Below are 144,179 nucleotides of genomic sequence, written 5' to 3'. Positions count from 1 at the left end.
AGTATTTCAAGGCTTAGCCAAGGCTTAGGCGGTGTTTCAAGGCTTAAAAAGATAAGAAAATGTTCACACGGACAAAAGTGTAATGCAAGTGACAAAGTGGTGACAAAAACTACTTACCCTGCTTTTGCAATGCTATTACTGCTCAATATACATTTAAAATCAGCATGGAGGCAGGCAGGGGCTTTGATAAGGCCAATAGTTGTTTGCTGAGATTTTTTCAGTCACCTATTTGTGATACATTATGTGGGACATAAGAGAAGGCTCCAGGGAGATGCTCCAGCCCCTAAAGGAGCCTACAGGGAAGTTGGAGAGGGGCTTTTTCCATGGGCAAGTAGTGACTGGAAAAGGGGGGATGGCTTTAGACTGAAAGAGGGCAGGTATAGATTGGATATTAGGAAGAAAATCTTGACTGTGAGAGTAGTGAGGCCCTGGCACAAGTTGCCCAGAGAAGCTGGGATGCTCCATCCCTGGAAATGTTCAAGGCCAGGCTGGCTGGAGCTCTGAGCAACCTGGTCTCACAGAAGGTGTCCCTGCCCATGGCAGCGGGGTTGGAACTGGATGATCTTTAAGATCTCTTCCAACCCAAACCAGTCTGGGATTCTATGATCTTGACAGTGAATAAGGGGCAAATTAAAGGATGCTTCTAAATCCTCATGTCCTTTAACTGTAGACAACAAGGAAGGAAATTAGTAAATTTGTGGTTGTTATGCATTTCTCTAGCACTGTGCAGATGCACCCACCCCACCACAGCACCCATCTCCCAACAGGCAGGAGCTCCCAAGGCTTGGTGAATATTCTGAATTTCAACCTACTCCCACTGGAACAAAGGAACTTCTGCAGAGGTTTATGTTTGTACCAAACACTTGTTTATAATGGCAATAGTCTCTTGCTCTGCCATGGTTTTATTTTTCTGGTTTGATAGACTTCCTCTAAAACCCCCCTTTTCTGCATACTGCCTCATTTTGCAGGATGAAACTCGTTGTGGCACATGGGAACAAATCCAGTCTGACAAAACACCTGAATGCAAATTGAGACTGTCCAGTGAGATTCAGAGTAATAATAAAAATGGATTTTAAATGAAGGGCTTGCTAGTTTGGGGAGAGTTGGAAAACCCAGGGGGGAATTTTTTTGTTTTTAAAAATGGTCCAGGCATTCTCAAAACAAAAGTGAAAGAAAAACCTACCATAAAAAAGCAAATTAATTTCAACATGACGTGACTACAGGAGGCTGTGTCCATCACAACTATACTAAAACTCCAGCTCAGGTGGCTCTTCAGGGGCCCAGCACCTGCGAAGCTACAGCCAGAAGAAACCTTTTCCAGGAAAAAGGCTTGCTCCAGCCTTCAGCCTTGCCAGTCCATCCAGCAGAGCTTATTTTGTACACAGAATTTCCTGTGCTTTGCTCCTGTCTGAAGGGAAGGCATATTTTGACCTCTCCCACAGCACAAAGTCACCCATCAGCTGGAGTCATGAGGAAAGCCACTAATGCTTTTGCTGCCCACACAAAAAATCATCAAGCCCAGTGCATCATAGTATGGCCCCAAGGAGGAAAGTAACAAATGGTACCACTGCTGAAACTCCTCTGGAGGGGAAGTTTATGCTGCTGGGTGAACTGGTGGTAGGAAAACCAATTTTAATAGCAGATTAACAGTGTAACCAGTAGTCGTGATGCTCAGTTGGGACTGCAGTTTGCAATTCAAGACTTTGCTGCAGTCCAGAGAGCATCTTAATCACTCAAACTGAAGCTAAAACCCCTGCTCTGAACTTCAGACCCCTCATTCAAATTTGAACCTCTTTCCTTGGAAAATCTGCTTTCCATATAAATCCCCAGACACCCTTTCCTCCCCGCAAAGAGATGTGAAATGTTTGGCCTAAGCAGCTCCATGTGGTAACAAATCCCAAAGGCTAATTGTGTGGAAAAGCATTTCCTTTCATCAGATTTAAATTTTCTGCCTTTTAGCATCGACTGCACCCTTTTCCTTGCATCATGGGAAAGCAATGTTTAATGCACAGAGCTGGAAAGAGCCCAAGACCACCGAGTTGATGCGTGAAGGCCAGCGGGCTGCCAGCAGCTTTAAACAACTGTTGATCATCACCACCACCACCAAATTCCAAACAGATTACCCAAAAGGCCAAGGCCAAACCCCTATTTCTGGGCTAGAAAAACAGATTCTTCCAACTGTTGTTATGGTGAGGAATTTAGCTCGTTTGCAGATGACAGGCAGAGTGGAGCTGTCAGTCAGAGGCAGGGGGAGAACACCCAGGGCTTGGGAAGTTGTACCTTTCTTCTCTGTTTTGCCTGGGTAGTTGCTAGCACTGCAAGCAGCTTTTCAGAAGAAAATGCCAAATCAGTCCTCTATTATTTTGAAACAAAGCAGTAGTTATTCTGACTTGCCTCAGCAGCATCTCTAGGGAGGGAGATGTTAGTATGAGAGTCAGTTGTATGAAGAGCTGCTGAGAGAGCTGGGGGTGTTTTGCTTGGACAAAAAGAGGCTCAGGGGAGACCTTACCACTCTCAAAAACTTTCTGAAAGGATCCAGGTGAGGGTCAGCCTTTTCTCACAGGGAACCAGTGACAGGGTGAGAGGAATTGGCCTCAAGCTGCACTAGGGGAGGTTCAGGTTGGACAACAGGAAGAAGTTCTTCACTGAAAGGGTGGTTAAACATTGAAATGGGCTGCCCAGGGAGGTGGTGAAGTCACCATCCCTGAAATGCCTGGATGTGGCACTCAGTGCTGTGGTTTGGTTGGCAAGGTGGCGTTGGGTCAAAGGCTGGACTCAATGACCTTGGAGGTCTTTTCCAACCTTGATGATTCTATGACACGGGGATGTCTTTGCAACATCAAGAAGTTTCCTCTTTCATCCCCAACTTCACTTTGTCCTCCCAAGCATCTGCAGGGCTCCTGGAAAATTTCCTGCCTTTGGATGAGGGCTTCTGTGTCTGTGCTCTGCAGAGGTCAGGCAGAGGTGCTGAGTTTGCCCCGCTGGGAGAGTGACACAGGGTTTGGCTGGACCAGGCAAGGCAGAGGATGCCCTCATACTTCCCTCCCAGCCCAGCCACTACCAACAGGGATGAAATAACTAGCTGATAATCCTAATGAAAATGCAATTAAAAATTAAGCATTACCATCCAAATCCTTTCCTGTAACAATGTATAGGGCAAGCTTACAGCAGATTAGTTGGCAGCTCCCAGCTATCCCCTATTCACGTGCATAAACTCCACTTTTCAAAACCAGCTGTTCCTATAAGCTGCATCCTCAGATAAATCAGCTCTGCTTTGCTCCCTTCTCTGAGAAGACGTGGTGTGCAGGGGGCAAATGCTCATCAGAGGCAAGAAAGCTCTGGGGTAAATCCCCTTTTATTGCCTGTAGATATAAACAGAGAGCTGGAAAGAAGTCAGCTTAGAAAATATCTGGCCACTACACATGAAAAAATGGTGTTTGGAGAAGTTTTCTGAGGGGCAGCAGCCTTTCCAAGGCTCAAATCTTCTTCCATTTAAGTCAATAAACACAAACTTCAGCTAAACTATTTAGCAGAGATATCTTCACAGATCCTTCATTCAAAATATTTGGGCAAAAGAAAGTGCAATTATGATTTTTGTAGGTGTATGGCCAGGAAAATGCAACCAGGTTATTATAGTGGAAATAGTGTCATTCGTATCAGAGGGACAATGTCAAAGTTGGGGTTGAGGCAGGGCTATGAATACACAATTTTGTGGAAAAATCAGAAAATACACATCTGGCCCTAGAATAGATCCAAACAGGAATAAGTAAATTTGAAAAGTCAGAGTTCTGAGATTTTGTTGTTGTTGTTGTTTCTGAGGGGCTTTTTGCTGTCCATGTTTGAAAATGTCTGAAATACAGTTTTGAATACAATCTCCTTAATAACTGGTCTCATTTCCTCAGACAAAATTCATCTAGGATAAAAAAAAACCAACTCTACTTCGTCCATCCTCACAGTTATCTCTGCTTTAAAAAAGCTTCCACATTAGGTTCAACATCCCTTCTGTGCACGTCTCACACACAGTCAGATGGGCCATTTTGTGTCTTTATAACCTCAGCAGTTAAATTTTTGCTTAAAAACAATTTGTCTAAAGAGCTCTGGAACAGCCACGTTTGCTGCCTGCTGTACCCAGGCCTCAGAGCAAGGTCTGTTTGCATTTACATGTCATTAAAGGCAATATTGACGAGTTAATGAAAGGTAGAAGTGGAGAAAGGCATCAAACACCTGACAATAAAGCAGGGACAATTTTACATTGAAATAGAAATTTCATTATAAAATTGGAAAAGAGCTGCTCTACTCTAAAGAAGCAGAGAAGGAAGTGGAAGCAGCAGCAAAAGTGCAGACAAATGCTAAGGCAGCTTCTACATGGAGAGGGGGAGATGGGGGAAGAAACTGAGCTACAGGTTCTGTTTGTTGTCAGCTAAAACCAGCAGAAGACACATAGATAATTTTCCCATCCCAGTTTATTTCCCTTTCTTTAAGCTTATGATGCATGTACCAATTAACACAATTTTAAACAAATCCTGAACTCTTGCATGAATTCAAGTTCTACAGATAGTTTGGAGAAAAAAAAAAAAGACAAGTGTGTGAAAACCAAATATTTATACAATTGGTTTCTTTAGGAGGGTGGAGGTGATTTTGTTGTGTTTCTCTCTAACAAAGAGCCAGGTGGATATTATTTTGTACCTCAAAGGGTAAAAACTCAGCTCGACACAGCTTGAGGCATGGGGAGAACCTACATTCTGACAGCATTCATCTCTAAGGTACCTTCAAAATAATTTCCTTCTGCTTTTTCTGTTGCATTCCCACTGCTTTTTCCCAACTGCCTTCTATAAAGGGGCTTGTGCTCATGGCATCCCCCAAAATGGGGGAAGGGGCTCACCTGGGATTGCTAAAAACCCACTGTCCCTTCTGTGCTGGACTGGAATAGTGGCTTTGATTTAGTTCAGTTTGTTGCGATTTTGCCTGCTCAAATTATGGGAAATTGCACAACAGGCTCAGTTTGATTTTTTTAAAGGGATTGAGAGGTAATATGGAAAACAACACGTCAAGAATCCTCTGTGACCCAGGCTTCCTCTCCCACATCCCACGCTGCAAATGTTTCATGTCCTCGATTCAGTTTCTGGGTCGCTCTGGCGCTTCTCCCAGCCCCAGCCACGAGGAGCACAGCACAGGGACCAGACCCTGCTCCATCACCCCACCCTGCTAAGGCACCCCCAACCCCACATGGAGACTGGCTTGGCTGGGAAGTGCTTTCCAGGTGGGTGTGCAGGGCCAGGCACCGAGGGCACACTGCTGCTGGAATAGCAGAGTTCTTCATCTCACAGGACCCAGGATTTCACCCAAATATCTTTCACCATTCTAGGGAGAGAGGGATGTCTGTGGGAGATGGCAGTACTGCAGAAGTGACTCTAGCAGTACTGGCTCTACCACAGCCAAGAGACAAACTCTTTCTGCTCTTTACCCCTCGAACTCTGGATAATATTTACAGTACTGCCCTCAATGCATTAGTGAAGACGTTTTCTCACATCCACTGCTTGCCAAAAAGCAAGTAAATTTAACTCAGTGATTCAATTCAAAGTGGTTTGAGTCATCTACATCCCTGGCAATGGGTGTCCAGACACCACATCCAGCCACACATGCATTAATAAAGACTTAAAAATAGACCATCGATTCCTCTAGACCTGAAGTAACACGTCTGATCCCAGCTGAGCAAGAGACCCAGCAGGGGCAACCTCAGAGAGAGGGTGCAATGCAGGTGGTTTTCCTAATGTACCTCCAAGTGGTGGTGGCTGGGTCCTCCTGCTCTCCTGGAGCCTCTGGGTGGGGAGGGGGGCACTGGGTTTGCTCTGGCAGTGCCAGTGCTCCTGCCTCGCCTGGGCGTAGGTGCTGACAAACAGAGGATCAATTATTCATCAGCTAAAAGGCAGACTTCTATTACAACAGATGTTTCTCCGAATGTTTGACACTGCCCATTAACTCACCCTTTAATTTTAATTGCTTAACTAATGGCTGTGTTCAAGGTTAAATGAGCTTAAATCTTTATTCTTCTCTTGTGCTGCTTAATATAAAGATACCGTTGGACTAACAGGGAAAAGGGAGGGAGAAGGAACCAAACCAAGCAACATCTTTGACCAGACACAAACAGGCAGACAGTTAATCCTTCACAAGCCTGCCCAGGGATGGGCACAACACTTGGACACGGCCTTCTCTGAAGCACAGAAGCGATGGACACCTCAGGTTGAAGATGTCCCTTGGTTTGCAAAGCCAGGCTGAACCTGGGACCAGAGGCAGGAAGGAGGCGGTGTGGGGTGAGCATCCTTCCTGAAGCCAACAGAGGGAGGAAGCACCTGCTCAGAGAGGTGAGAAGTGTTTGAACACGTTGTTTAGGTACCCTCCAAACAAAGAACTCAGCTTACTTGGGTAAGTAATGTCATGGGAGTGTTGGCCTGGCATGGGCAGGCTCCTGTGCTTCCTCCGTTAAATATTTATAGCCCGTCTGAAGAGTGGAATTTGCTGGCCATCAGGGCAGGAGCTCTGAGGAAAAGAAGAGGTTCACTTCACTGCCTGGACAACAAGGAGGGATTTTCTCTCAGGATACAGCCCCAAAGAAGTGCTGGGCTGTAGGGCAGGGGACATGGTCCTTACCTCACTGTAGCCACAGACTTGCTCTGCGCCAAGCCAGTGTTTACCATGCATTTTAGCTCCACAGCTTAGTATCCCTCTAGGAATGAGCAATGTAGACACTGCTAATGCCCTGTCCTCCTGCTGCCCCCCACTGCAGGCACAAGGATGTCCCCACAGCAGTACCTCCCTGCCAGAATCAGTCCCTTCAAGCCACACAAGAAAATAACAAAAGGATGCATCCTGGAAAGGCCACATCACCAGGCAGGAGGCTTTTCCTCAGCTCAAGCAGGCTCAAAGATACCTTCCACATCACATCTGTTGATGTAATTCAAGAATGTGTTGCACCATTTTTCTAGCAGGGCCCATGGATTTAGTTTGGATAGTCCAGATCTACTCCCAAAAAATAAATTACCGGTACCAGTAGGAACAATGGGAGAGGCAGGACCAGACCCAGCATTCCTCAGCCCAGATAGTAGCAGCACCAGAGCACCTCCATCCCAGGAGAGGGACTTGACACACATGGTCAAGGAAAACACTTTATTTTCTGTATCTAACCACACTAAGGACATGAGGGAAGGAAAGAAGAAGCAGGCAGAAGATTAAGCGCTTTTTTTCCCAACATAGAGGAGGAAAGGAAGCACATCTCTTTCTTTTCTGGCTTGCTTTCCTTCCTTTTGTCCCTCACTCAAGAGGTGAAGGAGCAGAGATTAATGCATTCCATTTTCCAGGTTGTTCTTATCCCTTAGGATGTGTTGGTCCAGATACTTCTTGTCCATTTTGTGAACATTTTGTGAACAATTTGGAGACTGAAAGGTGAGCAGGCCCCATGCCAGGGCTAGGGCCTTATCTCTGCTTTGCTGGTGTAAATCTGGCTCAATTCAGCCATTGCAACCAAACCAGGCTCTAACACTGAATTTCTACCATGATTTTGTAAAATTCCTTTGGTTACACCTCTCAGTCAGATTCAGAAAACCAAGTCCCCTCTTTTTGTCTGGGAAACATTGACGGTCATTTGCGATGGGGCTCTGAGCAACCTGACCTAGTTGAAGATCAGATAAAAGGGCACATAGCAATAGGAAAAACAGGAGGTGTTGTTTTAAGCTGACAGAGGACAGGTTTAGATTAGATATTGGGAAGAAATTCTTTACTGTGAGGGTGGTGAGGCCCTGGCACAGGTTGCCCAGAGAAGCTGCGGCTGCCCCATCCCTGGGAGTGTTCAAGGCCAGGCTGGATGGGGCTCTGAGCAACCTGGTCTGGTGGAAGGTGTCCCTGCCCATGGCAGTGGGGTTGGAACTGGATGATCTTTAAGGTCCTTTCCAACCCCAACCATTCTATCATTCTATGAAGATTTCCCTGCTCATTGCTGGAGGGTTGGACTAAATGATCTGTAAAGTTACCTTCCAACATGAACTATTCTATGATTTGCCAAGGAGGCTATAACCAATCACTTCATTATCATTGTGCATCAGCCACTGCTACGATCATGACCTGGAGCATGCCCAGGGCTGGTTGTCCATGTGGGAAGAGGGAAAACCACTAAAGCCCATCAGCGCTGTTGCCACAATCAGCATTACACCACAGCTGTCAAGATCAGGGCTGGCCATGGTTAAACATTCCTTTGTGTCCTATGGACAGTTTAACATGAGATGAGATGCTCCTTCCTTCCTGCTACAAATCAGTACCAAAGAAAGACAGCTGAAAACCTGTGGCCTTCCAATTCTGCATGCAACAGGAATGTTTCCCAGCCCTTCTTCTCAGCTATTATAAAGTGGAACAAGCCTCTTTAGCTCAGTTTCTAAACTGAAAAGAAGTTCTTAGTTTAAGTTGCCTTTTTTTTTTTTCTCTCCCCCAAGCAGGCTCACGAGGACATCCACTCATTTGATTTTGGCTCCAGCTCAGCAGCGTTCGGTAGTGACAACCATCAATCCTGCCAGACAGCCGATGGCACAGACTGCTCGGAGTGGGCGATCTCCGTTTCTTTGCAGCTCCACTGCAATTTGCGTGGCGGTTCGACGTGGGCTGGCAGGCAGCCAGGCGCTCAGCATCCTCCTCCCACCCAGAAAGGTGTCTCTGCAGAGCAAGGTGCTGGGGCTGCGCCGCGGCTGCCAAGACCACGGCGTGAACCGTGCCAGTCCTGCAAATAGACACCGGAGCACAGAGCTGTTAATCCTACACACTGCGGTGTTGCAAAGTTCACCACTGACAGGATTTTTTTTCTCCTCCTCTCCCACCCCTCACTCCCCCCCCCCCCACCAAGTTCAGCCTGGGTATTATTAAGCTGAAGTTTATGGATGGTTCAGTGCAGCCCAATTTTTGGCAGGAAAGGGGAAGGTTGCACCAAGCAGTGGCAATGTCGTGGTCCGGTTACTGGCTCGCCCCTACCCTTCGGTGAATATTCGGTTTCTGAGTGCAGAAGTGAGAGTTTCATTCTTTGTTCTTGAACTCATTCTTTCCATCCCAGGGGACAGTGGAATGTAATCTCTCCAGATGCCAGCACCTCTTAGGAAATTGTAATATAGCAGCTATGCCTTGTAAGTGGCTTATTCATACATTGAGAAAATAATAGTAATAACCTTGGGGGATGGTTTTTAAACGGTGCACAGTGACACAATCCAAGGGACAGGTGGGATTTACTTCAGCTGAGGTCTGTCCCCAAAACGACTCATTTTCAGGAGGAGCAGCAGAACTCACATTTTGTCTTTTACTCTTGGTTTGCTTAAAGGCGTTTCTTGCTGTTTAAAACCATCAGTGCTTCCTTCCTGGGGAGGGAGTCAATGCTTTTAGGGTTACTGTAAATAATCAGTCAGCTGAGCAAATTATCCTGTCCACTGACATTAACAGATTCCACAAGCTACCAGGAACTTGATCAGCTTTTTTCCCCTCTCCCTACTGTTATAACAAAACAAAGATTTGCCAAAAAGACCCTCTTTGCAGCAAAGTAAAAGAAATACCTTGTGCACAGCAATTCCAGGGAGCATTCTGAGAACTCTCATTGACCAGAGAGGTTTGTCAAAAAGAAAAGGGACATGAGAGAACAAGGGAGCCCGAGGAGCCAACTGACAGATTACCACACGACAAAGCTAAAAGGGAACTCCAAACCCTGCCAGTGCGGCTGCCCATAGAGCCTGCCAAGAGCCAGATGCTGCCACGGGGATAATATCCTCCAGGGCTGGGGAGCCAGGCACCTCCCAGCCTTCCAAGCTGAGAACAAGGGGATGGTGGGGCAGCTGTGCACCCCAAGCCCATCATAGCTACATGAAAAAGCCTCGAGAGGAATAGGCAGGTCTCTTCAGAAAAAAAAAAAAAAAAAAAAAAAAAAGAGAGAAGAAAAACAAAACCCACCAGGGTATCTGCTTCTTACTCAGAAACTCCATTGGGAAAAAAATAAATAAAAGCTGGGGAAAAATAAAATTTGAGTCCTTCTGGGTAGTGCCTTTCCTCCTTATGCAAAGCAAAATGCCACTGGCAGCAGGGGGAGAGCAAACAGGTCAGGCAGGGGAAGAAATGACACATAGCAAGGGAATAAGCGACACGCTTTGCAGAATTAGGAACCAAACGCACATATTCAGGAGCCCAGCCCTCACCCCTCTCCACGCAGACATTTATTAGTAACCAATCCCGATGGTCTGCTGAGATTCTGCTGAGAAAAGGGCAAGTTAACACAGACACATCGGTGTTAACATTACCCTTGAATGGAAGTAGCATAAACACAAAATATTTGTTTCGCTGCTACTGTGCAACATCTGTTCCCAATGACTTACTCATTCCGCGCTCTCCCTCCCTCGGGGTTTCAAAGTACACAAGGAACTGGGAGAGGCTCGCAGGTACTGACGCCGTGGTGCCCGCTCGGACATTGTGCAACACCAGAGCCCGTTCAGCAGCCTCTCGTGGGCAAAATTCTGCACCACTGAGCTGGAGTTTGCCCCCCTCCCGTGGCTGAGCCTCGCAGGACACAGCCAGCAATCCAGGCACTTTCTATTTTCTGCAATTCGATACCTCCGCACGTGAGAATCCGCAGGGATGGCAAACCTGGAGACTTTTAACTGAGAGGCTGCCAATCTAATACTTTCCTTAGCAGATTTAAAAGAAAAAAAAAAAAAAAAAAAAAAACCTTAAAAAAAAATTATACTCCAATCCATTTTTTAAAACCAACTGAATCAGTCAGCTTTTGCTGCAGTGCCAGAAGCCAGCGATGCAGTAAGAGCTCTCACTACATCTATTTTCCTTCCACAGAACCCTTTAACACCACACAGTTGTAAAAGCTAAGGGAATTTGTGCCAGGTCATGATGTGGAGACGGGCTCTCCCAGGGAAACTCCCAGCACTGACATTTTAGCAACAAGGCTTTTAGATATGTCAACTTAAGAGGAGAATTAAGAGATCCAGATATTGTGACTGTGCATGAGATCATCCTAGGGGACAAATTCGGGTTTTGTAGTTACATTCCTGATACCTCCCCGCACTCCCCCGTGCTCCATCAGCTGTGCACAGCCACATCGCATACCCTGAAGACCCAGTAAACAGAGAAAAACACACACAAAAAGGCATGTTTTGAAAAATCATTTCCAAGATAAATCTCCTAAGTTTCCATATTCCGAAAGCAGCTGACATTTTTTGTTGAGTTCAAAATAAATGAAACAAAAAGCTAGAACTTCTGATTTGAAGGTGAATATAAAGCATTGCAAGAACTTGCCAGAATGCTACTGGAGGCACAGTGAACACCACGAGGAAGTCACTATGCTCATACTGAACTTCAGAGCAGTGCTCAGTAAGTTTTGGCATCTTTTGATGTTTGAAAATACTGTAGAACAAAGTGTTGTCTGATCTTTTAAATTCTGGTTTTACAAGCAGCAAAGCTTAAAAAACCTGAGCCCAATAAAACAGGTGGCTTTTTTGTTGGAAGTCATGGGTGACTTTTTAGCCTAATTTTAGGGGAAAGAAGCGTTTCTGATTCTGCTGATGGCGAGAAGTTAAATGCAGCTTTTGGAAGTATTGCAGCTTCTCTGCCCTGCTGGAATTTGGGGCTTCTGGGAGCCAGAGCATCCTGTTACACCAGCAACAAGAAGCAGCAGCACTACCACCATAATTTTAGGGTCAGAGCCCTGTTCTTTGCTCCAAAAATGATCACACCTTTTGTGTTCAAGTCACCTCAGACTGTGACCTCCCCAAAATTGTGCTCATCCTGTGGGTGCAGAGCCTGGCTCTCTTGTCTCTCTCTTTGGACAAGCCTTGTCCTTGCAGGAGGGGATGGAGAACCACCTGCAGACACTGCTGGCTGTGCCCCAGGCAATGAGACACTTGGTAAGGTTGAGAACAGCAAGGTCAAGTTCCAAAAGGCCATGGAAGGCTAAAGCTCTGCCTGTGTCCCTCCTGGACAAGCACTGCCATCCCAGGCTTATTGCACTGAATGGCATCCCTGACTCCATCTCCCTTCCTTCCCCAGCTTCAAATGGTCCAGACAAGACAGTATCACGTCTGTACCACCTCTGGATACATGGAGTTGAATGGAATTCAGTGCTCCAGTTTCATGGCACTGAAACTAGGATTGGATTTCAGCTCAGTGGCTCAACAGAGCTCCCTCAGACCTGCTCCACACCTAAAGCAAAACTCCATTCCCTGGGTAAACTTGAGCTTAAGCAAAATTCTCACACTGCCTGAACGGCATGGAGCTGAAAGTTTTTCTGCCAGGTGTAGGAGAAGCACCAGGAGACAAAATGCTGCCCAGACCAGGGGATGACTGAGCAGGACTGATTAATCCTGTTTCACCCTTCCATCAGCCCAAAGCAGAGCAGAGATATGGGCACCTGCAGCACCAGGTCTCACAGAGAAGGTGTTCCTCTGCGTTCCTCCAGTAGCCCCAGATCCTTTTCTCTCCAGCAGTGAGTTTCTCCACCACACTCTTGCCAGCTGAAGCATTTAGACCTTACCAGGCCAAAGGCAGGAAGGACCCTCACGTTCACTACCTCATTCACTTGCCTACACCACCACAGACTACGCAGTCCCACACTGGTCCAACCCCAGCCCAGTAGGTCTCAAAAGGTTAATAACCCCTGGTGTAACCTGGTCCCTGTCCCCCTTTTCCTAGCACACTCTATCTGAATACCCTCCTTTTGAATTAATGAAGGAGAAATTACTTTCATTAGTAAGAGGCTAATGAGGTTATTTCTGAAGTCAGAACCAGATGATCAGTTTGAAGGCTACAAGAAAGGGAAAGCAATCTCACTCGGGGTTTCCCCCCTACACCTCTAAAAATTTAAATTGTGTTCATTAAAAAGAGATCAAAATTCTACCTTAAGCAAAAGCCTAAGACAAGGCCCAGAAGAACACAGCCTACTGCTGGCCAAGCAGGGGTCAGTCCCTAAGAGTGTCCTGAAGAACAAATGCAGCCTTAACCTTGCACGTTTCACAGAAGGCGTTTGTGCAGGCACTAACCCAACAGCCTGTTTCTCATGCTGGCCACCTACAGACAGCAGCTTATGCCCTGGGGCCTCCTAGATCTTCCTGGCTGTGAAATAAAACACCCAGGGGGCTTCAGAATAAGCTTGTTCTGCTGTTCGGCTGCTTTGCCCAACACTGCATCCAGTTCTAGTTTATAAACTGGGTCAGTCCCCCACACAGACCATTTTTACAGCTCAGGCATCACACTGCCAGTAGAGCCTGCCTCTTTATCCAACTAAAAAGGTAAAACATCAGAGCATATGACCTGCACTAGATATGAGGGTGAGAAAAAAGGCTTTCTAAGCTAAGGGAGAGGTGAGCATCACGACAGACTGCCCAAGGAGGTTCCTACAAGCAGGTTAGACACACATTCCTCAGGTAAAACTAGTAGTGAATTGTCCCTAACCAGGAGCAGGGCAGAGCAAATTCCCAGACAAGGTCTTTTTCCCTCCTGTGCCAAGGATTTTGTGCATATCCTTGACAGCAACATGGTGAAAGGAGTTGCTTACAAAACATTTTCAGAAACAAAACTGTTATATGTATAAAAACATCTTAGAGGAAATGATTAAAAGGAAAGCAGCTTCTTCTGACAGCTGATTAGACATCAGAAGGGTTGAAACCCCAGTCAGTGTGACTACTCCTAGTCTACTAAAACTAAGATATTTTTATTTAATTTCCAGAGTGAGAAAGAGAGCAGCTTCTGCTCCTCCAAATCACTGGCCTATGAGCTAAAGACACCTTCCAGTAGATGAGACATTTAATGTTCCTGATCCTGTTTCAGTGCTCGTTGCCACAACCTATTGCACAGATGTGATGAATTTTTGAACACAAGATCTATTATGTTTCCTGCCAGAGGCTCAAATACATACAGGCATTGAAAACACATTGCCAGGTAGTTACTTTTTATACTGACTCAGTATTTGCTGGCAGTCACTGCCAAGCATTACTTGACTCTTACCAATAGGTTGGGAAGTCAGGACTGCTAATGATATTCTTCATGTTATCCAAAAGATCATCTTCCCCCATCCTAAAGTGAAATTCAAGTGATTCTCACACTCAAAGACCTACCCTAAGGCAAATTCTTACCCCAAGGAATTTGTAATACCCAAGGCAGAACTGGCATCACCCTTTCTGTCCCCCTCCTGCCCCACACAGCATTTGTTTTGCAAAATGCTGCTGGACTGGAGCTGCCTTATTGCCCCACAGGGGAATTCATCCCCTTATTGCCCCCACCTTGGAGAGCTTTATACTCGGGTGCTTTTCAGTCCAAGCACTCTCAGCATGACCTTGGGAACGAAAATGGCACCGTCTCGTTCCCATCTTGTGCCAGCCAGGAAGTCCAGTGCCTGCCAAGCGCCGGCCAGACACCGCAGAACACCACAAAGTGCAAGGGAAGCTCTTCCCTCCCAAAGCCAAATCAGCCATTTGATAATTAACCACCCGGGCCGAGCCAGACGAGCCCCGAGGACGAGGGCGAAGCTCGCGGTGCTCTCACACAGAACCTGCGCCCCGCGGGCGGCCCCGGGGAGGCTGGGGCTGACCCCGGCCCTCGCTCGCAGACACGGTGGCAGATGTGCCGGGCTTCCCCACGGTCTCCCCCTTGCCTGGCAGATGCCGGCCTCTCTGGGAAAGCGCTAAATGGATTCTGCTGAATCACTGCAGCAGATGGTTCGTAACACCACCTGGATAGCACAGAAAAGAGAGAGAGATAAAGAAGGTTGGGGAACAGAGAGTACCTAGTGTGTGGGCTGAGTTATCCCGAGGGATAAGTAACCTGTGGATAAGGTTGGCATTTGAATTTTTGTTTTCCCAAATTCCTGTGTTATTAAGACTGAGAAGATCCCTTTCCTAGCAATTCTATCCTGACATCTATAATATACATTGTTAAAAATCCCCTTGGGAAAAGCTTTCAAAACCCATTGGGATGCCAGAGCCCACCCTTTGCCGCTGGAAAACACTGGCAGCGCTGCCTGGCCAGGTTGCTTTGCTGGTGGGAGCATCAGTCTTCATCCCTGCCTGGACCAAGCTCCTCTAGCTGGGGTAGGGCACAGAGGAGGCTGATGTGCAAAGGCCCAAGAATATTAAGAAGGATGTAGGAGACGTGGTTGTTCGAGGGTTCTTTTTGAGCCAGGTTGGCAAATACTTCAGTTTTCTGCAGGAGATCATTTTGAAAGGGCAGGGGAGCCAGCTGCGTACAGAAGCAAGCAGCTGTACAAGAGAGAACAACAAACAGGAAACAGGTAACAATAACCAATATGTTTGCTCACTCTCCTCCTGTTAAACAGCAATTTTTTTTTTTTAATTGGGATGAAAAGAGCATGTCAGGAAGAGCAGAGGGCTACAGCACATACACCAAGGGTGCCTGCTTGGAGAGTGCTTGGCATCCCTCTGCAGTGTCATCCCACCTCTGAGAAGTAAGAACCTGGGATCCCTTGGTCTGATGGTTAGGAGACATCACTGCACAAAGCTGCTCAACCTGCAGCACTTCCAGCTGAGTCTCCCCGGCACAAACACCAAGTCATTTGAGATAAAGTGCTCTCCAGGCAGTCGGTCACTGCTCTGCTCATGATTCCTCCTCCTCCTCCCAGGACAAGGCATTCTCACACACCAACTGCACCATAGGCTTGACTCCATTTCACTTGAGCCCAGCTTTGTCCTACATAGGCTGTTTTTGCTGGGTCACACCTGTCATTGATTCCCTCAGAAAACAGCTGCTGTTTCATGTTCTGCTGTTCACCTTGCTCAGCACAAACGCGCAGAAAGACACCGGTGGGCAAGCAAAGCTCAGGGTGGCATGATCTGACCTCGAGTACAGTAGAAGCTGGAAGGTGACAGTACTACCAACCAGGTGGGCAACACAAAAATCCCCTCTACCCCAACTACTTCTCATGGGGGACACCTACCTCATTAAATTCATGCAAGAATTTAATCAATTTAAGCAATAAATAGGATCAATCCACACAGTGCTTCCCCACAATATAGACACCAACAGCACCAGGGACACTCTCATGGGTCAGTATGAACTCTCCTCATGCTTGGGAAGCACTTGGTCCAAACCCAGACCTGATCACCTAAGCCAGAAAAAAGCCATTCCTCCGCAGTCTTCAGCTGCACAGCAGCACTTGGTGACACGTGGCTGGATGCACCCAGATAGCCACAGCCACCTCTGGGCCTACCAAGGCCAGACCACTTCCAGAAGGCACTTAGCACTTCAAAACAAAAGCTAAAAATAAACAAAACCATTTCCCAACACTCATCCCAAGGAGAACCAGGCTTTGCAAGAATGGCAGGAACCCAAGCTGCTGGCATGGGCAAGGCTGACCCCTGCCAACCTAAGGAGTCCATGACGTGCTGTAATCCTGGAAGATGACAGCCCTTGCAGAGTGGGACTAGGACAGCAGATGCTCCTGGGGGTCACCCCCTTTCCTGTAGGTTGCAGGATCACTCCCAACATGGCCATGAGCTGGCAGGGAGGGAATCCTGCCTGGAGCAACCCCATTGCTTATTTGGTACATACACAGCCTGCACACCCCCCTTCCCAGTATCCACTCAGTGGCCTGGTTTCTTCTCAAAGCTTTTTATATTTCACATTCCTAAGATTTAATTATGTTATCAGAACAACAGGCATCGGGATTTGGAGTGCCAGAATTCACATTAGCAATTGCTATCAACAAAGAAAATGGGCACAGCATGCCCATGCCAGAGGAGATGTGGGCTGCTCTCCTCAATCTACTCACAGTTATTTATAGCCTGTTTGCAAGCCATCCACCTCCCAGGTTTAGCTTCAAGCTTGCTTCTTTCTGAGCACCCTCTCTCTCAAAGAAAAGCCTTTTGCCTCCTCCTTCCCCAGCATCGCACTCAGATTTGGGCAAATTTATTTAAATTTTTTGGGGGCAGGGGTGAGATAAAACACCTTTGAATGTTCTTCCATACATCCACAAAGCAGAAAAGAGTGGAAACAGAGTGCCACAAATAAGCATCTGCAGGGACACCCATCTCTCAGTGGTAGAAATTAAAAAAAAAAAAAAACTTAAAAAAAAATATATTTATAGTTTTTAACACTTCACCACATTGCAGATCATCACGCATCTTCAGCAGCTTTCAGCCCTCCCCGCAGATGGGGATGGAGGCACAGGATCTCTACGGAAGGACACATGCTTGAAGGCAAGAAATACCTATTTTGAGACGCTTGCGAAGAAGCTGCTAGTGGTAGCAGGAGGGGAGCGATAGCTGTGCCTCCACACCAGCATTAACTATAACCTGCCCATCCTTTAACCAGCACCATCTCGAGGCAGTCCCATTCTGCCAGGAGCCTTTGCTTCCACATAATTAAGAAACACAGAACACAGTGCACGTGGTACAGGTGCAAACCTCCCCACCAGCTTGTTGTCCTCCCCTGAGCAGCAGCCAGCACAGACAGCTCGTGCCTTCCTCCTCCCAACCCCAACTCCTGCTAAAATCAGCCCAAGGATTAAGGCAGGAGTGGGTCAGAGCTCAGCGGCCCAAGGCTGGGAGAAATTCTGCACTTAAGAGAAGCCCCTCACACCAGTTAGCCAGCACTGTGCCGGATCAGCCCAAGGGTGCTGGGCTGTCCTCGCACACCACCTCACCCCGGCACTCACAGGTTTGTCACCCGGCCACCAGCCCCTGCCTGCGGCTGCCACGCAGCATCGCTGGGGCAGGGCTGGCCCACAGCTCCCCCGGGGCACCCAGGGAGCACCGAGCCCCTTCAAAGAGCCCCAAAAGCCCTGGTCAAAATGCAGAGATGGTGCTGGGTTAGGTCCAGCCTGGTCACTAAGGAAATACTCAGTCAGGGCTCTGATTGAGACACAGCAGCTCCTTACACGCCTAAAATTCCAGATGGCCCTGAAAAAGAAAGAAATTATTAAAGTACACAGCAATAAATTTTTTTTAAGCAGCAAATTATAAAATACTTGCAATTGAAGTAATCATTATTAATACATAATAAAAAATCCCAAACACCACACCCCTTCTGCTAAAGGGGGGAGGAGGAGGCTGAAGCTTACAATTCTAGCACGTTTTATTTAATGTAAATTTATAAAGACAACAATCCTAGTCACGATTGTCACATTGTACAGCACATACCAATACAGTTGCAAACAGAACTCCACACAAAACTAAGCGCTAACAGTAGCCTGAATCACTCTTCCTGCGATTGTCGTATCTAGACTAACAGTATTACACTAACACTGAAGGAAAAATAGTTCACTATAAAACAGTGATAGAACATTTTTATAAAATATATTCCATTCCAATAGCTTCTCTACATACTGTATACTATAAAACTCTCCCACAAAAATTAGTGTCTTTAAATATACATATTTAATCTGAACTGCACCAAGATTAAAAACAATTAAAAATATCAATGATTTTTTTTTTTTACATTAACTTCACAGTATTTGTTTGTAGTAGAAGACAAATCCAGTGTTTAAAATGCAGAGCAGGACTGTTCCCTATGGAGACAGCAACTGCCCCACAGAGAAATAGTTTATGAAGAGACAAGCATTAAGTGTGCCATGTTTTAGTACTTCTCCGTAGAGCCATGAACCATTTTGAAAACATGCTCCGAGCTATTGCAACTTAAAAATAAGAGACACACAGAGTAATAGCCAAAAAAAAGTCACCTTAAGAACAAAAATAAGTGCAAACATTTCTTTACTTTAGAAATTCAAGCTATGAGGAGTGGGAACACAAATACCAGACTGTAAGAACAGTGTGTTCATGATGTAGTCAAGAATGAGAAAGTCTTTTTTTTTCCTTATTTTTAAAAAAAACCCAACAAAAACAACTTTTGCCCCATATTCACTGCAGCACAGAGCATGCTCATAGCATCAGTTTAATGAATTATTTCTATACTAAGATCAGACAAAAACTTGTTTCAACTTTTCCCTGCTCCATACGCTAATGATGTTCTTATGGCACATCCTATTTTATGATCTTCTAAAAAAAAAGTAAAAACTGAAAAACTGAAATGCAAACAAAAGTGTCACAAGAATGCAAAATTAAGATTACCAGCTTCAGTAATGCTGACTCTACATTAAACTCTTTACATGTTGCTCAACATGCAAAACCCATTGTTATAAAATTTAAAGTGTAAATTAACTACTTTTGAAATAGATTAACAGTAATAATTCCACTTCAAAAACAAAAATCTAATAAATACTATATCAAGTATCTTCAGGAGAAAAAAATAACTTAATTTTAGTAGAAAGAAAAATAACTTAATTTTACTAGATTTTGTTCAGTGCTATTTCCAATCACAGCAAAAATAAAAAAAGAAAAAAAAAAGAAAAAACTGATTAAGTAGAATAAGACCACAGTACCAAAGCCACTTATGTTCAAGATACAGTACTCTCCCACAACTTTCATATGTAACAGGTTCAGCAAAAATATTTTACAGTTGAGAAATTAAACTGAAAACAAACCCCAAAACTATAAATAAAAGCAAAATTTCACATTACATGTACATTCATAGTTTAAGAGATGAATAATAAGAGGCTGTAACAAGTATATCCTGATTTTCTTTAAAGAGGAAGTACTTATTTTAAAAAAAAAGTCAATCCCATATTATTGATGTAGGTAGTGCTCAGTTTTTGGACCAGAGGGGGAAAGGCATTGGGAAATTTTTTCTTCATAAGATGCAATACAGTATTTTAAGCACAACTTTTAAAAATAACCTAACTCAGTGCTTCAAATTCATTTTAAAACACACGCTTAAGTTTCACCAAACAACTCCAGGAGTGTCAAGAAAGCTGGTGAAGCAATGCTAATGCAGCAGAAGGACATTCAAACCCCTCAAATATTATTATTATATTTCAGTCCCGTGTACATGTACCTTGAATGGGTAATTTGACTGGAAGGGAACAAAGTGATATCCACCGACATGCACAGACCAAATCTATTAGGCAAGAAACTGAATCATCTGGAGTAAAACTGGCTATAGTTACAGGCAGCCTCAGTTTACAAACAAACTAAACAAATAAAAGAAAAATTACACCCAAAAACTTCCCCTGAAAAGGTGGGACTTGGGGAAAAAGTTAGGCCATGCTTTCCCTCCAGCAGTTCATCTTCATGCTGCCCCTTGGAAACACCAGCAATTGCACACAACTTGGCTCAGAGGGAATCGCCAACTTCATAAAAATAAAAGAAAATATCATTTCATGCTGCTGGTTTCAGCATGGCAGCAAACTTTTCGGGCAAAACAGCAGGGCATCTCCTAATGCACAAGGTATGAGTTACCTTGAACTACAAAACCCCAGAAACCTGGTATCAGGAGGGGTATTTGCCCACTTTACAGCTGCTGTCCCCTCCAGGGGGGATGGGATCAGCTTCTGTGTGTCGATATGGGAATGAAAATATTCACATATTATACAATTTTTTTGTATGTCCTAGCGTGCATCTGTCAACATTTCGGGAGTGAATGTACTGCAGACAGAACGTGTTTTTCCATCCACATTTTATGCTCAAAAGCAGCTTTTCAGCAGGTCAGCCCTGTGAGGAGGATGGGTGGGAAAGGAAAATTTAAGTCAAGTCCCAAGGCAAAAACTTCTCATTTAGATTTTAGGACCAACTGCAGAACAGTATTAGTGGAATAAAGAGAATAAAAAATGACCAGTACCAAAGATGCAGCCAGAAATCCTCAACCCCTTTAAAATCTGGGCCAATTCAATGTCTCATCCAGCTCTGTAAAACAGAAGTACATCTGCCCACTCTGCATCGTTTCTCTACACCAAAATGTACTTAAATCATAGTTCACCTCTTCAGATTTTTCTCTGCAACACACAGAGGGCATTTGGGGACCTTAATGGAAGCCAAATTTTTCTCCAGAATTTGCTGATAATCTTTTTCAAAAAAAAAAAGGTAAAAAAAAAAATAAGAAAAACCAAACCAACAAAACCCTGACCACAAAGCAAGTACTTCCAGTGTGAAAACTGATGCTAAATCATTGCAGAATTACTTAAGATCATTTCACATTAATAATGTAACATGGGTGCATAAGAGAAGACCTAAAGGACTGTGCTAGGAAGGGAGGGTGGCAGGGGAAGGGGGGAAATGGAGAGGTGGAACAATTGCATTAAAAGGCCTCTGGAGTGTATACCTCTGCATCTTTTAAAGATCATATACCTGAAGTGAATATCACCAAAACAAAATAAAGGAAAGGGAGGAAAAAAAAAAATTAAAATTCAGATGCTGCCTTTTTTTCCCATTTTGTTTTAAAAGGGTGGGGGGGGGGGAGGTGGAGATATTTAAAAAAAAAAAAACCAATGAAACAAAACAAAACAAAAGTCACACATCTCAAACAACCAAGGACTTTACAAGGCCACAATGAAATTTGCGGATATGTCTGTACAAATCTCCGGACTGCGTGAAGCGTCTCTCGCACCACTTGCACCCGTGGGGTTTCTCCCTGGTGTGCACAACCGCGTGGCGGCTGAGGTTGTGGGAATACTGGAAGCTCTTCCCACACTGGCCGCAGGTGTAGGGCTTCTCCCCCGAGTGAGTCCTCTCGTGCCTCTTTAGCGTGTACATGCAGGAAAAAGTCTTTCCGCAGAGGGTGCAAGTGGGGACCGACCCGTCTGGGGACAGGCGGGTCCGGGAGCCGTCCTTGTCACGGAAGTGAGAGCTCAGGTGCAGCTGAAGGATGTGAGGGCTCGGGAACACCTTGCTACAGAGGGGACAAATGCAGATATGCCCAGGAGGCACCAGGACGCCTGAGGAGATGTCCGACGAATCCATGTCGTCCTCACTCTCGTCTCGCTCTTGATCTATATCCTCCTCTCGGGCATGAGAGCTGCCATTCCCCGCGAACATGTGTCCTAACCCTGTCACTAGGCTTTTGGCTGAATTCCCAAAATGCTGACTCTCTGGACTCCTGGCTTCGCTGTCCTCCTGATCTGACAGCAAGTCTTGTTCATCTTTAACAAGTGGCTCGGTACCCTGCTGCTGGCTGTCGGAAGCCAGCTGTCCAAAGACATAGGAGGGGTGTAAGGAATCTCTCCCCGGCACAGGCTTGAAAGACAAATCCAGCGCGCAGTCCACATCACTCGAAGCCAGGGGATGGTTAACAGACCTTTGGGACAAAGGTCCTGTGGAACTATTGACATTAGCCTTTGTTTTTCCAGCTGCTGCGGCGCACGGTTCTGCCTCTGTCGGCACAGAGCTGACACTTATATGATCAGAGGACCAGGCGGGGTGACTGCTGACCTTTTCTTTGCCTGCTGCTCTCTCGTATTCTGCAACGCTGAATTTTTGTTTGTTTCCTGGGTCAAACTCGTGGACCAGGGGCACTCCGGCGTCTAGAAAATGCTCCGCTTTCTCCAAACTAGCCGCCTCATCATTAATCTTCTCTTCCGAACATAATTCTTTATCTTTCAACTTGCCCTTGCAGACTTTCACAATGTCATACATGTGAAGGTAGCTCGCCGCAGCCAGCACATCTTCCACCGGGAGACTGTTGAATTCCAGCTTTCCCTCGTACATGAATTCAAGCAGCAGGCTGAAGGCAGGGGCTGTGACAATGTCACTGTTCAGATGCACAATATCCCTTTTGTCTAACTGGTCCCTGTAGAAAAGATGGAAGTACATACTGCAAGAGGCAAGAACGGCTCTGTGAGCTCTGAATTGAGCTTCTCCAACTAAAACAGTACAGTCACACAGGAAGCCCTGGTGACGCTGCTGACTCAGACACTGCAGCAACTGGCGGCTATGGTCTGGAAACTCCATTCTTCCTTCATAACCTGTTCAAAACAGGAAAAACTTGAATGCTACTGTAAACTAAAGCCTCCTAGCAGCTGTAACAAACAGATCGGCTTTTTGGTAACCCAAGCCAAAGAAACAGCCTTGGAGATAACATTTACTGTTAATTGTCTGTAATAGTTTTTGGGGGGGGGGGGGGGGGGGGGGGGGAGGGAGGGAGGAAAAAAAAAACCCAACACAACATGCTTCTCATCCTTTCGCACCTGCTCCGAACAGGAAAAACTTGATTGTAAGTAAACAAAAGCTAGTAAAGCAGCAGCCCCTCCAACCTTTGTTTCTCCCACTAAGCACTTTAATAAAATTAAGCACAGGAAAGCAAACACACACCCCCCGAAAAGAAAAAAAAAAGCACATCAACTCCCAGGCTGTCTTCCCAGCAACGCTAACTTGGGGCATCTTTTAATAAAGCATATTCCCCGCGTCACGCACGCACACACACACACACGTTTAAACTTTATCCTTAGTCGTTATGCACCGAATCACAACAAAACAGCGGCGGCTGGCGCTGGGGGAGCGGCGGCTCTGCGGGGAGGAGGGCGCGGGGCAGAGCGGGGAGAGGCCCCGGCCCCCGCATGCGAAAAGGGCGGGGGGGAATAAAGGGGGGAGGAAAAAAAAGTTTCCCTTGAAGTTATTAAAAGCCAAGGAGAAAAATAAGCGGCGGAAGGCCGCCGGGAGGGCAGGGCTGGGGCTGCAGCCGGCTGCGTGCCGCGGCCGGGCGCTTACCTTCCGCGGGGCGCGGCGGGGCCGGCCGCGGGCGCGGAGCCGGGCGGGCAGGAGGGAGCGCGGTGCGAGTGCGACCGAGGCGCGGCGGGAGGGAGGGAGGGGGAGAGGAGAGAGAGGCAGGCGGGAGGGAGGAGGAGGGAGGGAAGGAGGAGTGCTCGGTTTGCTAATTACACCGCAAGCTGGAGAGTCAGCTGCTCTGACTTCACTGCGATGGAAATGCTACCTCCAGCTGTGCGCCTTTTAATGCCATATGTTACTCCAAATCTCGCTACCAGCCAACCACAGCTTGCTGCCTTTTAAAGTTCCAGCAGCCCCATTTATAGCCCGCGATTAAATCCCACAAACTTGCCCCGAGCCCGCCCCCCCCCCCCCCAACACTCTCGCCACCACCAGCCCCCAGCCCGGACCCCACCTCCCGCCGCAAAGTTGCTCCCCGCAGCCCGCCGCGGTGACCTTCGCCGGTGCCCGGCTCCGCGCAGCGCTGGGGGGGCCGGCGGGGGGAAGCACCGCGGAGCCGCTTGTGGGATCTCCCCGCTTCACAGCCGCGCTCCCCAACTTTGCGGGGAGGACTTTCCCCCGCCGGGGTGTGGCGTGGCGGCGGGTTCCCCCCGCGTTTCTCCGCTCCGCGGGTCTCCCCGCGTTACTCACCGGCGGGCGGCGGCGGCGCTCGGCGTCCGCATGTGCGCGGCGGCGGCGCGGGCGCTCCGCGGGCGCGGCGCGGGGCTGTGGCGGAGCAGGTTGTTCGCCGGCCACTCTCGCGATACTTTCGCTGCTGCGAGCCGCGGGTGCGGGCGAGGGTGCGGGAGCGAGCGGCCGTGTCCCCGTCTGGAGCACACAATGGCCCCGCCGCCCCGGCCAGCCCCGCCGCCGCCGGCCGGTGCGCGCTGCCGGCTGCGCCCTCCCCCTCGCCGCCTCCTCCTGCTGCTGCTGCTGCTGCTGCTGCTGCCGCCCTCCCCTCCCGGCCGCTGCATTGGCAGCGCCGCCGTCCCGCTCCCAACTCCGCTGCGCCGCCGCGGACAGGGTGCGCCCGCCCGCCCGCTGCAGCCCGACGTGCCGCGGAGCGCGGGGCCGGAGCAGCGCGGCCGCGGGAGCTGCGCGGCGCCGGCCCCGCTGCGGGAATGGGGCGAGGGCCGCGGCGCTTCCCCGCCACACACACCCGCCCCCCGGGTTTATCTGTAGTTGCGCGCCAGCTGATAAATACCAAATGCCGACGGATTGTTCAAGATGACCTTTTCGATAGTTGATTTGAATTTTAAATTTTAATTAGCTGTAATCGCAGCAAAAGTGAGCGCCCTGCGAGGAGGGGGGCGCGGGGTTCCCGCTGGGGTTCCCACCCGGCTCAGACCCGGCAGACGCCGCCAGAACCCGCTGGGAAGCTGCGGCTGCCCCGCTGGAAGCGGCCCGGGATGTCGCTGCTCTGGGTTGTCCCAGAGCTTCGGGGCTGCAGCAGCGCCGGGAGGGGAGGCAGAGGCAGCGGGCTGTGGATTGAGGCTCCGGGTCGAGGTGGACGTTGAGGTTTTTGAGGAATGAATGTGAGAGTGCTGGTGGGAGAGTGGAGGGGTAGCGGAGCACCGGGGGCACTTCAGAGCTCCCCAGCGAACGCCCTGCGTGGTGCCAGTTTACCAGATTGTGCTTCAGCCTCCAACAAGTACAGCAGGAAAACTCCTTTCCCTTTCCTTCCTCTAGGTTGCCTTGCCTAGATTGTAGTATCTGCAAAATAGCAACTTTTTTTTTTTTTTTTAATCCATTTTCCCCACATTTTTCTACAATGGTAGCATTAGCACATTAAAACATCGGGTTTAATTTGGATTTAATTCAATTTAATTTGGATCTCTGATATATTTAGGCTCTTTGTCACAGGAGCCAGGGTCTGCATCACCAACACCACTTTTATCACGTGAACCTCAAATGTTTAACTCCTTTTGCAGTGAATGCCAGGATATTTGTGGGGGTTTGAGCATTAATGATTGCATTGTCACAAAGCTCTTCTCAGAATAGCAATATTTGGTAATACTGACAGCTGTAAGGTTTGAATTGAAAAACTCCAGCCCCGAATGTGGAGGTGCCCAGCGCCAGCGAAAGAGTTAAAGGTCCTGGGGTTAAATCTGTAACCCTTCAGTGAAGTGGAGAGTTTTATCTGTTTGTCCACCATGGCAGACAGGATTGGGGAGCTCTGTCCTTTAAAGATGGTGTCACTCTGCAGTCACAGCCTGCACAGGCTCTACCAAAAGTGGAGCAATTTCTTCCCCAAAGTGCAAGTGCAATCTCCATGAAGTTACTTTGCGGATTTGCTAACTTGTGGGGTTTTGTTGTCCTTGTACACTGGAAATGTTTAGGCAGAATCTTGAGCTCATATGAATTAGCCTTCTTGGCAGAAATCCCTTATTTTGTGTAATTAATAATTCATTTTACTCTCTTCCCTTTAATAAATAAGTTGAGAAAAAACAAGATTACAAAAAGAACGAAGGTTTTAATTCCTATTTGGATGCTGTAAGCTTGGTATAATTGTCTACAATCTCGCAGCGTCTTATTTTTAGGAAACCAATTACAATTTCATGGTAAGTCCGTGGTCATTATCGAGTTTGAAATGTCAGAAAATGTAACAGCTTTCCCATTTCCTCTAAGTATCCATTTGGCATGTTGCTGGCTTGCTTTTTCAGAACTTAGAAATACTATACTCACCTTCACACCAAGGCAACGCTGGGTACAATACAGGTGTTGTACTGATTTAGCTATGGTTGTATAAAATACTGGTAGTACAACTCCCTAATGTAAACAAGCACAAAGTCATTACTGGAAGCAAGGCAACAGGAAGAACTGCCCCAGAAACTTTATTCCGAGAGCTCCTGTGTTTTTGACAGCCCTCGTGAGAGCACGACAGGGTGAGAAAACTATCTGCTTTCCTCTCCCTGGCCCCTGAGCCCTTCTCAGGCTGAGGGCTCCCCTCCCACCAAACCCAGAGAAGGCTCCGTTTTCAGTCCTTCCTCAAGGGAGCAGAGCCAGGCAGAGCTGCTTGGCAAGTACAGAACTTTGTGACTGCTGCCTGTGCTCAGAGGAGATCACATCCACTGTGCCACCAAACATCAGGATGGCCGAATGTGGATGGGGACTGATGGGAGCTGTTGGGAGCGACCGTGTTGGGCATCCTTGTGCAGCCTTGTGCACTCCTGGGTCTGGCTAAAACCCTCCAACAAGCCTTTTGCTGCCCATGGAGCCTTCCAGAGTTGAGCAGAAAGCCCAGCTTTAGGGCAGAGAGAGAGTAAAAATCAGTGGTGCTGGCAGGGCTTCCACTTGCCAGGCAAGGCTAGCCCTGCTCCTGGTTGATTTTGCTACCTGGATGCCAGCCAAAGCCCACAGAAATTAGTAGAAAAACCAACTGGATCAGGTCCATAAAGCCTGAGGACTTGCTTCCATTCTTACCCCTTTGATCCAACAAGAGTAGGTATTTACTGAGTGGGGCCTCTCTAGCCCTCTTTGTTGGCCAGATGCAGAAGCGGTAGCAACAGGTTTTTCATGTGATTTAATCGTTTTCTCTCTCACCGCATTGGGCAGAAGCCTCTTTGTGTTTGTTTCTACATGATTTCAGTGCTTTTATGTTCTTTTATTTTTTATAGGGCATCTTCTTTGTGATAGTCCAGTTGCATTTCAGAGGGAGAGTCAGGGCCTGAGACTGTCTAATACTTGCAGGGTTGAAGCTATTTTAAGTGCATTGGTCATAGTGAGGTTTATTTGCAGAAGTTCCTCCAAACTTTTTCAAAGGCTGTTTTATCCCTTGCAGACAGCAGCAAGCATTAGAAGGACTGAATGCTTCATTCCCTCCTGTGAAACAGGGAGGAATTTAACCCCAAAAGATGCAGAGCTGATGGCGGTAAGACAAGGAGCTGCCCTTGGCATCCACGGAACTTCCCCAGTTAGCAATCTCCTCCAGCACTTACCCTGCAGTCAAATCCAAGGTCAGCATTTGGGGGGTTGCTCAGCTTGCAGTAAAGTCATAAAAGTGGACTTTCCCAAAGATCTTTTCAAGCATGTCATCCAAGACTCCACAAAGCATTAACTTGCACTGCTGCCATTCCAGACATTAATCAGAGCATATATTGCAGACAGTCTCCTCAGCAGTGTGCTTATGTGAGTCGTATTTGTTTTATGGCTGTCCTGCTGATTTCTCCCTGATAACGAGGCCCTGCGTGTGCTGCAGTATTTGTGAGTATATATTGGAGCAGCCAGGGCCGTTGTCAAATCACCCTACCAAATGGAGAGGCTGATAGCACTAAGCTGCATGTATAAATTATATATTGTTCTATTTGCCATAGCGTGGCTGTCAATAAGGCTGCATCAATCTAGGAACACACATTAAAATCAAAAAGAACTCTGCAGAGGTACCACTGGCACAGGTCACATTCGACTCTGCAGTGAGAGTTTGCAACATCCCTGTCCGAGCCAGCCGGGCATTTAATATCACACCTGCACCTTGGCTCCCCTGTCAGCATCTGGAAGGCAGCTTTCACTCAGTTATTCATCTTCCATAGTTTCACTCAGCTTTCCTAATCCTTAACTTCTGGTTGTTTGGTTTGGTTTTTTTTACAGTCTGCTGTGTTCTGTTTTTCTAGAAATGGTAAATGAAGGTACCTTTTCAGCCTTTATAAATCCATTGCTTTTTCAGTAAAGAGAGCACACTTCTTGCTTTGCAATGCTGAAGGAAATTTGCATGGCATTGATAAGGCACACTCTTCTTTCAGAGGTTTTTTTTCCTCTTTCACCCTTGTTCATCACCCTGGCAGCTGTATTTGAACATTGCTTGGGTTTTCTTTGCCAAATTAATTTTAAAATTCAAAGACAATTAAGCATGTTCCTTCCTTTCTAGTATTTGTTTTATTTATTTATCAATGCTTGGCAAGGAACATGAGAACCCACATTATAAAATAACAGGTGTATAGAAGTTCGTAGCAGGATATATAGAGAAGGACAGTGAAAGGCCATAAATACCAGTGGACAGTAAGAGACAAAACTGGTGTCTGCTTAGGGACCAGACATAAAATTTATCAGGCCCAGACAAAAGTCTTTAAATCAGAAGCTGCTGTATCCTGAATAAGGGTCCAGTGTAGAGTTACTAATTTCTTATTAAAGGAGAGAATTTAATTGGCGTTGCTCTATTTGTAAGCAAATAATGCACCGTCTTAACAATGCACTTTATTTTGGTAACTCCCAGAAGAGACCTTAATACTGCAGAAGTGTTTTGCTAGATTGGGACTGGGAAATCTCAGGATGAAAATACTTGCTAAGCAAAAAATATAACCTAGAATAAAGGGCTGTGTACTAGAGATGTTCTGATACAACTTTAGCAGCAGTTCCTCAGAAAACATTTCATCCCAGCACAAATCAATTTTTACCTCCAACTACTGCCCTGAGCTTTGTAAGGCAGAGATCTGTCATATTTATCCCACTATCTGCAAAAGGTCTCTTAAGCAGGATCCATTCCTCTCCTGGGACTTGTGGGGTTGGCTGAACGTGTTCTTAGAGCAAATGTTGGGTTCCTCATTAGATAAATCAGCAATTTCAGGGCATAAAAGACTCTGTCTTTTCCCACGTATGTGGTATATAATATCAGTCTTCTCTTAATTTTTGCTTTTCCATGGGATTTCCAAATCAACCTAGCCTGAGTACAAACAAACAAGTACCCAAGATGCCTGTTAAAATAAGAAAATCCCAGACATAACACTTTTCTCCACTGCCCATACTAAAACCTCCCTGTGTAACACAGCTCAGACTGTCATTGCTTCAGTATCTGTTGGTGGCCTTGGTGATACCCACTCCTGCCCTCCCGAACACATCCCCGTAGCTCTACCAACCACCTCTACTATTCCTTTATCCTTTTATCAGGTACTGAATCAAAACCAAGCTCCCTGTTCTCACCTCCAAACCTTCTGTAACTTGGAGTGCTCACTGGCATCATCTTCTAACCCTTATCCTCCTAAGATGTTTTCTTCTTCCTTCACCCTTGTATCCTTTTTGTGCAGTTTTTTTGGCCCCTTCAGCACGGACATGTCTTGCTCTTTGCCACGCTTCAACCTTGCCTTGATGTTGCTCACAATGTAGTCAGAGGAGCTGGGATGAAGATTTTGGTGACACTGGATAGGAAGGATTTTGGAGTGAGTCAGGGAGCTCTGTGTGGAGAGAAGCTGGGCTCAGTGTGCTGTCTCTGCTTGACTCCTTTGGGAGCCTGAATTCTAAACCCATGCCTCTGAGAGCAGAGCAGCCCCAGGTATGGAGAGAGAAATGGGAGGCTAGGGATGAGGAGAGCAAGACAGACCATTTTTCTAGTCAAAATGAGCTGCTTTTGTCTGAGGGTTGTACAGTAGCCATCACACTGGTTGCTCCACTTCCCTCTGATGTATTCAGGTGGAGGGGAAGTCCAGAGAATGTAATGTAAGAAATGCAAATAAAAATGTCTTTCTAGACTTCCTTCTCTTACGAACTGTCTGCCAGAACCTTCGCTCTCCTCTTTTACTGTTTTGCCTATGGTTGTATTTTATGCTTTTATGTTGCTCTTCTGGTAAAAGAAGAATTACTTGCTGTGAGTTTACATAACTTGCCTTTTACTGCTCTTAAAATGAATGTGGGACTTCAGTCTTAATTAGACTTTCACTGTAAGTCCTGTTTTAATGAATCACTGAGAGATGTGAATAACATTAAGCTTCAGAATGTGGCTGCAGAGTTGGATACCTGAAGCTGGTCACCCGACTGGGTCTGTGGGAAGATGAGCACTTAGTACCAAGGCGAAGGTGCAGTGAGGGGGAACGGACTCCCTGAAACCTGAGTAGGTTTTGAATTTAGCTGCAGGTAGACCCCTGCCTGTGGAAGAGTTTTGATTTCAGAGCCCGTACTTGTGTCCTCAACACTTTTCTCCTGCATCACAGCTTCACAACAAAGCAACAGACTTCACTGTATCAGGAAGTTCAGGCTGCAGTCTGAAATCCAGGGTATCACATTACTGAGTTCCTCTTGCAACACAGCCACCAGCCTGAGTTCCACCTGCACCCAGGGAGGAGAAGGATTTCAGTAGTTTGCTCTCAGAAATAAAGTGGGGTGGTAGAAATGTCAGAAAATGTACAAAGCCTTGGGAAAAAATACCAGCTCATTAGGGTGTACTCCAGATGCTTTTGCAAAGTGTCAGTCTCATCTGGTGAACCTGGTGATGCTTGCTAAAGAGCAAAAGACACTCAGCACCAGACTTAACCTGGAGGCCAGCCCATAATAAATGGAAGGAACAACCTGGAATGGTGATCACCTGCCGGGGACCTGCGGGTGTCACTGGTAGGATGTCACCTGCTCACAGCAGAATGGGATGAATGGAGCACTGTCGTGGAAATGGTGCAGGTGACTGTTTGGTAGACAAAGAGGTTTTGTAGAAGCCGGCACAATGATGAAATGCTCCTTTGCAGAAGAAGGGGCCAAGCTAAAAGTAAAACTAAATGGACTGGGAGAGTTGCAGAAGAAGTAGCAGTGGGCCAAAACCCTGTGGTTTTTACATCTCCCTTTTTTGTCTGACCTTCACAACCCAGACTTGATTATGTGCCTAGAGGGTCCATTGGGCTGGGGTGACTGTAGGACCCGAGGGTTTTGTAGCCAGCAGTGCACATGGTGTGATGTGCTGCTGCTCATGCCTCCCTTTAATTCCATAGTCCAAAAGGCTAAGTACTTATTTTCAGCTGAGTGAAATAGAGATAGCCTCCAGCTCTAGTCCTGAGCAACGTTCAAACTACACCTTTGTAACTGGGATACTCTCAGGCTCTCTGCTGCATCTTAGGGATGAATATGGGAGAGGATTTGTGACTGCATGCATTTAGACCAGACTCTTAAGAAGGCAAGGATGGAAAAGGAAAGCAGAGGTCCTTTTAAGATCAGTCCTAACAAAAATGTTGTTAAAGAGGAATTTTTTTTTTGGTTGGTTATTGGGAGTTACCTGAATTCCCCCAGCTCTTCCAGCACTGCATTTGATGTGGAGTCAATATTGAGAAGATAGGCTCTGATGCAGAAGCTGAAATCCAAACAATCCCTCTCCTAACTTGGAGATCAGATTGCCCATTTGATTCATGGATACAGGTAAGGTGGGAAAAAGTACCAAAGTTTGTATAGAACGGAGATAGGAAAGAAAGGAATTGCAAGGTAAATGATGTTTTGAATCATAGGGTACTCTGGGGAAATAGGCAAACATCGAGGAACAGTGAAAGGATAAAAATGGTGAAAAAAGTACATTTTATTTACTGGAAAAATAAGATGCATACAGGCTAAATCCCACAATCCTTTACTCATGCAAGGATTCCTGTTGACTTAAATACTTGTGTAAAAGTATTTCTCTGGGTAAAGGATCTGATGGACTGCATCCAAAACTGGGTTAAGGTTGATGTTTTCACAGAGGTGGCAGTCTTTTGTCTGCCACCCCAGCTAGTAAATGACAATCATGGGACACATCTTACAGGACACACCAAACAAATGAACAAACACACAAACTAAAAGCAACCTCTGCCGAAGTGCCTGGGAGGTTCGGGGTGGCGGGGGGCTGGCAGGAAGGTGACTCAGTGGCCTGGGAGGAAGGGTCGGCGGTGTCGGCTCCGTGCGGCGGCTGAGCACGGACCCTCGGCCGGAGGACACGGCTGCCAGCACAAACTCACACAAGTTGTTCTGGCGCCTGGCCTAGAACAACACGGGGCTGTTTTTTCCCTTTTGTGCTCAACTCTGTTGCACTGGGACAATGTGAGATTTTTAATTTTATACGCAGAAGGAAGAAAGTATTCGACCTTTTCCTTTTTTTTTTTTTTACTTTTCTTTTCTCCACTGTACTTATCTTTATGTGTGGCGGTGTTACAAGGCCAGGTCAGCAAATACTTTATTCCAGTGACAAGTTTTTGTGCAAAGGTCACAAGGGGCGGCCATGAGTGATCAGGGCACTTGTAATAGTCACAGACAGATGCACTGCTCCCACCTTTTATTTTCCTCAATGGGTTCTTCTGTGGGCTGCCAGGTCCAGCTGATGCAGAAAGAGGCAGAGAACAACAAGTAGAGCAGTAGAAGGGAGGAGTTTGGTGGTTAAAGCCCGACAGACAAATGAGATAAAAAGTCCTGTCTCCCCTGTGCCCTGCTCTTGGCACCAGCGACTCAGGGAGCCACGTTGCAAACCATGTACTTGTCCAGGTGTGTCTCGATGGAGACGCAGAACTCTGGCCAGCCACAATTCTTCCCACATCTTCAGCAGAGCCATCAGAGTGAGCCTGCATGTTCCTGCCCAGCAGCACCAGGAAGGGCTCCACTCTGCCAACGTGAGCCCAGTCTGAGGAAGAACTGCTCATCACCCTTATCCTCCTCCAGGATTTTGCAGAAGGTGCCATGAACATGCACAGCCCCAGTCTCACTGAGGCTTAACTCTAGGCAGGTGCTCCCTGGATCAGGACCTAAATGGTTAATTTTCAAGTGGCTTCTTAGAGCAGATGTTCCCATGTGTATCCCCTCCTTCCTTCTTCTGACACATTTCCTACACAAACAGCAGATTGCATTGCTGCTGTCCTTTTGATCTGCGGGAGGGGGAGGAAAATCCCACACAAATGATATTAGTTCTCTTTTCAGGCAGGCTGGTGATGGTGGGTACGGGCATGTGCCTCCCTCCCACCTTCCCCTGCCCAGATGCCTTTTCTGGGACTTTCTTCTTTAGCCCCTGCCCACTTCTGGAGCTGCTTTTGAGGTTGCTTACCTTAAAGTCTGGAAAGGAAGAGGAGGTAAGGTTGGGCAAATTGTGGAAAAATTATGGTTGCAAAACACTGCTGTCTGTCTGAACCCCAGAGGCCGGGGTACTGTCTACTCCATCTGCTGCCACGCTGCTGGCTCTCATGCCTGGCACTTGGGTACCTGCACTCCTTGTGGGCACTGATGAATTAAGCCACACTGCCTGGGGAGGCTTAAGTTCTTACCAGACAGGAGACTGTCTTTGAGCTTGTGTCTAGATCATTCCCAATCCCAAACTTGCTGTCCAGCCTAGTGGACATGGCCACATAGTCGCAGGGTGGTTGCAGAGGGACAGCTCTTGCATCCTTTGTGAGAGGAGACTCAGGGTGGGGTGGCAAGAGACTGCAGGATAAGATCATTATGGGGAGATCAAGCTTTCCCTCTTTCTTCCCAGATAAGAACCAGGAACAGCAGATAAACTCAGCAAGATTGCGGGTTCAGGAGGAATTAAAGGAGGTGATTGTCTATGGGATTGTAGTTAAGGTGTGCATCTCCTTTATACAGCACCTTCAGGGTGTCAAGACTGCACGGGTTTGGAGGACCATGAGAAAATTTCATGGTCAATGAATTCACCAAAAGTGTTAAACACAGTGCACAGATTTGGGGTTATAAAGCCACACAGTGCTGACAGCATGAAGAATATTCTGGGGAAGCATCACTGATTGCCTACCCCATTCTTACATTCATCTCACCACATCACTGCTGTTCTTTTTTGGAGAGAAGACACTAGACTTGATGTACTTCTGGTCTGTCCCAAGATGGCCTTTTTATATTATTATGCTGAGACAGGGAAGAAAGCTTCTTCTGGAGTCACTCTGGTATGGGTGGCAGTTGCAGAAGCCCTCTAGATGTGTGATGGAGATGATGAAGTAAAGGCGTGGTGGCTACTAATTTTTCTAGCATAATCCACCTGTGACTTGATTGGGGTGAAAAAGACAAACAGTTCAGTTGAGCTCCTTCCTAGAAAGATCGCTGGTCAGGACGAGACTTTGGATGGCTGGGGGCTTAACACTGGCAGTGTCACTGGCTTTGCCACAGCAGCCATGTGGATGCACTGACATGGGGCAGGATGCACACGTGAAGCAGCCTAGCACTGAGCTGGCTGCTGCTGAGACATCTAAATGTAGCCAGTGGAGTTTCAGAAATTGGATCTTTTTCTTTATTTAATTTTGTCTTTTTTCCCTGCTTTAGCATTGCCCTCATTTCTAACCCCCAGCAGTGGGCTTATAGCATCAGTGCTCTCTCCTGTTGTCTTTGGAGGCTTGGAGGCTTCCATAACAAGCACCTGATTATTATGAGGGTGATGTTTCTTGAGGCAGGGGATGGGAAAGCTCAAACGTGACACTGTGACCAGCCAAGGCAGCAAGGCAGGGAGTGACTGATTGAAATGCTCTAAATAACAAATTCTTTTAAACCAAAACCAATTCCAAAGAGACTCAGCATATTTGCAGATGTTATTCATATAGAGGGAGAATCAAATATCATCAAATAACCCACTAAGCCTGACTTGCTCACTGGCTTAGATAGGATACGCTAAGCTTTGCATGTTATTTCACTCGATTTCTTGAGCTTGTAACCAGAACCAGGCAGTTTGCAGCAGTCAGCCCACATGTTCGATTCAGCTCCTTCTGTAGCTAAATTTATTAAAATTGCCCAAGAATGTGCACTGAAGCCATCTCCATGTGGCTGTTCACCAGCATTTCTTCAGAGACATCAAGTACATGAGGATCCTGGGAGGGTTGTGTGTATGGGGGAGGGTGTGTGCAGCAATGCGGGCTGGTCTGGGCACTGCCAGCACCTCTGCTTTCCTGGAACATCTGGGAAAGTGCCAGAACATCGGCCACTGGTGTCAAGCAGTGCTGCTCTTGCAATTGCTCTCACAGCAACAGGCAGCAGCAGGGAAAGGGAAGAACAGACTCGTTACACTCCTGCAAGGAAAAGTGCAGGTTGCTTTTCTTTCATGGTGTTTCACATGCGGCAGATTTTACAGTTGCGTTTGGGATGTTTCCTAGATGGTGATTTACTGATCTCTTTGGGTATCACAAAGGTCTAATGTTTAGTGCTTCACCCTGTCTCCAGGGGAAAAAAATAACCTGCCCAGTTCTTTGTTTTCTCCATTTACATTTTTTCATTATTGTTCCATCGCAACCCATCAAGTGAGCTCTCATTTCAAAAAGCACAGGGGTAGAAAAGCTACAGTTTGCTGTACTTTCATTTCCCTGTAACTTTGTTGAAGTTCATGAAACGATAAGAAGTTGGAGACTGAAAAGAACAAGGGAATCCCTCCTTCTCGTCACCCTGGCATCACCCCAACATCTTTCATTTCATTTTGTTCAGCAATAACAATAATAGGAAACAGAATTTTTTATCAAGTTATCAAGTGTCCTTTGTGAATACTCAAAAAAGGTAATGTTTTTCTTTGGTTCATTACCATAAGTATTGGCTTCATTGCTCAATACTTGGAAATGGAAAAATTAAAAACAAAAGCTGTGGAGAAAGGCAGGTTATGATAGGCACAGCCCTGCCACCAGGAGCTCAGATTCAATATGGGAGACAAGGATTTCCCCACAAGCATCAGAACCCTGAGGTCTCCACGAACCATAAAGGTACACTTGCTCTTAGACATTATTCTGTCCATCAGACCATACTGTCTTTATAATACCAGTAAAAGCTGAAAGGAATTTCTTTGTCTGTGTCTTTCCCAAAGTTGCCATCATCCCTCGGTCCCAACCAGCATCCGGCCCATTGTGTGGTACAAGCTCTCCTTCCCTGACGCTTTTACAGGTCATCCCAGGAATGTTACCAGAGCTCAGGGCTTAGGTGGTTGCCCTTCACATCAGGAAACTGTATGATGCATTTCGGCACTTAAAAAGATAAATGTATCAGTTTCATTGCCTCACGTGTAATATATATTTATGAAGAATGTCTCCATGTAATTTCTACCACTAAATTTTTAACCCTTAGCAGCCCTTAGTAGCCTTAAATGCAGCAAGAATCAAATTATTTCCCTTTAATATCAAATTGTTAGTTATTGTGTGATTTATTCAAAGGCTGCAGCATGGAAAGTAAGAAATGCCCGTTGCTGCCAATCATATAATCACGTGGGGCTTAATCCTGTAAACATGCACAAGGAAAGTTACTTACATATCTAAGTCTTTGGTGCAAGCAGCCTGAACATGCATCTATACAGTATTTAACATGTAGGTTTTGAGCCAGCCTGGGGTCTTTGTACTAAATATATAATAATTATTATAATGAGGGTATTAATGATTTGTTTGTGTGCTGTTCTTACATCTAGTGCCAAATATTATACAGAATGTGAATCTGGGAAGAATTTGGCCCTTCACATTTTATATCTGTAATAATCCATGACTGAATTGCTGGATTCCATCTCATTTGTATATGCCATATTTTTTTTCCAGAACATCTGTTTAAACCCACACTGGATAGCTGCCAGATTAGTGGAAAGGATATGGTATAAAGAAGACTTTTGTTTCCTCCGAGCAAGGAGAAAAAATAAGTTACAAGTTGGTGCATATTGCCGAGAAGAAGCAACTTTTTCTCTCCAGAAGCAGATGTCCTGTAGTGTTTGAAAATGAAATGTTTTTGTGTCTTGCAGGCAAAGGTTCTGTGCTTCAACAATATTGATTGTCAGTTAGTGCAGGCTGTCAGCCTGCCGTGGTTAACCTACCAGTTGTTGGAGAGACAATCACGAGCAATTAAGAATCACATTTCGCAGTTTCAAATGCATCCATATTGCCACTTTATTCAAAAACCTTTTTTTTTTTCATGTTGGAAAGTACATTGGTGAGAGAGAGAGAAGGAGTTTTCTTTTTTCCTCCTGCCAACCATATTTTCATTGCTGGCCAAATTAAGAGAGATATATAATGCTCATAAAGTTGCTGCAGTTTCTTGATTAAAATCTTACATCCAGCACTCCTTTCAACATCAATCTATATTAATAAGGAAGGAGCACATTGCATTGCATGTCTCCGTGTTGTGCCTTAGACACAAAGCACCAGGGGAGCATCAGGGAAAGATTCAGCTGCAGAACAAGCAGCAGCACAAGGAGAAAAGGACTGTTCTTCATGAGGGTGGACCTTTGTGATTTGAAACAGGAAAATGGATAGGAAGATTAAAACCAAGAAGAGCCAAGGGCTTAGCAGTTGAAATTACAACAGTGCTGTCTATGCAGCAGTTATGGGAATGGCTGATGGAGTCAAGGTAGCAAAGTGCTGAAATCAGCTTGATACATTAAGAAAAACAGCCCATGTGAGATGAAACATGGAGTACTACACATTCCCAAAATCAGCAGTGCCTGGAAAGCCTGTGGCTTTTGTCACCCCTCTGCCAAGCATCCTTCAAGGCTTTGGTAGCTGGTGGCTTTTAAAGAGAAATATCAGAGACACTGGGTCTGGGCACTCTCTTACCATAACTCAATGTGTCACAAAGCCTGTGCCAGGCACTATGCACGTTATGTTGTGACAAACTGTGCATACTGTCACCTTGGGTGGTGGGTTTAGTCCAAACACCTGGGAACCATCTCAATATCATAAACCAGCATGACTTAGAAGGACTTTAGGGGAAGGCAAATCCCGCCTCCTTTTCCAGAACTTTTCCATACAAAATAGTTTCCTAAAAGCAGCAAAAATCCATCAGTTCTTCCAAGGCAGCACACCACTCACAGCCTCAAAAGATATTTCTGACCACCAGATGACTCCCACCATGGGATTTCTCCACACCCCAGACCTCAGAAACCCTTCCTATGCCTATGTAACCTGCCTCTCATCAAATCCATGTGTTGTCTGGGTCCATAATGCTCAGGGCAATGGAACTGAGAGCAGCACTTGCAGGTTTTGTTGGTGAGAATATGCCCCTTGCAAACACATGAGGTTGTGCCTTATACACAGGGAAGGCAAGAAAATGTCAAGTCCTAAGCAAACCCGCACACATCGTTCAGAGATTGTCAAGAGCAGCCAGTAGAAAATGTCAGCACACGCTTCACAGTTCAAAGGATCAGAAAAACGAGTTGGTTGTGAGCCTGTCCATGGGAAGGGTTTTTTCCCATCTTGCACTCCCTTCCATCAGCATTACAACCCCCCCCCAAACATAGAGCAGCATCGAAACAGACTAAGCCAGCAATGGACTTGAGCTGAGTCCTACAGAGCTGCTGTGGCACCACAGCACTGATGGATCAATCCAGTGAAATCTTCATGATTTAGGATCTCAGCAGAAGTATTTCAGAAAGGATGGGCAATTTGGGTCAGTATAGTACAAATGAAAGATGCTGAACTGGGGAATCAAAAGAAAAAAGGGAAATTATGCAGCTGAATAATACTGAGAAACCATCTCCTACGTGCAAATGTACACAGGTTCTGATACCAAGGTTGATATGAGTATAAAAGTGAAGAGTTTCATCTTTAGTAAGACTTTGTCAATTCAAAACTTAGATTAAAGGGATTTCTGTACAGTAGCTCTCTGACCATCTTCACCTCTTCTCTGTACAAAACACTTGTTTGTGGTTTCACAATCACATTTTCCTATTTTTAAAACATGTTTTCTCTGCTGTCTTGCTCTGTGAGAAAGACATTGAAACTGCAAGAGAAACTGTCTCAACAGAGGAAACTGAAATGGTTCTGTGCATGACATGTGAACAAGGGAACAAAGTAAACACCGACAAAAATAGAAAGCAGTGTTTTATTTTCTCTCTGATCTTTCATTTTTAGGGGATATTTGTGATTACAGAGAACTTCCAACATTTCAGGCAAATGGGAAATTTTTAAACAACTGATGTAATAGAGAGTTTAGGTGTTAGCATGCGATGAAACAATATCTTATTCTTACTGACAGCAGGATACAAAGATTGTTTGTATTTAGGACTCTTCCTGAACCAAGCAAGAACGACGGATAAATGGCTTTAAATGGACTGCAGATCTTTGCAGCACACTCCATAACTCTGATAGCTCTGTATCTTTGATTCTTCTAGGGTTAAACTTTCAAGAAAACTAAACATGATTTTTCCCTCTTCTCCTAAGTCTGCCTTTGAGCTCAGGAGGAGCTTTCTATCAAGCAATTCAAGCTGTGGAAGAGTACCCTGAGCACCTCACTGTTATTTATGATCCCCAAAATCTTGCTCCTGGTACCAGAGATGAGAAACTTGGATCCACATTGAGAAAATCACTTGGTCTTATGCTAATCTCGATCAAACTGTTGACACTGACATTAAGCAAACATACTGGGGTGTAATTACATTTCACACTGATCTATGAAATATTCATGTAATAATAACGAATACATACATGCAATCATACAATATCATCATCATAAACTGTGGTCAAATACATATGATATTTGCAATGCTTATACCTTGTTCATATAAATAAATATTCATTAGAACTGAAACTAATTACTGCATTGCTGATGACAGCTGAGAATATTAAGCACCACTACTGAATTACGCCTTCAAAGGCAATGAAATGACATTCATTTTCAAGTTGGGTCAGTTTATTTGTCCAGCTATGATAATATTTTTTTCCAATGGAAAGAATAATGTTTATACTAATTGTCATGAGAATGTCTAAGCATTTTCTGTGACTAGTAATCAAATTAGGGAGCTGCAAGTGTCTGTAACTACACTAATGTTAGTCTATTTTCATATTTAAAATTGGCCTTTCCCACAGCTCATTCACGTTTATGTTCTAGCCACATGTCCCACAGATAAATAAACAGATGCTCTATATAAAGAGTTAGATCATATTCTGAATGAGTGAGGAACATATGTCATCATTAAGAGAAGCTTCAGTGCCAACGCTGGCATTAAGGTAGAGGAAAGAAAACAAGGAAGAACTTGAAATAGAGCAACATAATCCCAAGGAAGTTGTCAAAACCAGAAGAGAGGTTATTTGTGCTAGAGTTGGCAAGAAAATGTTGTTCGGCAGTTTTTACTGAAAAACAAAAGAATAGCTAGAGGAAATTTTGATTTTTAATTAAAAAAACATCCTCTGTTGTTGGTAGTTCTGGCCTGAAACCAAAGAGTATGTTTTTCTACCTTAACATGCCAAACTCCTATGTTTTGTTTGCACTGAACTTTTTGTGGGGTGTTTGAGGTGTCCAGTTTTCCAGTGAAAACAAGAAAACAAATAAAACTGAAATTTCCCAAGAATATTTCTCTTTGTGGGAAATCTAATTCTTTTTTTCAAGTGAGAAATTTTCATGGAAGTTTTTTTTTTTACATGCTGCAAATGAAAGGAGGATATCCAGATATAGCTGATGATAGATCTTTGCTGTCTGAATGCAACCAGATGACATTGCTTTTATTGTTACTGTAGTGTTGTGTGCTTCATAAATAGAGACTGGAAAGACAGTTCATGCCCAAGAGATCATTGTAATCTAAATATAAGTCTAGAGGCTTTATTTATAAAATGTACAGAATCAGGGGTTTTTAATTGCATGCAGAAATATTGTTCAGAGAAAAGTACTATGCACACATAAAAAGAATTTTAGTTGTGAAGTTGTGAGAAAGTCGTAGTGAAAACTCGTGCTATAAGTGAGAACAAAAAACCAAACCAAAACAAAACAAAACAAAAAAAAGAAGAGGAAAAAGTTAATCTGCAGATACCTCAAGGATTTATCTGCAATTCAATCATAGCAAATGAGCAGCGGATTGACAAAGAAAACCTGGAAAAGACCAAAGATGTCCCTGAAGAACCAAAAGAGGGAAGTGAACTCTGTGATGGGCAGAGATCACTGATGCAATAGGAGGGTTTATGCAGGATATTGATCCAAATGATGGTTGATTTCCCTAAATAACAATCTTCCCAAGACACATCCAGAGGTGTGGTGAATAATAATAATGATGCACAAAGCATTGGAAGGACAGAGCTCCTGCTACCCCAATTTTATTGCTAAATTCCCTAAAAAAGGGTTAATTTTTTGTAAGGAATCCACAGGAATTGGGGGATCCAAGGGTGGGAAGGGTGAGACTGTCTAGAGGAAAAGGAAAGACCCAGTTCACTGCTGCCAGTGTAGCATGGGAGGATGAGGATCAGTAAATCGGGGGCCAAGCTGGGGACCCTCTGGCTGATTCTACACGGAGAGGAGGGACGTTGTGCATCTGCACATCTCCAACCTCCGGAGGAGGCTGCTGGATTTAGCAGCCACTTTTGGCTGCCAGTTGCATCGGTCAGTGGCAGCGTGTAAAGTTTTGGCAGTACACGGCCGGATCTGTGTGAGACTTGGCTGCCTGCACCATCTTTTTATGCACTTAATTTGAGAAATGAGTACACGACAGAAATTTCTCATGGCCTGACGTGACAGAAAACATCCAGTGCTTTGTAAGCTGAAAACCTCCCATAAAGCCCCAGATCCAGGAAACACCCGCCTGGCACTCTGGGTTTGGAAAAGAAACTTTACAGGAAAGTTGTTGAAAGGCTATTTGGAGCAGGATCATTCATAACAAAAAGCTTTATGCTATTTCTTGCCCATGGTTGTGCAACTGCCCTTCTGTCCAGGTCTTCAGCATTGGCACTAAATGAGTCGGCACTAAATGAGTCTTCACCAACCAGCCCCTGCCAACAGGTTCTGAACTCCTGAAAAGGGAGTGAGGGAAGGGGCAGCCTAGAGCAGGGTGGACGCTGTACTTGTCTTCTCACAGTTGTGGCCATCACCACCTGCTCTGGGTCCGTTGGATAGGCAGGTCTTCTGAAGCTGTCTGGAAGAAGAGCAGAGCCATAGGTTGCCAAACACAGTCAGCAGGCCCTGGCAGACAGTTAGCAGTCAGGTATGTTCCTACCTTGCTCCAGCTCTTTCATTTATGTGACAGTTTGGGGGAACCATCTGGCAGAACATCTGACTGACACATATCCAGCTACGGAAAGCTGAGAAAAACCAAAGCAGCCATCAGGGATAACAAAATGCATTTTTGTGCATCTTAAGCCTTATTCTCTTCTCTCAGCCACCAGATGTGAACCAGAAGTAACTCAGCTGAGGTCAGTGAAGGACAGGCTAAAGATGGTGTGATCTTTGGTTAAAATATTCCTGCCTGATGAGACAATCTCTTAACCAAGCCATCCAAATTTCCCTACTTGCACCATCACTGATTTTGTGTAGGACCTGGGATAGTGATTTTTCTTTCCCTCGCCTCAGTTTCTCTCTCTAAATGAGGGAAACAAGAGGCTGCTTTGGTCACACAAGTTGATATCTGCCAGTGCGTTCTAGAAGAGTTAAATATAATTACAGCCATTCTGGCTCCATTGATGATTGTAACGTAACTTTTGGTGAACATCTAACAACCAAAGGTAAAACAGGATCAGGAGCTGGAAAGTGAAACACTTTCAGTTTAGCCTGACTGTATAAAGCATGTTTTCAGGACAAATGATGAACCACTGCAACAGCTTCCCAGCAACCATGGTGGATTGTCCATGCAGAGTATTTACAGGCCACCTAGCTTTTCTTTCTGATATTAAAGACAGAGGATCTAGAGGACTAGAAATGTGTTTTAACATTTAGCTTTCCTGTATCCAACAGCTGTTGTCCTCACTACTATAAATTAAAGATACTACTATCATGTGAGGGGAGCCCAGGTCTCCGCAGGGCTCAGATGCACGATCCAGTTACTGTGAGTGAACAAGCTCCCTCATGTCAGCTGAGATGTGGTAACTCTGTGGGTGCTTGCTCCTGCAAGCAATAACAACAGCTCCCTACAGCAACTGTAATGTGCTATCTCAGCCCTGCTTTCCCCACCACAGTCAAGCACCATTCTGCTGCCTTTACGGGAGGCAAAGCGGGCCCATGGTTACAATAGTCACCCCACTCAGTGGGGCTGACAAGCAGTAGCTTGTCAGAGGGCAGCATCTCAATTGAAGGTCTGAGTTCTAATATTCCAACTCCACTGAGAAGACCTCTCTGGAGATGTGGTCATTCTTCAGTGGATTGTGGCTGTGCAGTGGCAAAGTTCAAACAGGGAGACCACAATCTTCTCCCCAGGTCTACGTGAAGTTCTCCAGCTTAATAAGCAGTCACTGCTGCTGCTATCCAAAGTAACTGCTTAAAATACTTTCTGCTGTTGGAATACGCCAGAACAGCCCTCCTCCCACATCCAACCCCCATATGGAACAATCTAAATGCAAAAGAAATGACTAAAAGGGTGTTTTCGGAAATAATTAGGTCAATTAGAATGTAACAAGGAGAGTGGTCTAGACATAGAGAGCATTTAAATTAGCAACAAACTGCTCCATTTGGGTTCTTCAGTTCAATCAGCTATTTAATCATCAATTCATCTATGTGAATTCCTAGTAAATTAGGGAATTTGCTAATTTAACGTACCCTCAAGGTGGTGACTAAATTATGTATCAATGTCACTGATGCCTGCTCTGTCTAAAGCACGAGAAACACAGCCAAGCTCCTCAGAGTGGGGCTTTGGTGTCACATGCTCTCCAGGGATCACAAGAACTGATGTGTTTTAGAAAGGTCTGTAAGGTTCAAAAAGAGAGTTTGGTTCTGCACTAGCCAATCTGAATTTTGTTTAACGTTTCCTTGCCCAAACCTGAAGCCCAAGCTCAAAGCTGCTAATAAACAAGAGGGAACTGAAATGAATTTGTTTCCCAGCATGAATGTACTCTGCAGTGGCAGGTGGCCATTTTTGAAGCCAAAGGTAATAAACAATAATCACTTTTATAACTGATATGCTATAAGCAGATCCAAAAGTGGGAGATGACAAAGGAAGCCATAGCATCCTCTTACATGATATGTTAAGAAATTAGTCCTGTGGCATGTACAGCATGTCTCCCAGGCAATACAAAATGCCATCGGTCTCTCCTAGTGGAGCTAACCCTTACCTGGGTGAACCTGGCGCCTGTGGAAAGCCGCACAAGAGTTATCCATCACTCAGGTCACTCCTCTAATTGTAACTGACACATTAAAAAAATCTGTTCTGACTCTATAATTGATGCCCTGCCAGAAGCCAAAGTGTCCCTCCTCTGGGGCTCAGATGTGATCATCTCACATCCTTCTTCAGGACTGACACAGACTTTGGTGAGACTGAAGAAAACAAGTGTGTGGTGTGTCTCTGAAAGGGACCTTTGCAGAAAACATGGGTGGGGAGGAAATGGAAGATGAGAAAGCTGGGTGGGAAAGAAAACAAAACTGGAATTTTTGAAAAATTTAATTCTGTGCTGCACAGCCTTCATGTTTTACCCTCTTTACCATTCCCTTTCATTTAGACTCAGCAATTTGAGGAAGCCCCCACCGTGTAGTCAATCTTGGGTCCTGCCTAGAGCAAAATGGATGCTATTATTTGTCACACAGTAGCTCTGCTTAAACACCCCGTAGGAAAGGGCGTGCTCCTGTCTGATGAGAGCAGGCTGACAACCCCAGAGATCCTTTCTGGATGGAGTGGTACCTCTACAGGCCAGAGGCAGCATCATTCCAGCACAAGGTGCTCTTTGTGAGACACTATCATCTGCAGGGGTTCCTGAGAGGTTACACGGTGATGGGAAAACAGGCCCCATGTCACAGAGTTCAGATGTTTCTTGAGTGGTATTCAAATGCCTGGAGACAGAGGATGGGTGCAGCCTTGGCAAGATCTTAAAAGCAAGATAAGGAGAAAGGAATAATTAGGCATCTGACTGGAGCTGAAAAATCACATCTCTCCTCAGGATTGGTGAACAGCTTTGGCTAAAATAAGATGCAGTTTGAACCTCTGCCAGTTGCCTGTATTAAACTGAACCCTTTTTTTTTTTTTCTCTCCTTAAGATCAGAGATTGCTTTGTTCAGTGTTGGAGCATGTCAGAAATTCTTCTGTAATCCTTGGAAGCCTAAGTGGGGGGGAGTGGAGAAGAAGGAGTTACCATATTGCTGCATTTGGCACTGGGTGCAACAAAGTGAATGCTGCCTCCAGGTCTGGGTCTGGGATTCAGCAGGGATTTTGAGAAACTAAAGAAGCTGCATAGATGCAGTTACCCACTTTGCTACCTCTCCATGCCTGTTTTTAGGACATTTGTCTCGGTTAAATATAAACTCCAAAGAGAGGGACCCTCTGCTAATGCTGGGGCTGGCTGTTTTCAGAGAAGTTTGCCCTTCAGTCCAGGACCTTGCACAGAGATCAGCTTCCTTCCACAGCCATTTGTGGGCTTTAAAATGACTTGCAGCCTTCCCACATGGGCCTGAGATGGCATGGAGCTGGCCTCCCCAGGTCCTTGGGATTCTGAAAGTTTGCAAGCACCATCACTGAAGCCCAGAGCAGACCCAGGAGAGGGGTTTCAAGAAAAATACCCTTTGACTTCAGCAGAAAGTGAGATTATTTGGGCAATAAATGAATACACCAAGTATAGACTAATGTGGCCAGATCGGAAATGAAAATAAAGACAATTTTAGCATTCCTTTACAGTGCCTGATTGAAGAATTTGGTCACATGGCAGGAAAGAAGGTCACTGAAGAGAGCTCTTTTAACAGAAGCTCATTCGTATTTTAAACTGGTCACATGCCCTTTCATTTGTGTCTTCTCTGATGTGAGTCCCCTCCTCCTTCATCTTATTTACACTAATCTGTTTTCATAATTTGCTTTGAATTGCAAGCAGACTTTTCTCTATCAGCCAGTTTGAAGGGGCAGCAGAGGCATCCCCCTTGACTCCTGTTTGCCCTGTGTCCAAGAGGAATCGCTTCTCCTAACAAAAGAGCATCATGGCAATTGCTTTGACATGATGCATTTCATGCTGACTGGTCAAGATCAATTTTAGAAACAAACTGTAGCACGGGAGTGTTGCTATTCTTCCATTTGTCTCTGCAGTCAGGCTCACATCAAACACATTCCACCTCACGTCACAGACCAGAAAGAAAGGTTTGCAGCTGAAACAGTGGGACTCTATCTGACACTATCAGAAGTGCTCCATAGTGATGCCACTGTGGCAAACACACAGATTTCTATCAGAGAAACATATATCATGCTCAGGAGGACAGCAGTGTTTGTAAAAGCGTGCAGTACATAATGAGGAGAATTTCACCACGCACAGCAAGGAGATGTGTCGGCGGCTACAAAGCAATAGACTTAATTCATACCTGCAAATAATTTGATCTTCAATTTTCCTCCACATTACTCACTACACCCAAACAGCTTGTACAAGCTACAAGAAATTGTCAAGGAGTTATGGCTTTTTAAGATCTGACTTTCTCAGCATTTGCAAACGCAAGAGCAGAATGCTGATTAGCCCTAAGATGACATATGCATAAAAAAAAAAGGACCCCAGGAATATAATAATTCAAGGCTACTTAAAATGAAATGTGTTTTTGTAAACACTACACAAATAGTGATTTGGGGAATCTGAGCCCCGAGCTGAGAGTGAGGCTGAATGCATTTCCAGGGAATATGCAGTTAGTACCTCGACTGTGGTAAGATTACAATGAGCATTTTTGACTATTGCTAGCTATACATTTGAGCTGTGTGGGTCAACATGGTGACTCAGCAATCAAAGTTACTTCATCCTGCTGCAGAGGACTGCAGTTTGGTTTCCAGCACCACATTTAGGATTTCCAGGGGGAGCAGGAGATGAGTCAGGGAATTAGAGCAACCTTGCATTACTTAACTAGTGCTTGTGGCTTGATCAATGGCACTGGGAAGGCTCTGCTGTAGGGAACCCCTGCAACAGTGTCGCAGAGTGCTCGCTGCTACAGAGCGCTGTGGAGGCTGCCAGTGCACTCAGAAATGGGGGGGAAATAGAGGAGAGAAGACAAAAAATATACATATGGTCAGCAAATAATGTGAAAAATTACTGTAGCTTCACATGGCAGGTATTATTTACCTTACTGTGAATTAACTGATGCATACTGTATCCCATCTGCGATACAGGCAGACACAAAACTTCATATTGCATGGCTAAAAAAATACTGCTATTTTCTAGGTACAGCAAATCCCTGGTAAACTGGAATGTACACAAAGCCCACAACATTCCTTAGAGCCAGGAGTGTGTCCTCGCTGGTCGGCTGCAACATCGGGCAGGTAATTAACAAATGCCTGGATAAAATGAGCAAAGTCTTGTTTATCAATCAACATCCTATTAATTAGCTCACGTGTCAATTTTAATTGAAGTGATTTGTATTAATAATGGTCGTCTGTGCAAGTTGTGTGGCATACCTGCAGGGATCTGTGCTTGCTCCTGGGCTTAAATTTTGGCAAATATTCCAGCCTAGGAAATACCTTCACAATTTCAGAACACTGATTTTTGAGAGCTAAATAGCTGTGTAACTGATAGCTATTTATTAATAGAACCTTTGCATGGGAAACCATCACCTGATAACTACATCTGAAGCAAAAACAGAGTAACAGTGTTATGTAAGAAACTCTCTAGCTGAATCCATGTCATAAAAAAGCTCCAGTGACACACATAAGGGGGTAACATTATTTGCAAATTATAATAATGGCTTTCCACATCTGTTCTCATGAAGAGGGAAAGCTGTGTGGCTGCTGGTATTTTATTTAAGGTTTGAATCCATTCCATATCGCTTTACATTTTGCAAAAAACCCACAAAACTCTATTACTCTTCCTCATTTTACCTTTTCTTATTTTGTTAAAGGTAATGCTGTAGCTCAGGTTACTCGGAGGTTGTCATCATCCCAGGATCAGGTTGAGCATCTTCTGGTACTGTATTAACCCAGGTGTGCTTTCAATTTAAAAATTACTCTGTGAGGACAAATATTAGGACAATCACAGCTGCTTCTGTGCTACTGCACATGATTGTTATTTTATCATTTATAGGCTTGCCAGAGCTCCCTGGTGCTGTGGGCTGTCCTCTCACTTCACAAGAGGCAACGCCTGCCCCAAGGAACTTATAATCAAAAACTGCAGAATGGGCTGGGAGAAGGGAATTAATCAATGGTTGACTTTCTCTGCATTAAATACAGGAGTGTCTGAGGTATGGAGATTCAATGACTTGGCTAGGTTATGCAGAGAGTCTATAAAAGAATTGGGAATTGAAAGTAGCCCTCTTCCATCTAAATCCAGACATGTTGAGTCATCAGTCAATAACAAGACTGATTTCCATGGCAGTAGTGTTTGGAGGCTTTAATCAGGTTTCATGTCCTATTATGCTGGGTACTGTGTAAATATAGAATAACAGATACTCTCTGCAGGCATGTCCTTAAACAGATCCCTGCTGATTTCAGTGGAACTCTACACGTCCAGAAGGATACCCTGGGGTAGATCTGATTTTCTAAATAGGGATGAGGCACAGTAGGTGGGAGTAAAACCTGCAGGATTTATGGGGAACATACCATTATAGGTAATGGGTAGCAACTTCTTTGATCCCTTGTTTAATTTTGTAACAGGGTAAATGAATAAAGGAAAATCATAAAATTTTTCAGTGATAATCTTGTACCTATATGCTTAGAAGTATCTAAGTAGTGGTGTTTTACTGAAATGCAAAGTTTTTCTGCCCAAGAATAAATCAATAACACTTAAAACAACTTTGGCAAAGCTCTTCTCCAGTTTTTAACACAGTCTTTAGCAAGGAATAACCTTTTTGCGAGCTTAAAAGGTGGGACTGTGAAAGGTAGATGGAAAATAAAGATGCTATACTGGGAGAACTGTGAGCACGTTTGGAGGACATCTGCTAAGATGTTATCGGTGGCAAAGAAGCCCTGCCCATTCGGTGACATCATTCCCTACAACTGCCAGCCTGTCCTGGCAGGCTCCGGGGCTGCAGCGGGAACGCTGTGTGAGAGCCAGGCTGGATGCGGCAGAGGAACACAGTGGGCTTGATTCCCTCTGGGCTGGCAGGGAATAAATGGCTGAGGAGCAGTCGCTTCTCCAGCTGAATGCAGATGACAAGGCTGAGGGCAATGAAGACTGCAAGGCCAGTGAACAGATTGATTTCTTTCATGGTTGCCCTTATTATTTTAAAAGTTAGTGTGTTAGACGAGCACCAAGAAGCTCCTGCAGCGACGGTGCTCAGCACTGGACATGGATATGCCGAGAGCTGGGTCCTGTCCCACACAGCCGTGGAGGGATAGTCTTTTCCTGACTTACACAGGTTCCTCTTGGACCCAGTTAATGCATGAGCCCTTCTGTTCCAGGCTGGGATGGGAAGCTCAGCAGACAGGCAATGTCTGATGACTAGAGGTCCAAGAAAACTGATGCTATGTGCCAAGTATGGTGAGGGGTGGGGTGGGCAACCAAACAGGTATTTGTTACATCAGCACACGTGCAGGGGTTTTGAGCCTGAATTTTGCAGCACATGTGTCTGATTCTTATTCCTAATACCTTCTTAAACTTCTCCCTAATATCTTCTTAACTTCTGGATACAATCAGCTCATGGTGGCAGCAATGTTTTCAATACCTTACCCGCTACTAGCATGCTTGAATCAGGACTGTGTTGTTGAGGCAGATCTCCAGATCACACCGATTTAGTGCAGTTACGTTTGTATCACAGACCAGTCTGGGAGCGCCTGAACTGAGCTCCTCCCTTCCAGTGAACCTAAAGCAGTGTGATCCTACAAAGCAGTTCACATGAACTCTGGCCATCACGGGGTATATAGTCCATGGGACTCCAAATAAAGCTAGCCTGAAGCACCCCCACTTCACTGAAACACCTTTGGTTTGGAGATGGGGTCCTCAACATCCACAGAATCACTCCTGAAAACCACTCCTCCAGGGCCATTACTGCTCACACAGACCAAGTGCATTGCAGCTTGTTGCTCTCAGGGAACTTCAGGCTGAGGGCAGAGGAAGAGGGTTTGGGCTTGGAGAGGAGCCCAGCCCCCTCAGAGCAGGATGGATGTAATTCACGCTGGCCACAGAGTGCCGTAGCCACAAGCCTATCTGTAGGCACAGCTAACAAAACCAGTACAGAAGCAGCCAAAGGCTAGAAAAAGCACTCAAAAGTTTTGTGACAAGAAGACATCAGGCAGAAAAGAAGAACTCAGTGATTTCACTGAGGGCAAGTGGTAGCATAAGCTCAGACATCAAAGAAACATAGGAGAGAGATGCTCAAACAGAAAAAAAAATTATTAATAAATATTTTTATAATATATAAATTATTACTGCACTTCTCACAGGACTGCTTCTTGTATCAAAAATAAAGCAGAATATGAATATAAATGAAAACATCAGTAAGCACAATTTTGTGGCTGCAGTAGCCAGAGTGTCAGACCAGAATGATGCTGGAACAGTCACTTCTGCCCTTAAGTTTCCAAACTAAGTAATTTTGAGCAGGTGATTCAAAACCTAGCAGATTGTTGTACACATGCAGATGCCATTAAAAACACACTGAAGAAATTATAAGCAATCCCCTCTCTTCTAGCATTATTATGCAAATAATAAAAACACTTGCCAGTCCACTGGGTAAATGTCATATGTATATACACTTTAAAGGATATGGGAAGCCCCTGTCACCATAATGCTTAAAACCTTAAAAACTTGATTGCAGCTCTTGCTCTTTAGGAAACTGCAAATGTCATGAGGAAGACTGAGCTGCTCTGCACTGGCTGTCACCTGGAGATCAATGTGGCCAGAACCAGTGCTCCAAGAATCCACTGCTATGACTGTGCCCTCATCCAGCAGTGTGGCTGCTGCTCCTTTCACAGAGATCTGCATGTGTGGATCTGCAGGGGTAATCAACCACTGAAACAGCCCCCAAGTTAATATGCCCACACCTTGCTTAGCTCTGTAATTTTAGGTGAAGAACATAATCAGCATTGGGCGTGTGAGGGGTGGGAAGGCAACAGGAACCTGAAAGTTTTTACTTTTCTTTTAATATGTGTCTATAATGTAAGTATTTTAGTCTCAGAGGATTTGCCTATCTGACTATAGTTAAGATCGTGATGTTCTCTCACACAGATCATTGGAATTTTAGCTTTTTTGGGTATCTTTCCTGATCTAAGAACTCATGATGTATTACTTTACAAGGAAGGGGGAAAAGCAGCAGTTTGAAGCAGACCTCAGTCCCTTCAGATCAAAACCCATGTCTTCTGATGCATCTACAGCACTTAACGGTGCCTAGTCCAGACTGGGACTTGTGATTATTATTGTAACAACAAAAGCAACTGCAGTGGGGTATGGCACAGAACTGATATATTTGCTATTTTTGTATGTTTCATTTAGTGCATTTTCTATGCAAACCAATTTGGTTCCTGTTTATGTACCAAACTCCCCATAGCATGTTTGCCCCTTGTCATGGCTATCATCATTCCTGGTGAAGAGGACTGTACTGCTCTCACTTTGCAGTTAACAGCATTGACACCGTGCCATCCCAGGGCTGTCCAGCTTTAGCACCCCAGTGACCAGGAATAGAAGCAGGAATCCAAAGCTCGGTCTCCTGTCCAGCCTATTCCAGGACTTCTAGCGAGCCATGAGGAAGAGCAGTAAGGCCTCATACAGTGCTGCTCTCCACATTACCAATCCAGCTGACACCCAGTTCTGTAGGAAAGCCATATCAGAGAAGTACAAATGAACTCATACATCTATTTAGCCTCAAGATGAATTTCTAAAAAGCAAACCCACAATGTTTTAGCATGACTATATTTATTATTTTTTCCAGAGAGCCTGCTATTGTTTTGCTATTGAGAAATACACCTTCAAACATTGGACTAGTTCAGATTTAGAAGCACAACTATGTTTATTATATCTGGGGATATAAAAAGGGAGGAACAAATTCACTGTTGCCCCACAGAGGTGCTGTCATTACTTGAAATAATGGAACAGAGCTTTTTCTACTGGGGGTTAACTCAGTAATTCCACTTCATCTAAAGGCTAGCAAAGATGCTAGTCTTTCTTCTTATGCCTGACTGGATAATTTTATCCAAAGCTTCATAATTTAAACATTTAGAAATAACTTTTAAAAGTGACACTGAATTAATTGTTACCTATATATGTGTTAAAAATGGATGGGAACAGGAGTGCCTGCCCTTCTGGCATGGTATCAATACACTGTCTGGAAATCATCCATTCTTTGCCACTAACTCCCACATTCAATATTTTCGAGTAATGTAATACCAAGGCACAGTTGATGCACCTTATCCTGAAGCACTTAATAAACTAGAGTTAACAGATGTGAAATCTGAGGAAGCGCCCAGGGAAATCCAGGGACTTCCCTGAAAATTAGGGTTTATAGACTATAATCCCAGTGATGATAGCTGAGTGATAAAACCCACATTGTTTGTATTTATAACAATTTTTGAGTGATTTCATTGTTCTTAAAGAAAAAAAAAAGCTGCTTTTGTTCATTGTTGATACAAAGTCACTCTTGTTGTTGCAGGCCAGGCACTTCCTACTTTACCTGGGTATTTTTATCCACAGTACTTTGCTGTGTTTGAGAGATAAGCCCTTACTCCAGACTCTGAATCACACTTCCCCCTCAGATTTGGGGAATGTCAGATCCAGATCAGGATCCAAACTTTCTAGTTTGGGCCTGTCTTTCATCATGGTAAATCAACAGTCGGCAAATCTAAACAATATGTTCATGTTGAAATCTGGAGGGGTTTTTTAAATTGTACTTCCTTTCTAGCAAACAACGGACGTTTATTTTCTTCTCTTCAGGACAGAAAACTGTTTACTCTATGATCTTATTTTTTAAACTGCCGCTTCATTTGCAGGGGGAAGTCCTAATGACCTTGCTCACCATGCAGCATGGGAGCTTATCAATCGGGAGAGGGTTTGTTAGGAAGGCAAGAAAGGTCTCCTGAAATTAGATCTATTACCACAGATCCCCCCCGACTGGACACAAGTGTTTAACAGCCAATGAACACCTATACTTACATGCACTCTTTATGTTTAGATGTAACCACAGTCTGAAGGCTCAAAATTAGTTGATAAATGAATTTTCTTCTTGTTTTTGTTAAGTAAAATACATGTTCTCTGAGCTGACTGCAAGCTTTGCACACTGATGATGAGTTTAAATATATCTTTAAGGACTACCTGCATTTTAATACACACAAAGTATTTTGTAAGTAATGCATGGTAGGTCAAAATGTGATCACAAACCAAGATTTTTCCTTTCCATTACCTACATCTTAGAGAGTTCCCACAGCAATTCCATTCTGCCCTGGGTAACTGGGCCAGTACCATGGGGCCTGCTTACTCTGCTAAAATGCCTGCATGGTACATTTTTAAAACTGTGCTGAGATATGCCCCAGTAAACCTAAAGGTGATGCACAGAAAATCCCACGCTGGTGTAGCTGCTCTGCCAGCAGGAACTGCTCTGTACGTTGGTGGGAAAGGAGGCATTACTTTTTTTCACCTTCCATGAAGAAGACTGAAGCATTTTCTCCTCTGCCTCGTTGGCTCCTCTAGCACACCAGTGTACCCAAAATTCAGGAATCCATTTGATGCTCAGGAACCCTGATGACAGATACGATTAGTCAGACCTAGCTGATCAAAACAGAAGAAGAAAGTAAATTTCAATAAATGTTAACAATCATCAAAATGATACGGTAAAAAAAGGCTCTTGTTATATCCAATGGGTTTGTAAAGGCAGAGCTATATTCCCCAGCTTTACTGCTGTAAATGCGTTTTATGCACTTTTATGTTGCCAACAGTGCAAATCTGCGGGAAGATGTGCTGTTTCCTAAATTCCAGCCAGCTTCCGATTGCAGAAATGTGATCATCAGTGATCGTATGTTTCTGAAGAAATCCAATCAGTTCTTACAGCCCAGTTAATGTTTATGGCACTGTCAATTTGAGAATAAGCAAAATCCCTTAATGACCAAAGACGAATTTTGATTTGGAAGGGTGGAGAAACGTTAATCTGTCATAGGTGTTTCCACAACATTGTTTTTTAGAGCAGAACAGCTCTCAAAACCTTACCGAAAATATTGCCATGCTGTAAGCAATAGTTGAAGCAATTTGTGATGTTTTGAGCCATTCTTGCTGTGAGTGCAGGACGGCCTGGAGTGCAACATCCAGAATCGTTACCCTGGCCCTGGTGTTTGGTCATAGGTTGGACTCGATAACCTGTCTTTTTCAACCTAATTGATTCTGTGATTCTGTGAACTTGTCCATGCTCCAGGCAGCCGGTTCATAGGCCGAATCAGGAGAGGCCACATCCCTCCCGGGACACGGCGTCCTCAGCGCCCCGGTCCGAGGGCCGGGACGGTGCCAGGGGAAGGGGGAACACCGGGCCGCCCGGGGCCAGGAAACACCGCCCCCGGGGCCTGGGGCCGGGCCGGCGGGTGGGCGGAGGGGGCCGGGCTGGCGGGCGCTGCGGAAGCTCGGAGGGTGGCGAGGCCACGAACCCCGTCCGGGGAGCGGCGCGGCGCGGGGCGGCCCCTCGGCACGGGCGGGAAGCGGCGGCGGCGGGATCCGGCGGCCGCTCCGCGGAGGGTGTGAGCGAGCGCCGCGGAGACGCGTGCGGGACGAGCCCGGCCCGGGTGGCGGGAGTGCGGCCCGGGGGTGCGGGGGGAGGCGGCGGCGGAGCGAGGCGAGGGGCGGCCTCGCAGGGCGGAGCGGCGGGGAAGGCGAGCCGGCAGCCGGAGCGGGCGTGCGAACCCCACGGGCCGAGCGCCTGCGAGAGGGGGAGGAGGAGCCGCCCCGCCGCCCGGGGATGGTGAGGAGGAGGCGGCGGCTGCCGGGAGCCCAGTGAGGCCTTCGCTCGGCGCCCGCCGCAGAGCCCGCCCGCCTCGCCGGCCGCCCCCTTCCCCCGCTCGCTCGCTGGCTCGCTCCCCCCTTCCCTCCCCTTCCCCTGCCTCCCTCCCCGGCTCCCTTCCCCTGCCGCCGCCGCCTCCTCCCCGGGCTCCAGCCATGTAAGTGACCCGCTCCCCGGCTGGGAAGGGCTGGGGGAAGGAAGCGCCGGGGCCGGGGCCTGCTCGGCGCGGCCGCATTGTGCGGAGCCGGGAGGGAAGGGAATGGACGGGAAAGGGGGCGGCCGCTCTCCCATCGCCTTCCCCGGGCGGGGGCTGCCACGCGGGCCCCCGGGCACGGCCGGGCGGGGTGGGGGGCGAGGAGGGCCGGGCTGCAGGCGGCCCTGGCCGGTCGGTCCGTCTTGCCGGCGGGCCCGGAGCGGACAGGAAGCTGTTGGCTCCCCGGGGATGCGGTGGGTGAGAGGGCGGCGGGGCGGGGGGCTCCCCTCGGGCCTGCCCCCGCCCCGGCCCCTGCGCAAGCATCCCCCCGGAAAACGGCGCTGGGGGCGGCGGGGGGGTGGTTCGTGATATTTCTGAAACAGCGGCGAACAAAATAGCCAAGGGCCCCCCATTTTTCCCACCTCCCCCGCCCCCATTTTCTCCCCTTGTCTTGTGCGGCCGCGTTGTTAGCCCAGCTCCGCTTTGCGGACCACTGAGTGTTTGCCGACGGGGGTGTGATTCTCTCCGTGGGCATTTGGCGTGTGTAGGTGGCTGTGCAGCGCTTGTGGACTTGATTTTTTTTTTTTTTTTTTTTGCAGTCGTGTTTAGCAGAGGTGTAGGGAGCTGCCTGCAGATGCCACCCCCGCCCCCCCAGGTGAAATTCTGCAGTTGCCGAAATGTTCTTAGAGACTTGTAGGACTTGTGTCTGTTTCTTTGTGAAACACATAATCAAGCATATAAACGTTCTGGTACTTTTAACATATTTTACTGACAGGACTGCTACTGATGCAGATACAGCTTGCATCTTATGGGTGGTATGGCCCCCCTCCCAGCCACCCCTGTGGGAAATATTTAACTGTTTTGCTTTGTTTTCCTACCACGTCTGTCATGTAAGAAGCAAATCCATGATTTGTGCTTGTTTGTTTTATTTATAGCACAGGAGGGATGTACATTTCAAAATACAGTTATAAAAGGGAGATACACTTAATGCTAAAGAATATTTGTTTGCAGGTAAATAAACCTGACATACTGCATGACTAGTAATTACTTTCATGTAGTAGTTAATTTCATGGTGACAGCCACAACATTTGTCTGAGTTAGCAGATTTAAGACACTGGAACTACCTTAGATTTTTTTAAATAGGAGGGTTTGTGTTGTGTGTGGTGTTTATAGAACTGTTTTTGGTGTGCAGCAGTGGCAAATCAAATTTAAGAATTGATTCAGTGTCCACAAGTCACTTTTAGCTCCAGTATTCACTTACAGTCTTACAAAAATAAGTGATGTGATTACATTAACAATTAAATAGTTTCACAACTGACTTGATTTCTTTGGGGACAGAACAAAACTTCTGTTACAAATACTGTAAAATGTAATTTGATTAAAAACATCTCAGGTTGGTACCGAAGTTCCGAGCAGCACAGTTCTTAAATTATATGAGCATAAACTGTAAAAGCACTTGTTCTTGTTTGGGAACATAAAGAGGATTTTGTCTGGGCTGGAGGTGGGGGTATGAAGAAGTTGCTTTTCTGCCATACTCAGTTTTGAAATAGGTAGCTTAGTTTGTCCTATCAAGTTGTTGTTGTGTTTGCAGCATGGACAGTTGGATGTCGTAACATGAACAGCATTAACCTCCTGTCTATTGATCAGCAAGGGCATGAGAGCACAAATATTTCAAATTACCGTTTTGTAAACCCAGATTAGGCTAACAGATTGGGAAAAAAAAAAAAAAAAGGGAGGATGTGGCTGTAGAGATTTGTTTTCCAGTTACCGTTTTCCTCATAACTTAGTATCTGAGAAACCTTTGTGAACCTTGTGATCAGCTGCACTTGAAATGGCATGAAATTCCAGTTTAGATGTGGTGTCATTCGACACACAGCACATAGTAGCGAATACTGGTGACCACACCTAAGTCATGGCCCACAAGGCCTTTTTGTGAGGGAAGTTAAGATGGTGGAACAACCTGGTCCTTCTAAGCTTCCTTGAAAGCTGTCTGCCCAGATTTGGTAACTGGGTCATGGTGCGAAGCTGCTGCAGGCTCAGAGGGCCTTGAGCACGCTGGAATCACTGCTGCTCCTATGAAGCACCCAGGGCAGGATTTGCGTAACGCAGGAGATGTACTTCACTGGTCAAAGCCTGGTGGGAACATCTGTCTGTAGCTCCACTTGAAACGTTGGCTGGATCCCAACTTTTTTGTGTCTCTGCTGTTTAGGTGCAGTTGGCTGTCAGCTGGGAGCGTGCACCGGGAGGAGACTGTAGGTTGCTCATGGTATCCCATGTAATGGGCCCGGATGCACCACCCTGGCCCAGTCCAGTTCCTGTGTACCTCATGTGCTCTCATGACAGTGTCATGTGCCCACAGTAGGCAAACTTGGGCTGCTGAATCCTGTTTTGCCTGGTCCTGCTGCTGTGCGTGATGAGAACACGTAAGGATGTGCAGCACATTTGGGCTCAGGGTGTCCTGGGAGAATCAGGAATGTGCCACACCAGGGCAGTGGGCACTGGTAACTGGTGGTGTGACAGGGCAAAGTGTTAGCCCAGGGGAATGCTTTGTTGTAATCTGCTTTCTGATCTGGGCTAGTGAGTACAGCCCGGACACAGTCTGACATGCCAGGACTGACGCTGGTGGGTCAGATTCTCCGTTTACTCTCTTGCTTACTCTCCCTCATCAAGATGAGGTGATTACCATAGGTGCTTCTGCATCCCATAAGCTTAAGTTTCAACATCGGCCTTACGGAAGACTTCCTTTTCTTCCTGATCTGCTCTAGGGTGTGAGTGGAAACAAATATAAAACTTTGCATTGGAAAGAGGACCGGAAGTACAGATTAATATTTCTAATTTCTTAGAGAAAAAAGAAGGTGAGGATAATGTATAGAGGAGAATGAGAGAAGGAGCTCCAGCACGACGCTCCCAAATACGGAAAAGACGGTTCTGCTCCACCTTCTGTTGGATGGTTGGTTTGAGTGACTCCTTAAAGCAGGTTTTGCTGCTGCAGTGCCTAGGGAAGTGAGTTATCTCATTATTTATGAAGAAGTTAATAACCTTTAAGGAATTAATATGTACGCAAAACCATTGTCACCATGATACAATGCTGATGTCATGCCATTCATGATTTACAGCACTTCAGCTGCGTGAGGACTATTTCAGTGTTAAAAAAAGTATTACAGAAATGTGTGTTGAAAAACAAGCTAAGAGAAAGACCAAGTTGTTTAGCTTTTGACAGTATTCAGTCCTTTACAGACACAGACTGGAGCAGCCAGGTCATACTTACCTCAGATGCCCTCTCTTCACTGGGAACCATTCCTAGATGGCCATAAATGAGGACTGTAATCGTTCCTTTTTTTTTTTTTTTTTTTTTTTTTTCCCCTCTAAGGATTTTATGGAAAAGGAACTTTTTCTGGTTTACACATCTTCAGTAGTACACTGACCTATAGTTAACTTGCTCTTCTATTCCGAGAAATTACCCTTGCTTGCTGCCACTGTCTTCAGTAATGTCTCTTACTAAAATAGATGTATTAGGCACAGCCTGAATGTGTGTTTTAAAATACACTAGATTGAGCAGGTTTGCTGCTGTTGGAGCTATGTCTATGGACATCTTGTTAGACAGTGAGAAGGGATCCCCTGCTCTTCACATTGCAAATTAAAAATAGCTTAAATTTCTCCATGTGAAGTAAGTGCTCTGACATGGCTGACTGAAGGACTGAGGTGGGGACCCATGTTGCAGGTTGGTGTCAGGAAATGTTTAATGTTTTCCCACTTTGTTGTGCCATGGCTTCTTTGCAAAATCCTCCACCCCCTTCACCATCCCTCTTCCCTGAAAGGAGGTGGGCAGGTAAAGACACATCCCTGAGAGTATGGCTGCAATAGCAAGTGGGAAATGTTTCTTGGATAGAAATGGTAGGGAAAAGGCAGTCCAAGCTGCTTGGACACCACAGAGAGTACAAAAAGTAGTTCCTCTGAACTTTGGATTTCTTTGTTGATCTGCTTTTTTTGGCCTTGTTGTCATTCAAATTTGGATTATTAGATGACAGTTTAGGTGATGACAAGTAGGAGGCTGCCAAGTGGTAATCCTGGCAAGTGTTAACCCAGGAAAACCTGGAGTAAGTTACCTGCAGATTGGAGAATTCTAGTCCTTCATGCTTTTTAATGTTTTTAATAATAGTATTGCCCTTTCTACAGCTTAGTTTGTTTTGTAGCTTCCTTTTTTATGTGTGGTTATAGGAAAGGATATTGATTGCTCAGTGCCTCTAAATGGTTGAATTCAGGATGCAGAGGTAGGATTGCACAGTCCCTGCACCCTGTATGACACAGAGTTAGAAGTGTTAACTTTCACACCTGGGTGTTGCATTTCCATACTCAAGCTGTGATAATCTTGGGGGTTTTGTTCAACACTTTGCAAATTGCTCAAGTCTCTAAGTGAGGTGTGGTCTCCTCTTGACATCAGCAAGCAAATCTAGCTTGCATGGCTATTGTGTATGTATGCCATTTTGAAAGGAAAAAGCCTGCTATGTTTGTCAGGTTCTATCCTAATTGCTCTGAAGTTAAAGGAGTTTGTTCCAAGGTATCTCTGGCAGCTGTGGATTACTGGTCTCTATTCTGCAGCATACGGTGTTCTCATATTTATGAAATTAGGAATTCTTACATGTCACTTGTTCCAATGTAATTTTTTGTGTGTCTTCCCTCCCTCAGGCAAACATCTGTTTCGTGGAGCTGCTAATTCTAACTAGTGAGATCAGCAGATTTGTAATTTGGAAAAAAACCCCAGACTTACCTTGTTTCTGGGGAGGTCTACAACATAAACTGTTAACTGGAAAGGCTGAGGAACAGCAGCAGTGTAGGTTTGTAGGCAGAGTATCAGGGGAGTGACCTCCTTTCTCCATCCATTCTGCTGGCAGTAATGGAACTTGTTCAAATTTAAGCTTCGTGCTTTGAACGCTGCCTGTTTCAAATCACTCTGATGTGTGGTACAAAGCCCTGTGCCCCTGCTGAGGTTTTAGTTCTAGGTTGGAATCATTTTGACCACCTGTTTTCTTCCATCCAGTGTCCTGTCTTAGTGAGTTATGGGGAATTAGTTGCTTTTTAATCTAGTTTCTGATGGATGGCTATCACCTGCATGCTCAGAGATAATAGATGCACATGTGCCAAATGCATGCAGAGGTGGTATGTATTTGTTAGGTGGGAATGGGATGTCTTGGTGGTTGATGAGAGACTCCAGTAAAAGCCAGCTCTTTGGTGGCACTTTACAAATGCTGCTGGGTTTTGTTTCATTAAACTTGTTGGTTACTGCTGGGAATTTGTCACCAATTAGGTTTTTTGATCACTCAAGTAATACCAAATTGAATGGCGGCATGGACACTTCAGAGAGCACAGAAGAATTAAAGAAAAGCAGAGATTATTAGTACCACAAGCAGAAAAATAATCAGATTCAATTTAGAAAAATAATAAAAGCTAATGCATTTGGGAAGAAATTACATTCAGTGAGGGAGACAAATGCACAGAATGTTTCTGTGATAGTCAGCCAGGAGCAAGGCACATTTTCAAAAGAAATTGCAATCTTGAGCCGTTTAGAGAGGGACTTTGTCTCATAAAGCAGAGGGGTAAAAATCCCAAGTTGTGCTTGGGTATATTTCATAGTGAGAAAGGCAGCAGCAAACTGCAGTGGAGTTAAGGAAGAGCAATAAAATTGATCAGGGTGCTTTAAGGGCTGATTTGGGATAACAGAAAGGTAGGTGAGCTTATCTGTGGTTGTTTGTATATCTCTAAGAAAGGTAAAAGTTGGAAATATCAAAGGTAGAGAAGACACTTTTTGGGGAGTTAGGAGATCTGAGTGGGACTAAGGGGATGATGCTGAAGGTAGGAAAACGTAAAGCAGAATAGGAATGTTTACTGTCAGAGGCTTATCTAAGACATGCTGTGTGCTGGTTAATAGACTATTATCAGGCTGTAAAGAAACCTTCCAGGAGATGTTCTGGAAGTCTTCCTTACCAGGAAACATTGAAAACTGGTTTTTGTGATATTTCAGAATTTTTATTGTTGCAAAGAACGAGGTGGTGTTGCAGAGATGGAGGTCTAGTTAGGTAAGGTCTGGAATCCACCTGTAATTCAGACTGCATCGGTGTTCTGAGTCTGCCCATGATCAGCCTACTCAGTGAAGGAGCAGGACTTTAGGAAGCATGCATTTTGGCACCTCCACCTGCCAAGATAGAAAAGCTCTTGTGGAGAGCTAAGCCCTTGTTTAAGATTTGTAATAATAATAAAAAACCGGAAAAATCCCAAACCAACAACACAGCAATGAAAGCTACTCTGTGTTGTATGCCTTGCTGTACATCTGTGCCATGCTTTGAGATGATGGTGTACTCTTCTTCTGATCCTTTTAGAAATAGCTGGGAAGGAGGAAAACAGAGGAAAAACTCTCGTCCCTCTTGTGGAGCCTTCTGCTGGAGTTCAAGAATTTCAACAGAGTGATCTTTTGCCATAAACTGGTTTTTCAAGAGACATTCCTGCCATTATGAATGAAGTAGCGATAGTGAAGGAAGGCTGGCTTCACAAACGAGGTAAGTGACTCTTCCCTTCTGGACAGTAAATTGACTCCGTGTCTCTCTAATATGGTGTTTAGCAGCATGTCCTCAAATAATCCATTATTTTCCTGTTCATCCTCGTGGGAAACAGTACATAGGGAGCATGCCTGACTTTCTTTCAAGCTTTAGAAAATGCATGTATAAGGGGTTTTCTTGTGTGTGTGCGTGTGTTCACCAAAAACCGGTGTCAGCTGCTTTGAAAATGATGATAAAGGCAGCAAGTGAAGGAGATGCTACTTAGAGGATAAACTGTAGTAAACAATTTTGGTTTATATGTAGGTCTGTAGCTTTCCTTTTTGTGCTAGAAGGGAGAATTAAGATGAGTATTTTTGAAGAGTGAAAAATACGCCTGTATTTTCTGAGCAATGCTGTGCTCTTGCAGAGACTTGCTAGAGAATGTGCTATTCTGTTTGTGTCTGAATTGCTCTGGGTACCAGTGTCCTGGACAGGAAGAACAGCCTTTAGTTTGTGCACTTCTGTGCATTTCAGTTGTACCACTAATGACAGTTGATTTTTATAAAAAGTCTTTATTCTTGACAGAGTGGCAAAACTGAAAAAACAGTCGCATGTATCATTACGCTTTTTGCCTTCTTACATGTTTTCTTCCCAAAACAGTGGGCTTGTTCTTTTTTGGGGAGGTGTTCATTTTCAAGCACCACAGCATGGATCCTATACGGTACCTGACTTACCTGTTTCTTTGTATTCTACTATTGTTTCTTGGAAAGGAGAGAGCAGTGTTAGGTACTTTCCATGATAGCGTCATTTTTTTGGACCAAGAACAGAATCTGTGTGCTCCAGCAATAGGGAAGCTTACATGGTTCTGCAGACTCAGGATTTTTCTAGAGGGTTTGCAACAACTTGCCTGAAGGTGCAAAGGTGTAGCATAATTATTTATGGAAGAAATTTGAAATGCTTTATTATAACCTTGGTAAAGGCTGGTGGTTCTTCAGCAACAATAAGAAATTTCTAGGAATTTAGAAAACATGTTGATAGTGTGTATTTTAAAAGGGTGGAAGCGTATATTTCTAACAATTGGATATGTAGTGTAGTTTAGCAGATTGATGCTTGATGTACAAATATTTTGTTCAACTTCTTTTAGGGCTGTGGGTGGGGTTTTTTTTGTTCCGGTTTGTTTCAGTTGGAAACACCTTTGCACTCATTAGCTTAAATAGCTCATTCAGTAATTCTGCTGTATCCAGGCTGCCTTGTTCTGACAAAGTATTTGAGAACTGTTCTGTGTTTGGATTAAATAGAAGAAAGAAACACAGAATTATACTTCCCATTCCCATTTATGAATCTAGAAACTGCAAATCAGAGAGGTTTTTTTAGTTATAAACAGTGTTTTCAGGCTGAGTGTTTTTAACCATTTGTTGTTGCAATTCTTCCTGCACTTGTGTAATTTTTTTTTTTTTTTTTTTTTTTGAGGAGCATTGTACAAAAATGAGGGAGAAACATTTGTTTTAAACAGTATGGAAAAGGCATTGTCAGGATGATTCAGAGGCACATGTGTCTGAAACTTTTAAACAATCATGTTGTATTTCAGGTTTGTCTGTGTTTACTTTTGGGAACTGAATCTGTGTTGTTTCTAGGATTACAATAAAGCTGCTTTCAAGTAAGGAGACCTCTGGAGGAGGTCTTAGTAAAAGATGCCCACATCTCCTGATCTGATATTTTTTGTTGTTTTAAAATTGCCTTAGAGAAACAGATGATTATCTCAGATGGCTTGCTGATAATATTATGATGAGATGATGTGCTGAACACATTTCCATTTTCAAAATGTTGCTCTGCATGTTCCACATATTTGATGCTGAAAATTTGTGCCCAAACTCCTAAACTGTTAAACATATCTTGGCATTTTTTGAATGCCAGGTTTCCTAATCTTTTTAACCTGTTTCCCAGTGCGTTTTTGCCCTCTTGGTATGTGTGGTGACACCTATTTCATTCCACTCCATTGACTTTGTAACTGTTAATTCAGTGTTGTCCTTGTGAGGAGGTTTTTAGAAAGCAATGCTCTATCTTCTCTTCAGCCCACCAATGTGTCAGCTCTGGGACTCTCTTGGTTTTTGTAGCTGTTTAGGGATAGTTTGACAAATTCAGCTATTTTGGCTCTGTCTTTGGTGGGGGATAACTTACCCACTCTGTGTGTGCATGTGTTTTGTTAAGCATCTTTTTTTTTTTTTTTTTTTTTTTGATAATCTACATTTATTGCCAGACACTATCAGTTTGCTGGCTCTGCTAGTTTAAGTGCTTCAACCACAGGATGTTTCCAAAACTGATGTCTGATACGGTGAGCTTCTGAAGTCAAGGCATAAACAATAATTAGTGCAGGGAGGGACTGCTAAAGGGGGGGATCTCAGATATAGGAAACGTACGTGTGTGTATATATATATATATAGTTTTTCTTTCAGATCATTTATAAAACCAAAGGTTGCACTGCATATGTTCTTTAAAGATCCTAGGGCTTTCCATATGCAAATATTTTAGGTAGTGACTGGCCAAAATCCAGACTGGACAATGATATTCTCTCAACCTAACGTTCGCCGTGGCTTTGGTGTCTCTTAGTTCCTGTCCTGAGCAGTTGAACAGTATGGCTGTGTGCAGTTAAGCAGTTGTTACATCTCGCCCCAGCAGTGGCTTAATTTTGGTGGTTTTAATGATTTGCGTATGTGTAAATCAGGCTGCAAAGTGCTCTGGAGCCCTTCTGGATGGCAGGTGTAAGTAAGCATAAAGCCATCATTAGCAGGAGCAGGTGTTTCGGCCTGGCAGGGAAGTAGCATGGCTTTCTAGAACCGTAGGGCTGTTTTCTTCTGTCAGCATGCTTTACATTTATGTTTTTGTTTCCAAGATTAAAAATAGAAATGGAGAAATGAAATTAAGCATTGCTGCCTGACCGAGAGCTCTTGACAGTTCTCTAAGTCAGTCACTAAAGGAAGCTCTACTTCCAGTAGTGCAGATGTTTGTTTGTGCAGGGGCCAGTCGTGTCTGTGACATGTCTAACCTCAACCAGGCAGAAATAGAAGAATTCACGAATGAACTTTCCCCTCTCCATCCCTTTCCCCATTGGCAGGGCTTGGTGCTGTTACTCAAATCCCAGTGAGGATAGACTCTTGTGTGAAGACAGTAGCTTGTGACCACTCTTCGGATAAGTGAATGGCTGAACTGTTCCAACACACAGGTGGAGTTGTGAAGGAGCTCAGGCTTGGGGTTGGTGTGTTTGTGTGTGTACATCCAGGGTATGCAGTCCCTGGTTGTGTGATGCTGAAGGTTTTGTTTAGTGGGAAGGGATGGGGAAATGGTTCAATGCAGAGGTGCTATAATTGTGATTGAATATGAGGGGAGAAGGAGAAAATTATCTGCCCAAATTGCTGCTTGTTGACCTCTGAGATTATAGGTTTTCTGAATGTATGTCATGAGGATCCTTAATTTTGGTTGTGTGTGGGGAACTTTTCTGGAAAACAGAGGTGTGCCCAAGTGTATTTTACTTGCTTTACTGATCCATTTTAAAGATCTCGTTGGACTTCTTGCATCTTTCTGCTCTGGTCCCTGTTTATAAAGGTCCTTCTATTGTTTCCAGTCTTCATCCTGTTTTTTTTTTTTTTTAAAGTCTTTCTTCATGGCTAACAAAGAGGGGATTGTGCATTTTGATACTCTGTCATCTCTGTCCTCCCTAGTATGTCCGGTTTTCTTAATAGGGCATAAACTTGTATGAAAAAAAGGAGTCTTTTGGAGGCAGGGAAAGAGGGGGAGGGAAGAACATATACTGACATTTGAAAAAGGAAATAGAAAAATCTTGTTTTCTCAGTCTGAGAAATTAGAAGCAATTATAAGGAGCTGGAGAGACCTGTGTATTCATCTATTAATATTTAGCAGGAAATGCAGAGCTATTTTGTTTTTAAATAGTATATTAACACCACATAGTAATTTTAACCATGAAAACCAGAACATGTCCTCTAAATGCCAGTTTTTGTGGACTTCAGGCAAGTAAAACTATTTGACTGATAGAGTCTGTTGCTTACAAGCTGATCAAAACTGATAGAGGCCCTTAAATGAAAAATAATACATAAGATACTTACTCTATTTCTGGGTCTAATACTTTTTTTCTCTTTTGGTTAAAGAATTATTTCTGTAATGAATGGAGTGATACAGATGACCTAATAAATAACAAGTGGCCCGTTGTGATTTGTCTTCCTATAGCTTCGCTGCATAAAATGGGTGCAAGATCCATATGTAAAATACAAACCAGAACTAAAATGCTGACTGTTGCTCTTTTAACTTTCTCTAGCAGAATAGCACAGATGGTGAACTTTAGCTTTGTTATTTTGAGCACAGGTTCATACTTTCAGTATTCTGTTAGTGTGAATCAAAAGATGATTTTACAAGATATGACCAGATATATTTTTAAATCAGGGGGTCTCTGGTGTTGCTGTTTTTCTTCAGCTCTTCTTTCTTCTCTCTTTTCTGTTCTCACCATGTTCCCTACCTCTTTTTCTGTATGTGCGTGTGTGGTTTATTTTGGGGTGTTTTTTTGTTCTTACTTGGCTTCTGTCTGTCACTGGGATGTAGTGATGCACTGTCTTGATGACCTGTGTAGTAAGAACCTTTGAGGTTCAGATTAGTTCAAGGATCGTCTGGCTTTCATGCTATTTCAAAGACTGGCTGTGGCACTTGATGCAAAGGATCCTAAGAGCCATCTGAACTCTGAAGATGCCAGCTATAGAGGGCACAGCTACTTCAGAGGAAAAGCTGGGGGAAATGGAAAGGTAAGAAACAAGATAGGGGCTGAACAAAAAATGGAGTGGGGAAATTTGACAGAGGGAAAAAAGCTGATGCTGTTTCTAGAGCTGAAGGGTTGGGTTTATAGGGAAATCTGTTGCTCTTCTTGTTGGAAACAAGAGATAAGCTGTGTCAGTTTGTGGTTTTCCTTGTGTGTCTCTTTTTCAACACAATGGGCAATAGTTTTGCAATTCTAGCTCTTGGTTGCTTTCATTTTGCTTGTCCTGTTCTGGGAAAAGGGGACTGGGGAGGAACCAGGAAATTGTCAACCAATAAATCTGACCTTGGTGGTAGGCAAGATGCTAGAGACATTAAGAAAGGATGAGATCACAAAACATCTGGAGAAATATGAGCTGATAATGGCTAGTCAGCTAGACTTTTGGCGGGTAATCTCATCTGATGGAATTATTTGTGGAGAGATCATAGGAAACAGGCTGGATCCAGTGTACTGTAAAAAGTTTGCTCTGGATGACAGGGTAAGTCAGAAGCTGAGAATCAGCTGGTACAGTGTAATTGTACTGTACTTCATCTTTGAAAGAGATGGTGTAGCCTGGAAATGGCTCATCTTCCTTTCACAGAGCAGACTACTTGTCTTTGACTCTCTCTGTTACTTTCCAGCATCCTTTCAGAAAACTTTCTTCCAGAACCTTTTTGCATTAAATCCATTCTTTAATCCACAACTTCGCATTTTTGAATGGTGATGTCCAAATGTTTCTTTTTTCAGTAAAAATTACTCCCAAAAAGTCTTTATTCCAACATCTTCACAACATACTTGCAGTTCTTTAGAGAAGTGATGCTGGGTTAGATGTTTTTCTCACTGTAAACTGACTGGGACTTAAATGCAAGTGGCACTAAACACTCTCGCTTTGAATGGCAAAGAGGAAGAGCTTGGATGTTGATGCCCACGTTATTTATGTCAGTCCTGGAAGTTTACTTTCATATTCTGTTTTATTGCACATCAGAAGGGAAATAAACTAGGTCTCAATTTTATCTCTAAAAGTGGGATAGCGTCATAAATTAATGTTACTTGTCATTAAAAGGGATTTGAGAATGAGGGATCTAGGACGTTGCAAGCCCTGTAAAAGCGAGCCTGGGAACGCTTGATACAGTGGATCATGCAGAAAGTGCCTGTATTTGCTTTGATTTTCTTTTTCATGGTTCCTTCCTTTTCAAAAAGGGAAAGGTAGGCCTCTGAAAAAAAAAAAAAAAAAGCTGTCCATGTTTTCTGTTCTTTTTTTTTTCTCAGTAGGCATATTGAGAAGTCATCAGGTTTGGATGTAGGAAAAAAGTACTGAGTGAGTATGCTATTTTGGGGTAAAGAGAGCAAGAGAATAAAGCCTGCTCGTTGCTCTTGCAGGAGTGGTTTTAGGCAAGGTGCTGTGCCATGCATTTTAAATTTGGCGCCTTGTCCTCACTTGGAAATGTCTTCCCCTGCAGCCCCTGCATGGATGCCAGAAGGTTCCTTCCCTTCCAGTTGGTGGTGCTGCCACTGTATAAGCACCATCAGTTACACTCCTTGTCTGTGCTTGTGGCTTCCCCTGCCCAAACCGTCTCCTGGTTAGCATTCCTTGCCTGAGACTTTTCATCTGAAAAAGCTGGTGAGGACTTTCATGCTCTTAGAGCAGTACATGGTGACATGTGGTTTCTCTCCTTTCATACACTTTATACGTAATTAATAATTCTCTTAAAAATTGGGGTGGTGGTTAGATTCATTTAGGAAACAGACCTTGATATCTATTGGAAAAAAATTTGCTTAATATTTCAACATTTAATTTTAATGTATTTTAAAAGAGACAGAGCATTGTAAAAACCAAATACCTGTTAGCTGTGTAGGTTTTCCCCTTTTACATATTGGTGTAGCTGATTTACTAAGAAAAAAAAATTAGTTAAGTCTTATTTGAAAAGTAATCTCTCATGGGGGGAAAGACAGAGGAGGGATTATTATTTTCAGATGCATTATATTGTAGGTACAATGTGCTTCTTAAAGGGGGAACAAAAACCAGGAAACTATGTGAGGAAAGAGGAAGAAAAAGAATGGAGAAAGAATAGCACCATATTAGGTGTGAAGTAGTGTGTTTTTGTGAGAAACACTGCAACTGAAAGGGGGAAATAATGAAGTCCAGCTTCGAGTGCAGTTGGAAAACATGTTACAGACCTCTGGGATTATTCTCCCACCTCTTCAAGTTGGGCCAAAAATATGAAAAAGATAGCTGGTCAAATAACATTGTGAAATTTGTCAATTTATTCAGAAGTGCATGGTCATATTTGAGGACAGCCGAGGTAAACAATCATCACAAACTGTGGGCAAGTCAGTTACTGTTTCCCCGAGTCTCTTGGGTAAGTTGGGAGAGTATGTTTTGAAGTGCTGTCCAAAACCGAGGCCTTTGGTGAACTGCATGTAGAAATACACTTCAGAGTCAGTGGTTCTGTGCATGGCTGCAGTGGTATTTCATGCTCATTGAGACTGAGTGCAGCATCTGAGTCATTTATGGGACTGTCAAATCAGTCTCCTCTGCCTGTGCTTTACTAATGGACTCTTAATGAGAACCACAGGACGAGCATGCCAGAGAAGTGGGCTTTGTGCTGGTGGTGAACCACGGCCTTTGCAGGAGATACCTGTTTTGGGAGGGAGCTCCAGCCTTAGAATGGTTGGGGACCTTTAAAGATCATCTAGTCCAACCCCTGTGTCATAGGCAGACACCTTGCACTAGACCATGTTGCTCAAAGCCCTACCCAACCTGGCCTTGGACAGTTCTAGGGGTGGGACGTCCACAACTTCACTGGGCCACCTGTGCCAGTGCCTCACCACCTTCAGAGTGAAGAATTTCTTCCTTACATCTTATGTAGTCTAAATCTACTCTCCTATAGTTTAAAACTGTAACCAGTCAATACGCCCTGATAAAAAGCCTCTCTGTCTTTCTTAAAAGCCCTCATTATGTATAAAAAGTGAGCAATAAGGTCTTTCCAGAGCCTCCTCTATTCAGGCTGAACAGCCCCAACTCTCTCCACCTGTCTTGGAGAGGTCTTCAAGACCAGCATTTTTTGCTGATAGAAAGTCAAGAAGTTGACACTGGTGTTCCTTGAACTGAACTTCAGATGCTGATGAAGGTCAGGGCTGCTTACAGTAATTGCTACTAATTCTCAAAATTTAAGTGCAGCCCTTATGTTTATGGTGGCTTTATAAATCAGTTCCCCCTTGCAGAAGTCACAAGATTTTGAAAGTTTTGCCTGTTTTTCTTCCTGAAGCAGAGAAGCTTGCTAGTCCTCATGGTGTTGAGAAAAATTGGAAAAGATAACCTGAGTGCCTGCTTCACAGTTTAGACTAAGCAGAACAAAAAAGGGCTGTTTAATTACTTGTCACAAAAAAGCTCAAAATATAGAGGATTTGAAATAATTTGAAATGTGTGTTTTTATTTTTCTGGCCTCTTAGCCTTAGCAGTATTAGCACCCTGCTATTTTTGCAGTTGTTGCCAAAGGGTCTGGGGATCACAAAACACATCCTGATTACACTTCAGAAAGCAAGCAATATGAAAAAAAAAATTTCTTATTATCTGTAAGGTGCTTGACGGGTCTAATTGTTAATAGAAACATAGAAATGAAACTGTATTTGAACTGCTTTTCTGTTTATCATACTCAAATCTTAAGATTTAAGAGAAAAAATACTTAATTAAAATTTTTGCCGTGTCTTCCCATACAAGCCTTTGTATGTGCCATATTACTACTGACAACACTGCTGCTTCGTGCAGAATGATGTGGTTAAACTGGTGTGGAAAATATTTGCACTAACTAGGATTTATGCCCAGAATTACAAGGCTACACACAACTCTGTATATTTTTCGTTTTAAGCCTACGTTGGGGCTTCTCAGTTGGAGTATTAGTAAAAGGTTGCACCCTTGAACAACCTGTTAAGCAGCTCAAAATCCATTGCCAGGGCTCTGCAGGGTGGGAATACAACCTTTTATTTGCCGGTTGCTTTTCAGGGGCTTCCAGGCATGGATTGTCTGGACTGGTGTTTTTACACGTCATACATATCCCTGCACCTGTCTGTGGTCAATAAACCATCTATAAATAGCAATCATTTAGCTAAGTGAAAGTGTTTTCTTTGTAATGTAGATTTTTGTCTTATTTTATCATTTTAAACTTTTGATCATGGAGTCTCCTTGCCTTCCTTTGCTCATTAAGTGGAATGAAATTTTGGGAACACCAAGGAATAATTCAACTTAAATAATTCGACTTAAATGTGTAGTTGCATAGATTTAGCTGCATTAAATGTTTATTATTCTACTGGAAGTTTATGCATGGGGCAGTCTGGAATCCAGTTGTGGTTATCTGTGGTACAGTGCTGGTTGTGGGATTTGGAAGTAGTTTTCTAGGTGGACATTGGTTTCTGGGCACAGGATATGAGTCCTATGACACTAAATTCACTAATCAAGTCATTGAGAAGTGCTCTTCATGCTGATAGGGCAGTGTGTTGAGAAGACCATGCTTGAGATCATAATGGATTTTTTTCCATTTTTTTTTTAAAAAGAAATCCTACCTTTTTCCATGGTTGTTAATAGAAAAATGGTTTATTTCCTTGAAGCATAGAATGGATTGAGTTTGAATGGACCTTAAAGATCATGTAGTTCAACCCCCCTGCTATGGACAGGGACATGTTCCACTAGACCAGGTTGCTCAAAGCCATGTCCGGGTTGGTCTTGAGCACTTCTAGGGATGGGATGTTCACAGCTTCTCTGGGCAGTTTGTTCTAGCGCCTCACCACCCTCAGCCTAAGGAATTTCTTCCTACCATCTAATCTAAATCTGTTCTTTTAGTTTGAAACCATTCTCTGTTGTCCTGTCACTGTCTGCCTGTGTTAGAAGTCACTCTCTCTCTTTAATCCCTCTTAAAGAATGAAATCGGTGTCTTTAATACTGCCTTTGGTGTTATTTTACAGATAGTGAAAGAGTAGGATACTATCTGATTTTTTCAATTTGAAGTTTTCTTTGCATCAGGGAAAATTGTAAGTCTGGTCTTTCTTTTCTTATGTAGGTATGTTTTTACTATAGCAGAACATTTGAAAGGTAACTGATGTATCTCCTGATGTAGAAGTCAAAGTTGCTTTATTACTTTTGTGGTAAGAAATGTATTTATTTTAAATAAGAATTAGGGGAAAATTGCATTTTCATTTGTGGAAAACCAGTGCAAACTTGCTGGCAGCAGCCTACAGCTGACTTGCAGTATCTCCTTACTGCCTATTGAGCACTTGTGACAGCTTGTTTCTGTCGTTTCTGCTGAAGTTTAGCCTGTAAAGTCAAGATATCTTGATCTGAGAGATGGGGAGATGGGGAAATTACATCATCATGGAAGAATAGCAGCATACTTAGCTTTAAAGCCATTCACGACTACATTGGCACCCCTTTGTTATACAGTGTAGCTGAAAACGAACTGCAGGAATAATGAACCAATCCATCTAAATCACAGCAGCTGAACAACTGACTGTTCTATCTCAAAATGCAAATGCTTTGTGCAGAATGGATTTAATTGTAAATGTTTGCTTAGTAGGGAATATGAGCCTTTTAGTTTGCGACAATAATTGTGAGTACAAAGACCCACAGAATTTTAGGGTTTACATAGCTTGTCCCTGTTCTCATAAAAATATTTCAAAGTCAGTTTTTTAAAATGTACCATTTGGCTTTTTTCTAGCCAGTGAATAGAACTCTAAATGCCCAATCTCCAAGTGGTGTTTTGGAAACTGAAGGATAAATTTAGCTCTATGTACTTAGATCAGACAAAATTTTCTGTTATATTTCTTCCAAATCTATGTTAGGGCTTTTACGTAGCTTCAGATAATAAGAGCAAAAAGTGCTGACTTTCAGAGCTTGGATTTGTTTTACTGTGCAGAAATGGCAAGTGTAACTTAGAGTATTAGCATTTTCTGTGAGGTTCTACTAAGGTGCCTCTCAAACAATTAAAAGGTTACGGTGAGGAATTTCTTTTCTTGTCAAACGAACAAGCAAAATCCCTCTGTATTAAAACCTTCATTCCTTGTTAAATTCTTGAAGCCTGACCACTTCAGTGCAACTCAAGAGGGTGAATCTCTGTCACTGATTTGAATGAATTAAAATAAAGCAGCATTGTCATTTTTGGGGGAAAGGAAAAAGTTCACCAAGCATCATGAAAAAAAGTGAGAAAGCAGGAATACCTGCATCCAGGCTGTTCTTAGGTATCTGTGTAAGGAAAAACAGATATAACTTAGAAAACAGACCCACACACAAAATGTGCATGTTTATGCTTCTTTTGGCATTTTGTGTATTCTTTAATAGCCTTCACATGTGGATTAGTCCTTCTGAAAAAAAAGGCAACCAAGCCCCCTGAAGAATAGGCTTTTGTGACACTGGAGAAGTTTACTGTGCCAAAGTTATGGTAAGAATTTGTAAATTTTGGCTGCTGAAGTACTTCCTTCCTCTGCTATGTTTTTGTGTTGGAAACTTGTAAGTGTGGAATAGAGGGTGTTTTTTGGTTTGGGTTGTTTTTTTTTTTTTTAATGACAATGCAAACATTCATTTCACAAACTAAACCGCCCGTTCACATGACGCTGCTGCTGTATATAAACACCCTGTTGATCTTGATCTGCAAAAGTGTTTGTTGGACTTCCTGAGTCATACGGAAATGCTCCACTGCTCTTCTTGGGGACTTGTGCTGTGGACTTAGGCTGTATCTGCTCAGATTTAATTTCCAAATTAATGTCCCTGAAAGACATGTTTTTACTTGGAACAGGGCCCTCAAAGTGGGGTTGTTTTTCTATGCCTCATTTTCTCTCTGTGTTTAAAATTTTTCATTCTGTTATCTTGGGAATGGGTTTTGTCTCTGTTGGGAAGATGTTTGGTGCTTCATAGTTGCAAACCTCTCTTCCTCTTCCATATGTTTCTTCACATGGGTCTTAGTTTGTGGCAGGCAGTAAGTCAGGCTGAGAGAGCCGTGCAGAGCACACAGGCCCAAGAGGATGCTGGTGACTGCACTGCCAGGTGAGCCTTCCCGGCAGCCTGGGATGCAGTGACAAGCTGTACAACACTGCAGTGACAAGCTGTACAACACGGCTGACTTCACAGGGGTTTTCTGAAGCAACCAAGGGCAGAATTAGAGTCCAAGGCTGGACTGTCATGGTGACAAAATATTTAGAAAACATTTTCTTGCTTGAAACAAAAGCTTGGATTGTGCAACACAAAGAACTGTCCCAGTGTAATAAATGATGCTGTGTATTTTTAAAGGGTTCTGTGTGTTCCCTGACTGTCAGCTCTTGCCAGATTCAGCATGTTCAGGTAAAATGAGGCATTTTTCCTCCAGACTGTTTCTTTTACAAGCTGGGTTAATTCTCCTCCTTTATGCAGTGGGGTTGCAAAGATGTGGCAGCCAAATGTGACCTTACATTTTGAACACAGTGGGACAGCCCTGTTAAAGACAGATGCAATGGAGCAGTGTCTTCTCTTCAGCCATGGTGGCTCAGCTGCCTTAAGAGCAGTTGCTTGAAACTTACACCTTGTAATTGGCATAGACTGATCTGATTTCTAGTGTGCTCTGTGACTAGACTTGGTGATTGCTTTTATTGGGTTAGAATGTGCTGTTCTTACTGCAGTAGGAGCTTTTTGTTCTGTAGGTGTTTCATCCTTCCATAATAACTCATGTAACTTTTTTTGTTAATGCCTGAGGTTTTGTGATGACCCAGTCTTACCAATATCTACCCTCTGACTTGAATGGAAGCCACAGCACTAGAGTATCTGTAGAAGATTGTTCATTGGGAATAATATAAAATGATTTTAAGATGAGCAAACCTATGAGAACAGAATAAAGACTGCTAGCCAGCCATGTTCAGTTCAGCACACTGCACCATTTGGAATGAATGGGTATTTTTCCCAGTCTAGTCTGTGTTTCCTGGATAATACCAGTTGTAATTGCAGACAAAGCATGATTGTATATGTATCCCACCTTCTCTGCTTAGAACAGAAGGTGGCCAGATTTCTTTCTGAAAAATAATGTCTTGTCTCAGCTCTACAGCAGCTCTAAGCAGATAGGCTGCAGAGACTTTTTTAATCTTCAAAGTTGATTTTTTCAAAGTTTCTGTAGTTGTTGGACTATACTTTTATTCTTGAAAATGGAAAACAAAAGCTAAACATGGAGGGGGGGAATATACTTTTCTAAGGTTTGCATCATGTTGCATCTTTGTATGCTTGGCATGTAACCGTGTCCCATTCAGAGCACTGCTCTGAGCAGGGCAGAGCTCGTTCTTTGGGCTGCTGCTTTGTCCCTACCACTAGTTCCTCTGTTGCATTGAGCTACAAAACCAGCTGCTTTTGCTTTTCATACCTATTTTTACCATCTCTAATTTGCTATTAAGATGTTAACTTCTGCCTCCCGTTAGCCTAGCATGTGTCTATACTGTGACTACAGCGTAGAGGCAGGCAACCACTTATGTGCTTTCTCTTGTGCTACCCTTTCACACTTGGGAAATGGTCCCTGTAAACAGCTGCAGTACTGCTTTATTATCCTCTTCAAAAGCTCTGGCTCCTTGTGTTGCTTATAAAAGGCCCCAATGAACTTGTAATGTGTGTGTACTGGGACTGCTGTTGCCAGCGATGCCCAGAATTGGTCCCCCTTTTTGTGTGTGTCTGTGTCTGGCTTTCCATTGTCCCTGTCCTGTGACAGTCGACTCTGCAGAACAGGGACTGTCTCATTGTTCCATGTGTACAGCAGGTGGCTCAGATCCAGATGTGTACCTGAAGTTGCTGTGTACTGCAGTAACACAAATCATTATGTTGTAGAAAGCTGCATCTAAAATGGGGGGGAAAAATTCAGATACATTGTAATAAGTTTTATGCATTTTTAAGGGTTGGGGTTTGGGTTTGTCCTTTTATTAATCCTCTGACATTTTACTGGTAGGATTATGCAAAAAATGGAGACATATATACATATATGTATGTGTATATATATATATGAAGTTCTCTTAACATTTTAAGAAACCTTCCCTATGGCCTGAGGAAAGCTTTGTTCTCAGGAGCTGCTCCAGGCTACTAGGAATGGGCTACTTCACAGCAGCTCTTATTGGTTTCTTGGAGAGGCTTGTTTATTCCTGTGACTAGACTGGGTGTGCTTATGGCAAAACCTCATGTTTCTGGAGACTTTCCTCTTTTCCGGCATTATTTTAGAAACGGAATGACACACAACAGGATGTGCGGTTGTAGATATATGTTCACGCTTCAGAGGCCGTGCATACCTTTGTGACCATGCACAATCCTGTGCTTTTTCTCTCATCATTCATGTGGTGAAATAAACCATGGAGGAACAGTGAATTCATTTCTCCTTTTTATGCCCAGAACACACAGAGAATGTATTGGTACTCGTCTTTCTGTTGGTGCTTAGAATGCTCAGACCAGTTACTGGAGGTAAGGACATTAAATGAGGGCCAAGCAGGCTTGAGATTCTGTTCCTCAAATTTGATTTGAAAATTGTAGTTTGATAAAGTTGCATTTGTTCTCTTTCTTGTGTTTGTATTTTTAAAATTCTGAATTACCTACATACATTATTAGTGTTAGGATTTCTCTTGTAGAGCTCTGAGTGGCCCCACTTTGTGAAGGGTGATCAGACCATATCACCTCAAATGGCTCTTTTTGACGTAAAGTATTCTGTGATTCTTGACCAGTTTAATATTGGGATATTGGGAATCTTGTGCAAAGCCCACCTTGATTTTGAAGGAGAATAACAACCCCATTTGTAGAGGTGTTTTATTTTTGTAGAGGTGGTTTTATTTTTCGTATTCCTTGTGATGGCCATCAAACAGAAAATAAATAGCAGTTCCTCAGTTGTCTGGAAAAACAAGCCTTTTCATTTTTCAGTGTTGGCTGGTCTGTTCAAATACAGAAGTTGGGATTTTTCAAGGGAAAGGTTCAAAGCTTGGAATAATAAACAAACTTTGCTTATTTACTACTTTTTGTAAGTGCTCTGGGTCTGTGCTCTGAACCCAAAAGTTGCTTTTTGCTTTAATTGCTAGAATATCTCATTTACTAAGATTGCTATGTAGCTCTGAAGCTGCTGTAAGTTTTGCTTTCATTTGTTTATTTGGCTGTTGTTGCTGTGAGGCTCACTGTCAGAAAGCAGAAATGTTTCTAACCTCATCCCAGCCTTTCTCCTTCACTTTTTTATAGTCCTGGTATAAAAGGAGGGGGAAAGATTTGGGGGTAGCAGGATGTGTGGTGGAACTAGCTCTCTTCTTTCTGGTCACCTTCAAGCAGGGCTTCTATTTTGTCCCTGGTAGAAGTTGACTTAGGTGCCTGATAGTGCAGCCTTCAGAAGAAGCTGGTTGGCTACCGCTCCTTCAGGCTCTGGCAGAGGTTGGCTCCAGGTCCTTCAGACTCTGTGGCAGAGGAGGTGTGCTTCAGATGCACATTGTGTTGCTGGTGGCTGAAGTTGACAGCAACAGCCTGTTGTAAAAGTCAAGGTTTGGGCCATGAGGTCCAGCTTACCAGCAGCGATTGACAGAATAGTACATGGATAGCAGAGGTGACCTGGAAGTTCATCATGGCTGAGTAGGTACCCTCAGTTATCACCAACTCACAAATTTATTCCTTTGTCCAGTCCTTGTGTCATTCATCAAGGCCTGTTCGTGATGGTCTAGTAGCAGTCTTGTCATTTTTTGGCCATTAAGATGAGCAGTCACCTTTTGGAGTAAGATTCAATAGACCCGGTAATCCATAGTGTCATGGATCTCTGCTGTTTGTTCCAGGGTAATAGTCAACTCAAACAGTTGACATTAAATGCTGCTTTAGGAATGCCCTTAAGTTGTAGATTATTTCATAACAGGTTCTCTGGATGGCTGCAACTAGAGTCCCAAAGGACAGAGTGAATTTTGGACCTGATGCGCTGTTTCACTTAGAAAAGAGAGCCTTTGAGGGTTGAAGCCTGGCTCAGCCAGGAATGGGAAACCTTGAGCAGTGTGCAGCCTCTGGAATTTGTTTTATCTAAGACAATGTTGTTGTGTGAAGTCTGGAGCCAAGGTCTCCATATGAAACTACATTAGACCTGTGTTTGGATCTGTCTCTGAAATGAGATAGCTATAGTATCAAAGGGACTTTTTAAAAATTTCTTACTGTTCTATAACCTAAGATGTCTAGAACAGGGAGATTGTTGAAGGATGCATGTCTAATACCAGCTTCCTGTTAAACTTTCACTAATTATTTTAAAATTATAGTTAGGATCTGTCAGGGATGTTTTTAATTTTCTGCTTTGAAAACTTGGTACGTCTTCCTTCCTTTTCCCACAATACCAGGATAATGGTGGTTATTTTGGAAGTTGTTTTCCTTGTTCAGGCTCGGACTTCTGCATGCAAACAACCTTTACATCTGATACTCTCTTCCATTTTTTTTGGGCTGGAAATGCTGTTACTGGAAATGCTGTTGCTAAAAGCCATATGCATTTCCCATTCCTTGTGGCCCAGGGGAGCTTGGTAGGGCAGTCAAACTGAAGGCAGAGCATCTAGGAGGTGAAGAGGTGCCTGGTGTATGAGGGTACGATCCTGGAACAGAGAATCGAAGCCAGTCTTCCCCTGCTCTGCCACAAACTTCCTCCTTATACAATCACCTCGGATAGGGTTATTTTTCTCTCTCTCTGCCCCAGTTCCCTATCTGTGAAGTGGTGATAACAGCACTTCCTTACTTCACGGGGATGTTGTGAGGACAAATGCAGCTCAAACTGTGGGGCTCTTGGATACTGTGGTAACTGGGAGCACAGATGGAAGAAGGGAAATGTTCCACATAAAAGCTTTCTGTTTTTTGAGCCCAGTGGTAGATGATGGCACTGATGTGAATGTGGCTTCCACTGAGGTCATGGCTTGACTGGTGCCATGTCTTTCCTCTGAAGGTTTCCTTGCTCACTCCTGTGTGCCTACAGAAGCATTTAACGTCCTTCTGATTGTTGGGGTCCTTGGCTACAGGCTCTGTAAGCCCAAGAGCCTGGTAAGTCTTGCTGTCTGTTTTTCAGCCTGGCCTGCTCATAGTTACTGAATGGAGTGTGTGCTTCTGGCACCTGCCACCCAGGGCATTTCACAGACTAACTCACACCCTGGAAGGAGTTAAAAATACATAAGAATGGATTTTTCACTTGAGAAATCCAAACTACTGTAGCAGTTACTCTGAGCAAGCCCTGGACTGCAGTGTGACCAAAAGAAAGCAATTTTCCCTATAACTGGTTAAATTTCATAGAAACCACATCCTTTGTGTTGCCACTGACAACATAACATTCCTTAATGTTTGATTTCAAGCGAAGCTTTATTACCCAGCTGTATGTGCAAGCATACTTTCTTCTGAAGATTTTCTGTCCAGAGTCACCGCAGAGTGAAGCTCTTTCCATTTTAGTGTGGACTTTGTAGTCTTGTTTATATACAGTACAAGCAGGTAAGAGACAGAAAACCTGTCTGCTTAACATGTACAATGTCACATATCTGAAGGGAAGGAGGCAGTGAGTTGAGTATTTGTTCAGTTGAATCTTGCTCATGCAAATCAGTTTGGTTTTGTGAGCTTTTTGGGCCAGGAGGTGAAAATACACTTCATTTATTGCTTGTTCCTTGGAACATGGCACTCATGTCATCTTTCTTGTTCACCTGCTTTGATAAATTCTATATTTAGTTGTCTCTGCCTATCCACTTGAACAGGACAAAAATAACTTTAGTGTAATCCATCCTCTCTGTCCTTTCCTCTCCACCCCTTCCCTCCCCTTTCCTGCTGCTAGGTTTAGGGCATTCAGTTGTTTGGGAAGGGGTGTTTGTTTTGCTTTGTTTCCTTACAAGTAGCACAGGAGAAGACATTTACACTCAGGCAAAAAATTGAAGAGTATGTAAACTGTCAGAAACACTTCCTCCTCTCTCAGAACATTTGCTGAGGGGTCAGAGTGTGTGCAGAGTGTGTGGAGGGAGGTGGAGCAGAGAGGTTGGGAAATGACTTGCATGTGGCATACATCTGTCTGACAAAGAGCCAACCATGCCAGGGGATAAATGGACAAACAAACAGTGTTTCAGTTCTGAACTCAGAGGTTGAACTTAAAGTTTGCACAGGAGCAACTCTACAAATAAGTTTCCAATTGGACCTTGACTTGTGTTGTGCAAACACATAGTAGCTAGCACAGAGGAGTCTGTCCTCTAAAGCCTTGCCTGGGAGAGGATCTGGGCGCAGGCTGTGCTTTGCATAGCTTCTCCTGTGTCCCGCAGTGGGCATATATATATATAAATATATATATATATATATATATATATATATATATATATATTTGTGTGTGTGCATATATACCTGGTCTAACACAGATCAACACTGGCCAAAACCCCGAGAAGTATTTGAGCCTTAACCCCTTGCCTTTAGCATGAATTAAGGTGAAGTAGCATTTCTGTTAATGTGGCTGTGGACATCGGCTATTTTTGGATTGGATAAAGAATGTCCACTGAACTTACCAAAACGCTTGCTGTCTATGTTATCTGAAATATTATTGTCTTCCACTATTAAGCTGATAGGGATTTAAGGGAAACAGTATTGTTTTGGTGAAACTGCTTTGAAATACAGCCTGCCAAGTTCTTGTATCTTGAGCTGAGTGTTAGGTATATTGTTGTTCCTGACAGACACGTTGTCTGGAGATGTAGGGGGACTGATTGTTCCAACAAAAAATGTTGCTTTTTGTAACTCAAGCATTTTTTTGATTAAAGATGTTAAAGAGGGTGATGAGGAGCAGAAAGATTGAGGGAAAACCCTTTAATCGATGCCTAATAAAACTCACGTTGTTTTTTCATTAAATTTTTCATTTCAGTATCTGCTTTTCAAAAGAAAGTGAGGTGGGGTTTTTCTCCTGTTTTTGCATTCACAGACTTACTGCAGGACAGAAGGAGCAAAGAGCTGGTTTTTAAAATTGGTCACGATTTTAAAGATTAAAATTCTTTGTTCTTCCTCCTCTTTTGCCTGTGTGCCTATAAAAGCCCAAGCCGTGTGGCAGTGTCAGGGTGGCAGTGCAGCCCCATTTTGACTTGCACCCTGAGCAGTGCAGGTGTGAGCTAATTGGAGGACGCTGATTGTGTAGGGTCTTCTGTGGTGTGAACTGTGCTGGGCAGTACAGTGGAACCACTCACCAGACTTGGCTTGCACTTAGGAGCCAAAATCCTGGTTTGAACCCCCTCCACTGTGGATTTTTAACAGGGCTCACTACCAGAGCCCACCTCCCCTCTGTGTGGTGGTGTTCAATTGCTTTGGCCCCCATGCTCAGCCCTGCTTTTAAAGCAAAGGGCACTTGAGTTTCTAGGAATGTTAATTCCTTACTTTGCAAGCACAAGTACACGCTCTGGGTATTTGGAAAGGAGTGGGCCCTGAATTTAGAGCTTACGCTCCCAGGCACGGTGTAATCTTGTTAGGAGTCTGGGCTGCTGCGATGGTCCCGGGCAGGCCGTGCTGCCTCGCAGGCATCTGCTTCTCTGCCGATTTAGTCAAGTCAATATCCTCAGAACTGTAATTTACACTGTAATGATGGATTACACTTGTCATGGTTTATGGAATTTTGTGTTGTGTGTTTAATAAAAGAAAACACTTTCTAATGCTTATTATTTCTGAAGTCCAATACGTCTGAACTAAAGCTCAGTGTATGCAAGGCAAGCTATGCTTTAATTTTACAATTGTCTGATGGGACTTTGCGATTTATTTGTTGTTACTTCCTTAATGATGTTGCAGTCAGAGGCACTGTTTTGCTAAATGTTGTGTAAAAAGTAAATTGTAGCACAGCAGATGTTGGTATTTGGATGGATGTCGGTGCAATGGGGGGACAGCAACAGTCATCTCTGTCAGCTGTCTTCAGGCTCGGCAGGCCTGCTGCGTGGTTACTTTGGTGTGTAAAAACAGCTCGTTTTGCAACTGGGAAGTTTGGCATTACATTTGGCACTGAGCCATGTAGCTGGGTTAACACAAGTGTTTATCCAGTGATTTTCTCAAAATTGGTAACTTGGAGAGAATGTTATTAAACTTCAGTACAAAGGAAGGGGGAATATGGCTGAATCTCTTCTTTCTAAAAGGCACTGATGTTTATAATCCTAAAAGGAATTTTTAAAAAATGTTTATTTCCCTCACCTGTTTTATTTGCTTTTCCTTCATCATCATTTTTCCAGCTTTCTGTTTGCAGTTTCCTTTTAGAAGATTAAGACATGGAAACATACCTGATGAAATGCCATAACCACCTTTCGCTTCATCCTGTGTGCTGTCATGAATTAGGTGCAAAGAACAGAGGACTGCAAATGAAGCTGTTTAATTGCCACCACCCAGAATTTGGTAGAAATTCCAACTGCAGCATGAAACGAGAGCCTGCATGTATGCGTATCTGCTGAGCAGTTGATTTCTATATGACCAATTACTGTAAATTTTACCTTTGGGTTAATTACAGGAGTCCTTGCAGGCCATCAAGAATTTTTCGTAGAAGTCCTGTTAATATTGGATATATTTCTATATGGAAGTAGCAATTCAGGCTGCCTTTTCAATAAAGATGGCCAGGAGAATGTTGTAGTTTTGCAGAGCAGCAGTTTCAATCAGATTTTATACCTGAAATTTGGAATCTGTTGATTTAATGTCCCCTGGGAAACTTTTATCATTAAGGATTAATTTTTCAAAACCATTTAAATCTTTACTGTACCTGTGATTAAATAGCTAGATGTTTTCATTGCTTAAAAAGGTTTCAGTTTCTTTGGGAAATGGGAAAATTATTAAACTAGGAAGTTTGGATTCTCTGATGAGAAGAAAAGTGTGTAGAAAAACATTTCTCAAACCATTGATAGGGACCCAGTAGTGGACTTGTGCTTAGTTAATCTTTTAGTTGAGCTGCAATTTTACCACCAAATAAAATACCAGGGCAGTAATTTTTATTTGGGTCCTTTGTTCCCTCTTTTTTGTTTTTTTTTTTTTTTTAAAGAAGAGGGTGTTACCTGTACTGTCCAACTTCTATAGCCAAATGTGTCTTCATTTAGAAAACCATAATTTGCAATAAGTCTGCCCATAACCAAGGTTCATTTAGTATGTGGTGGATAAATGAAAATTGCAAGTGTTCAGAGACTGCTTTTTGGAAACATTTTTGTCTCTTAATTTGATACTCAGGCTGTAATCCTGAAGTTAAAAAGGTTTTCTCACAGGGGATGGGGAAATAAATGTGCAAAAGCATTAACATGGAAATAATCTAAACCTTATAGCTTCCCCAGACCAGAGGGTGGTACAGTCTTTGTGGCCAGTGTGACACTGGAACATTTTACTGCGTGTGTTGGCTGTGCATGTGAAGGAGCAGGGTCAGTGCAGCGATACTGTGTTCACAGCCAGGCTCCACGTTAGCTCTGTGTAACATACCTACGTGTCTGTGTGTGTCTAAAGGATATAGCTTTGATATTTAAACTTGCTGGATTTGGCTGTGTGTCAAGAACGAGGTCCTGAGTGAGGAGCATACTCTCCCCATGGACTGGGCACAACCTGCACTTCCAGCTGCCTGTGTTGGTGCTGGGACAGGAGCAGGAGAGGACTGGTGATGGCCACAGGCACAGCTGGTGTGGCCTGGGGTGGGGGTCAGGCTGCCGCCTCTCTCTGCCTGCCTGTGCGCTCAGCCCAGTCAGCGCCTTCCCTTGTGCCCATCAGCTTGTCCCTTTGTCAACGCTGCTCTGATGCAGCAGATTTCAGCCAGAATTGTAGCCACCTCTTAACTCATGTCTAGCACGCCTTTCTGCTTCCCAAAGGTGCCTCTATCCTCCCCCTTTCTCCTCCTGCTCCCCTCCCACCTTACTGGCAGCAGCAGGGTTTGCAGGGTGGCCTTGCTTGGCTTGACCCCTGGAGTGGCAGAGGAGCCCCCAGCAGCTGCCACCTGAGCTGGAAGTGTCAGCTCAGGGACAGTGGCAGGAAATGCTGTAAAACAGAGCGTGTGCTTAGCATCGAGCAGAGCTTGCATGCAGGCTTTTCTGTACCTTCGTCTGTACTTTCCTTGCCGGAAGTCCCTGAGGCACGAGCGTAGCCCCAGATGGCCTTCAGGAATGTTACACCAGGTGACTTGTAGGGCTTTTTCTCTCTCCTTTCTTAAAAAAAAAAAAAGTCATAAACAAGAAAAAGCAAAAAGTTGTCGTATGCGTTTAACGCTTTATTTATGGTTTTCTGGTGTTCTCAGACTTAAAGTGTGGCAATCTGACTTTCCTGGACAGCTGTTGTAGTTGTTGCAAGTTCTATACCTGATGGGTAGCTGTAATGCAGTTAGGCATTACAGGGATGTGCTTTGCAGTTTGTTTTGCTTCTGTTTTTTGGGGACATCCTAGTGAGAGTGGGAATATGGAACTGCAGAGAGTGGAGTGTGCTCGGTTATGGGATAGGGCTTTAAGGATTTGGGTAGATGAAGGAATGTGCATGGTGAAGAGCAGCTTTGTGGTGTGCTGTGCTTGGAAAACCAGGTGTGGAGGAAAGGTGGGGCCGATGCAGCAGTCCCTGACCTCAGAAGATCCAGTGAGGCAAGTGCCAGATTTGATGCCCACAGAAACTGGTGTGATTTTAGGGCAGGCTGGGGGTAGGAGGTGATATTTGTTTTTCCCCTGCTTATAGGAGCAGTCTGAATAGAGAAGATTGGAATTTTTGCCATGTCTTCCCAAAACAAAAGTATGCGGCACTGCAGACTGGAAAGTGCAATTCAAGCTCCCATCTTTTGTGTCCATCTGCTTCCCACTTCTTTGTGGGGTATACTGTTAATTTTTTATTCTATTTTTAAAACGAAAAGTGACTTTAGTGCAGCAAGATGCTGTTGGCAACAAGGAAATTAGTTTATGGTAGCAGTGTCAGGTAGGTGGGTCTTCATTGTGTCTTTTTTCAGGTTAGTCTTTATTTCTTTTCCTCCTTGAAACAGATCTTGTGACTTACTGGAATACATCTCTCCTGGAGCTTGAAGCTGTTAGGGAGAAGTGTAATGAGCTTAATATAACAGATAACTTCGGGGTTCAAAAAATAGTTGTGATTATATGTATTTGTTTTTAGTTGCATTTTAGACATGTTTCCATGTTACAGGGCTAAATCCGTGGTACTGCTGAAATCCAGCAGGAATTTTGCTGTTTGTTTGTATTAAAACTCAACATTTTTACTGTCTGTTATAAAAATTAATTAATTGTAATCGTGTGTCTGACTGAGCTTGTGACCCTGTTGAGGCAGCAGTATGGGTTGTGCTCTGCTTTACGGTGATGACACACCTCAGTCCAAGGCACAGAAATCCTTGGCAAAGTTTCTTACGCCTGTGTTACTCAGCTAAGCTTAGCACCAGAGCTGCGGTGGCTGTTCTGCTCTTACGCTACTCAGTGGTGAAGTTGCTTTAATAAATTCTCAGCATGCAATTAAGTTACTTTGCAAAATTCCTCCTAAGTGAGGCAGCACTCCTGTTATCTGGAGGAGATTTTCATTGCTGAGTTTGGGGTAGTGACTCAGTAAAACTTATCTGTGGAATACTAAATTTGGAGGTGTAACCAGGAGGTTGCTATGATAACAAATATTAGAACTTGCTTTCTGGGAAGTGCTTCTAATTTTTCCATTGATGGCCATTAAATCCCTTAAGATAAATGAAATTTTTTATTAGAACTAACATGGTCTCCTTGTGCTCCTCCAGGATTTTGTAGACTTGCTAGTGACAAAATGAAGAAGGGAACTCCAGATTAACCCCAGCCCTATAAAGACACCACTTTTTTTAATGTTACTTCTTATTTTTTCCATTGGAATGTTTGCTTAACTTAGCTTTCATTCATTTTTCTACAAAATGCTTACCCAGTAGCTGTTTGTATAAACATGTTTAAAATTCTACATTGATTTTATTTTCTTGGCTCTTTTAAGAAATTTCCTGATGCACAGCATGGTCACACAATTACTGGTAGTGCTTTTATTGTGAGTGGCCAAAACCAAGTCCATGCATTTATGTTGAAAATTAGGACTCAAACCCAGAAGCTAAAGGATAACAATGCAATGCGTTAATTTCTTACTCTCCATAAATTGCTTATTTATTAAAGTCCATGTTCTGCAGCTTAGTTTTTACAAAGAGAGCTTTTTTTCCCCTTTTCAAACTGTCTCTGAAGTTGGTCCATATCATCTGTTTTAGAAATGCTGCTGTTTCCATAGATCTCCCTAATGTCCTTTAGCCTTTTTTTTTCCTCCATTTCTTTACAATTCCCTGAGGTTTTGATTCACTTTGTGAATGACACAATGATGTGGTAATGGGAGCCTAGAAGAGCGAGCCAGGGACTTAAGGAGTGGTGGATGAAAACATCCTCGATGTGGATGTTTTCTGTTTTCTTCATGACTGTGTCCTGCTTTTTCCCTCCCCTGCTCTTGCTTTCCCATGGTCAGCCACACTCCAATCTACCAGGTCCTCCCTCAGCCTCCACAGCTTCGGTATTTTAATGAGAAACCTCTGCTGAGTACTTTTTAGGTTTAATGTTAATAAAGCAAATAAATACATCATAAAAATCACTCTTGCCCAAGTCTTTGACTCACCTAATCTTTTTTTAATGGGGCAGAGTGAGGGAAGTGACCTAAAACAATTTGTAATCAATTAATGATGCTTTTCCTGAACATCCCCTATGTTTAGGCCACTTGAGGAATACAAGTGAACTGTGATTTCAGTCTTAGTTTGTTCTGAAAGAGCTTTGGTTTGTGTGTGTTTTTTTGCTTTGTCCCCTCAGACACTGCCAGTCTCTAGATGGGATTTACTGAAGAACAAAACTGGGTTTGTGATACTCAAATTAGGCATGTGTTCTGATAAACACAGGAGTCATGGCTAAGTGTTCTTAGGCGAAGAGGTAAAATAATTGAATCAGCTTTCAGATGCTGTCTAGAAAGCCCATCCTTGTTCAAATACACCAGGGTGTGTTGTGTCTGGTGTTTTTGGTTTAGTTTTTATTTTTCTTTGTATTTGTAGTAGACATAAAATCTTTGGAGGACTAAGTCACACTGTTTTTATAAGTACATGGGGTGTATTTAAGAGCCTGATTTGCAGAAATATTGACTGTATTCAGACTGATCTTGAGGAATAGTTGTAGCTACCTCCTTCCTCTAAGGGAAGGTATTTAAAAACTTGCAGAGGCTTATTAGCTTAAGTGCCTTGTTAGCTGCTTGTGCTATTTTCCATCATAGTCAAGGTAAAAAATGACTTGGGGAGAAATAATTGTTCTAAGTATGCTTAATTCAGTTCAGTGAATCTGACACCTCCTCTGTCATTTTTATTTATTTATAAAAATGGGAGAGAGTTGGGCACCTGTCAGAAGCAGAGAAATACATGATGGCACTTTCTGTTACAGGAATGTTTTGTTACAGTGCTGTAGCTGCTTGCAAGTTTATTGCAGAAAAGATTTCTCTAATTGTGTTGGGACACCTCATGGTATTTTTAAGTCCTTTTGTTTGCACCATGAGGTAGTGAAGATGCAATTCACTCTGAAATTGTTTTCAGGATAGCTTAAGAAATCACTTTATATTTTCCTGTAATTTATGTAGCTATCCTTAAAACTGCTGTTTTTAATGAAATTTCATTTACATCTTCTCCCACCGGAGACAGCTGTAGGTTAGGACTAGTCTGACTAAGCTGTGCCAAAGGTAGGAGTAAGGAGTTTTTTACATGCTGATTAATTCTCTTTTGCTCCTTTGGGAATATCTGGTATTGCTTAAATTGATTGCTGTAAGCAATATGGCAACATTTTTGACCTTCTAAACTGAAATTCAGCAAAAAAAAAAAAGAAGAAAAGGAAAATATAAACCTCCATGTTTCAGTTTTACATAACTATACAGTTGAAGTATAGTGGTAAAAAATACAGAGGTGTCATCTTCTGCAGTGGTGGTGTTGGCCGGTGATCTCAAACCCTTTGGCAGAGGTGGAATCTGAGAACGTGGTAATTGTCCATCCCCTGCATAGAGAGAGTATTGGGTGAGAATCTGTTTTTCTTTCTCCATAATCTGACTTCTCATCTCTCCCATGGCTGGCTTTGTGAATCAGAGCACCCGTTGCCTTCGTTAGGTGTTTCCCACCTGTGCTGTTGTGTAGACAGGGGCAGCTTCCAGTACATTTACTTTTCTACCTAGCGCTGTGGGAAGCCCTAAGCAAAGGCTGTGTGCTGCTTTCTGAAGTTAATTTACAGATGTGGGGGGCCAGGTGACCAGGAGTTGTCCTTCCGCAGCTCCCTTTGTTGCTCGAAGGCCAGACGGCTCATCCGTCACCCTTCGCCCCACCTCCAGCACCCTCTCCCTCCCCCCTTATATTCCCCCAAGATATGATAATGAAGCAGGTGCCCTGGATTGCAACTCTCCCTGAGCGTGAGAAATGGCAGGAGGTTTAGAAAAGCGGAAACCGAGGAGGAGGAGGCGGCACTTCTCCTGAACCTGTTGGCAGTCACGTCAGTCCTGGCCATGCACCCCACAGCCGTCCCACTGCCCGCGGGGGAAGAAAGGGGAGAACCGATTTGTCGTGCCTTGAATCAGCTGGTTGGGACTGCGGTACCCCACTTCAGGGCCGTGCCAGGCGCAGAGGAGCTGAGCTGTGCAGTGTTGGCCATGCTCAGAGGAGGTGGAAGAGCCAAGCTGTGCAGTGTTGGCCATGCAGAGGTGCTGAGCTGTTCCTGCCGCACTGGCGTGGCGCAGTGGCCGTGGGCTGTGGGTGACCTCCCCACCGAGGGGCAGCCCCGGCAGCACAGCAGGCCCGGCCACCTCATTGAGATTCCAGGCGCAGGGAGCGCCTCTGCAGCTGTGCTGGAGGCGGTGGCCGAGGAGGCATCCAGAGAGGGGCCCAAAAAAAATCGTCAAAGAACCGGCCCCTTCGCTGCGCCTCTGAATAGGCAGACAAACCAGAGGTCCTCCTCTCTCTGCCAGCGTGTTGGGAAAGACATTAACATAACCTCTTTTTTTTCCTTTCTTTTTGATTTCCCTAAGCTACCGAAAATCTACTGTGTTTAAATATCTTGTTCTGACAGTTTGCTAAGGGGAGCAAAGAGTGGTGCACCAGCCTGGTGGGTGTCTGTGCTGCTATTTTTATAAAAAACAAAACATATTTAAGATGAGCGTTTTCATTCGGGTCACCCTAGACTTAATTGTTTGGTGTCAGGTCGTTAAGATCCAGAATTAGCTCCCTGTACTTGGAAGGGGTTTGCTTCCGAGTGCTTTAGAAATGCAAAGGCAAGTTTTCAAGCCCGGCTTTCTTTTTCCAAATCTATTTTGATTTCAGCTGGTTTTGAAGTGAGTGGACACTTACCCAATTTACTCAAGCAGTAAAAACTAGCTGTAAATCCCCATCCCACTCCTCAGCACGAACTAGATGGCAGCTCCTGAAAGCTTCACGTCTTTAAGGAAATTGGCATCTGTTTTCTGAGTCCTTATTAGGCCGACAGGATGCAGACCACTTCTCATGGCCATTGAGGCTCAGAAGTGAGTCACTCTGCCTTTGACGGGTGGCACATTAGCGCTGCGATTGGCATAACTTTCATGCTCCCTCGGACAGGAACTGGGGCTGTACAAGCAGGGAGTGTCGTACATCATCAGAGCGTGTGGGAATGTAGAGAAGGTTTGCATAACTCAGAAGCTCTAATTTTTTGAGTGTTAAGCTTAAATTCAATTAAAGGTGCTACTTCTGATGCTCAGAGCAGAAAGTTGAATGTATTATTTATCTGTAGATTTGTGGTATCCACTTGACTGCATTTCTTGTAACTGAGACCTTGTTTTCAGTGAGTGCTCCTGGGCTTGTTACTTGGTTACTTTGGGCCATCAGAAAGTTAATAGTTGGTCCGGTGCTTTTGTAAATATCAAGGGTAGCATTGGATGCTGACTTGGTTAACCTAATGATTTTTTTTTTTTTTCCAAACCATTGGTATGTATGAGTTGATTAAAAAAAAAGCAGAGGCTTCTTAAATATAGTCTGTTCTGAATTAAAGGGTGTGGTGTTGGCTTTGAATGAGCTTGATGCAGCAACAAGCATGCAGCAGTTGGTAAATAAAGATGGATTTTCTTTTGTTCTGCTGGTGCTTGCTGCTCATTATTCTCCACTTACCCCGTGAGCTTCCCAGGGAGTGGCAGCTGTTTCTGATGTTAGACACTCTATCAGTGGTAGACAGCTCCAGATTCGGTGAGATACTGTTGTGGAGAGGAGAGGAAAATAATCTAACCCTGCATTATTGTAAATCCTCAGCAGAATTAACTTTTCATGAACCAAAGGAGTTTTGTGTTTAACTTTTTCTGAAATATTCAGGCATAAGTGTGCTTTGCAGTATGTGTTACAGCGAAAAAGCTTTTCTGGCATGAGATGGATTTACATTCTAAGTGTGTGTTAAGTATTTTAATGTGCAGTGTGTGGGGGCAGACACAAGGCAATAAAGGGAAATCAGTCTATAACAATCTTTGTGTATGTTTCCAGATATATACAGTTTGGGAATCTTTGCAATTTGGAAATTGCTTGGAGTAAACAGAATGGTACATAAAGATTTTAAATAATAAAGCTAGCAAGCTACAGAGGAGTCTGTTTGGTTCCAGGATTTTATATGTAGGATTTATAACCCATGCTTTTGCTTTCCTGTCTCTGCAGTGTTAGCATTCTGTTACTGAAAACAAAGAAGGCTCTGCCAGGGCATTACACAAGCAATGAATCACAGAGGAAAAAATGTTTTGCTTTGTAAATTGTTCACTTTTCCATGGTGGATCATTATTTTTTTTTTTTAGTGTTGTCTGATAGAATTTGCCACACATGCTTGCATTTCCTGTACTCGGTACAATTCTTTATAGTGTGACTACATAAATGCTAATACTAGTAACTTGAAGTAACTTCTTCTTGTGATTCTTAAAAACAAAACCGCAACAGGAACAAAGAACACAGGGCAAAAATTGAAACAGCGCAGTTCACTCTTGAGGCATGACAGCTTGCTGAGTATATTGGAGGAAGGAAAAGGTGTTGATGTTTTTCAGACAGCTTTATCCCAGCAGTTCCACATAATTATTTTTTTGTCTGTATTGACAAACTCCTTTTCTGCCTCTAATACTCAGATTGGCTGTCACCTTTTGATGTGGTCCTTGTGGGCTGTAGGCCATTTATAGTCTTTTAGCTAATCATAAAAATATAAACTTATTTCTTAACAATATGTACTTTGTACACCTTTTTGATGACTGTTGGTGAATCGGTGTGTCCGAGCTTCTGCAGAGGAACGATAGCTTGCTCAGGCTTGAGTGTAAAATTATAGTTGGAGATCATCTGTTTGAGGAGTCACACACCAGGCAGCGTCTTGCCACTTTTTTGCAGGATACAGAAGTACAACCTCAGTCTGTTATATAATAAAAATGTATACCACAGATGCTGCACTGTGCCTCACATTCTCCTTGGCAAGAACAATAATCAATAATATGTCAGATTGCCGTGTTACAATATTCATTAAGCTCCAGGCATGTGGAAAAAATTTTAAATAAAATCATGTTAATTTTTTGCAAATTGCAAAGGTGGATCAGGAGCCATAACCAGCTAAAGCAATGCTTAAAGGAAGATCCAAGCAGAATGATCCCTGCAGAAAGGCTGGCAGTAATGAAATCCTTGATTTTTCACACAGAAAGAGTGAGTGTGGAGGAGGATGCTGTATATGTATAGAATGCACCATTTTAAAGACTGTGATTAATCCTGTTAGAGATGTGTTTCTAACAGAGAAGCAGATTGGTGGGATAAAGCTGTAAGAAAGTATGAGAGCCAAACATAAGCATCTAATCTAAGAGAACGTCTCCTGTGACAGTACAGTGTAATTCTGTTTAAAATTACGTATACTTCACTGAAAATAACCAGATAATAATTTCAGAATCTGCAAATAATTAATGTCCCCTCTGTAAATGCCAGTGGGGAAGATGTGTAGCATAAATTAGAGAGTAAGGGAAGTAGAAGCTCTCTGTCTTGTCCCTGTTCACATATTTTTTGTCCCATCCAATCTGGATTTAGTCCTAAGTGTGTGTATGATAAGGGGTATGTGGTGGTTCGTAGATCTCCTGGATGTGCTTTATGCAAGAGACGAAAATACCAATGAGTCAGGTATGTAACAGCATGTTCCAAAATCCTGATAGTCTGGGCAGCCACCTCCCCAACCTGCTTACCTGGCAAACCTCTAGTCAAGAGCTGGGCTGAGCTACGCCATGTATCTTCTTGTCCCTGTAGTCACATCTGTGGTGTAATAGTAATGAGATTGGAGTAATCTCACTGATCTGGGCCGAGTTGGACTGATAATTTAAATGTGAAAGGCTTCATAATCTCCTGCTGATCCCAGAAAGTTTTCAGCATTTAATTAAGGTCAGAATTAAAAAGATGGTGACAACAAAACCTTCTGCATTTTCCTCCTTGCTTATAAATGTTAAACCATGACAGGTGAGTTCTTCTGAAATTCCTGGAGTGATGATGACACTTCCGTAAACCCCTTATAGGTTGGTGTAACACTTAGAGCAGTAACAGTTGTCTCTAAAAAAACACTGAGAAGGTTTGTGCTCCTTTTTCTCTCCTCTTTCTTGCCCCATACCTGTTCCATCAGTTTCAAGTGGATGTTTTGTGCAGACATGGCCACTGCATAGGTGGCTCTGTGTGACTCTCTAACAGTTCAGTAGCTCTTAGTTTCTTGCTTTAGACTACAAAATTGAAAGCCCAGCAAGGACTAAAGAGGTGAAAGCAGCTGGTGTGGGCTGTGTACACCCGTGGCTGTGTGGTGTGGGCATTGGGCTTGCTTCTGCTTCTGTGTGCAGGAGGGAGAAGAATGAGTGTGAACGGAGAAGTGACACAGCTGCTGCCAAAGCAGGTCAAAACTGCACTGCAGACGGAGAGGAGGTCTGTGGGGAGAGGAAGGAGACAAAGCAGCTGCAAGGGAGTTCCTGGGGCAGGGTGCACTTCACTGGGAGAGAAATTACCAGTGGAGGAAAGCTGAGCAGCGGGAAAGGAGGAGAGTGAGCGAGGAGCCTGGGAGAACAGGAGAGCAGCAGAAGGTTGCCAGAGCCAATAAATCTGGTGATCTCCTCTCACTCTTCTTGGTTGTTTGAAGAGCTTGCCAGCAGGTGAACCTGTGGGCACCGGGCACCAGCTGCTGCAGGGCAGCATCACAGGGTGCACAGGCATGGTCCTGCTGTGGCAGGCTGGAAAGGAGTTCAGCTCCTAGTGTGCTCCCTCATCTTCTCCCCAGTGTTAAACAAACAAGTGAGAAATCATAAGTGAGAAGGGAGGAGGGTATGTTTGATGTGCAGCTGTGGGTGCTTTGTAGTTGACCATTTGCTTTTAAAATTTTTAAATCAGTTGTTGGGGTGAGCAGAATTGGAAAAGCGTGGCCAGTACTGTGGCCACAGTAACATTCAATGGCCATTCAGTAACACCTTGAATGAGATTTTTGTGTTTCAGTTGAGTAGAAATGTTACTGCAGGACCTTGTAGGACCTAGAGGGGCAGCCTGGTACCATGAAAAGCTATTTGAGGTTCTTGAGAGAGTGCCTCAGAAAACAGTGATCTGGTCAGTAAGCAAGAAACTGAAGCATACTGACAGAAGAGCCATAGCTGGGACCTCTGTCTTCCTTCCCTGAAGACCAGCTTAATATATCCAGTAAATAACTGAGGTTTTGATTAAGTCTTTTCTTCTTATTCTACTGCTGGACATTTTGAATGTGGCTGTAACACAGTCACCTGTGGAGGCTACTCAGATGAGCAGTAGTGTGGTGTGAGCAATGGGTGTTTCTTCAGACAAAGAAAGGTGGCATATCTTTCAGAGTAGATGTTTGTTTTCTCCTTTGCGGTGGCTATACATCATCCAGTGTTTTCCCTTTCATATTGTGATATATCATCTTGCGTTTCATGCTTGAGATGTTGTGAGAGAAGTGAGTGATGTTATGTAACATAAGCAGAGAATTATCTTCTTATGGTCTAAAAGTGACTGTTCATTTGATAAAGCAGTTGACTAATTAGTAAATTACCCATTGTTGTTTAAAATACTTGCGCTGCAAAATGTAAATGAAAAAAATTTCTCCACTTGTCAGTATGAAAAATGACAATAGCAAAAATAATACATAGGACATCTGCTCTGATTTTTTTAAAATTTAAAATGCATTTAAGGCAGATGTTGCAGAATTTGAATGGAAGTTGAAGTGGATAGAAGAACAAAACATAGCTGTTTACCTTTTATGAAGTCCCGTTTTCATGGCTAACATCGCTATCAGTCTGTGACTCAGTGCGTGTCTTTTTCCACTGTTTGTATCAGACTGAACTGAATGTTTTTAAAACTGCTGCTGTCAGGATGACATGTAGTTTCAATATTAACAGAAATTATTGGTGTGTCAGTATTTTGGGGTGTTTTCTGATGTTGTCTCCCTTTTCACATCCTGTCTTTCCAGGAGAATACATCAAAACATGGAGGCCGCGGTATTTTCTGTTGAAGAACGATGGCACCTTCATTGGCTACAAGGAACGACCGCAGGATGTTGACCAGCGGGAATCACCTTTAAATAACTTCTCAGTAGCTCGTAAGTGTTTTCTGCTGCTCCCTTGTCCAGTTTAGGGGTTGATGTCTTCTTGTAACATAGCTGGTAAGCTGCATCGGTGACACTCCTGCCTGGAGCAATGTATCTAAACACTAAGCATGTTTATTTGAGCTGATAAATCCCACTGTGTTTCTCAGGAGTGATTTGTGATGTAGAGGTTTGATGCTCTGATTTTTTTTTGGGGTTTTTTTTGAGTTTTCTAGTAACTTACCCTTTCTGGTTATTGAATAAAATGGGTTTATTTGTTAATATTTTCTATGTATGTTACTCAGCAAATAGCTTTAAAGTGAAAATTCACCCAGGTGCATGTACTTGGCAGGCAGGCACAGCCAAAGCATTTCTGCCACCAGATCTGGATTCCAGTGGCATTGACATAGGTCAGAGTTACTCAGTTGTTGGCATAAAAGAATGCAGAGTGAGCGCAGGTTTTAATAAAACACGCTTGGTTTTTCTTAATTTTGACCACAAACCCACAGTTCTTCTATCAAAGCCAACAAAAGGATTTGGAAATAATAACATCTCCTAACCTCTGCACTCTCTCCTATGCAAACATTTCCGACTTTGCTCAGGTGCTGCAGCACAGGATGTGATAGAAGACACTGAAGATAATTTCCTTTTCTTGCTCATGTTTTTAACCTTTTGCTGTATACTTCCAGCTTTTATTTTCTCCTGTTCTTAATCTTTCCTGTCCCGTGATTTGCCTGTGTCTTGTTCCACCACTTAAAAATAGATCATTGTGGCACCTGTTATTAACAATGATCTGTTCTGTGCTCCTGGTGACTACTGAAAGCAAAGCTCTGCAGAGAGAAGGGTAGGGGCTTTCCCTCTTCATTACAGGGTAGCTCAAAATACGGGGGTTCATCTTTGTAGCTGATCATTAAGCAGATATTTATTTTGGAACACCCTGCTCCTGGAACAGGACTGTGCAGCAGTAGGAATTAATGGAAATGTTCATTGTTTTTCCTCCAATAGCAGCGTATACCTGTTTTGAGTGATGATGGGAATAAATAATGGATATGCTGTTGCCTGGTGCCTCTGTGCAGGATGCCAAGAGTGCTTTGGGGCTTATTGTCTCATTTTAGAGAAAGAATTGTCATAGTGTTTTCATTTCAGTAATGACATGGTACTTTCCTCTTTAGACTGGTATCTTCTTACAGATCAAGAAGGTAAAGTAAAGCAGCAGAAAGCCATTAATTCATAAATTAATTCAGTACTTGGTCTATAGCCAGAGGCTTTTAACAAATCCACTTTCTGGAGGACACTTCCATCCTCTTGCTGCTAACTGCATTACTTGGGCAGCTCAGTGCTAAGGAGTAAAAATGTGTCCATCACTTTTTCTTTGTCCAGGTTGCCTTTAAAATAGGTTAACTTAAATCAGTTTTCACAACAGGAATATGGTGCTTTTTTGGCAGATTGAGCCCATCAGTCTCAGCATTTATAGATAAACAGGTTTGTTACTATGGCATCGGAGCATTGTCAGAGAAGACGCAGCACATGCCTATAGATGAGTTGTAGCCTCTGTAAGAGGCATCGTGGGCGGAGTGGTGGGTGAGAGGATGTTCCCAGCAGTGGCTCTTGCGTGGTGAACCAGTGGCAGGTTGGGAAGGCCTTGATGACTGAAGTGGGGCCTCCTTTCTTGAAGTCGTTATTGTGGATTTGGGGCCACAGAAGCAGCTGTTTACCCACCAGGATTTAATTTCTCATGTAGCAGGCAGGGCTGCCAGCACTTCTGTCCCTTCTGGGTGCCCTCCACACTTTCACAGAATATTCTGAATTGGATGGGACCCACAAGGATCATCAAATCCAGCTCTTCAAGTAAATGGCCCATAGGGGGATGGAACCCACAAACCTGGTGTTGCTAGCAGCAGGCTTTAACCAGCTGAGCTAATCTCAGGGATCATCGTTTGGGTCTATTTTGCACCATGGGCTTTCCCTTTGAACCTGCTTGCCTGATCCTTTCATTTAGGTTGACGTGTAGAGTTAGTGTGAATGAATTTGAGCTGCCTCTGGAGGAAGGCGTAGGCCAGAGCACAGGCCTGTAGAAGCCTCCTGCCAGTGAAAGGTGAGAGGAATGTAGATTAAATATTTTGTAAAAATTAATCCTTCTGTTTTCTTTTCCTCCAAGAGACCATGATAACCCTGACTTTTTTTGCTAATTAGTGAACCAGATTTTTTTTTTTTTAATGAGATGGCAGGCTGTCTCTCTGTCAGTCTGTTCTTTGGAAGTGGTCCCATGTTTCTGATTAAAATCTTTACCCTCTTCTGCTGTAAAATAGTGTAGGCTTTTTTATCTTTGCAAGTAAAAGGACAATTTTTTTTAAAAGGGAATTTTATTACTTGTATTGTAAAATTCATATTGAGTGATTCTGTCAGCCCATGAGAAGTAGAAAATAGTCAATTAGTGAGAAAACAGTGACAAGATAACAACTAATGGTGACCTGTCTTTTCCCTTAATAGGTATGAAGAAAGTATTAGCAATAAATAGTGTGTGATTTCCTTGTGCTTGACAGTCTCTTATGCACTAGCCTTTTCCTTTTGGTCTGTGAGGGTTTTGATAATACATTTTTGAAAACTTGTTTCTAAGCCCCTCTAGCTAAAGAGAGGCTCACAATTTATTTTAAGTAACTTTTTCTTCACCTAATTTTCCTTTTAAAATATCTGTATATCAATGTTTGCTGTGTTTAAGGAGATTATTTTCTGTGGAATTTACCTATTGGTGATTTATTTAAAAAAAAAACCAACAACAAACAAAAAACAAATCCAAAAGAACCCAAATTAACACTCCTGAAAGATGGTGCCTGAGTATTAAACAGATTTTTGAGTCTTATTTGTGTTTGTGTTCTGTACTTTACCACTAATAAAGTAGAAGGAATAAAAAAGTGTGTACCTAAAAGTTGTGCTCCAGAGCCCCTGCAGATGAATAACCAATAGAGGGTGTGTTGTAAATCTTGGAGATAAGTAGCCTTCATACCGATTGTAATTGTGGATTATCGTGTGTGTCTCCCTATTAGGTTATAAACCTTTAAAACCATATAACTGAGAAAAGCAGTATATTGTGAAAAACCACATGGAGAGAAGAGAGGCTGTTCCTGTTAGAAAGGGTTTATTTCTCCCAGCTGTCAAAAAGGAAGATGGACTGTGGCGGTTTTGTTGTACTGCTGAAAACATAATTGCTCAACAATACGAGAGCTCTTTTTGGGACAGGACTGTGTCTCTGCAGTCAAGCATTTATCAGAGGGCACAGGATGGCTAGATTAGTGGTTGGATTTTTTGTCTGCTGTTACTGAGAGCCACCTTTGTGCAGGTCTGTAACTTGGTCCTCCTGGCCCCTCGCTTTTGCCATGCTGAACAGTTCAGAGTTGAATCTATCCAGTGGTGCTATCAGAAAACAAACACTTCAACATAATATTCCAGTTTGTCTTCCAAAAGTTTTATTTCTTCGTCATTCTTTTTTCCTCATTTACCTTTTTCCTTTTTCCTTTTTCTGTTTCCTTTTTCCTTTTTCTTCATACACTTCCTTAAAGAAGCCAAAGCAGGAATAGGAAGGATTCTTCCTTGACATTATTGTTTTAAGTGTGATGTCATTATACAGGGAGCAGAGTTTGACACTTTCATCGAAAGTAATCTGCCTTTTAGCTTAAGTGCTGGGAAAGCAAATATTGTGACATTTTAGAAAGTCACTGGGATAATACTAAGTGTCTTTCAAATACAAAATGGTAATTTCCATTTGAATGCCTTGGTGTCTATTCCTGTTAGGAACAATTTCTCTGTCCTACTTACTTTAAAAGACCAAACGACAGGAAAGAATCAAGAGGTTCTTCAGAGCAATTTAAATAATTTTTAACAGGCTGCTGTTTATACTACTTACGTTGGTGCAAATGGGGAGTACTTACAGTGTGCCTGTTTCACAGGAAAAACTTGTTTAAAGTGGGTAAACGACCCTTTGCGCCTATTCGAAATGTGACTGTTTTTATAGCAGAACCCCCAAACATGCTGTAAATTATACCTAATACTACACAGCATCTGTATCTGGCTCTGCTGGAGTGGTGTATGGTGCAGTACATGATTAGGGAAGGTGAATTTGGTGCTTCTCTAACTTCTCAACTACAGTGAAGAGCACACAGTTGGGTTTAAATGTAAGGAAGGAACTACTGTTCATTTGTTTCATTGATAAAATCCATGTGATTGTCATATATGGTGAGAAATAAGTGGTAGTTTCAAACTTTCTAGAACCTATGTGGTACAGCACTTCGGTAAAGCAATTTAAAAGTAAAGCCTTCTGTATTTCTTGATATGTGCTGTTATGATTGAGCAGGGTAATTAGACAGCATATTGTTCACTAAACAAAACAATTCTGGGTGACATTCTTGAATTATAGTGGTTATTAACTGACAAATCTCTATTATTCATCTTGCTGTATGCCTTAAAGATTGCTGGATCAGCAAGCTTAACAAATATCAATGGACAGTGCTGATTTAGGGGAAGAGTGACATTTAATTGGTCCCTTTCTATGACAGGAAAAGCCTTGCGTGGTTTATCATGCTGAAATAAATGGTTAAATCTAGTATTCATGGGTAGTTTAAGTATCTGTGCAGCTACTTCAGAATGTGACTCTAAAGAGTTTTTAAAATCTAAGCAAAACCTCTCTGTTTATTTCTTCATAGCATTGTACTTCGGTACAAGTATGGGAGAACAGCTCTGGATTAGCACAAGGTTAGGAAATAGCCTGATGTTGTTCTTGGAGTCTTCAGGCAGATTCAGTGTCTTAGGGCTGCATTGTGCAGGCTCCTTGAGGACAAACCCAGCCTTAATCTAATCATGTTAAGCAGATAAAAATGGGAGGCAGAACAAACAAACAACAAATAAAGAAGGGCAGCTAACCTGAGATGGGCGGTCCGGGCACAGGCGTGAGATCTTTGAGCAGAATTTATCAGCACCAGGCACACGGGGCTGCGCCAGCCCGGGCACTCGTGTTTGGCTTTCGTTGCCGTTCTGTGAGACGACAGAGGTGGCTGGGAGGCCGAATCCAGCGTGGCTGCGTGGAAGTCGTTTAATCTGGGTGAATGAAGGAGTGCCGTTTATCACGCAAAAGCCTTTGCATGACTCATTAATAAACTTTCTCTGATCTAATTGGAGTGGTTTAGTAGGATGCAGTATAACCTCAGCGTGCTATTAAAGAAAAATTATATTTTCTTGTCATGAAAAATGCAGAGTTACTAATTGAAAAGCTTATCATTCCAGCAGCAAATGAGGCATGAAATATATTGCCAAAAATATGGCACCCAAAAACACTGGCAGTAAATATTTTATCTTGGTGCTAATTAAGAGCTTGAACTTAAAACTGAGCATTCTAAATTTACACAATAATGAAATTAACCTAATGGTACCAGTGTAGCCTTAGTAACATGTGCTGTTATTCTGGTGGATTCTGCCCTCGACGTGCACATTGCTGATGGTGGAGGAGGTTCATAGCTCTAGCAGTAAACAGAAATTTCTTCTTGTCTTCATAATGCCTTTTTATTTACTTGGAAGTCGATTTAGAAACTGAAGAGAAATAACAGCAAGCTTGTGGTTTCATTAACTGCAAGGAAAAGAGTTTAATGCAAGAAAAAAACTCCCACAATTATGTTCTATTTTTTTTTCCCCTGCTCCCTTGGTTTCTTAATTTGACTTTCCTCTAGCAGGAGCCGTTTAATTAATTAGTTTTTCTATTAATGTTTATCTAAAAATGCGGTGGTTTGGCTCCTGTTGTTATTTCATTGATTTTCTTTTGTTTTTCAGATCTCTGTTAGTAGAGCTAAAGTGTACCCTTTATCAGGTGCATTTTTCTGGCCCTAATTTGAAGGATAAACATTTGTAAAATCCTAAGAAGCTTAAAGTAGTAGATGTGGTTTAAAAATTGAAAAAAATTACACTCAGCTCTCAACATTTTGATGAAGGAAGTGGTGGCTTTGCATGTAGCTGTGCTTCTGTAGCCTTTTTAGGTTGTGCTTAAACCCTGGCAGTGATGGAAGCTGCTCGCTGTGTGTCCGTGCAGCATCCGACTGCGGCAGCTCTCCCCAAGGCGTTTGGAACGGGGTCTTCTCAGGGGGTGCCTTTGCAGTTTGATGTTCCCTCTAGTGTTTGAGGGCTGGAAATGCTGAGTCTGATCATCATCAGGTCGCTGCAAAATGATCAAATGCTCTCTCGCAGCTCCCTGGAAGCCATGGACAGGGTTTTATGTAGGAAGGTCAATTGGAGGGAATGTGGGGGCTCGACATTAGTTTCTGTGTATGTAATTGCTGCATTATCAAATGACTTCCCAACCTGCCACTGGTTCACCAGGTGTATCAAATGTGCTGTGCTCTGGATGACCTTTAGAGTATGAGACTTGAGTCTGAATGGCTTCTGTGTTATCACATCCCATTTCTGCTTACCTCTATGGGCAGACCAAATGTGGAGCCTTTCAAAGCAGAATTTGATTTCGGAGCTGCTTAGATGGCTATCTCCCAAGCTATTTATTGGTTTCATCAACACAGTAAATTGTCTCAAGTCTCCTGAAGAAGTACTTACAGAGATTTTTATGGCTGATTAATTGCAACAGTTTGCTAGATAAGAATAAAGACAAATGATTATTTAAACCTGCTTATGTACCATGACTCTTTCTTCCTTGATTGTGGTAGAGTGCCAGCTGATGAAGACAGAGCGACCTAAACCAAACACATTTATCATTAGATGCCTCCAGTGGACCACAGTAATTGAAAGAACATTTCATGTGGAGACTCCAGAGGAGCGGTATGTTTCATTCATATTTAATGCATAAACTCCTTGCAAAAGCAGATGCAAGTGTTCAGCATTAATAGTGAGTCCTTTGCTGAAGCTCTTATTTATCAGATGATGTACGTCTGGACTGAAAAGTGACAATTTTTGAGTGCCTCAGGTTTAGTGCCTTTTCCAGTATAAAAGGTATTCTAAAGGGGGGTGTCAGTGGATTTTGAGCAGTGTTTGTAAATGAAGTGTTGCTAGGTTGGGTATCCAAAATGGACAGGTGCAGGTGTGTACCAGCACAGAGGTAGTTATTTCTGGAAACGTAAGGTTCATTTCTCACTGGAAATGTTGTGGTAGTAAAATAAAGAGTTTCTGACCTGGGAGTTTCTGGAAGGATGAGCACAAGTGAAATAGAGATTCAGGCAGAGTTGAGTTGTATCAAAATAGTTACCTTTTAAAATCTGTTTAGACACCCTATTTCTAAGGAAAAGTTAGTTGTATCATTGCTGATTGCTAATGTTTTATGCAAATTAGATAATAAAGGTGATAGTTATCTGCTGCAGGTGCAGATTCCTGTTTCATCTTTTAGGAAACAAAGCTAAGAGCTACATCCTGTGCTCTCATCATTGGAGAATTGATCTTCTACCTCCAGAGAGAAGAGTTTTCCAGCACAGCTATTATACAACTACTGAGTATTTAAATATTTACTTGCTCTTCAGAAACTGAACTTAAATTATTCCACTACCATTGCCATAAGGGAGTGGGTATTTAAAACCCCAGTCCTCTCTAGATATGATACTGGCACGTGTTTATTTTGAAGACCAGTAAATTCCACCTAGTATTACTTTTCTCTCATAGTCTTTGCATGCACTGATTTATTGCTTTTGATTATGTTACAATGATCAGAAGGTTAAGTCAAATTAAAAGCAAAGAAAAATAAACTGGTCCTTGTTTCTTTTAGGAACTTTGTGGTCAGTGACCCTAAAGGGAGTGAATAGCAGTTTCCACTTGGGGGAAGATTGTATTTCAGTCTTGTTTTGTTCCCTCCTAGCCAATTAAGTCAGCTTTCTGACATTTCAGGGCTCAGAGTGTTAGTCACCTCTGTTGTGTACTCTTGAGACATAAAAGCTGAGGGTGAAATTCTGTTCTTGCAGAAATCAGAGATACTCACTTCAGGAGGGCCGAGATCTCAACCAAGTCAGTAACAAAAGAGATATGAAGGTCAATATGCCTTTAGCTTTCTCTGCGCCTTTTAAACCAATGTTTGGTTTTTTAAAAGAGATGGAGAGTACAGAAGTTCTTTTTGTGATCATTCTGAATATAAAAATATGACCAGTAAATAAGAGGATGTGTTTGTGATGGTGAATGGAGTAGTTTGTGCTGGGAGTATAGGGAGAATGTTCAGAATGTGTGGCTTTACCTTGCTGCCCCCAGCCAGGGCTGGATGAATAGGGCACAATTCAGGAAAAATCCACAAGGCAGGAAAGACCTTAGGTGGTGCAGCTTTTATTAGGTATCTGTGTGGGATTCTTTTTCTCATGGACTTTGCTTCCACTCGGGAATGATCTGCCTCTTCCATCCATCACAAACTGAAACTCACGTGTTCAGATATGATTTTAAAAAAACAAAACAACTTCATAGGACCAGTGAAAAATTGGACATTGATAAGGATGGCATGGTTGTGCTGCAGATTGTGCACAGAGTTGATCAGCAATGGCTACTGCTGATCCTGCTGTAGTAGCAAAATATTTTACCTGGGATGTCCTTAGGAGAAAAGTTTAACCAGTGCCTAGAAAACACCAACTAAACCACCACATCATGTTCCCTACATATATGAAGAGCAATAAGCATGTTAAGTTCAGATAGTCCACTGGATGTGTCTTCAGCCCCTGTGTGTGTCTTAAAGCCCATCCCTGGAAGCCCTTGTGAGTTGTATTCTTCATGTTCAATAAATTTGCAGTGAAATCGAGTGAAGGCCAAGAACTTTCACTTCAGTAGCTTCCAAAGGTGTGAAATCTCCCAAAGGACACTGGAGTGGAAGTGGTCTCCATGAGAGTTGAAGGGGTCACTGTCAGAACACCCATTGCTGAAACAGCTGTGGAAACTATACTGTAACCAAGACCTGTGCCTAAGATGAAATGTCACTGCTTTTGCTGACATTCTGCTAAAGTTTACACAGCAATTGCTGTACTGCTGTCATCATCTTTACAACAGAAGAATAACCTAAGTATCCTGGGCTTTAATACCTTCTCCAAGAACATCCCTTGTCACTAAAGCCACTAAAATTTAGGATACGTGTGTGAAGAGGTGCCAGTGTCCCCAGGAGCTGGATGTGTGTTTCAGTGCACCATAGAAATGTAGTAGTTGTATTTAATTGCTTTGTGATTCATGTAAGCCTTTTGCTTGTTGGTTTCAGCAAGTCTGCTTTGGTTATGTAAATCTCTGTATCACCAGGTCATATCTTGAGCTGTTGACTGAATGCCCACTAGAAATTCTGTTATCTGAAAAGCCTTGTATTATTTCCAGACTGGGTTTCTAGTATGAGTAATAAAGATATGTGATTAAAAATGCATTTTTACAGTGCTTGAAAATGCACATAATTCATTGTATCTTCCATTAATTCATCAGAGAGCATTAGTGACTCTGTACTGCTTGGTGATCTTTGCCATGGCAGATGGTAGTCTAAAGCCACAAGTAATGAATGTCTTTGCCTATATTTTGCCAGGGAAGAATGGACAAAAGCTATCCAAACAGTAGCAGACAGCCTCAAGAAACAAGAGGAAGAGATGATGGATTTTAGATCTGGCTCTCCCAGTGATAATTCAGGTGCCGAAGAAATGGAAGTTTCTATGACAAAGCCAAAACACAAAGTGGTAAGTGGGCATAGCAGGAATCACTGTTTTTTAGGTCTTCTCAAATATAGACTAGAAATACCATCAAGCCATGTCTGTTCCACTGACAATTACATGATTGGCTGTAGATGCAGCTTCTGGACGAAACAATTGTCTGAGCTGAGCAGAGCCTGTCTGGGTCTGCCGGAGTTCTGAGTTCACATGTCCTTACTGGATGGCGTTCAAGGCCAGCTCGGGTCTAGGTTTGGTTTGCCTGTTTTCCTGTGGTACAAAGAGTGAAACCAAAGCTCCTGCTGGACCATGTGACTCTGTAAACTCCTTGCAGGCTGGTGCAAAGGTATTCTGGTGGATTTGCAGGATTTAGGGTGGGTCCAGGGGATTTAATTGCTCTGGATTAAGGGTTTAGGCTACCTCCAGCCAGCCACTGCAGTGTCTGTCCGTAGTGCTCCTACAGTTTGAGGGTTTTTTGACATTAGGCACTAGATAGTCTGAACACACAGGGCCAGGTCAGCAATGGCCTTCCATGATGTGAGTATGTGCCAGAGGAGATATATGCCCTGTTGACCCTTTTTGGGCATCTGTCTTCAACTTCCCTTCATTTCTTTCTACCCCCTTGTGTTCTTCTGTTTGTATTTCTGTTTTCCAAAGTGTTCCCACCTGTTCCTTCAAGAGGGAATTGATGGAACCTTTTCCTGTGCAAATACATTGTGGATTTTAGGTGGGCACTTCGTTGTGTCCTTATCTCACCATTATCATCCTCACCTGCTTTCTTAAGTTTGTTTCACTTTGGGAAAACATATAAAGTTTTTCTATAAAAAACCAGCCATCCACCAGTGTCTTCACTAAGCTTGTGTGTTATCCCCTTGTGTCATGTCAGTGCTTTCAGAGTGATGTGGGTAGCTACTTTCATGCCACTCTGAGTTAGAGCTGCCAGTAGGCTTCTGGGTCTCTGGCTTAACAGATCCTGCTCTTGCTGCAGTCCTTCATAGAAATGCAAGAGCCACCTCATTCATCAGCTGGATACATTCTTCTGAAACAATGACTGTCTCTTCCTGGACGTGTTAGTGAGGATAACCAAAATGATTACTGGGGTCCTGGCGTCAACTGTGTTGAGCAGTTTAGCAGAAAGTCTCCTCAGACTGCTCTAGGGAAGAATATGGAAAAGTTTGCTGTAGGGGGCATCTTAAAATCTTACTCCAGACAAGGCTGCAGTGGCCTTTGGTTGTTGCCATGTTGGCCATGGTCACTGAGCTGATGGTACAGAGTCTCTGCTCAGCCTCCAGCACATTCTGATTCCTCCAATGATTTTCCTCACGGAGAGACAAATGAGAGCCAATGGCTGATCTGTGAGGCAGTGTCAGGGAATGGAAGGATTTGGTATCTTGCAACATTTTGGGATGCATGTGTGTAGGGGAAGGGGCAGGTCAGGCATTGCCCTGGTGAGGTAGTGAACTGTCCCACACCCACCCAGCCTGGCAGAGCTGCCAGTCACTGGCACACCAGAGGCAGTGCTCCACTCTCCCCTAACCCAGCTCCTGAGTGGCCAAATGACCACAAGTCCACCTGGGGAAAAGGCCCATGAAGGCCAAGGGGTATTTAAGGCCAAACACGAGGCCATCATCTTGTCTGGACCCTACCTCTTCTTGGAGTTTCGATCTGAACATGGCTGGAACCCAGGAGCTGGTAGCTGTATGTGTGCTTTTCTGTATCTTTTCTGTCTTCCTTTCTTTTTCTTCTGATTCCCTCTTGTTGGAATATTTCGAGTAACTTACCATCGAATGAGTTTAAAGTTTGCTAAGTTGAATGGTCCAAGTTAATACTGTGAGAAGTGTTTTATGTTGATTGGATGTTGCAGTAAACCTTTAGCCAAAGTTGCCTGACTTTCTAAAGTTTGCCAGTAAACTTGTGTGTTGTTTTGACCCTCATGAGAGTATCTGGTTGGCATTTCTCCCGTGCATCCAACTCAGAACAAGGAGAATAATAAGAAGGTAGTTTTCTGATGTTCTCCTGCAAAGAGGTTATGGAATCCTGGATATAGAAGCCTAACCCGAATTTGCTCTCCACTTGCAGAGTTGTTGGAAGTTTGTAAAGCTTGATCAGACCCAGACAGAGAGATGTGGTCTGAGAAAAACTGGCAAAAACCGCAGGTACTTGCAGAGAATATTGAAATTTTGTCAAAAGAAGGGGAAAAAAAAACCTGGTAAGGGTTCCACATCAGAGTCTTTAATGGCTGCCCAGAAAGAGAAGCATGTGTCTGGAGAAAGAGCTGATGAAGTTGCTAATTGCCTTGGAGGCTGAAACAATAGCTCGCCTCAGGGCAGAGTGAGAATTAACAGCCCAAAAGCAACTAGCAGCAAACCTGAGAAACCTGTTAAACAACTTTGTGGGGAGCCAAAGGACTTTAGAGTTGCAAATTAACACCGTGGAGGGAGGTGTGGAGGATGAACCGGGGTCTTCCAGCCTAGGGGAGGAGTTGGGTCTCCCTGAACATGATGTCAACCCCCTCAGCTCTTGGGCGGAATTTGATGCAGCAAAGCCAAACCCCTCCCCAAACCATAAACTCCGCCCATGGGTAAAAAATTAGGAGGTGGGACTCTCTTGAGCATGATGTCACTGATGTCGCCTCCCTCCACTCCTTGGAGGAGGGGTTTGACTCAGCAAAGCCAACCCCCACTGCCCCCCCCACCGCAAGCCCTGCTATCGAGAGGCAGAGCCAGTTGTGATGATACCACACTCTGCAACAGATTTGGTTAATTTGCAAGGGAAAAGTAGCAGTTGTCCTAAAGAAAACAATACTGAAAATGTTTTGAAAATTTCAGTAATGGGGAGTGAAGTAAAGCTTTCTGAGGAGGAAGCAACCTATTGTGTGAAAAGTTTAAACCTGTTGGAGGGAGAAAATCTCATCCCTCTCCCACTTCAACATGTGATAAAATGACTGGGAGAGTGTGGGAGCCTGTGGGCTTCCAACCAATGCACGGGAAGCAGCTGATGCCCTGTCGGCCTTCTTCCATGTTATTGTTATTTATTGCAAAATTCAAGGATTGAGACCAAGACAAAAAACTCTGTGACAGCTCCAAAAAGTGAGCTGGGAGAGGGTGGTGAATTCAAATACTTTGAAAAGTTCAGTGGAAATAAATGGAAATTCAGTTTCCCTGTATTTGCAATGAAGTTTTGCAAACTCCTCCTACACTGCCTCCTCCTGGCAGCAGTGGGTATTGAGCCTTGCCTGCCACTAGAGGCTGGAGGCAGAACTGCTGCAGAATTCATAACCTTTTGAAAAGGGAAAAAATACTTCTGTCATTGTGCAAGTTTGTTGTTTTAGTCTTGGTAATAACGCGGAATGTTCAGGTATATCCTGACCAGCCAGAAGACTGGGTATATGTCTGGAAGTGGAATAAAGAGCTGCTTTATCAGAAGTGGAAAGGACTTTTAAGTGAACATGGAGCTGTGAGATCTGCAGCTGGAGGCATCTAAATTATGTCAATAAAGTTGGCTCTGGACAAAGGGAAACACAGAGGGACCGTATTGGGCAATATAGTAAACAGTTAATCCTCTGCAGATAAAGCTGCAACGAAATCTGAAATCTAAAGTGAAATACATGAAATGGTTTATCATTTTGTATTTTCAGAACAGTGTCCCCAGTATGCCAGCACAGCTCTTTGCTCCAGGATTAGTCAACTACCCTAGCAGGACCTTGTACCTAATGATTATAGTAGCAAGTATGGTTTCAAAGGGGTAAGCGAGCAAGAAAGGGAAAAGGACACTGCTGTCTTTTCTAAGGACCACTCTAACATCACACATATAGAACAGATTTACATTATCGGTTGTCTTAAGGACTGGAGTCCAGATTTGCAAAATTGGATGTAACAGAATATGTAGATCCAACGAAAACCATTTTGTCTAAAGTGAAAAGGTCTCAAAAGGATGGCTGGCTGCTCTAACTCAGGTTTGCCTACATGGTACTAAGAATGCTCATCAGTATTGTTAAGGTACTAGATAACTTAAGTTTCATTAGTGATGGTTGCATTTTTGATGTCTTCTAAGTTTGTTTTCACAGACTGTTAATTATTCAGTGAAACTTTCTGTGGCAGAGAACACAAAAGTTTGCCAAGTGGATGCTTCCTCTTTTTGAACTAGGTTTGAGTGGAACTGAGATTTCTCCTAGAAGTGTTCCATGAGAGGATGAAGTGGTGACAGGACAGAGGAGTTGCTGTCCTTCACTGCACCAAGTGTTTACATGTTTTTATCTTACAAGGTTTTAAGATACTTATGTTCATATATGTTTATATAAGTTTGTTGGCTGCAATATTTTGAGATATTCGTATTTTCTCTTGTCACCAGAGTGAGTGGAAAAGATTCCTCCCTCTAATAGTTTTGGGAGTTCACACATAGGATTTCATGTGATGATGGAAATAAATTTGTATACCTCTTCCTGTCTTCTCAGTGCTAAGTATAAAATTACTGTATTGAGGGAAGTGTGCCTAGTAATGGTAAGCGATGTATGAAGAATGATTGTGCAGAAGGAGGGGATGTTGAACTGTTGCTGGCCCTGGAAGGAAGGAGAAAGAGGGCTGACAATGGAGCTGAAGTGGAGCTGGGAAGTTCCAGCTGTAGATAAAGAAGGCATAAGTGATTAAGAGGAAAAAGGTTTGGGGTTTGAGAACTGCTGAAGGGCTTGGTAAAGTTGGAAAGTGTTTGGTGCAAACTCAGGACCCTGACTAAAATGATACGCTGCGGAGGTTGGAATGACTGAGTGTTGTTATATATTTGACCCCACTCCTGAGGCAATTCAGACTATTTGGTAGTAGAATTTTACTGAATGTTGTTTCTGATGGTGCCCACTGACCTCTTCCTCTTTCCATGGGTACAGGTTCTAGTAATTTACCCGAAACCTGCTTGGTGGGAGGGATATGGGTGGCAATTTGGGACATGTATATTTGTTTAGGTTGTGCTGAAACCTGGACCTCTAAGAGAATGGACTCCAAAAGGCAAAGCAGCCTAACTATTGATCCATGCAGAGTTTGGCAAGGAGTGCAATGTATTGCACTATCAATAAGCCATAGAGAATCCTAAATTGAACTCGCCAAGCTATTTTGGAGCCCAGCTTACCAGTCCAACAAGTATCAATCATAATTGTATAAAATTATCTAACTTTCAAGAATGCCAAACCTCACAGAAGAGGAGTGCTGTCTCAAGGAACACACAGGAAATCACAGACCAAATTGTTGGACTCTTCAGGCACTGCAGCTGAGAGAATGGTTCATGAACTCTTCCCCCGGATCCTGATTTGAATCACACCTCGCCTGCAGTTCTAGAGAGTGAGGGGGTGGGGAGTGATGAGCTGCGCAGGAGGAAATTCACTAGATTTACGCTTTGGTTGTTGGAATAGCAATTGCCTGTTATATGAGTTCCAGTGTACTTTCCTGTTCTTTCCTTTCTGCTCTGTCTACTAGATTAGACCGTGAGACAAGAGGTACCATTATTGTGGTCCTGGTCAATATCTTGAACCACAGGGTGGTTGTTAGGGAATGGAAAGATTTGATGTTTTGCAACATTTTGGGATGTGTGTGTGTGGGAGAAGGGGCCGGTCAGACCTTGCCCTGGTGAGGTAGTGAACTGTCCCACACCCACCCAGCCTGGCAGAGCTGCCAGTCACTGGCACACCAGAGGCAGTGCTCCACTCTCCCCTAACCCAGCTCCTGAGTGGCCAAATGACCACAAGTCCACCTGGGGAAAAGGCCCATGAAGGCCAAGGGGTATTTAAGGCCAAACACGAGGCCATCATCTTGTCTGGACCCTACCTCTTCTTGGAGTTTCGATCTGAACATGGCTGGAACCCAGGAGCTGGTAGCTGTATGTGTGCTTTTCTATATCTTTTCTGTCTTCCTTTCTTTTTCTTCTGATTCCCTCTTGTTGGAATATTTCGAGTAACTTACCATCGAATGAGTTTAAAGTTTGCTAAGTTGAATGGTCCAAGTTAATGCTGTGAGAAGTGTTTTATGTTGATTGGATGTTGCAGTAAACCTTTAGCCAAAGTTGCCTGACTTTCTAAAGTTTGCCAGTAAACTTGTGTGTTGTTTTGACCCTCATGAGAGTATCTGGTTGGTATTTCTCCCATGTGTCCAACTCAGAGTATATGAACCACTGTAAAGCCCTTTCAAATGTCCTGTTGAGCGAGTAGATAGAGGCCTTACAGGCAGTCATTTTGTCTTTGGTTTTCGGTGCTGTTCAATGAACAGCACAAGAAAACTGGTCTCCTAGAGAGGTGGGGAACATCAGAAAAAAGGTGTGGGTTTATTCCCTGGAATCAGAGCAGCGTGTGCTTTTTAATGAATGTCTGCACTGACAAAGAGGTCAGAATGGCTATGGATTAATACGTTGAGTGTTGCTTGCGCTGTTGAGTCATGCAAAAGAGCATTCATTTAATTGAAAGCTTACGGTTTTCTGTAAATAGTTTGATTGATTATTTTTGGGAGTGCACTGGCATTCATTTTTGTGGAAGAATCATTTCTGCTCCTGAATTCTACTAAACAAAAGGATTAAAAAAATCACATGTGTGACATATGCAATACATTCTCTCATGAACAGAAATTCTGGTCTGAGAATAGTTAGATCTTGTAATTTAGTTCTTCTTTATCTGTGTCGTTAACAGACCATGAATGAGTTTGAATACCTTAAACTACTGGGAAAAGGCACTTTTGGAAAGGTCATTTTAGTTAAAGAAAAAGCAACTGGACGGTATTATGCCATGAAAATTCTGAAGAAGGAAGTTATTGTAGCAAAGGTGAGTAGATGGGAAACTTGGGGACATGGTTCACCCTTGATACACCCTTTGGGCAAAGTCATGGGAAGGATTCTCAGAGTGCTTGTAAATAATTGCTCTGTTAGTGTTTGAAATGGACCCCTGATCTGGGGAATCACTTTGCTGATTTCCTTCTGCTTGTGTTTCAGGATGAAGTAGCACACACGCTGACAGAAAACCGGGTTTTACAGAACTCTCGGCACCCGTTCCTAACAGTAAGCATTTCTGCCTCTGCTCAGTGTAACTTGACATTACAACCACCAAGGCTTTCCTTATTTTTTGTTACTTACCTAATGCAGCTGAGATTTGTGTTTTCAGAGTGGCTGTGTATTTTTGTACCCTTCCATTTTTGGGATGCACAAATTAAAATACTTTTAAAAGTTTTCTGATTCTTGCAGAGCAGGTCCTTAGCACCTCTTGAAGACTGTTTCAGGGTGTGGTTTGACTTTAGGGCTCACCCATTTAATGACTTGCTATCTCTGAGAGAAGTATCTGCTTTCCTTGTCCTTCAAATGTTTGGTCTTGTCTTTGTAGCACAGATCAGGGTGACCCTGATCTTGTGACAAACAAATTCAGGAAGATATAGTGGGGGGAAAACCCTTTAATTTTGTCTTCGTTGTTCTTTTAAGCTCCCAGAAACAGCTCACTGTGGAATCAGAGCACTGGTAACGCCAGCCAAAGGATGGTGGTGTGAGTGTGTGGAATGGGGAGGGGAAGAGCAGGACTGTGCTTTATCTGCTCCTTTCTTTTTGCATTGTAAAGTCAAACCATACTCTCATTTTAGACCTCCAGTGCCATCAGTCTCTCTGGGCTGAGTTCAGATATTCAGGTTCCGTCTCAAGATTTTGTTTCTGATATTTATTACAAGTTGTCTCAGAATTGTTTACAACTTCTTAAAGCCTCTAAGAGATTTTGTAGGATCCTGGTTGTTTCCTTGGGCCAGGTACAAGGGCTTAGCTGGAATTCAGACCTTTTAATTCATGACCTCTGGAAGTAAATATTGCCTGTATTGAGTATAATCAATAATGTTGACATGTCTAAAACCTAGTCCTTCATTTCTCCGGGAAATATATGACTGGTTTAAAAGTGTCACCCCTTGTAATGAAGACAACAATATCATATGCAGTATTTTCTTTTTAATGCTTTTATAAACCCAAATATCCAGAACTAGGGCTGTCCTGAGAAGTTAGCTACAAGACTGGGTTTAGCTTGGATACTAAGAAAAGGTTCTTACCCAGAGGGTGGTTGGGCCCTGGAATAGGCTCCCCAGGGAAGTAGTCACAGCACCAACCTGACATAGTTCAAGAAAAATTTGGACAACGCTCTGAGGCCCATGGTGGGATTCTTGGGGTGGTTCTGTGCAGGGCCAGGAGTTGAACTTGATGATCCTTGTGGGTCCCTTCCAGCTCAGCATATTCTGTGATGAAAAATCTTAGTACTATGGCAAACAAGTTGATGTTACTCTTGTCATGGGAATACATGTGACAGGACTACACACAGGCACCTTGTGACTCTCCATCACAGCCTCCATCCGGTCTGTTTTTGTGAGTTGCTCAGAAATTGGTATTGACAGTGTTGACCAATCCCCTGGCAGGCTGTCAGCAGGGAGCAGTTGCAGGCAGCAGGGCAGAGACCAGGGGGTTGGTGTGTGAAAATACGTATGTGTTTCATATAAGAGGTCTTGTAGCCGGTGTGGTGAAACCTTGTGCTCCAGGGTTTGGTTTTGGTCTCTAATCTGAGAGTTGAACCTGTGGCCTGAGGAGGAAACTTCACAGTCACTGTTGGTACATTTTGAGTCCCTGTTAATGGGGCAGGACTTTGTTTTGCAGTATTTTAGGTGATAATAGGTTCTGCAAGGGATTTGTTTAATGTTTTATTAAATTTATTTAATGAAGTAAGTCCTCAGCTGCAACAAGAAAAGTATAAGTATTATATAAGATTTAAGGACGGAAAGTTCACTAAAATAGAAAATTTCATGTCTGCTTCTGAATATCTATTAAAAATGCTAACTGTCACTATGATCTGTCTTCTAAGTTTTGGTTTAAATCTGTTTCAGGCTTTAAAATATTCCTTTCAGACACATGATCGCTTGTGTTTTGTTATGGAGTATGCTAATGGAGGGGAGGTAAGGGAAATACAATACTGTTTAATACTTTAGGATTTTCCTGTTCTACTTCTAATTCTGCTTGACATTATTTAGCTAAGGTCCATTTTTGCAATTCTAATTAATCCAAGTTGTCCCAGTTAAACAGAGCTGTCTGCAGGTTTAACTAACATTAAGAAGTAAGAGTCTTAATTTTTTTAACTCCATTTTTAGAACATAGAGGTTTTGGGCATAGGTTCATATTTTACATGACAGCAATATATTGTAATCTGACAGTTAGAAGTTCAAGAAGGCAAGGTTGCTTTCTAGTTGCTCTCCAGACAAGTTTTAACACTTTAAAATTAATATTGTGAGTATACTTGGAGGGAGAACTAGAAACTGCTAAACTACTATTACAGTCAAGAGGGAAAAGTTGGAATATTAGCATTTCTCTAAATCATGCATTAGGCTGTAGTTTTAATATGTAATTGTAGTTCAGTCAAAAATAGCTTTGTAATTTTCTGAACCTGTAAGACTGTAGTACATGAATTTATTATCAGTGTGCATCTGTGAATATGAGACATAATTATCTAATCATTTAATTTATGATGCTTTTTAACACATTTGGGAATGCAGCTGAGTGAGGATGGGAAGGGGTTTTCTCATAGGTAGTAGCACCTTCCAGGCAGGATGGCCTGTGAAGTGCAAGACATAATTCAGAAACATCTAAAGTTAACAAATTATTGCTCTTGTAGTTGTTTTTCCATCTGTCAAGAGAGCGTGTCTTCTCTGAAGACCGAGCTCGGTTTTATGGGGCTGAGATTGTTTCAGCGCTGGATTACCTGCATTCAGAGAAGAATGTGGTTTATAGAGATTTGAAGGTATGTAGAAAAATCATTTTACAGGCTTTTGGGGTTTGGCTTTTTGTTTGTTGTTAAAAAAAGCAAGTGATCCTGAACTATTAAGAAATTCTTTCCTGACTGAACTTTATCCAAACTGTTGTTGCAGCTGTTGGGCTGGACTTTACAGGATGTCTAAACCCTTTGATAGTCCAAGAGGCTGCATAAGGCATTTATTGTGACTCTGGCAGCATTTCAGAGAACATGAAGGGTTACTGGGCTACAGGGGTTTGATTTTCACTTGCCTGCTTGTGTTCTGAGAGAAATCTTGCTGGTGCTTCTGCATGGTGGAACATAATCCTGGTTTTACCAGGTAAATGCAAATTCACACTGTGTAGATGTTGCACTTCCTTGCAGTGTGGTCACGTCATCTTCAAAGTACCTGTTTGCAGTTAGAAAATTGCCTAAGCTTCAAGTTACTCATTTGTTTGGTGAGGACAGAAGGGGAAAAAAACCCCGACCAAACAAGATATCTCAGGGCAAACAAACTTGAGAAATTCTTGAGGAAAATGCAACAATAGCATTTTCTTTCTTCCTGAGAGGAGTTTTCAGGACAGGATGAAGGGATACTGGTAGTTTATTTAGGGGCAGTCTAAGATGAAGCATGTTCGGTAATGTTTTCAGACTACGTCAAAGTAATTCTGGGATCTCTACTGGGATTTTGTCTCCCGTATCACCGTGATTTCCTCTGTAATGCACTTTATTGATGCACTGAGGAAACTGTCCTTATACCTGGGTGACTTTCTCAAAAATTAGAGGCTCAGGGTGGGATGAATACCATGTGCTGAGTACGTGTATCCAGTGATTCTCATTTAAAGGGTCTCTCTGGAAGTGGTTCCTTAACCTTGCATATGATTTCTGTTCTATTTGCTATTACTTACTGGCACAGACTTCATAAAATCAGAGTAAAAGGTGGGATGAAGTTGTGTGAGGGGGAATACTTAATATACTTTCAAAAGAACTGGTGTTCTATTTATGATAATATTGTGGAAGTATAAATACAGAGTTTATGCTCTGTAATCTTTCTATATATATGGTGAGTTACACCAAGACTACAAATTAGTTACTTAATGTTCCCTAAAGAGCTGAGGAAAATGTTACAAATGTATGTTTACATTTGTGCTCTGGCAGCTACTGTGGGTCTTACCTCAGTGAGAATGAGGTTGAAAACTGATCTGCAAAATTAATGTCTTTGATTATCATGCTCAGGACCAGTGTGTGTTACAGGTAATCATGTCTTTTAATTTGGCTTTTCTTCCCAGCTGGAAAATCTTATGCTGGATAAAGATGGACACATAAAAATAACAGACTTTGGACTATGTAAAGAAGGCATCAAGGATGGAGCAACAATGAAGACCTTCTGTGGCACTCCAGAGTATCTTGCACCAGAGGTATGTTTATGTTGGCTGTTATGTTAAATTGCCTTCTTACATGCCTTCCATGGTAGCAGTAGGAGTACAGAATAATTCCTGTGCCATGATGTGCTCATGCACTGACTGCTGTTATATAATTACACATACTGAGACTCCTTTATTCATCATGATCTGGAACACATCTTTAGCATAATGATATGTGATAATTTTTTGGCGGGGTAGTATCTTCCACTTGAGGGAGTATGTACGTTTTACAAGAACAGTGCTTGTTTCTTGTATCAGATACATAATTTAAAAAAAAACCCTTTTAGTCACTTCAAATATTACATGATGGATTACTTGATTACCTGTTTTGCAGCTTGCTGTGTGTTGTCCTGTTTAAAAGCTATCAATAGGACTTCACTTAAAAAGTAAAAGTACTGTCCAATTCTTTTACTGTTTGAGGGCAGTAAAAGGTGACATGTTTTCAGAAACAGTACAGACCAAGCTTTTTCTGCAGTATTTAGCATGGCATGCATTGAAAGTACTGACTGTTTTATGACTATAAAAGCACAAGGTACTTCTCAGTGTTGATTTGAATGCTTCAGTTTCAGAGGAAATAAATCCAGGCAGGGGATCTCAGTCCCCAAACAGTATGTTTTTGGGGAAATATTGTTTTGTGCAAATGCTTTTTTTTCTTTTCAAGTGCAAAATGCAAATGTGCATTTGCAGGTTTGCTCCTGGAAACACTCTGAGTTGTGCAGCACGGGGGGTGTTACAGCTGGGAGTGAGTTAGGGGCAGATCAAAAGTGAAGTTAGGTTGTAGGGGATGCGCGTACGCTCGGTGCTCTGCAGGCAGACGCTGCTTTCTGTGCCCGTGCTCCGATCTGTCTGGAGGCAGACTCCTGGGTTTGTAGGGCACGGAGCCTGAGCTAATATGGTGTGCCTTGGCAGAAGGGCTGCTTCCCTTCCAGTGGGGCTTTGCTTCCCATGCTTCCTGTGGCGTTTACATTTCCATCCCACTTGGAGCACAGGCAGAAGCGAGTCTTGGGGTGCTGGCAGGTTATAGATTGTTGGCACAGCTTTCCTCTGAGTCGGAGACTTGAGCATTGCAAACCTGAACTGAACTATGAAGAAATGCAAAGTATGGAAAACCAGCATGGAAGGAGGAGTATTTCTTCTGAGAGCTGATGTCTTTGCTGATCAGCGCTTTTGTGCTCCCTGCTTACATAGTGGTGGCAGCATGCTCTTGGGTTTTGTTTGGTTTTTGGTTTTTTTTTAACTCCCGGCTGCTTTCAAGGGCCTCCAGTCCTTTGTAGTAATGAAGAACATGGGCACCTGTCAAAGTAGCTTGCAGCAAAGAGGTGGAGCCAGTCTCATGATGACTGCCAGCTTTTCCATGGATCACCAGAAGTCTTCAGTGAATCCAAGTTGGGGTCCATGCACCACAATTTGAGATTTACTGATGCAGAGAGTAATTAGCAGCATGACGGAATGTTTATTATTCATAAGCATGGCTTTTATTTTAGCTTCCCTCTTAAATCAATTGCTGAACTTCAGTTTCTCATCAAGGATTTTATGTGGAGGCTAAAAATACTTACTGTTTTGGTTTTTCCTAACTTGGAATGTGGGGATTCCCTGTGCAGTTATGTTGTTCTTTCTGTTCTGTTATTTGCTATTATTTTTTATTTTTAATATTTATGATGAGTTGGCTCATCCAAAAACCCTGAAGGACAAATCCTTTTGATTAACTCAGTTCTCTCTCTTACTTGCAAATCCCATCTGTGAGTTGGAGTGTTAAATTCTGCAGGCTTTTGTCATCGGGTTGATAGCATGCAAAAAATCTGGAAATTGTGTGTGAGCAATATTCCATGTGTTTAAGGTCATACATCCTTAAAAGCAGGGGCGTTGATGCTCCAGTCTGCATTCGTAACTTGAGTCGGGCACAGCAGCGTGTCTGTACAGTTGTTGCATCGTTGGTTTTTTTTGGAATCTCATGCATGGATGACAGTGACTGAACCATGTCAACTTTGATGTGTCAGATGCATCACTGGCTGTGATGTTTACAGCTGTTCTGCCTTCTCTTTCAAATTCCATTGCTCAACAGTCTAGAGCTGCTTGTTAGAAAATGATGATCCCTTAATTTAAGTGAAATAACCTTGTTATTTTACTGCTCCCCAGCTATCCAGTGTGTTGCAATAAATCATGGATGAGTGCAATATCTTTTTTTTTACGGTGTATTTTTGATACTCACAACATTACTCTTTTCTATGCAATCACTAATGTGAGGGTATGCTCATTGTCCTAAAGAACTTTGAAGAAATAAACATTTTATATTCTGTTTAAAATTAATGGAGGTGAAGAAAATCACTGAAGTTAGTGATCTAGCTTATAATACAGGGTATTAATACACTTTTAAAAGTAACATCTGAAGTGTTTACTGCATTTTGAAGGCACCTGTAGCATTAACTACATGCACAACAAAGGCTTCCTTGGTTTGCTTTTTCTTTCAGTCTCTCCTATTGCATGTCTTGCAGCAGTTTAAAAAGTAAAAATACAAATTGGAGGCCATGTGAGTGTTTTATTTTAGGTGAGCCAAGCGTAGGGGAGTGCGAACAGGAAGCGCTTGTTGAGTGGGGTGACTCAGAGTGGGAACTGCATTGTCACACAATCTCTGTAAGGCTGCGATGCCTCGGGATGCCTCGGGAAGGACGGGGCCGCTCCTGGAATGCAGTCCGGCCGGCAGCTGTGCCGGCCGTGTACATGGAGGGGGCAGCTGCACAGCCAGCTGTCGTTTGGTGTGAATCATAGGGCCGGGGATGCTGTAAATAGACCGACGTGGGGTAATCTAATACCTGGCAGCCTTTTGATTTTTACTGCAGGCCCTCTCCCTTGTTCAGATAATTAAGGGAATAATTAGTGGGTAAAGAGAGGCAGAGTGCAAATAGTTGTTACATGAAGTGCCTCGATGCTTCTTTTTCATGTGCAGAAAACCTTTATAGCAAGATTCGTAAGAGGTTAAGATCTTTCTTTTGTTAAACTTGCACCAACTTTGGCTCTTTCACCTTTTTAATTTTGAGTGTTAAGTATTCTGAATCGCAGGAATGTAAAGCTCACACAGACACCGTGCAGCAAGAAAACAGGATGGTGGTGCAGTTGTGGTTTGTGCTCTTAGCAAGAGTAATAAGCGGCTCAGTGCAGACCCGTGCAAGGAGTAAAGATGACAACTAAAACCTGAGGACAGGATCTGGAACATGAGATGTTGGTGTCAGCTACAGACAACTGCATAGGAGACACAAAGTCTAGAGAAGTCCTTGTACTATCCACTGCACAAGCCACAAAACTCTCCCCGCTCCCTTCAGCAACCCACTGTGCAGATGCTCAGAAATGCACTGTGGGAGGGCTTCTCTGGAGCAAGCAGAGAGGTGGAGAGCACTGCTGGGGTCCCGAGTCCCTGCACCAGCCACTGCTTTGCTAGGTAGAAGTGCTGGGGGAAGGGAAGAATGGACTGTGCTGGGCTCCTTTTGCTGTGAGACCTGGCAGAAATCCACCCCACTGACTGTTCCTGTGTTTGCAGCCCTCTAGGCAGAGGCAGGAGCGCCTTTGGAGCGGGGCAAAGGGTTGGAGGGGAAACATTTCAAGACAATTTGGCTGCCGTTTTACAGCCTTACAGCCTGTCAAATCTTAGGAGTGGTGTTCTGGGTCTTAGTGTTTAATGTACATTAGTCACTGAGTACTTGTGGGTGGTCCTTTTGGGATGTGCAGAGCCACCCCTTTGGTGTGGAGGTTGATAAGAAGATGGTGGAAATGTTTGGCTTTTCACTTTTTTCCTTTTCAAGGAACAGGTTGATGGTCTTTTCTTTCTGTACTGGCTCCTTGGTGGGTTGGGGTTTTTCTAAAAACTTGGATCCCTTTTGGAACAGGTTGTGATGAATAAGGGAGAGTTTAACAGCTGGTACTGTAATCTGAGAACGGTTCTTGGCCTTTGGACTTCCAAAGGTTGTGCTTCTCATGACCATAATGCGACAGAGAGTGGGAGAAGGAAGACAAGGAGGCTGCTGTAACATACCTGCTGCCTCCTTTTCCCCCCACTGCTCACCTAGGATGGTGAGCATGGATGCCACTTCTTTTCACATGGTTCTGCAAATACTCTGCTGGTAGATTTGGCTGTGTTGTGAAAGATGGACTAGCTGGGGTAAATTTTGCTTCTTGAGTTTTGTGGGTCATGCCTGGTTTGGGAGTATCTTCTAAAGCCTTTTCCTTACATTCTGCAGGTTCTGGAGGATAATGACTACGGCCGTGCAGTGGACTGGTGGGGTTTAGGAGTTGTGATGTATGAAATGATGTGTGGCCGACTCCCTTTCTACAATCAGGACCATGAAAAGCTTTTTGAGCTCATCCTTATGGAGGAGATCAGATTTCCACGCACATTGTCACCTGAAGCAAAATCTCTCTTGTCAGGTTTGCTGAAGAAAGATCCTAAGCAAAGGTGAGGCTGTTACTTAATAGTTGCACTTTTTTAAGGTATTTGAGACAAAATTGTAATTTAATTTTTAATCCATTCAAAATGATTATCCAGCAAGCCGCAGCAAGTGGGTCTACTCATTTATTTTTAACTTTTTATATAAGCTGACAGCGTGGATAGTGATAGGAAACACCTTTGGTGCTGAATTTCAGAGTACGATGGCTGCCATTAAAGCAAAACTGTAGCCTGGGAAAAAGAAAGTTAACCCTGGCCGTAATGAATCCAGTGGCTGCTGTGAGTTACAAGGTGCTCTGCACCAAGTGCTCTTACCTTCTGTCACAGTTGAGACTGCTGTCCCTTTCCTGAATCTTTGTCTAAATCTGTGCCAGTGATTTAGCATCCTGCTTTGGACAGTAGGTGGTGATGTTTGTACCATGTCTGTGGTAGAGTTTATACCATACTCAATCGACTTTTCCTATTTCCTCCTTTTGTTTTTGTTTTTCTTTTATTGCTGTATTATTTAAAAAATAACCCTTGATTTAAAAACAGAAAAAACGACAAAAAACCCCCAAGCCCTTAACGGCTAACAAACAGAAAATAGAACAAAATCCAGAGAGGATGTTGACCTTCGCACAAAGATAAACATCAGTTTAAAAACCTGCCATCTTGTCAACCCAGACATTTTTAAAACAAATAATATTGTGACTCTGCCCCTGATCTCCTGTCCTGAACCTTTCACTGTTAATGGGCTCCAAATGGGAAACCTTTCATGTGAGGTGCAAGCAGAGAATTCCGGTTTGCTTTCTGGTGTTTGTTTAGTCTCCGTGCATGTGTGTGCACACAGCAGGAAAATGGGGTTTGCCACTACCTGGATACTTGTAGCAAGGATTTCTGTCATCACTGTAGTCTATTTCCATCACTATTTTTGATGGAAAATCCTGTTGCGAGGTCTTGTAATGCAAATCCACAGTTTCTAATACTGGAGGATTCATCTTGATGGTGACGTGGGGAGTGGGGCACGGCTGCAGCCCAGAACGTGGCCAGCCTTGTACAAGGTGGCAACAGCTGCACCTCCTTCTGAAGCCAGCCCCTGCGAGGGGCCCTCCAGGAGAAGGTTGTGTAATTGATGAGCAGCCCCCAGCCTCTGTGCTCTGCAGGCCTGGCTGCAGCCCCTGCCAACAGCATTCCTGTCCAGTAAAGTGCTGGGTTAAAGGCAATTGTGACCCTTTCATAGCTTATTCAGGTGGGGCCTTTCAATCACTGGGAACACAAGCCACATCTGCTGCAGTTTGTTCTTAAAGGAGCATCTCTGATGAACCAAAATGCAGTTTGTTTACAAACAAAGAGCACTCACTCATTTTGAATTACAAGGTTTTCCCAATGCCAATAATTACTCCACAATATGCTTACTTTATACAAATAACCACTTCTACACATGTATCTTCTGCACATGTATCTTGGAAGCAGCACTGCTCTGGTCTGATGGACAGGTGGTTTTCATGCTGCTGGTAGAAGTAACTGTTGGCTAGACAAGCCTGCACACGTGCCTTATTGTAATCATGCCTATTTACACTGATGCTTTCCAAGCTTTTTTGGATCATAGACTGTTCTTAAATACTGGTTTCTCCCCAGTCACTGTTCACACAACTTTTTAACTGAAGTTGTGGTTCAGCAAACCCCCTGCACTTTGTGCCATTTCAGGCAGCATGGAGAACTGATCTGGAAGTACTAGAGGTAGAAGTCCTGCATCCTGCCCTTGTAGTGTTATGTTCCTTTTTCTGGGTGGTCTGGGTGCTGGGGTGGGCGACTGGCATACTTGGTGGTTGACTCACACTGAGCTCATGGAGCCATATGGACAAAAAATGGCCAGAGAGCTACTGAAATACATTACTGAAAAGTTTTAAGATGTGTGGTAGTCTGGCATCTTGGGGAGCCACTGTGTAATTCAACAGAAATCCCCTCTTCCATAAAGCCCGGTGGTGGACAGAAGTTGGTGTCATTGTAGTGTTTGTGGCAGAATGCATCAGGATTGGCAGCATAACTGGATGAACTTCAGAGCGAGATGGAGGAGGCAGCCAAAACCGTGAGAAAAAGGAAACTGAGAAATGTTGTCACTTCCCCTAAAATCATCAAAAAACCCAACCAACCCAACAATAAAGGTTGATATAATGAAGCTCAGTGCCAAGGATCGTTTAAGTTAAATATCAAGGATCTAAAGAATTGTAATCTGTGTCTGTGAATTAAATCTTAAAAATGACCTGTTGTACCTGAGCTGGATTTATAGAAGCAGTGTTAGCACTCTGTGTTCAGTAATGCCAGTTCAGTCTCAAACTCCCAGGCATATGGAGAAAATGTGAAGAACAATAAATTGCATTCTGCTTTTAATCATGCCTGTTTTCTAAATTTGGTCATATGAAATCCACTTTGTAAGAGAAAAGGAATTTTGAAGTTTCTTTTGGGATTGATAGAAGTTTATTAATCTTGTAATGTGAGCCCTAATTTTCCTAAGAAGGAAAAAATCTATTCTGTAAATATTTCCTGTTAATGTGACCTGAAATTCCCCTTCATTGCTTTGTGACATGGATCAAATGAAAGAAGGTAATCAGAGCATTTTTTCACACATAAAACAACAAAGTTTTTAGCTTTTATTGTTATTCCTCTGGCTGTGGAGATTGCAGCCTGTGAAAGTGGGCATGGATCAGAGCACCCCATGTAAGCAGGCTAAGTTTAGATGGGTGGGTGGGTTTATAATCAGTGTCTTGCAAGCTCTGAATCTTGGCAGGCTTTTAACTTGAAAGAACTTCAGGATGGTTTAATCTGAATTTTGATCATTGGATTTCACTTCGTGCCTTAGACCTTGTCACAGGCTGCTTTACCTGCCTCTGTGCTGCTGTTGGACCTTGCCATTCAGCAAGAATGAGAGGAAGATGATGCAGCATTTCACAAAGGTCAAAGATCTGATGACTTCACAGAGTTGTGGTTGTGGCTTTGGAGAGCTGAAGGTGCTCCCTGGGACCTGGTGGTCAGTTCTTGCAGCCACACAGAGATCTGGTACTTCATTCTTCCTTAGCCATGGTGGTTCTTTCCACATCTGGAGTGCAGCTTTGGCCACAGATGTTCAGGAATATCCAAGTCAATCAAGCCCTTACTTGTATGAAAACCAAACTCCTTGGTTTTTTCCCTTGTGAAAGGAGATTTGTAGTTAAGCTGTATGTCTGTGTCCTCTGTGGTGCTCTGCTACAGGAAGGTTAGATGGCTCTTGAGCACCCTTGCTCTTAGGCACAGGGAGGTCTGCAGCTCTCACAGACACTGCTGGAGTTGGAGCAGTTAGAGGTGACATTTGTGGGGACGGCAGGGGCCTGGAGGTGGTCCCAGCTAGCTGGTGGCCAGCAGGAGGAGGTGACCTTGAAGAGCTGGTCCTCCTGGACAGCACACTTGAATGCCTTGTGGACATGCAGAGTTTTGGAACCACACATGACAGGCAACTTGTGTTTGCTCTGAAATGTGTGTGCTTCGAGTAGGAAACTGCTTCTGTCTCCACACAGCTCCAGTGTCCTGTGTATGAGCTGAACTGCAAATGCTCAAGTCTTAATGTTTCAACAGGTGTTTTGAGATACACTGAGATTTAGCTGTTGTGTATGATAATTTTGGTCTAAATCCATTCTGTCCACAGCAATTTAGACAAACTCAAACGGTTCACCCACAGAGATCTAAACTGAAGCTGAGAAAAACATAAGAGGCAAGTTTAAAGAATTTTTTCTCCCAGCTTTATAGAAACCACTACTTTAGAGACTTCCTAAGCTTCACCAACCTAAACATGGCTGTTGATTACTAATGTTGGGAAGTGGGAGCTTTTTCAGTGCCTTTTGGATCTACCATGTTTGTGTTACATGCATGTGGTTAATGAGGAAGTGGGGAAGTAAAGCTCAGCAAAGAGCTGGGAGTTAGCTGCATTAGGCTTTCCACAAACTTTAATCTCTGAGCAGGAAAGCACCCAAAGACTCTGTGTGCAGGCAGGGCTTTGGGAAGAATGTGGCTTTTTCCTTCCGAATCTGAAGTCATCAAATCATGCTGTTCTCAAAGCCACAGAGAGCTTCTCTGTGCTGATAGTGCCAGTCACAGGAAATGGATGTGGACACAGTTCCCAAATCCTTCCCTGTGGCTATTAGAAGCCTCTGAAGGTAAGTGCCATAGTAAAGTAAGTTTCTAGTTTCCATCTTGACTGTATCAGAGGAGAAATGGGCATCTGTGTGCTCAGAGTTGTGAACACCAACAGCTTTTGCTGGGCTGTTGTTCTTGAGCCTGGTGGGAATGTTTGTGCTGTTGTAGAACCAGGTTTGGGGGCAAGGGTGGCTCAGAGAAATCACATGAAGACAGGGCTAGAAAACTAGAAGTGTGCAGGTTCCTTTTAAAGAGCTGGGAATGGACTTGGGAGCTGAGCACTGTTTTTTTTACATGGGCAAGTAGAGATATATTATTTTTCATGCCGTCCACTAATTGCAGTCTTCCTTTGTGTTCATACACTGTATTTATATACATATATTAACAATACAGTACAGTAAGTTTTTAAAATATTTCTACATGATGTGTCTGTGGAATGATGGCTGATTGCCCTTGATTTGTGGAGCACAGGCATTTGTTATTAAATGGTTAAAGGGACTTGAAAGCAGTATGCAGTTCTGTAAAAATTTAAAATGTGAAAATCATTTAAGTTTAATATTGATGTTGCACTTTATTAATAATTTTCACTTTTGGATTTAACTAAAATAAGAAAGTGTCTCAAGTAGGTAGAAGCTGAATAAATAACCAGAATTGTTTGGCAGTTAGGTTTTGAGGGATGTTTTCTCTTGTTTTTCCTTAGAGTGCTTTTTGGCCTCTACACTTTCTATTATATTTCTTTGTCTACTGTACATTTCTGTAGCTTTTGCTTTGCAAGTCCTATATATACTATTTTTGGTTTTGTCTGAAGACTATATGTGCAGAATTTAACTTCATTATCCAGGAATCTTCTCAGAGCTCTTATTTCTTCTGTATTTTTCTTTATTTATTGCATGTCCCTATGAAAGACAAACCTGCTGCTCTTTACATTCTCACTGGTGCTTAACCATGATTTTTGTGTTAGTTGCCAATTTAATTTTGTTCTCCTTGAGAGGGACCTTTCCTACTAATTCTGGAAAAACAAAACTGTATTTTGGATTAAATCCATACCCAAAATAATAAGTTTCTATTGTTTTGCCATTCTCTTTGACTGGATTTGTGTAATTTTTAAAAGGTAAGTAAAACATCTGGAGTCTTTCTTGGCACTTCCCCGAGTATGTGTTTGCCCTTCATGGAACAAAGGCTCATATTAGATAACATATTCTGCAGAGCACTTGTACGTGGCTGCAGCCAGCCAGCCTTCCTGCCTGCTTCTGCAAGACACCATTCAGGTGCTTCTTCGCCCAGAGTCGCTCCTAAACTCCTGTGTAGTCTGTTGACATCTGTGGATAGAGGATTGACTCCACCCTCTTCATCAGCCATCATCATCTGTGCTGTGGAAGCAACAAGGAGTCTGGTAGAGACTTGGCAAAGCCACTAGACCTGGGGGGAACCAGCCGAGAAATGATTACTCACAGAGTTTGTTTCTGTTCCCAGGCTGCCCTGGAGTTTGTCTCTGTTCCAGGCTGCTCCACAGCTGTATAAAGTGCTGCCAGGCAGATGGGAGAGCACCTGTCCAGCTTGGTTTGGCCCCTGGGACTCTAGGGTGGGCTTGGGTTAGTCTTAGAGCTTACCTGGGCAGGAGAGAGTCACCCAGGTACTGGAAGGCTGGGGAGCTGTTCCAGTGCACATTTTCTAAAGGATGATAAGGAGCAAACCCCTTAGGTTACTGTGGCACTGAATGGAAGAGGGCAAGGAAGCAAGCACAGCCTCTGGACTGTCAGGCACCTCTGCTGCTGGATTTCTCTGGTACAGCTGTGGCCTCTGCCAGTGTGCCTTCTCTGCAGATGGTGCTCGGGCATGGCTGAGGGGTTGAATGCATGAGGATCCATTCCCAGTTGGCACCGTGAACAAAGTGTTGCAGTATTTGACTTTCCATGCTGAACTATCATCCAGTGCTGTCCCAATAGCACTGTGCCTTCATTCTGCATTCCAGCACATGCAGTCTCAGGCTGTAAAAATACCACTTCAATGGGCTTTAGCACAGCTTTCGTATTTTCTCTGAGATTTTGAACCAACTCCCCCCTTCTATCCCCAGGTAATCATGAACTGGGGCACGGGGTTACTGCACGTGGCCCAGAGGACATTCAGGGCCAGATGTTGTGCAGCAATGGATGAGGCCTGGCCAGGTCTTGGCTTCAGGCTCAGAGAACAGGCCTTGTGTCCCTCATGTCTGCAGCAGTATAACTCTAGCCTGAGTCTTGACAAGTCATTGCTTCAAACTCTTGAAACATGGTCAATATCTCAGTTTGCCAGTGGCACCAAGCATGGGAGAACAGGCAGATCCTAGAGATCAGCCTGGGTGAACATGGTAACACCTCTTGTACCTGAAATCCTGAGTGTCATCTTAACCTTGTTACCTGAAAGACTCTCCTGCTAATTACCCAGTATCTGTTTTGTTTTCTCTGTGCCTGCCTTTGCTTGCAGATGTGGTTCATTCTTTTACAGAACATTTTAACCTCCACAGCAAAATTTAAGCATCAGTTAGCTCAAGACTTCAGCTAAACTGATCACATCTATAATCTGTGTGGACAGTTTTATTTTGGAATAAAAGTGCTTTATCTTGATATACCTCAAGTCAATAAAACACCCTTTGTGCTTTCCTGAAGCCAAGGAGGAGGAAGGATTTGCATATACTGTGATATTATCACTGCAGTTGTCAACTGTTTTCTTTAATGGAAATTTAAATCAGGTTGCATAAATCAGTTTGCTTTAAAAAGCCTTGTCTCTGTTTCACTTCAAATTCAGTTTTACTGCTAGCATCACTTTGCTCTAGAAAACTGTAAGGGGTAGTTGCATGTTAATGTAGAGAGAAGGATCTGGGGCTCAGACCTTTTACTTTACAGGATCTGCTGTGGTCCCCAGGACAGCATCTTTCCTGAAGGGCAAATCTTTCGAATTGTGATTATTATTTTTTTTCTTTGTCTAAGAGAGATCTTGTTCTGTTTGTTAGCATGTTTTTAAATCTTTTAGTGGAACTGTGTTGAAGCCTAAAATAGGCCTTGCACAAAAAACCAAACACATTGCAAATGCTAGAACTGCTCCCAAATGCATTATATAAACTCAGAATTTCTTCAGTACACTGCAATAAAAAATGTATTAGAAAAATAACTGTACTCAAACATTTAATTACATATTTTGCCTCCTACAGGTTAGGTGGCGGTCCTGATGATGCCAAGGAGATTATGCAGCACAAATTCTTTGCTGGCATTGTTTGGCAAGATGTATACGAGAAAAAGGTATTTATACAACTGTTCTCCCAAGGTGAATTGTAGCTGTGGTTATGAATGTTCCAAATTTTGTTGCTCTCTAAAGGTACACAGAAACCCTCCACAGAAAAGGTTTGCAGTTGTTTTTAGCAACAATTTAAAATACTGTAATCAGTTTAGTTCTGGATTTTTATTTTGCAAAGATAGGAGTGTCTCTTAATGAGATACATGGTTTTATGGCTGAATAAATAGGATGTAATCAAAATCGCTTCCAAATTTAGAGAGTATATAAGCTTTTAAAATGGCCTTTCCTGTGAACTCCTGTTGCCATTTCTTGCTTTTGACTGATGTATCCCTTGTGAGCCCAGAGTTATTGCTGGTTCGTGAGCATCTGAAGCCAGACTGCCTAGAAGCAGTAGTAGAAGATGGGCTCTTTTTTGCAATTGCATTTTTTCTGCCTCTTCAGTCTAATGTCAGCATTCAAGACAAGTCCAGACAAGTGTAGTCTTTTACATCAATCCAAACATAATACAATTTTGTGTGTGTGGCAGAGGACTGATATGAAGTGTCTGCACTTCATGGTATTTCTCATGGGTTTCCTTGAGACCATTCACTGAGTTTGTTGGCTTTTTAGTGGGAGCCACTGAAGCCAAAAAGCCCAGCCCTTCCTGTAAGAATGTGTTTCATCAGTTGTCTATGCCTCACTGCCCCTTCCTTCTCAGATAAGCATTTCACTCCTCCAAGATGCCCCGCTTTGTGCTCTAAGGGTGGTGTGCTGTTGTCCTCTCATGATTGATTCTCACCAGCCACGTTCTTGTAACGCTCGTGAAATGCAGCCAGCTAAAACATGGGTCTGCTGATTCAGGGTTCCCATCTACTGGTGCTACACAATCTCACTCAATCCCAGCCTTTCCTGATTTCCCTCCTTCCCCCAGCAGTTCCTCATGGTATCAGATCTCATTTGATCTCTAAATACAGTTTAGTTGTCCCTCCAGCTGGTGGGAGCAGGTAAGAAACTTGGCAGAAACTGAGTTCCCATATTGTAATGGGAGAATTGTCCAGTGCATGTATACAGCTACAGAGAGGGCTGTTCTTTCACTTCCTCACAGATCTATGTGGCTAAAGGGAACTGAAAAATCATAAACCAAGGTTTTGTGCCTTGAAAGTGTAGATAGGACTTTAGACCTCAGTCCTTTCAGAGCATCCCTTGAGGGAGAGCTGCATGCAGTCATGAGGGCAGGAGAGAGTTCCATGGAGTTTATTCAGTATAACATGAAAAGTAGATCTGAATTCTGTTCTAAACAGGAAGTTGTCCCCATTTTCACCCAGCTGACAAGCTGCATGCTTGAGGGTTTGCTGGCTTTATATGCAATTTAAGGTAAAAAGCTGTCAATGGGGCTCAAATGTTTTCAGTGAAGTTACTTGGTATTTGGTGGTAGTCACAGTTCCCTGAACAGAAGAGAAATCACACAAGGCGGAGGCAATGTATTTATTCGTAGGACTGAGAAAGCCTTCATAACTTGTCCCGTAGTGGTACTGATTCAGATTATTCTGAAAATTATCAGGAAATTCCAAATATTCACATCTTTTGGAGAAGACTGTGTGCTAATTGAGACTATTCCTGACTTTGGACTATCCAAGGAGTCTAGATCCTGGCTTTGCTCATGTCCCATTAGTGTTTGCAGCTGAAGTAGGCGTGCTGTGCAAATGGAGAGCTTGTAGGTAATTGCTGCCTACATTCTGGGTGGTCCAAAGAGGGTCTTGCAGCATTTACCTGAAGTGCAGACCCATGGATTAAAGCTGGATTTTGTCAGCTGCCAAGAGGTGTTTGTGTGCTAGGCTTGGTTACCCACCATCTCCAGAAATGCTGAATGTGTATATGAATATGGGTTTGGGTAATCCAGAACATTTGCTTTGTAATTAAGCTTTTTGGAAACACAGCTTTGCTTTATATTATAAGGAGCTTTGAATAACTGGGGTTGTCCCCAAAATTTAAAATGTTTATTAGGCTCACCTGGAAGAGTGCTGTCTGTCTCTGGTGCAGAGAAAGGTGCAGTTTAATTTGCAGTATTTTGCCCACCCACAAGCAAAACATACACAGAGATTTTAATCACATGGGGGTTTTTTCTGGTCCTTTTTCTCTCTTAAACCAGCATGAGCCTGTGGGTACCAATGCTGGTCTGCAGCCGTGGGAGGCTACAGGTGGCACCTCCCCACCAGTTGAACTGCAGAGCTATTGCAGTGACAGCTTTTCAGTAAAACGACATATTTGCTTGTTAAAGCCAGTGTTGGAGCTTTCTGCAGCTTCCCCTGTTTCCAGCATAGCGCTCAGAACTTGACAGCTAGGGGGAAAAGATGTCTTGTGGGTGCATCATAATCTGTCTCAAATTGCTTTTAACAGATACTAAAATAAAAAGGAAAATTATACAGGCGGCACTAGGCCATTCAACATGTGTGCTGGCTTGGGATTGCTGCTCTGAGTTGTTCTCATGTGCTCCGTTCTGGTGTCTGCTGCAGTGCCCAGGTCCTAAATCACTCCATGCTGTGCACAGCAAGCAGAGCAATCAGGGGCACTGTGAGTGCCGAAACCACCATTAGGTTAAAAGGACAGATAGAGCTTCACACACACACATGCACAGCCCATCAAAAACAAACCCAGGTTCGCTTCGAGAAGTAGGCAGAGGCTGCTGCAAGGAGAGAGAGAATAGAGTTACATGAGGAAGGAAGAATCCTCATGCTCCACAGGGCTTTTGCATGTAATATGTTGGTGTGATTTGATTGAGAAGTGTTATTAACATTATAATGTGAAGCATTCCCTCTTTGATAGCTTCAGGGGGAATGCAAGGCTCAGACTGACTCTTGGCTTTGGGATATCCTATTTCCTTTTCCTTTTTAAATTCAGGACATAAAAAACACTTCAAAGGACCAAATATTTTTTGTTACGGTAATGTGCCCAGCTCCTTTAAGCTGTTCTTGGGCACAGAGAATTGTGAGTAATTAAAAAAAAAAGATGATGAATATATACCATAATTGTGCTCTCTTACAATAAACAGAGCTTTTATGTCCCTAAATTTTTAAAGATTGATTTTAAACAGTAAATGCTTCTTTGTATGTGGGAATGCTGCCATATTTATAGATTACATTTCTTACAGTCTTTACATTGGAAATGAAGGCATTTTACTGGATTGTTGTGTGTATGACAGGACACTCTTAGGTGCTCTCAAAACAGATCAGAAGGACGATCCTGGTGACAGGGAGCTTGAAATCAGTGCTTTCCTTACTTGCTGACTTGACAAACAAATGATTCTTCACATCCAAGCAGGAGGAAAAGTTGGGCGTGGGGAAGAGGTGTTTTGTATATTGAAGATTGCTGATATTTTCCAGGCAGTGATTTCTGTCGGTGTCGTTCTTATTTGTGCAAGTGCAGAAGTGCACGTCTTGGGGTCAGTGCATAATTCCAGTTGGAGCAATTTACTGTCTGCCTTGCTAAACCTTTCCCTGCAGCTTGGGATTGGAAGCCCTACGCTTCCTCAATCACGCTCCTAAATTGCTGCCTGGTGTGGCTGTGTGCTATTAAAAGATGGCCACACGTAACCCCGGTGGTGGGCGAGCGGGATCCCAGCGCGGCTCCCTGTGCTCAGGAGGGCGCAGAGCCGTGTTTACATCCTGGTTCTGCTGCCCCGTGCAGGGGAAGGTGAGCAGGGTCTGAATCCCGGCTCCGTTGCCCTCCAAAGCTGTCTGTGTTCCAAGTGTGTACATCTGTATGCAGCCAGCTCCCCATCCCGCTTCCCAGGCGCTCCTCCTCCAGCCCCAGCCAGGCAGCTCTGCTCCATCTGGAGCTGCTCTTGCCAGAGCTTGCCTAGGTACACATGGATGATTTCCAGCCTGTCTGCCCAAGCGAGTCTCAGGAATAAACCCCAACGAGCACAGCTCCTGCTGTAGCAAAAGGAGGATGTTCAGTGCTGACTGGGCTCAGGTTTTTGTAAGCACTCCAGGTGTTTGAAGTTCAGAGTTGACATCAAACTGCTTTTGGGGACCAGGAGTATTTAAGCTTAATGTTGCTGCTGCCTTGGCCTAAATTCTCCAGGCTTGCTCAGACCTCCAACATGAGCTGCATGGGCACAGTAGCTCTGTAGCTGAAACTTTTTGGTGCATGTTACAACCGTTATGGTGATACACAAGATTAGCTGATCAGTTTGGTATCACTGAGCATCTTTCTTACTCATTTTCATCCTCCTTAAGCATAAATATGACTAGGTAAGGTAAGGTTGACGATTTCCATATAATTATGTGGGGAACCAGTATGTGTTGTTATTTTTAAACATTGGTGAGCATGTTATTACTTGAAGAAATTTTTGGATTCTAAGTTTTTCTTTGTGCAGTTAAATCCTAGGGGAAAAAATGCCTTAAATGCCCCATAAATAGGAAGTGCACACTTAAGTATTTTTTACTATTATTCCTTGTGAACTGGTATTTTTTAGACATTTTAGGAACGTAGGAAAAGGCACTGTAGCTTATAACTACATAGAATTCTACTTGTTTCAACAATGGCACTGCAAGAGCCTGTAAATGGACACTTTTTGTTTTTCATAGCTTGTACCTCCGTTCAAGCCACAAGTTACATCTGAAACAGATACAAGATACTTTGATGAAGAATTTACAGCACAGATGATAACAATCACTCCTCCTGACCAAGGTAAAGTTTTTCCAAATGTTTCTCACTGTGTTCTCCAGACCAGATGAGTCTCTTCAGCACACATGAAAAAGCATCAGTTTAAACGTGAGGGTTTTCCATATGTATTTGACCAAGAAGTTGGTAAATTGAGGTGAAACTTTCCACATCTTTCCAGTTGGGGAAATGAGAAACCTGTTTTATAGGAGTGAAATTATTTGTACTGTTGTCTTTTCCAAATCTGCACATTCCCATTGGAAATCAGTGATAATAATGAGTTTTGCACATTTCCATATCCACATGCACTGTATATATGCAAGCAGTCAGTTGAGCACGGGCTAATGTCCATATTCAATCAAAATATTATATTTTTGTGATAACTGAGCATGTTTGATGCTCTCAAATCCCAATTGCCAGAAATTCAGAGCAGTGGATGTGGATTTAAGCAGTGCAGCTCCTAGCAATTTTAAATGGACATCTGAACAACTATTTTCTGAAATAACTGTACCATGCATTATCTTACTGTTGATTTGCTGAAAATAAAAAAAGGTAGCAGATGTTACCTGATGGTTTTTTTCGTCTTTCAGATGACAGCATGGATTGTGTAGATAACGAGAGAAGACCTCATTTTCCTCAGTTCTCCTACTCTGCCAGTGGAACCGCTTAATGTTTTGCCATTCAGAAACAAAACAGACTGCATTTTGGGGACCTTACTTCAATGGACACTAGAGAACTTTCTATATTATCAAGTTACAAACTGTGTTTGTATTACGACTTAGGTGAATTTGTAGGAAGCCTCACAGATTCTGTATTTAAAACAATTCTTTGATGCATTTTTGAGAAGGAGAACAAATCCATTCTTAAGTATTATGTCAAGGCTTTTATGCTGAATGACCATGGGTTTTTAAGAATATACACCAAAACTGTTTACTTTAGAAATAATTAAGGTATTCAACATATCAGCAACTCTGACCAGAAAATCCCCTTATTTTATTTATTTCATTCAGTTCATTATCTAAATACAGAATCTGCACTCTGAACAATTAGATTTATATAGGAAGATATAAGACTTTAGTAGCTAGTGCGATAATATAAGCAACAAAGTGAACAAACTCTGGAGGGTTAAGGTTCAAACTCATTTTGGACAGCAGTGAAGTGTCATCCAACTCCAGAAAACCAACTATAGGAACAGCATTAATGGCCTCAGTGAGGTAAATCAAAAAGCAAAAGTTATTTTTGTTATAACATCTGCTACAAGACATTACATATCAAACTGAATCCGGTGGGATTGCCACGCCGTACAGATGAGTATTTCATTCTAGACAGTGCATTTAATGATTCCATTTGCATAGAACTTAGGAATACTTCATAGGATTGGCTTCTCAGAACCTAGAAAACGCTTGATTTACCAATCTAATATGAAAGGCAACAACACAAAATCACCCACTTCCACCACTGTACAGAAATACCACACAGGTCTAAGTGAGAAATCATCCTCATGAGCGAGTCGGCCAGACACGAGTACATTTGGCACTGAAGTAATGACTTGTTGCCGTTTTTTTTTTTTTTTTACAAAAAGATATATGAATATATATAAACACTTAATGATTTTTTGCATCATGCCAGATCATTTCTTCTTTCTTGAGTGTGCATTAAAGGTATCAACCAACAGTTCATGGTGCCTTCTCACTCTTGAAGATTCAGTTTAACAGTGTTTCCCATGTATAAAAAAAACTAGGTTGAAACTTCATATGTGTTTGAATAATAATGGTGTTCAAAAAGTGAACTTTTTTTTTTGTTTTTCATTTTTAATCTTTGTGGGAAATCCCCCACACCCTATTTTTGTTGTATCATGTTTCTTTGTAATTTTCATAAAAGCAGTCTTATTCTGTCTCTGCTGCGAATAAAGTTATTCCATTGTAGGTTGCGTTCTTTAAATTGCGCCTTTTTTTTTGTTTTTTCATTCTCTTGACTGTATAAAAAATGATGACATGTATTCCAGTTAAGTAGCATTTAATATTTTTATTTGAAAGGAAGTATATTATGAAAACCCTCCCTTCCCCTCTCCATCAGACACTCTTGTGTCTGATGTGCTTGCACATCATCTTGACTTTTTTTTAACAACATTCAACTCTAGTATTTTTACTCATGATACTAAAGTTTCCCCCCAAATACAAATACAATATTTGCAAATAAAATTTCTTTAGCAAGTTAGGTTCTTATTTCTTGTGGTAGGAGCCTTCTGAATTTGCAGAGATGCAAGAACTGCTCCAGTTTCTCAAGTTTGATGTGCTTATCACTGAGGGATTCAGGCTGTTCTGTTCCTCCTGAGTTGTTTCATCTCTGTGCTGATCATTATGCAAAGATAATTTTGGAAAACACTTGTTCAGAGAAATGCACCGTGTGCCAGGAATAAATTGTCTTGAGGTGAATGAGGACTGGCCTTGTTTTGCTGCCCTCCTGGTGCCAGCAAAGGTCCTGATCTGCAAAGGTATTTGTGTTCCACCACTCGGGCCAGTCTGTGCTGTACAATCTCTAACACTCTCCAGGCACTAATGTTAATCACAGCTGGGAGGTGGTTACAGAAGGCTGGAATGTCCTTTTTCAAACAAGAATACAAAGAACAAGATACGAACATCCAAGAACAACTGCAGTGTGCTTCAGACTGAGCAACAGGAGTTGCAACTGTAGTAAGCCATTAAACATCCAGCACGTTTTTTGGTTCAAAGAATAAGCTGTAGTTCCCAGTGCAATTTACTGCGTTTTTTTATGCAAGGAGGGAAGGGGGAAGAAGAGATCCATGTCTCTGTAGGGACTGGTGCTGGACAGCCTGTCCTGTTTGGCAGGTCTGATCTAACTGCTCTCCTTCCTTTGCTTCCAAGTCTTCATCCGAATCTCCAGCCAGCCCAGGGATGAAGTCCAAGGAAACTCTTCTGCAAGTCTACAAGTCTTGACAAGCTCTGAACTAACACAACTTCGTGCATCCAAATATAGGCAACATGAGTGAGCAAAGGTTACCATAATCTGCCCCAGGAAAATCTGCTCTGTCAAGTGCAGGAGCAGGCATGGATCACGTTGTTTTGTTGAGGCTGATTATGTCTCAGCATTTTTCTGCCAGTTGTTGCTGATGGATTGTTTTAATTCCCTTATATAAAATGGAACTCAAAAAAAGCTGCCAAAGATCTCTGAATCTTAGTATTGTTAGCAACTGAGAACTGTGAGGGCCACACCTGAGTGCTGGGTCTTCTGGACACTTTTCCCTCATTTTGCCAGTGATTGTTCTAAACACCTTACCTGTTGTCCATAGTTGAATGGTTATGGCTGTTACAGCTGCCTATCTGCAAACATAAAATGTGTTCTTTACATTTTGATTTAGCACAGAAAAATCTTACTGCAAAAACCTGTGACTTGTCATTCACCTCAGATTCTTCTTGTACTATATATGCAGAGACTGCTTAAATCTTGCATGTTTCTTAGCTCTTTGATTTGAAACTTCAGAACTTTTCTAACAATCTCTACAGCCAAAACCTCCCCATTCTTCCTTCTGGCATTGAAAAACGTCACCATGCTCTGGTGTTGCACGTTGCAGCAAAGATGGTGCATCCCAAGTTCTGAACACTGGTAGTGTATCTGTGTTACAGACCAGGAATTTGGTTGTAAATTCAGACTGGGAGAAAAACAGGAAAAAAACCCTTGGCAGGAGCACATGAGTAAGTTCTCTGTGTGCCTGTGACTGCAGTCTGGAATTGAGGTCAGCTGGGCAGTGGTTGAAACAGACACTGCTCTGAGTGCTGCTCGGGGTTAAGAGACATGGGCTGGAGCCAGGTAATTCTGCAAATTCCATTTTATATTCTCTGGTGTAACTAAAACATTCAGTACAATCCCATTAGGATATGTCAGGCTGTTCTCCCTTTAAAGTGGAGGAAGATAACTGTGGTTCATAGCATTCCCAATTTTGCACAAACTGACTTCTCACTGCCCCCCCTGCCCACCCTCCCCGTAGAATGAGCAGCTTTTTTTCATTTTTGTTTCTGCACCTTCACCCCTCCACCAGGTGACCTCCACCTGCTCTCCAGCTCTCATACTGGCCTCAAGTGTCCTAGCTGCTGTTTGAATTTGTTCCTGGTTTTCCACCTGAGAAACAAATTACGACAGTTTTTGGAGGTTTGAGGGCAAAAACTTGCCTGGATTGTTTGAATTGGATGGTCCGTGCTTTAAGCGATGGTGATTTTTTTTTGCTGCTTTGGATTGTGTCTCTGTGTTGAAGTGCTCAGTACAACAGCACTGTGTTCTCATACTCCTGAGTGTTTGTGGGGCCTTTTCAATCTTTGTCAGAGAAAATACCCTTTGCTTCTTAGAGAGCACATGCCAAAACAGATTTTTATCTCCAGTAGCTGGCTGTAGGATGGTGGTCTCAGATCAGAGGTCACAGCCCACAGCGGGAGTGCAAACGCCAAGGAGACAGGAGTTGCAGAAGAGGAGCCCACACACAGAAAGTGCCTGTGAGACTCATACAGATCTTCTGCCTGAGAAGTTTGGAAAATGATAACTTAGGAAATCTGATTTATTTCACTGTATCTAGAAGAACTTCAGAGATAAAAACACAGTTGAAGAAACAGGCGAACATAAAGGATCTTGTTTCTTCAGTGTTGCAAATGAGTGTGTTTGTCTTCCACTTTGAGCGCGATGTTTTTAATAGCAGGGAGGTTAATTGCCATGAGGAGTAACACGCAAGGAACACACAGTGCCTATAGGAGCTTATTATCCCCCTGCAGCTGAGTGTGCAGACGTGTGCCCGCTGTCTGCTGCAGCATATGCTGCATTCTAATCAGGTGATGACTGCTTGCTCTCTGTCCGAAGTCATTTTAAACAAATGCATTTTGTTACAGTGCTTGACACTTTTTTTAGTTACTGTAACTGCTGGTCACCACCCTGGTTTTGTGAGCGTGGTGGGTTCTTGAGGACCAAATCAAGGTCCTCACGTGTAAAAACTCTACTTCCCTCTGTGGTTTTTCAGCCTGCACATAGCTCAGTTCTGTTTCCCCTTCGCTGAAGTGGTGCTTCATATGGGGTTTTTTGCCCGTAACTGGGTTTTGAGATGGGCTTTGTGTTAAATGTAACCCTGCTTTCCACACTTTCTTCATGTCTTCTGTCTCGTTACTGTAACTGCTTGTATGTTGCATTTCATCAGAGTTTTGAGTTTGTTTCAAGAAGATAAGTGGCAACACAGGCAGCATTTGCTGTATTTTCTGGATTCTCAAGGTCTCTCAAATTCTCCACATACACTACATTCACCCTGCAGAAGATAAAATTATTTTTATGCTAGAGTGAAAATTCTTCACAGAGGACACACAAACCCTACCCCAAATGTTGTGATCTTTAGTTACTGGTAAACTCTTGTATCTATTCCTTTGTGCTGCTGTGTCCTTACAGTACTGATGCTGTTAGCCAGGAAGTTGTGTAGTACTGAGAAAATCTATATCAGAACAAAAAATAGTGATTGTGATCTTCAGCAGAGTGCCTGAGAGTTCATCAAAATTTGATTAAAAGGAGCATGAAATCCGTTCTTAAGCATGCTGGACTTGATGATCTTTGTGGGTCCCTTCCAGCTCGGCTTGTGATTCTGTCATCCTTCTCTGCAATTAGGACTTGCTGCGCTTTAGAGGCTCCTTACTGTGAAACTGGGTTTTTATTTTAATTCAGTGGGGTACAGATCTGACTTTGGAGAACAATTCCAACACCTTCTCCCACACACAGGGCTGGAGTCAATACAGCATTTGAGTGATTTTTTTTTCTAAATAGCTAATGAACTTTTCTCACATAATTTGATAAATGGCTCCAGTGACTGTTAAAGGCTTTATAGATGTGCAGAAAGATCAAAACATAAGCCCTTCAACAAACTTCAAGAATTAAAAATGGAGTGATATTATTTAGATGGTTGCAGCACATAGTAAGTTTTCTGTTTGGTGTGTTTAGCTGTTGTGATTGTTCCTTATTCTGATATTACTGGGAGAAATGAAACTAAACAGGAAGACAGGAATACCTGGTGACCATCCAGTAATGCATGTAAAATTAAACTGAGTAAAAACAGAGAGAACAAAGTCTCTTGGAGCAACTGCAGACTGGAAAGTTGGAGAGGAAGGGAAGTGGAAGAAAGCGGATCAAAATGTACTTATTTACGCAGGTGAGGTCATGAATTTAATGTGTAACTAAGATAAAGGGATTAAACTTAGTATCTCCCTTTACTTGATTGTAAAACTTTGAATCAGGTTACCTTTGCAAAGTTTTACTTTCTGTGATGACTTGCTCAACACGAAGGAAGTGGAGATCAAAGGTGGCTAATGGTATTTAAAATGATCTTTTCTTAAAAATTCCTATAAGCAGCAAATTGAGTTGTAATGAGGGCGATGCTTCCTGGACTGCCCAGTGTTTTTTCAGGTAAGTTTGAGAAACCTGTCATAGCTGTGCCTTGTTCGAGGTAGGAGAGGCATCCAAGCAATGCAGGAAAGCACTGAGTTTGGCTGGTGGTGAGTGTGTGAGTGGCACAGGGCTGTCTGGGCTTCCCCTGTGCAGAACAGTTGTGTCAACTTTCTTTTCAGATCACTGACAGTAACTCAGCTTTTATTAGCAATCTCTCAATAGTAAGAAAACACAGGTGCATGTTACAAGAAAGGAGAAGTCAACGAGGACACCTCAACCAGGAAGAAAACCCTGGATATAAATCCATTTATTTTCCTAACGGGTTCAGCTGCAATTTTCTCAGTGCTGAGCTGCACACGTCTGAGCAGCACCAGATCTGGGCACGCAGGCTGGTGGAGCCCTGAGCACCCGAGGGCTGCTGCACAGGAAGGCTGGAGCAGCACAAAGAAGCTTCCAACTCCCCATCTGGAAAAAGCCCCCACAGGAGCACAGGCAATGGCAATGCCATCTGTCTTCTGCTGAGCAGATCTCCTCTCCTGGGAGCAGGGAAAAAGCTGGCACATGGACATGGTCTTTCAGTTCTCTGCTGCACAGAGGTAGGATGCAGAGTGCTGGGTGGTACCTGTAGAGACCAGCCTGCACTACTGAGTCCCTTTTCCCTTTTTTCAGTCTGTTTTTCCAGAATTCCAGTTCTCTTTACTTGCCTTTTGTCTTATGACATCATTCTCCTGTCCCTTCCCAGCAGACAGGAAACAATGGATTCCTTCCTCCTCCCTCACCTTCATTCTTTTTCTGTGCCTTTCCCTGTTTCTCATCTTCTGCAGTCCCTTCTAGAGGGTTTGTTATCAACTGACAGAATATCTTTTAAAATAATTATTTTCCTCATGCTAGATGTTCCTTGGGTCATTGTGGAGACTTCATCTGACCCAAATCCATAGGAACACTTACACTGTCTGTACAGACCCAGGTCCTCAAGTTTCATGTAGACTCTTCACTGGTGTATTTTGGCATGAAATACTGGCCTAAACAAAGAAAAAAGCAAGTCTCCTGTTGAGTTTTAAAGTGATTTCCTATTGATATTTTTAATACCAATTCTGCTACAGGTAAGAGGAGGAGATAACTGCCCAGTGCCTTTTGTCACACACTCTTGCTCCTTTAGTAGAGTTAGAAGAGAATTGATTGCTTTAAAAAAATACCTGGTTACCCCTTACTGTCTGGCATCCATTTCTGTTACAGGACACACCTAAATTTGTGTGGATTTCCAGCTGATAAATGTAAAAAAAACTGGGGAAAACAAAACAGAAAATTTGTCTGTCCTTTATCTCACTTTGGTTTGCTTTGTGGTATGAACTATCAAGTTCAACCTATCTAGAGTTCTCTATAAATGTAGAGTTAAGTACCTGATAAGACACTAACTGAAAATTGCTGATGGAAAATATTTACATCTTCTCTTTAAAACTCTTAGAGACGCTTAACAACTCTTTAAAATGTGGGAAATTAAAACCAAGCTACTTCAGCATCCTCAAGTTCACTGCCTCAGTCTGCAGCCTGTACATCCTGAGACCAATTTATCCACTTTTCTAGTGGTGTGAAAGGCTTGTAACAACTCAACAATATTGATAAAACTCTTTCAACTCAAGACTTAATCATGTCTTTTCCCATCCTACTGCAGAACCATGGAAAGCTTCCCCTCTCTGGCACCCAGCCCACATTGTCCCCTGGGTACCCACTGATCTCATTTTCTTAGAGGAACTGAGGGGGAATTCCTGCCAGGCAGCTCTGTGGAAGTTGCCCAAGAAGTTTTAACACCCTATTCCTGGATGATACTGTCCCATCCTATAGTTACCCTTCTTGGCTCCAGCTAGTCTGCAGATGCAGGTTCAAAATAAAATCAACCTCCATTCTGCTCCCTCCCCCCTTATTTGGGCAGCTAAGTGAAATCCAAACATATGGACTCCATAAATTCTTTGTAAATGGCCTCGTGTGAAACACTCAGCCAAAGCCATGGTTATCATTAAACAAGTAATGACACCACTAGAGCATAACACAAATGACACACAGGGGCAGATCCTCAGCTGTGCAGCCCAGTTTGCCCAGTGACACCAGGCTGATTGCTATGAAACCAACCAGGAATCCACACAAGCCTTCTGCAAAGCTTTAAGAGGTGCCCTTGCAGTGCCAAGCTCTGAATGAAAGGATGTTCTGCAGTGTTTGTGGAAAAGCACATGTGAACACCGAGACAGGCTGCCCAGGGAATGGTGGAGTCACTCACCCTCCTGGGGGTATTAAAAGCTGTGTAGATGTGGCACTTGGGGACAGGGTTTAGTGCTGGGCTTGGCAGTGCTGGGTTAATGGTTGGATTTGATAATCTTAGAGGTTTTTTACAACCTGAAAGACTGTGGTTCTGTGACAGCAAATTTTCAATAAACACAGATCATAATCAAGAATGCATCCACAGCTAGGCAAACCAGAGTAAAACAACTGAAATAAAATACTGCTGGAGACAGGTTTAAATATAGACTGACTCAAAAGCATGTGAAGAGCTGTTCTACTGCTGGGGCAAACTGTCTCTCAGTAATATGAAATGCCACAAGGAATGTGTCATAATAGTTTGCTACAACAAATAAACACACACACCCCCAAGCCCACTGAATTTTTTCAGTAATTATAAACTCTTACATGCAATCTAGGTAGTCCCAAAACTTTCTGAACAGTAATGAACCATGGAGCATGTTACATTAAAATACGTATCAAAATAATCATCTTAAATTTATGTCACACCTTCCAAGGAGCTCAGTTCATCGCACTTTTGCTTGTGTGGCATATGACCAGATTGTCAAAACCCATTCTTACAGGGTGCTGCAGGGTACTATAACTTAAGTGATTCATGCATGCAGCTGTTGGAACTGCTTGTTGGGTTGTGAAAAAGCTCGTGGTGCCAAGTGCTGATCTAGGAGAACTCAGATCTCCATCAGCCGCCTTGGCTCCAAGTTGTTACTGAACAACAGATGGTAGCAGGAGTTAACCAAACTAAGAAAATATTCTAAGTTAAAGGCCTCACAAGAACTGAAATTCTTGAGAAAATACAGAGAACAAGTGTTGAGGTTTGAACTAGTTTTCATGTCCAAGTGATGTATGCCACTGAACTTTAAAGGGTACTCTCATTTCTGGCAACACTCGTTATGGTGGAAGTTTTCGTTTAACTTGGGCAGAAGCGACCACGTGTGGAATTAATACCACAGACATTTGAGGTACAGCTCAGAGCCACAACTCCTTCGCATGAAGCTGCACTTGCCACAATGCCTGGCACTAGGGAAAAGATGGAAGAACCCCAAATCATGTTGTTTTGCAGTAGATTACAAGCAGCAGCAATGAAGGGACAGCATCACGAGCACTGATGATTTCTTCAGCAGAACAAGGACAGCACTGCAGTTCACAAATGGGAAACTGTTTAGTGCTAAGGGGAAGACAAGTGCACAGGCTCTCACTGTGTCCTTATCAGCAGCATCAGCACAGAAGGGACAAAGTCAGTGCAAGATGTAAGAAAAACTGTTCTAGCAGCGATCCCAAACATGAGAGGGGGGTACAGGAGAGGGCACAGAGTAAACAGAGTGAAGTCTCATACCAGTGTAGAAAGAAAGTTCCTCTAACTCAATGTTCAATAACTTCTAGTTCTTGGTCTCACTGAGACAGCACACTCCAGTATGAAATAGGTGAGGAACAAAAAGTATTTTCAGGACTTACAGAAGTCAGTGTTCAGCAGTGCTGATCCAAACTCACAAAGCAGTTTTCTGTAGTACTTCTTTACTCCATGGCCTAGATGAGCAAGAAAGCTCCTGCATTCCTGTGACCTACCTAAGTACACAAATTTCTTCAAGCCAGCTCTGTAAGCAGCAGTACAGGCGACTACACCCAACTGAGACCAAAGTTCTTTCACTTTCAGAGAAGTGAGGACTTTCAGAACAACCTGGAGTTAAACCACTTAAGAAGAAGAAACAATTTATGAAGGAAATATTCAAGCTGGCTTTCTTTTTTAATATTTTTGGGAGGAGACCATGAAAACCTGTACACTGACTACATATTTTCAACCTGACATTTTACTGTACTTTAACTCCTTATACTGGTCATCCCAACTGATCACAGTCCCAGGTTTCTAAGCTTGTTTTTACTCCATTTAAAAATACTTCAGAATCTATTTTGGGGCAGTAAATAATCTTGCTATCATGGAAAGCGAAATCAGAACAATCAGATTACTCATTTGGGGAGGTATTACTCAGTGCAAGAAAGTGTGGGAGAACCAAGCTCCAAAAATGAAACTCACTGGGACGAGATACATAAAAGTGCATTAAATTCTGTATGTAAACTACTTGGTTGAAAATTGAATCATTTCTTTAGGCTCAGGAATCAATATTCTGCAAAGTGCTGCACTCTACAGCACATCCCACCAAAACACCTAAGGATATGAGTAAGTTTGATCATATCAGTAGTTCTAGCAGAGTAAACAGGATGTAAGAGTGGACATACTCAGGCCACATAGCCTTGTACCAGTTCCTCATTTCTGCCAGCAGCAATCAATGCTCAGAACAGAAGAAGGCAGCAGATCTTAGAGTGCTGAAGAGTTTCAATAGTACTATCAACTCCTAAGTGTAACCAAAAGCACCACACCTCAATACACAGCCTTGCAGTCCTCAAAAAATCATGAAATCCTTGTGCTTTTGGTAGACTCTGAAGAGAACAGATGTGCCCCATCTGTGACCTGGAAGTTGCCAAGCTTCTTGTTCCCTTGTTTCTCTGCACTGCAAGGTCCCCAGGGCCACTAAAGCCTCATGAGCAGCAGTAGCAGCTCTGGATCTCTGGCACAAGGGGGTCTGTGCTGCCCCTGCTCTCGCAGCCCAACAAGGTTTGCCTTTCCCCAGGTGAGGACACCTGCATTCCTGTCATCCTCTGCTGCTCGTCTCATCAAAAAAGCCAGTGAGGTTGGTCAGATGTAATAGGTCCTTGATAAACCTGTGTGACTGTTTCCAATTGTGTTCTCACCCTTCTCGTGCCTGGATGTAGAGCCAGACACAGCTTTTGTGAGGATTCACACTACAATCTTCCTGTGGACTGAGGTCAGACTGATCAGCCCATCATCCCCCAAATGGTTCTCCTCAAAGATTGGCACAATTCTCACCTTCTCTCCACCACCACCAGGACCATCCCTCAGGTGCCACTGCCAGTCAGCACCCCACTATACATTTCCTTGTCCAGACTTACAGTCCTGCTCTTGGCATGGACATCACTGTACTCCTTCATGCCTTTATGAGAAGGAACTTGAGTAGGATATGTTAATTAAATGCAAAAAAAAAATGTGTAATAGGAATGTTCAGTTTGGGTTTTTTTTGGTGGGGGTTGTTTTTTGTTGTTGGGCTTTTAAGAAAAAAGTGACATAACTTACATGTTGGCATATAAACAACCTTATTTGTCATACTGCTATGTTAGAATTCAAAGGAAAAAATAATGTGATCAATTTATGCTTTTGCATTTGATTTACGTTGTGCTCTTTTCTGCAGGCAGCAAAATGGTCTGTTCTGAATTTCAGGCCATATTTTATGGATGGTACAAAATATTTGGGATTAAAAAAAACAATTAAAAATCTGTTTTGGGAACATTTGCTTTTGTCCTACAGATTTATGAGGGGAGTATTTTTAAACACACTTCCTCCCCAAATCTGCAGTCCAATTATTACAGTACCAATCGAGCTTTGAGGACTTGAGAAAAAAACCCCAAGAATTTGGGTAACAATAGACACAAAACCAACATCGCGCTGCCACCCTGTGGCTTGGAGATGAAACTTCGGCTGCGAAGGTTGGCGGAGGGATTATGCTTTATTTTAAGCCTCTAATCAGATTAAAGAGCACTTCTGCACAAGGAGCTGCTGGCAGCTGTTGAAATTCAGTGCAAGTTTAAGAGAAATCGTACAGAACAGATCAGGACAGTACCTGGTGACACCATGGGGGTTCTGACATGGCTGTGTAGGTTGTCAAGGGGACACCTGCCCTCAAAACCTACAACTGTGTCTTTGTCAGGGAAAGAAGAAACAGAAAAACATCTGCATCTTAAAGAACAAATGAGAAGTGGATCGTGATTTAAACTATTACACTTGAGTAAAACAATGTAAGAAAATACAATTAAATAAATCCTAAAATTTTAAGTAAATCCTATAACCACAAAATGTTCAAGCAATTATAAGCTCTGCAAGAGATAAGTAACCTAACATCTATCACAGGGTTTTAATGCAAATCACAACCATGAGAAATAAAAACTTGTAATAAAAATGTAAGACATAATATTTTGATTCCAGCTGAGTTTTTCCCCAGAGGAAGAAAATAAAATAGCAAAAACCCGGAATACACACCACCAGCAAATACTAAAGCTTGCATTACAATTGTAGCAGTTCAAAATGCAATCAACTGCAAAAGGTATGGTATTTCATTATCTATCAATATAAAATATCTATA

The 144,179-nt window shown here is 43.2% G+C and overlaps 2 protein-coding genes across 3 annotated transcripts; one reads left to right on the top strand and one right to left on the bottom strand.

Annotated features, from left to right (window-relative positions):
* Positions 1-18,388: 18,388 nt before the first annotated feature.
* ZBTB42 (zinc finger and BTB domain containing 42) lies at positions 18,389-24,357 on the bottom strand. Its single transcript, XM_082283327.1, has 2 exons — positions 24,213-24,357; positions 18,389-22,822 (listed from the first exon to the last, which is right to left on the bottom strand). The coding sequence occupies exon 2, from the start codon at positions 22,806-22,808 to the stop codon at positions 21,381-21,383; it is 1,428 nt and encodes a 475-aa protein (XP_082139453.1). The 5' UTR covers positions 22,809-22,822; positions 24,213-24,357; the 3' UTR covers positions 18,389-21,380.
* A 30,269-nt stretch (positions 24,358-54,626) lies between these two features.
* AKT1 (AKT serine/threonine kinase 1) lies at positions 54,627-133,398 on the top strand. 2 transcript variants are annotated; one of them, XM_082284104.1, is made up of 15 exons: positions 54,627-55,062; positions 55,698-55,753; positions 61,473-61,649; positions 93,835-93,963; positions 100,644-100,755; positions 103,454-103,601; positions 110,233-110,364; positions 110,532-110,597; positions 112,439-112,507; positions 113,221-113,346; positions 114,627-114,755; positions 118,991-119,205; positions 126,530-126,617; positions 131,181-131,283; positions 131,847-133,398. In XM_082284104.1, exons 3-15 carry the CDS (start codon positions 61,604-61,606, stop codon positions 131,924-131,926), a joined length of 1,443 nt encoding a protein of 480 aa, XP_082140230.1. In that variant the 5' UTR covers positions 54,627-55,062; positions 55,698-55,753; positions 61,473-61,603; the 3' UTR covers positions 131,927-133,398. The 2 variants fall into 2 exon arrangements, with proteins under 2 accessions (XP_082140230.1, XP_082140229.1); XM_082284103.1 differs by lacking the exon at positions 55,698-55,753.
* The last annotated feature ends 10,781 nt before the right edge of the window (positions 133,399-144,179 follow it).

The sequence above is a fragment of the Coloeus monedula genome (assembly GCF_965178545.1).
Source record: "Coloeus monedula genome assembly, chromosome: 6".
Classification (NCBI taxonomy): domain Eukaryota; kingdom Metazoa; phylum Chordata; class Aves; order Passeriformes; family Corvidae; genus Coloeus; species Coloeus monedula.
This window is presented reverse-complemented; position numbering and strand designations above follow the sequence as displayed.

Coding starts and splice junctions, on each gene's coding strand:
- ZBTB42 (XM_082283327.1), bottom strand. CDS start 22,808: ATGGAGTTTCCAGACCATAGCCGCCAGTTGCTGCAGTGTCTGAGTCAG.
- AKT1 (XM_082284103.1), top strand. CDS start 61,604: ATGAATGAAGTAGCGATAGTGAAGGAAGGCTGGCTTCACAAACGAG. Junction 112,508..113,220: donor AGTATGCTAATGGAGGGGAG/GTAAGGGAAATA, acceptor TTGCTCTTGTAG/TTGTTTTTCCATCTGTCAAG. Junction 113,347..114,626: donor TGGTTTATAGAGATTTGAAG/GTATGTAGAAAA, acceptor TTTTCTTCCCAG/CTGGAAAATCTTATGCTGGA.